The sequence below is a fragment of the Populus alba genome, chromosome 2 (assembly GCF_005239225.2).
Source record: "Populus alba chromosome 2, ASM523922v2, whole genome shotgun sequence".
NCBI lineage: Eukaryota > Viridiplantae > Streptophyta > Magnoliopsida > Malpighiales > Salicaceae > Populus > Populus alba.
Genome location: NC_133285.1, coordinates 17626641 through 17770819, shown reverse-complemented (window position 1 = coordinate 17770819; position 144179 = coordinate 17626641). Strand labels below are relative to the sequence as shown.

The 144179-nt window shown below is 31.5% G+C and overlaps 9 protein-coding genes, 3 non-coding genes and 1 pseudogene across 21 annotated transcripts; 8 read left to right on the top strand and 5 right to left on the bottom strand.

The window, feature by feature from the left end:
• Nucleotides 1–15: 15 nt before the first annotated feature.
• Nucleotides 16–6695, bottom strand: LOC118031978 (uncharacterized). Of its 4 annotated transcripts, none has more exons than XM_035036533.2 (14): nt 6450–6695; nt 5708–6357; nt 5396–5556; nt 4766–4826; nt 4136–4201; nt 3771–3856; nt 3275–3338; nt 1911–2123; nt 1446–1511; nt 1241–1320; nt 1032–1154; nt 751–866; nt 503–574; nt 16–188 (listed from the first exon to the last, which is right to left on the bottom strand). In XM_035036533.2, exons 1-11 carry the CDS (start codon nt 6589–6591, stop codon nt 1040–1042), a joined length of 1704 nt encoding a protein of 567 aa, XP_034892424.1. In that variant the 5' UTR covers nt 6592–6695; the 3' UTR covers nt 16–188; nt 503–574; nt 751–866; nt 1032–1039. The 4 variants fall into 4 exon arrangements, with proteins under 4 accessions (XP_034892424.1, XP_034892428.1, XP_034892423.1 ...); XM_035036537.2 differs by having other exon boundaries at nt 503–531; XM_035036532.1 differs by lacking the exon at nt 16–188 and having other exon boundaries at nt 251–574.
• A 9949-nt stretch (nt 6696–16644) lies between these two features.
• On the top strand, nt 16645–24417 carry LOC140955312 (uncharacterized; annotated as a pseudogene).
• Nucleotides 24418–31522: 7105 nt separating this feature from the next.
• Nucleotides 31523–35774, top strand: LOC118031990 (uncharacterized). Its single transcript, XM_035036553.2, has 2 exons — nt 31523–33374; nt 35202–35774. Exon 1 carries the CDS (start codon nt 31604–31606, stop codon nt 33335–33337), a length of 1734 nt encoding a protein of 577 aa, XP_034892444.1. The 5' UTR covers nt 31523–31603; the 3' UTR covers nt 33338–33374; nt 35202–35774.
• Nucleotides 35775–43638: 7864 nt separating this feature from the next.
• LOC118031979 (clathrin coat assembly protein AP180) lies at nt 43639–45507 on the bottom strand. Its single transcript, XM_035036538.2, has one exon. The coding sequence runs from the start codon at nt 45505–45507 to the stop codon at nt 43639–43641; it is 1869 nt and encodes a 622-aa protein (XP_034892429.1).
• A 2492-nt stretch (nt 45508–47999) lies between these two features.
• Nucleotides 48000–50384, bottom strand: LOC118031981 (glucan endo-1,3-beta-glucosidase 12). The gene is made up of 3 exons (XM_035036540.2): nt 50222–50384; nt 48813–50132; nt 48000–48290 (listed from the first exon to the last, which is right to left on the bottom strand). Exons 1-3 carry the CDS (start codon nt 50277–50279, stop codon nt 48256–48258), a joined length of 1413 nt encoding a protein of 470 aa, XP_034892431.1. The 5' UTR covers nt 50280–50384; the 3' UTR covers nt 48000–48255.
• Nucleotides 50385–59773: 9389 nt separating this feature from the next.
• Nucleotides 59774–61296, top strand: LOC118031987 (small ubiquitin-related modifier 1). The gene is made up of 3 exons (XM_035036549.2): nt 59774–59988; nt 60792–60941; nt 61045–61296. The coding sequence occupies exons 1-3, from the start codon at nt 59902–59904 to the stop codon at nt 61123–61125; spliced, it is 318 nt and encodes a 105-aa protein (XP_034892440.1). The 5' UTR covers nt 59774–59901; the 3' UTR covers nt 61126–61296.
• Nucleotides 61297–66328: 5032 nt separating this feature from the next.
• Nucleotides 66329–67887, top strand: LOC118031982 (small ubiquitin-related modifier 1). The gene is made up of 3 exons (XM_035036541.2): nt 66329–66506; nt 67360–67509; nt 67615–67887. The coding sequence occupies exons 1-3, from the start codon at nt 66420–66422 to the stop codon at nt 67687–67689; spliced, it is 312 nt and encodes a 103-aa protein (XP_034892432.1). The 5' UTR covers nt 66329–66419; the 3' UTR covers nt 67690–67887.
• A 656-nt stretch (nt 67888–68543) lies between these two features.
• Nucleotides 68544–75641, bottom strand: LOC118031984 (uncharacterized). Of its 7 annotated transcripts, XR_004684598.2 has the most exons (11): nt 75214–75641; nt 74989–75071; nt 73966–74107; nt 73591–73872; nt 73361–73508; nt 71532–72482; nt 71189–71427; nt 71025–71098; nt 70540–70651; nt 70241–70424; nt 68544–68632 (listed from the first exon to the last, which is right to left on the bottom strand). XR_004684598.2 is itself a non-coding variant. In XM_035036544.2 (10 exons), the coding sequence occupies exons 2-10, from the start codon at nt 75042–75044 to the stop codon at nt 70392–70394; spliced, it is 2037 nt and encodes a 678-aa protein (XP_034892435.1). In that variant the 5' UTR covers nt 75045–75071; nt 75160–75641; the 3' UTR covers nt 69951–70391. The 7 variants fall into 7 exon arrangements, 6 of the variants coding, with proteins under 6 accessions (XP_034892435.1, XP_073263513.1, XP_034892434.1 ...); XM_035036544.2 differs by lacking the exon at nt 68544–68632 and having other exon boundaries at nt 69951–70424; nt 75160–75641; XM_035036543.2 differs by lacking the exon at nt 68544–68632 and having other exon boundaries at nt 69952–70424.
• Nucleotides 75642–84587: 8946 nt separating this feature from the next.
• LOC118031980 (AUGMIN subunit 2) lies at nt 84588–88927 on the bottom strand. Its single transcript, XM_035036539.2, has 6 exons — nt 88566–88927; nt 88235–88360; nt 88060–88164; nt 87367–87435; nt 85743–85856; nt 84588–85063 (listed from the first exon to the last, which is right to left on the bottom strand). Exons 1-6 carry the CDS (start codon nt 88686–88688, stop codon nt 84722–84724), a joined length of 879 nt encoding a protein of 292 aa, XP_034892430.1. The 5' UTR covers nt 88689–88927; the 3' UTR covers nt 84588–84721.
• A 7452-nt stretch (nt 88928–96379) lies between these two features.
• LOC118032025 (small nucleolar RNA U49) lies at nt 96380–96445 on the top strand. The gene has a single exon (XR_004684602.1). It is a non-coding gene; the product is annotated as a small nucleolar RNA U49 (small nucleolar RNA).
• Nucleotides 96446–96633: 188 nt separating this feature from the next.
• Nucleotides 96634–96781, top strand: LOC118032024 (small nucleolar RNA snoR2/U65). Its single transcript, XR_004684601.1, has one exon. It is a non-coding gene; the product is annotated as a small nucleolar RNA snoR2/U65 (small nucleolar RNA).
• Nucleotides 96782–96851: 70 nt separating this feature from the next.
• On the top strand, nt 96852–96940 carry LOC118032023 (small nucleolar RNA snoR77Y). Its single transcript, XR_004684600.1, has one exon. It is a non-coding gene; the product is annotated as a small nucleolar RNA snoR77Y (small nucleolar RNA).
• A 6127-nt stretch (nt 96941–103067) lies between these two features.
• LOC118032014 (endoglucanase 11) lies at nt 103068–132725 on the top strand. The gene is made up of 5 exons (XM_035036571.2): nt 103068–103546; nt 103643–103855; nt 103954–104154; nt 104296–104550; nt 132063–132725. The coding sequence occupies exons 1-5, from the start codon at nt 103292–103294 to the stop codon at nt 132723–132725; spliced, it is 1587 nt and encodes a 528-aa protein (XP_034892462.2). The 5' UTR covers nt 103068–103291.
• The last annotated feature ends 11454 nt before the right edge of the window (nt 132726–144179 follow it).

Here is a 144179-nt window from a genome sequence, read left to right as displayed (position 1 = left end):
GTAGCACAAGTATCATGCTCAAGACAAATAATGCGGAGCTATTTTTTTTAGCCTTTTATTATTAAAGGAATGAAATGAGTAGTCATTGTCATGTTATATACAAGGCTAGAGCTGATAAATTGTCCAATGAAGGAGAATCTTACAGTATTAAACTATTTTCTTTGAATCTGTAGTCAATTTTAACACATCTGTACAATGGAGAAAAGTAAAAAAGGTGTTAAAGACTGGCAAGTGACAACATGCAGGATCGTGAAAGAGGAAAATCTTTGAAGGGCTTGTATGAGCCAAATATAATGCAATTATACAATATAACCAGCTTTTTTAGATGATATCTCTTGCATATACTACTTTTGCATTAATGTGCAAAGAAATCCTTAAAAGATCAAACATTTAATAGGGTAACAATCAAGGCTTTCGACCATTGTATGCACATTTGCAATTATAAGCCATCGGGTTCAAAAAATAACTTACATCTATGAGTGAAAATCAAAGGGAAACTCACCCTCAAAGAATGCCTTTGCCAAAAGAACCCTGCAAGGTTAACCACGTGATATATTTGTTCATGCAAAGAATTCTGCAATGACAAACACATACATTATTTGTTTATGCTATGATGCAAATGAGGGTTTTTAGAAAATTCTTTCTTGGAGTCTAGAAGGCCATAATTGCAAACAACATCCCCATAACCGAGGTAAGAATCAAGATATATAAACAATAAACACAAACAAAATCATATATTGTTTTACTCACATTTGAACTTGAGATGGCTTTGTGGTCCTGTGGATGTCAACCACCTTGGTATTGTAATCAAGGTAACAGCCTCTAGCAAACTCATATTCACAGAAATTGTTGCAAACAAGGATCTCCTGTGCAACAAAAAATCAAAATCAGTCATTTGGTTCAAGATCCTATACAGTATTGAAACTGTGCCAATCCCCTTGAGCAGTCAGGTTTCTGAAAATCTGTTGTTGCACAAAATTAGAGCAAACATGGGAGAAATGCTGATTTAATAGACAACACATGTTCTTGACCTTTTTGATTATTTGTAGCCCACTTGTAACATCAAATGACGATAACTACGGCCACGTATAATTCGCTGCCACAGAAATTGGAGCAGGTTCTGTAAACTCATTTTCATCCGCTCCTGGACAAGCCTGTGAGCCAACATCAACATATGCGAATGCACAGCATTTTCATGCTCATTTTAGGTAATAGGATACAAAAGGAGAAGATCACTTACCATCTCACAAGACATCTCTGAATACCTATAGATATGGGGCGAATGAATGATGGATCGCGTTGAGCATAGAGCAAACCAACCTAGAAATTATGTTAAGTGAGCTTATCAAAGAACATTAGTCCGGTATGAGGACTGAAATTGAACTGAAGGTTAACCAAATCCATGGATGCATAATAGCAAGACGTGCAAAAAAAGAAAATAATACCTCTAATAAAGCAACAGTGCATGGATCATCAAATATCTCAAAGCTACAATCACCTAGGTAATTTACCTACACCAAGAGAGAGAAATTAAAAATTAAACAAAAGAATAACAGCCTCAGAGAACAATAATAGCCGCGTCAACAGCTTATAAATACAAACCCATCTTCAAATATAAGCTGAACATGCTTGTTGCATTTAACAGTCATTTCGAGTAATTAACACCTATTAAGAAATATTATGGATGTCCAGTCCAGGAACAGCATTAAACATTTTAACAAACTTGTAGCAGGTATATTATACTAATATATTGTTTAAACCACCCCGACATGGAGGACATTGGAGCATCATAAAACTGTTACAAAAATACTAAATCCCATACAAATAAAAAAGGTGTTGTAAAATTATACGCAACAGCAAAAAAACACAACACTATTTAAGTATAAAATGATAAGAAGGACACATGTTACCCCAAATTCAGTATTTATTAGAGATTGAACAAAATCCAGCAGCTGAAGCTTTGCCCACTGCTGGCATTGAGTAGGGTTGTCCAGTTTTGAAGGATGCTTCCAAGGAGAACCAAAACGTAATTTATCTTTTGGAATTTTTCCACTTTTTGCATCCTTGGCAAACTTTTGCAGGAATTCCAGTGCTTTATCCATGGCAGGATTCACCACAGTAACCTACAATAAAGTGACAAGAGAGATGATGAGGCAGAGCATGACACAAAATACAGGTAATTGATATTACTTGTGGATAAAAAAACATGGCTTAACCCTATATTTGCTCATGCATTTGTTTTCAGCCGTCAATTTTGCCTGTGTTTCTGATTCAGCCAATCTAACCTTGAGTTATCGAATTTGAGTCAATTAAGGCCAATTACTAAAGCCCGTATAAATCATACATTAGTTTTGAGTGACATGGCTTTTTGTGGGTCCAGTAACTAGAGACAAAGTTTGCATTGAGTTCCACTTGTGCCCCATGTGCAAGGAGTAATGGGAAAAAATCAGGACATTTGATCCTTTGTTTTCTTTCTTCTTCTTCTTCTTCTTCTTTTTTATTTAAAAGAGGCTATCTTGGAACATTTTATCTTTCAGTTGATTCAAAGCAAACTTTCTCGTAATGGAAGAAATAGCTTGTGGACTGGTGCTTAAGCCAACTGACTGCAGTGGAATAATTCTAGGGGAAAAAAAGAAGATCTAAATCAAAGCCTCAGCAAGCTATATAAAGAGAGTGCTTTTTTATTCAAAAACAGAGTCCTGAGAGCAAGATTCACATTGCCTCTTTTTCTTGGTAGCATTCTGTAAAGTTAGCTTTGCTTTTATCTCCTTATGCTTTACTTTTTGATTAACATAATTGAAAAACCACAAAAGGATGCATCTCATAAATATTTTATTCATTTTCAAATGGTTACCACGACCAAAATGAAATACTGATTACTATCAGTAGAGAAGTCAACCAAGATAGCACAACTTAAGTTCAGCCACCACTAAACCATTTACATTTATTATCAATATTATGCAGCAACCAGATTACTTCAAGAAAGAAAATCCGGTAAAGGTCATCAATTGTAAACAGGAGGTTAAAGGTTAGCCATGTTAAATAATAACTAGCTCATAGTCCTTGATAGGATTACCCAAAATGTCAAAAAGAGAAAAGTAGAGCATAGGGGTACAGGAGAAAAACAGTCCAACATTCAGAATTTCATTGAAGAAATTCAGGCAAAGGTCATGAATATGCAAGCTAGGCTCATAGATTAGGCATGTCAACTAATTATTAGCGTAACAGGAGAAAATGAGATGAGCACTTGCTCAGACGTCATTATGAATCTTACCTGCAAATATGCTAAATATGCGTCTACAATATCCTCAAATGTGCTAGCCTTGTCTTCAAGGACCCTGCAGTTAACAATGCAGAAGGAAAATAACACATGCAGCATCATATTTATAAAAATATAGGATTCCATCCAATCAATGACACTTTCATTTCACCAATTTCATAGCTGGCATTAACACTATGCATGTTTACATTACATCCAGTGATGTAAGAGTGAGAATCTTGCACAATGTAAATATGTACTTGGAAAAACAAAGGTAAAATAACTAAAGACATAGTAAGTAAATTTGATGACCCAAACACATGTATATGTTCTTGTGCATGCATGTCTGCAGACCTGCACTTGTATAAAAGAGAATAATAAATGTTTTTTAATCCATTCCAGTACCATCATTCGATATGGTACAGAAAACAAAAACTTACCATTTATATAGTGGAAAGGAAATAAGTTTCTATAAATGGTTGGTGTTTATATAGAGAAAAAAAATTCTTACTTCTGATAATAGCTACTTTGTTTGAGAGCATAAAGCTCAAACAGATGTCGAGGGTTTGGACCAAGCACCTCAATAATCACCGTCCACTACAATTAAAAAAAAAAAAGAAGAGAAGATAATGTTAATTCCCATAAAAATGCAAGGAATCCGAGATAAAGCAACCAGGCATGATTCATCCAAGACTATTGAGAAGTAAATTTCAAATTCGATGGAACTTGTGACTTTCTTTTCATTTTTAAGATAACTAGGGCAAAGCAGTACTTGCAGTAATTTCTTTTCTTATTCCAAGTCTTAAAGGGCATTTCATTACTCTTATAGTTTTTAAAATATTCTGTCAGGGAAATGAAAATAACAAAATTTCTCACTTCTGACTGACTGAAGTAATCATTAACCATATGCATTTTAGCTTCTTGTGGAGCCCATCCAAAGTTCTGCAAACAAAGAATATTGAAATGAGAGACATACACCATAATTATCAATCTCCAGATGTTTTCTGCTTTCACAAGTACAGGTTTTTCTTCAATGGAAAGATTCTATCAAGTAAAACATAAATGTATTTTTTAACAATAATACATTAAAGCCACATGATTGGAACAGAGACCCATCTAGAAGGACCCTAGCAGTCACAATAGCATGTTTGTGAGCATCTCTATGAGTTATTGCAGTCCTTAAATTTATGTGTGCAAGATTTAGGTAGCATTAATTAAAATATCTTAGGCACCAGACTTGCAATTTGGCTCTCAAAGGCTTCAATTACAAAGCAAGAAACAGTCTGGAAAGAAATATCTTAGATAACAAATATTGATTTATCAAAGCCCTCTATCCCAATGGAATGGACCTGTGAGTATTCTCCACTGTTTCAACATAGCAGCAAGCAACAACTACATCTTGTCAAAGAAATCAAAGACAATAACATGCAGGAAAGAAGGCACACCCCGCCCATGCACATGCAGCAGCACCTGTAATAGTGGCAGTAGAAGTTTAAGTTTGAATACCTCACGGGAAATGAATATATCTGGAAATCCAAAATCCCAGTAGGCCTGGTATGAGTAGTAGCTGTGACAACAGTGTTTATTAGAATCCAAAAGCAGTGGAGTGGGAAAGATCTTGCAAAGATGTAACACTAAGTGAAAGGTTAAAAACTTCCAGAAAGATAAAATGTAGGAAATAGGTAATTTGCATCACTATGTTCTAGCAGAGTTTTCATATAATAATTATGAGGCAATTTTTATGTTCTGATTTCACAAGGCTGTTGCAAACCTTCTGAACTCCCAGCAATAATAAACCATTCCAAAATCTAACCCGACATGTTTACTCTAACAAAGGAGTTGTTTTTGTATTCAATGAAGGAAGGAGCTTCATGGAATCACCCCGTTTAACTTGAATAGAGTGTGTTCATAAATGAATAGGGTGTCTAATGAACCATACTATATTACCCACAATCTTTCCAGAGGGAAGCATGGGGTTGTGCTCACGCCCCTTGTTCGATAAGTGTGTGTTTTCAATTGCTTCAAGATTAATCTCAGAAAAAACCATACACTACCAATCAGGAAATAGCATGATTTAACTAGTATGGTGCAAAGAACAAGCAAACAAAAGGAATAGATGACGAGGAATGGACTAACCTATCAGATGTCGCAAGCATAACGGGCAGGCATCTCTCATTTGCACCCAATGCAACAATTCTCCATATCAGACTGTCATGATACATTGGTCCAGAAACCATTGAATCATCCACTAAAATAGCCTTTTTGAGAACTTCAATATTGTTTATAACCAGCTTCGGCTGCTCAATTTGCAAATCACAAGACAATAAAAGAGCTTCATTCAACCAAACAGACAAAGCATTTGTTAAATTGAATCATGCAAATACTTGTAATGATACACAAGAGTTAACAAAAGTAAAAACAGCAATGCCATCTCTTCTCAATAATGACCTGAAAGTAATCAATCTCAGCAGCTTTTGATAGCAACTCGAGCAGCAAACAAGGCCAGTCAGTACAAGAATTGGCCAACGACCTCGAAAACCCACCAGTCCTGTTCAAATGAGCAATGGCACTGGCTCTCCACCCTTGCTGCATTGTAATAACCTCCTTAGCCAACCTCAAAGCCACAAACGCCTCTCTAAAATACGAAGCCTCCTCCACAGACAAGCTCTTCCCTTTCTCTTCCAACCCAAGAATCTCGTCAATCTCTTTGGCATTTGATCGAGCAGATAGCGCAAAAACTGCCCGGTCCCAAAGAACCGAACTTGAAACCTTAGAAATGGCATTTCTCGATTTCAAAGCAGTATTGGAATTGTTTTGGAGTAGTATACGACGAAGGACAGTGTCAAGGCGATGCCATTTGTTGAGAGTAGAGAATATTTGGCTGGAAGTAATGGCTCCGAGTTGGATTCCCTTCTGGGTCATCGATTCAAGGCAAGTTTCGAGCTGGGTTTTGCAATTGGAGAGTGTTGGTGGATCACAACTAGACCAAGAAGCCCAAGGGTAGGAGTTGTTATGCTGAGGGTGATGGTCTTTGATTGACTGCGCAAAGTCTACATAGCCAGTTATGTGAGGGCCTTTGTTCCAATCTTTAAGGAGACCTGCAAAAAAAAAAGAGCAGAAAATCAAGTTAGAGCTTGCTTGATCTCTCTTTCGTTTTTTCAAGTTTCTGGAAAGAAAAGATGATACATACGTTCGAGGAAGAGGGTGGTTTTGCCGACGCCACGGGGGCCGTGGAGAATGAGAGGTTGAGGGACGCGGTGGTGCTGGGCGTGGTTGTTTAAGATTGTTTCGAGTAATGGTCTTGGTATAATCTTCCATGATTTGTTCACCATTTTGTTTCTCCTTCGTCTTGTCTTCTGCTGCCGCCGGGAGGGTTTTAGCAGACTGAGAAAGATGTGGGTTCCACTTCCGGTGAGTTAGTTAAGTTGGGGGTTGTATTTTACACGACGTTTGTTAAGTATAGCAGAATTTGGGCCCAGGAGAAGGATGGCCTAGCCCGATACTATATGCATCGATGGATTTCTTCTCTCTCTCTTTTATTTTTTATAAATTCTTTCTTTCTCTTTAGAGATGGGAAAGTGTTTAATTTTTTTATATAAATCCTTGACCTTAATTATTCTTCCCAAGTTTATCAATTTTTTTATAATGGATGAAATTTATCTATGGAATTAAGTTATTAACTTTGTATGTTGTTTTAGGATATATTTTAATTATAATGTGTTTACCTATCTCTATTATTATTATTATTATTATTGATAGCATTACATTTGATTATATATTAATAAGAGAAATTATCACATGAAATAGGCTAGGGTAACTAGTATTAGATTAACTTGTATGTTATTAGGTCAATTCAATTCAACTTTGTTTTTTTATTAAAATGGTAGCATTTTATATTTTTTTTACAAGATATTCATCCCATCTAATTTATATGAAGGTTGGATGGACTACCTGAGCCACTAATAATTCAATTAGATAAAAACAAATTTAATAGGGTTTATATCTTATTTGATTCAAGTAAGAACCAAATATAAAGCAGGGTTTTAGCCTTAATTTTTCAAATCAATTTATCAAAACTAAATCAAAATTAATAAATATGACTTCTAGAATTCTTAAAAGAAATATGGCCCTAAGAATAATGTTTTTTTTAAAAAAAAAATTATATTGCTAAGCAAACAAGGATGAATAAAGACTAGTTATAAATACAATACTATGTGCGAATTTTATTTTGATTTCTCAAATTTAATTATTTTTGTTTTGGTAACCTAGATTTATTTTTATTTGTTTCTTTCCAAGATTTTCTCATTCTATTTGGATTATCTTTTATCAATTTCCTGGATGTTTTAGATTGTTCTAGTATTAGATGGCATGTTCATTTTATATTGAAAAATATAAAAATTATTATAAGAAGTGAAATTGAAAAACAAGGATCAAAATTGATATTTGTCAAAAATATATAGCTCTTTTCCATGTTTACTATTACAAGGAGCGTAGATCTACAATTTATCCCCTCAATTTTATTTTATTTTAAAGTTTGGTCTTTTCTAGTTCTGAAATGTTTGTTTAGATCCCAAATTTCATTTATTTTATGTTTTAGTTTCTAGAATTTAGGGGAGGCGAGAAAAAGTCATAAAAGATTTTGAAGGAGAGAGAAATCTTTTGGGTGACTAAATTTTAGTAATCAATGACTTTGATTTTGGTATGTATAGATTCATTTTTTAGAGTGCAACTTAATAAATGTTGTTTTTGCTTTAATGACATTAAAAACAATAGGTCAGAACTTGAGTTGTTTCTTCTATTTGATTTGATTATGCATTCTTAGGCTAATCAAGATGTGTTCTGTTGTTAGAAATGAGATTATGGAGATTCATGATATATATATATACACACACATTTTTTTTGGTGAAAATGGTTAAAATCTAGGTTTTTAAGTTATTTTTTTAATCACTAGAGCCACTCAGTGACTAGATCTAGTGATTGGAAAAAAAGGATGATGCACAATGCGTCATCTACTTAGGCGAGTAAGACACCATTCACCAACTTTTAAAAAAAAAAAAAAAAAAACAATCCGGGGCTAGCAATGTGTTTATTCACCCCTTAAAAAAAAAAACCCAGGAGAGTGGGCCTAAGGTTTCCATACCTAGGATTTCATATAGGGTTAGGTTCTTGTATCTAGCCCATACATGTCTGATCCTTTTTTTGTCCTCATTCTTTCCTTATTTTTTGTATTTTTAATTAAAATATTTTTAATTTAAATTATTTAAATGGTTTTTAAATAATTATTTAATTATTCCATTAATATTAGCATCCTCCATGGTAATATTAGCAATCACTTTTTGAATAGGTATATATATGAACTTCATATGCATAATTTTCTAATTATGTATGAAATATCTATTTTTTAATTTGTTTTCTTGTAAATTTGTTATATAATCTTTTTTCAATATTAGTTTTGTTTTATCTTTTTTAATACATCCAAGTCAAAATTATAAATTTATTATTTCTTTATTAAAACTTGTTTTTAAAATTATGATAAGTTTTTGTTTGAAAAAAGTTGTGATATGAAAAATATTTGGTTAAAAAAAACACATCAATAAGGAAAACAAGTTTTTGAGTAAAGAGATACTTTTTGCAGACTTTATTTGAATTCTTATAATTTTTTATATTGATTTTAATAATTTATAATTTCTATGCAATAAACAACACAGCTAAAAAATATATTTTTTCAAGGACAATATATTAGTAAAAACAAAAGATAATTTATACTAACAATTATATATTTTTTTAAAAATTAAATACATTTGTGAAGAAAATTTTATCACCATATAAAGATTTGTTGAGCACCTCGCGTCATCAGATCAAATATTATAATATGCATTTATCTTTCAACTTTTCATTTTTAGTTTTTAGTTAGTGTTAACAATTTTTTTTACAATTTATTAATTCATTGTATTTTGTTAAATTCACTTATCAAATTTTTCAATTTTTAATTATTTTTTCTCATGATGCAAGAAATATTATTCATAATATCAACATAATCTTTTTTTACGTAAAAAAATAACTTAATATATCACCAATATTATACCATGGATAATTGACTAGCATGGAACTATAGGCAACAACGAGGGAAAAAGCTATATTATCTTTAGTAAAGATAAAATCTTGGGTATTTTTGCTTATGAACATGTAGAAAAGGTTTTGATAAATTAACATTGTTTGGTACATGTTGCGGTTGAAAATAGTAGTATGATGTCAAAGTTGGGAATATTGACTTCTAAAGAGATTATCAAAATAGGTTGGCATAAATTTCAAGAAAGAGAAAGGAGAGAGAGAGAAAAGATCTTGAAGGCACAGTAAAGCTCTGATTATGCTCTGATTATGACACCATCAACACCATTAAAAAAAATGTTGATAAAACGAATTCAAAAACACTAAAGAAAGTCACTAACAGTGACCGAAGTAAGCCACACTCTCCACCTAAAACAAAAAGAGTTGCCTGCCTTGTATGACCCACTGAGGTCATCAAGGGGAACCTTCTTATCCCTTTCTTTACAAGTACATCATGTTCTACAACCTCTTCTAATTATAGTTATTGAAAAATACACGATAACTAACCACCAGGAATTATTGAGCTTTGATATCAATTAACGTGGACAGGAGCGAGGGATAACAAAGTTTGTTACAAATCAAACTCCTTAAGGACTAAGAATATCATAATTATAAGGAGACATCTAAAGTATTCATGTAAGCCCCAAGTCAATTAGTGTAAATCCCGACAAAAATATTAATAAACATTTATACAAAAAAAAAAATCTATGGTTAAAGACTTGATAAAAAAATAAGAATGTGTGATATAAAACTAAGGAAAAATTAGTAAATTAAGGAGTAAAAAGATCTCATCCTTACTTATAAGGTTGACAAGAGAGGTATGTGAAGAGCTTGTATTTCTTCTTCTTTGCTTTTAATGAAAATCTATGTAGAGTTATTAACTCTACAAAAAATCAATTCAAACTATAAGGATTAAGAGAGAAATTAGGAGATTTAGGTAGTTAAACAAAGAGTATATCAATTTGGAGAAAATGGTTGTTATTGAACTTAATCACCAAAACCCATTAAATTTGATTAGAAGGGGTAAGAGGCTTTATCTTCAAATGATTTCACTTTTATTCTTTGAACTTGAAGAGGAAATGGATATCTTTAAGTGTTGTTGTTGTTGTTGTAGTAAAAAGAATGATGTGTTAAGGTTAATAGGAATGATTATGGAATATTAGTTTGCAATTCTTAGGGATTTCTTTTCTATGAATCAAATAATCATGAAGCAATTTGTGTGATGGAGGCTATTTTCAAATCCATGGATGACTAGTGATAGTGGTGGTAAGTGAGCTAAAAACTCATGCTACCATGGCTTTTAAAATTAGGGCATGGGTTTGAGTTAATTGTATGTTATGATGATAATTTGTATGAATATTTTTATTATAATCATTTACAAATTGATTCGTGATGAACTAAACCATGGTTGATGTGTTTTAGAAGGTTAGGTATGTATAATCTTTATGTAAGGGATGGTTTGATTTAATTGCACACCATGTATATGATAAATTTTAAGAATAATTGTAAATTGATTTATGATGAATTTAAACATAATTATTATATTTTGGGGAGGTTATGTATGTATATTCTTTATGTAAAACATGGTTTAGTTGGTTTAGTTTAAATGCACTCTAAATGTCACTATCATTACAGACTAATGTGTCCTTACCAATTACATCTGATATGGAAGGGTCTTTTAGCAGATCACTACCTATATAACAACCTATCCCATTTATACCACAATAAGATTCTAGATTCCTTAAGCATATATTAAGGTTGTATTATCAAGGTTTATAAGGGTTTTAGGTAGCATGAATAAGAAATATACCCTCACTCTATTACATTGAGACATGTTTCATTTTTTAAGAAAGAGAATGTTGAAATAGTAGGATATCGGTTCCAAAAAGTGGAAGAATCTCTTATTTAGATTCTTATACCATAAAAGGTTTATGTAAACTATGTTTCATAATTACTGTAGGATAATAATGCATATTCTTGGTTAAAAAAAAAGTTAAACAACAAAGAAATGTAGAAGTGTTGACTTGGAATGTTTTTCAAACCAAGTTTAAAACTAGATATTATTCTTAGCAACACCGAATGAAAAAGAAGCAAGAGTTCCTTACACTTAAACAAGAGAGTATGTTGGTACTAGAGTATAAGTGATATTTTTAAGATCTTTTTTGTTTTCTCTTCTACTCTAGTACCTATATATCAACATCTTATAGATTGATTGAGATAGAGGTTTCAATAGGAAATTTAGAAGGGATTAATTACTTTTTAACTAGAATAATTCGAGAGTTGCTAGAAACAACCTAGTCTTTAAAGGTAGGTAGTCTTAGAAAAAGAATAATATGGTTTACCAGAATAGGAACAACATCAGTTGTGAAAGAGGAAAAAACCTGAATCACTTCTTGGTAAACCATCTTTCCCTAAAAAGAAAGGAGGCAATGAATAAAGACCTAACCAATAATTTAAGAGTGGAAGGGGGGTGTTCTAGTAGGCCACCTCAGCCTAACCGAGAAGAGTCCTTAGGTGGATGATTTCTAGAGATCAATTCTATTAACAAAATCCTATAAAAAAAAGGGAGAAATTGTAAACCCTGACCAAAAGTAGTAATAAACATTTATACAAAAAATATAAATGATTGAAAACTTGATAAAAAAAAAAAAGCATGTGTGATATAAAACTAAAGGCAAATTAGTAAATTAAAGAACAAAAATACATTATTTTATCTTATAAGGCTGATGACCTTTAGACTTGAAAATAAATGAGAGAGGTTGTATTTATTCTTTTTTTTTTCTTTCAATGAAGATCCATGGGTGATTGTGGGTGAGTTATTAACTCTATAAAAAATCAATTTAAACAAGAAGGATTAAGAGAGAAATTTGGAAATTTGGGTACTTAGAGAAAAAAGTATATCAATTTGGAGAAAAGGGTTGTACTTGAACTTCATAACCAAAACCCATTAAAATTTGAGTTAATTATAAGGGGGAGAGGTTATATCTTTAATTTATTTCACTTTTATTCTTCAAACTTAAAAAGAAAATGGATATCTTTAAGTGTTGTTGTTATTGTAAAGAGAAAAGTGTGATGGGATTGGGTGAAATTAATGATGAAAATATTAGTTTGATTGAATTTTTAAGGATTTTGATATTGGAATTATAATGAAATTTGATGCAATAGAAACCACCAATGAATTTCAAATCCATGGATGGCTAGCCATGGTGGTGGCAAGTGAGCCAAAAACTCATGACACCATGGTTTCCAAAATTAGGACATAAATTTATGTTAATTATATGTTATGATGATGAATTGTATGAATAATTTTATTGTGATCATTTGTAAATTAACTTGTGATGAGTTAAACCATGGTTGATGTGTTTCGGAAGGCTAAGTATGTATAATCTTTATGTAAGGGATGATATGATTTAATTGTACATCATGTGTTTGATAAATTCTGAGAATGATTGTAAATTGATTTATAATGAGTTAAAACATGATTGTTATGTTTTTTAGGAGGTTCTGTATGTATATTCTTTGTGTAAGGGATGATTTAGTTTCAATACACGCTAGGTGTTTGATAAATTATGTGAAGCAAAATAGACTTATTAAATGGGAGCTTGTCAATCTTGATGATGATTGACTATATGTCATAAAAAGGACTCTTGTATTAGCCATTAATCCTTTAATAATAAATTGGAAAGATATGATGATAAATATTGGATTGCTTAAACCATAATTAATACGCAAAAGTAGTGGACACTAAATTGTATTATGAAAATGAGTGGCAATATGATTGGTCATTAAATTATATTATAAAAATAGGTGACAATATGCTTTAGTAGAAGTGATAAATAAATTAAAGAGAATTTTGTACTGATTTAGGATATTCTTTTGGAATTTAAAGGGATATCAAAAGTGGGACTCGTAGTTAAATGAGCATTTTCACATGAGCTATATGCATATGCTCATCACCGTACTTATTTTTAGTCAAGAAGTGTTTTGCATAATTATTTGGTGTCTAAAAAATGTTATGAGAATGTGCATGTGATATGAAACTAAGACGACTGCAATAACAAGGCCTATGATGTAAAATTAAGTCAGCTACAATGATCAGGGTTTTAATGTGAGATTAAGCCAATCGTAATGGAGGAGGCTAAAGAGTGTCTTAAAACACAAATTATAATTATTAAAATGGAGTAATTGATATGTAGTTGATGAAATATTAATTTACACATGAAAGTGGTGGTATAATAAGTATAATAAAAGGGGGGGGGGAGACTTATCATTTTGTCATAACCCAAATTTAAGTTTTCCCCGAAATTATTCTTTTCTTTTAAAATAAAAAAATCTAAAAAATGAAAAGCAACAAAAATTTTTAAAAAAAAAAACTGGCACTTTGAAAGAGCAAGCTAAAATGGGTTTCAAACGTATGGAGGAACCAAAATGAGATTTTGAACAAAAACTAGGAACCTAATTGTACCCAAGATTGAAAAACAATGCAGATTTAATATCAAATTAAATGATTAATGGATAAATTTGCATAAAAATTAAGTATGCGAACTTCATTAGATTTTTAATAGGTCAATTTCATTTAATCATAGGTTCAATTAAAGGTTTAATTAAGTTTAAGAGTTAATTTGGGTTAAATTAAAAAAAAATAATTAAGTGCAAGTATTTAATTAAACTTTTAATGGGTCAAATTCATTTTATTATGGACTTAATTGGGAGAAAATTAAGTTTAACATCCTAATTTGGGTTTAATTGAGAAGATTGAATTTCTAGAGGACAAGATTTAATTTTTCCAAACTTATTTGGGTGAAATTAGAGACAAAATTACAAGAAAATATAAGTTCAAGGGGGGTTAATTAAGGGTGAAATTAAATAAATTCAGAACCGAAAATCTTTTCATGAATGGCACATGAATTTGGAGACTCGATTTAACTGGAAAAAAAGAAGATGAAATTGAAAAAATTAAAAGGACAATTAGGGATAAAATTGAAAAAAAAAAATCTAAAATCAAAGACCAAAATAAAAAGGAATGTTAAACTCAAGGGATCGTTTTAAAACTTGATAGGGATCAAATTGAATTGATTCTTAGAATGAAAATTTAATTGAGGACTTAATTGAATAAATTAAAATATTAGGGGTTGAAATTAAAAATAGGCTAATGACCTAATTTAGTTCAAAAACCTAAAAACAACATCATTTTTATTTAAATAAAACGGTGCGTTTTGGTGTTGTTTTGACCAAAATGACAAAATTTCGGCAGCTTTTAATGATTATTATTCTGAATTTTTCAGTTTTAACGTGTGAGAGTGGTTCTTGTATTTTTCAGTTCTTGAACGAACTGAATCTGACTTATCGAAGATTAACTGGCTTTGTGGCGTCATTCTACTCATTCCAATAGTGTTGGTGCCTTGGGGCAGGTTTCCATTGTGTCGCACTCATATCAAACCTATTTCGGCTTTCTGGGATCAGATCTCAATCTTGATTGTGGATTGCGTGACCACGTGATCACGAGGTTCGCATCAGTTGGTATCGGAGCTAGGCTCCGAAACAAGGTCATATCATTATGTTATTTTCGTTTTTTTTAGTGTCCCTTAAGTTTTTTAGTGTTTGCATCCATCTTCTTGTTCTTCGTGTCTGTGTCATCTAAGCAAAAAAAAAAAAAATTATATTTCATCTTGTTACTGTCTCTAATCATATCATTTTGTTAAAAAGAAAAAAAATCAGAAAGAAATAGAGAAAAGAGTGATTAGTTGAAATTTGAAGGATCATTTAATTTTTGCCGCAGAAACACAAATCTTGGTGAACCATAAGCAAACCACCTCAGAATCAATTTAAACTTCATATTCAGTCTATTGGGGGTGGGATCGCATGATATATCAAAGTTGGGCTTATTCTGATATTATTTGCTTGAGGTTTTAATTCGAGTTTCAATTCTGCCGCAAAACACTACTCTTAATGAACACTAGGTAAAACACCTTGGAATCTATTGAAACTTCATATTCTGAGTATTGGGTATGCGATTACACCACATATTAAATTTGGGATTATTTTGATATCGGTTTCTGGAGGTTTTAATTGGAGGTTCAATTTTGTCGCAAACTGATCATACAAGGGGTTTGGGTACCTAGACATAAGAGAACGACCTATAAATTGAGTATTAGTGTTTTCATAGTCTTGTATTACCAAATATTGAATTTGAGGTCATTTCGAGATCGTTTGGTCTGGGTTTCAATTTTATTATGTAAAAATTGCGTAATAGGATAGATTTGCGTCAAGTTTGAGAACATGATCTATACTGTTTAGGTTTGTCTTAATCTTTTTATTTCTATTATATTTGGGTTATCTAGGAGTCAAGTAATTGTTTTCGCTAATATTCACTTTTGTTTTATTTCATGTCTTCGTTTCGTCCACAATTCGCCCGAATTTGCATTACTACTCGCAAAATCGTAATCGTAGTTTCATTTTGGTTTGTTTTCAGTATATTGTTTTGCTTCTTGAGTCTGAAAATTATAATTAGAGTGCGCCGCGAAAGCTACTGACTTTGATTTGTTGATTTCAGTTCCTAAAGAACCAAAAGAAAGCAAGTTGTGAGGTAAAAGGCATAGAGAGCTTAATAGAGTGAAAAGCCTTGATTTTATTTTGTGTGATACACGAGAGGTGTGAGGATATATTTGTGCTACTGACCAAATTTTACAGATTCAAAGAATGTCTGAAAACAACGAATCAGCGACACAAAACATTGACGTAGCTTTCCAATTGCGATCCATAGGCTAGCAACTTGAGCTGTTGTCTAGGACATACAAAGATCTGAAAGATGAGGTGAATTCGATAAAGCAATAGAATAGTGGGGCTGATCGCCGGGGAAATACAGTCCGTATGGCGGCACTGAATGTCAGATCTGATTTTGAAGAGTTTGTTGATGAAAACGTAGAAGGGGGTGAAGATGACTATGATTTTGCATCAGCTGGCCAAGGAATCAGGTCTGGACCGAACAGGGCTAGGAGGAATGTGAATTTCCGTGGCATGAGCACTTATGAAGATATGGATGTGGACTTGGACACCATTAAACTGAAAATTCCTAGCTTTCAAGGTAAAAACGATCCGGAGGATTATTTGGAGTGGGAGAAAAAGGTGGATTGGATTTTTGATTGCCATAGCTATTCTGAACAAAAAAAGATGAAATTGGTGATAATTGAGTTTACGGAGTATGCATTGATTTGTGGGATCAAATTGTGATCAGTAGGAGGAGGAATGGCGAGCGACCCATTCAGACTTGGGGGGAGATGAAAGTCTTAATGAGGAGACGATTTGTGCCAAACCACTATTATAGAGACTTATATATGAAGCTCCAAGGTCTGAATCAAGGTTATAAGACAGTAGATGAATATCATAAAGAGATGGAGATAGCAATGATTCGGGCTAATGTTGTTGAGGATAGAGAAGCCACCATGGCTAGATTTCTTAATGGGTTGAATCGGGACATTGCTAATGTGGTTGAGCTACAACACTATGTGGAGCTAGAGGACATGGTTCACATGGCGACGAAGGTGGAGAGACAACTTAGGAAGGGGCATGCTCGGCCAGCGTTTAATTCGGGTTCGTCATCATCTTGGAAGCCGAATCTAAAGAGAGAGGGCACTGTCCGCCCAAGATCCTTTGGTCCTTCTAGAACTGAACCACCAAAGGCTAAAGTTGATGTCCCTACAGATGCCAAAGGTAAATCTGAAACTCAAACTAAACGTACTCGTGATGTTAAATGTTTCAGGTGTCAGGGACATGGACATTATGCTTCAGAGTGTCCAAACAAGAGAATCATGATGATTAGAGATAATGGTGATGTGGAATCTGAAAGTGACAGTTCTGATTGTGAAAGCATGCCACCATTAGAGGATAGTGATGGGGATGAGTTAGCATTACCGGTTGAGGAGTCCTTGGTTATAAGGCGAACACTTCAGGTTCAGGTCAAAGAAGATGATACTCATGAACAAAGGGAGAACATCTTCCATACGCGTTGTTACGTACAAAGAAATGTGTGTTGTTTAATTATAGATAGTGGAAGCTGTGTTAATGTTTGCAGTGCCACCCTTGTTAGTAAACTGAATTTGTGTACTGCTAAGCATGCAAAACCATATAGATTGCAATGGCTGAATGATAGTGGTGAAGTGAAAGTGACTAAACAGGTTGTGGTTCCATTTTTCGATTGGAAAATATGTTGATGAAGTTCTGTGCGACGTGGTACCAATGCAAGCAAGTCATATCTTGTTGGGGAGACCATGGCAATATGATAGGAAGGCAATTCATGATGGGGTTAAAAATAGGTATACCATTGTAAAAGATGGTAAAACCATCACTCTTGTACCTCTTACACTCAAACAGGTGTATGATGATCAAATAAATCTAAAAAGTGAGCATGAGGCAATGAGGAGAGAAAATCAAGGTGAGGAACAAGGGGAGAGAAGACCATCAGATTCGGCTAGAACCCAAACCACTACAACCCTTTCGGCCACCCATCCAAATACAAGCAAATATTCGGCCAACACTCCAAACAAATCAAACCATTCGACCACAACTCAAAAACACCCAAATCTGGCTGAGAGTGGAGGTAAGACAAGAGGAGTGAAGAAAGTCAGCAAGTGTGATGAGAATTGTGTGGAAAAACTAAAGAAACAACCCAATTTTTATGCTAGAGAGGGTGAGGTCAGATCTGCATTTTTCACTAACAAGCCAATGATCTTACTTGTGTACAAAAAGGCTTACTTTAATACTAATGATCTTGATCATATTGTGCCTAGTGTTGCTATTTCTTTGTTGCAAGGATTTGATGATGTGTTCCCCGACGATATTCCTAGCGGATTACCACCATTGAGGGGGATAGAGCATCAGATTGATTTCGTACCCGGAGCTTCAATTCCTAACCGACCAGCTTATAGAAGCAATCCCGAGGAGATGAAGGAGCTTCAAAGGCAAGTTGATGAGCTGATGGAAAAGGGCTATATTCGTGAGAGTATGAGCCCGTGTGCTGTACCCGTGCTACTTGTGCCAAAGAAGGATGGAACATGGAGGATGTGTGTTGATTGTCGGGCCATCAACAACAAAACGGTAAAATATAGACATCCCATTCCTAGGCTTGATGACATGTTAGATAAGTTACATGGATCCTGTATTTTCTCTAAAATTGACTTGAAAAGTGGGTACCATCAAATTAGGATGAAAGAAGGTGATGAGTGGAAAACAACATTTAAGACTAAACATGGTTTGTATGAATGGTTAGTAATGCCGTTTGGACTTACAAATGCACCTAGTACATTTATGCGCTTAATGAATCATGTTTTGCGTGCATTTATAGGTAAGTTTGTGGTTGTGTATTTTGATGACATTTTGATATATAACAAGAACTTAACTGAGCATCTTGATCATTTGCGTAATGTACTTAGTGTGTTGCGTAGTGAGAAATTGTATGCTAATTTTACAAAGTGTGCTTTTTGCATGGAAAAAATTGTGTTTCTTGGCTATGTTGTAACTACACAGGGTATCGAGATGGATGGGGAGAAAGTTAAGGCCATCCGGGATTGGCCTACACCCAAATCGGTAAGTGAGGTAAGGATTTTTCATGGGTTAGCTAGTTTTTACAGGCGTTTTGTGAAAGATTTTAGTACAATAGCTGCCCCTTTAAATGAAGTTGTTAAAAAATCAGTTGGGTTTAAATAGGGGGAGGAACAAGAATTGGCATTTGTTCTTTAGAAAGAGAAATTATGTTCTGCACCTGTTTTGGGTTTACCTGACTTTACGAAAGCATTTGAAATAGAATGTGATGTGTCTGGAATAGGAATAGGTGCTGTTTTGATGCAGGATCGGAGACCTATTGCGTATTTCAGTGAGAAGTTAAGTGGAGCGACCTTGAACTATCCAACTTACGATAAAGAACTCTATGCATTGGTAAGAGCACTTGAGACATGACAGCATTACTTGTGGCCAAAAGAGTTCGTAATCCATTCGGATCATGAGTCCTTGAAACATCTGAAAGGATAAGGTAAGTTGAATAGGAGGCATGCAAAATGGGTTGAATTCATTGAAACTTTCCCTTACGTAATCAAGTATAAGCAAGGGAAAGAGAACATCGTAGTTGATGCACTCTCACGTAGGTATGTTCTTTTACACACCATGAATACTAGATTGTTAGGTTTTGAATATGTGAAGGAATTATATGATAATGACTCTGACTTTGCTGAGATTTATAATGCATGTGGACATTCGGCTTTCGGTAAGTTTTATTTGATGGATGGTTATTTGTTCAAAGAGAATAGATTGTGTGTTCCTGCTAGTTCTTTGCGTGAATTGCTTGTTCGTGAAGCACATGGGGGTGGTTTAATGGGTCACTTTGAGGTTGCGAAAACCTTGGATGTATTGCATGAGCATTTCTATTGGCCAAAGATGAAAATAGATGTGCAACGAATTTGTGAACAGTGCATTGCTTGTAGAAAGGCAAAATCTAGAGTACAACCGCATGGACTATATGCACCACTACCTGTGCCTACTGAACCTTGGGTAGATATCTCTATGGACTTTGTTTTAGGTTTACCTAGGTCAAAGAAAGGTAGAGACTCTATCTTTGTTGTGGTTGATAGGTTTTCTAAAATGGCGCATTTCATTGCATGCCATAAAACAGATAATGCATCTCATATCGCAGATTTGTTCTTTAGAGAGATTGTACGTTTGCATGGCATTCCTAAGAGTATAGTGTCAGATCGTGATGTTAAGTTCCTTAGTTACTTTTGGAAGACCTTATAGGGAAAGTTGGGAACTAAACTCTTATTTTCGACAACATGCCATCCTCAAACAGATGTACAAACTGAGGTAGTGAATAGAACATTATCCTAACTTTTACGTGCTGTAATTCAAAAGAATTTAAAAAGTTGGGAAGAATGTTTGCCTTTTGTTGATTTTGCTTATAATAGAACTGTGCATTCAACTACTACTTTTTCTCCTTTTGAAATTGTTTATAGTTTTAATCCACTAACTCCTATGGACTTAATTCCTTTACCTTTTGAAGAAAGGGTAAGTTTAGATGGTGAAAAGAAGGCAAAGATGGTGAGAGAACTCCATGAGGGAGTTCGACTACAAATAGAGAAAAAGAACATACTTTACGCTTCTAAAGCAAATAAGGGACGTAAACTGGTTGTTTTCCAACCCGGTGATTGGGTATGGGTGCACATGCGTAAGGAACGATTTCCTAACCAAAGGAAATCAAAATTACAACCTCGTGGGGATGGTCCTTTTCAGGTTTTAGAGAGAATCAATGACAACGCATACAAAATTGACCTTCTAGGTAAGTATAGTGTTAGAGCTACCTTTAATGTTGCTGATCTTACTTTGTTTGACACAGATTTTGATTCGAGGTCGAATCCTTTTGAGGAGAGAGAGGATGATGCGGACCAGCCCAGAAACACCAGCAAGGACCCATTACATGTTCCAAATGGACCAATGACTCGGTCCAAGACAAAGACATTGAAAGACGCATTGAATGCATTGGTTTTGAAGGTTTCCACCAAGTCAGAATTGAAAGGTCCATCGGAGTATCAAGAGGAGATCCTAATACATCTTATCCATGTGCAAGAGGGGTCCAATACAACCTTATTTGGGCCATGAGATAAGGGCTTTATTTTATTTTGTTAGCTACAGCCCAAGGCTTGTTTGGATTAAGTTATGGGCTTTTCATTTTAGGGTTTTGAGCCAGTTTTGAGTGGACCTCATATAAGTCCACATAAAGGGTCCATTAGGGTTAACTTTTCAAGAACTATTTAAACTCATGTAGGCTAAAATTTCGGCAGCTTTTGATGATTATTATTCTGAATTTTTCAGTTTTAACGTGTGAGAGTGATTCTTGCATTCTTCAGTTCTTGAACGAACTGAATTTGACTTATCGAAGATTAATTGGCTTCGTGGCGTCATTCTACTCATTCCAATAGTGTTGGTGCCTTGGGGCAGGTTTCCATTGTGTCGCACTCATATCAGACCTATTTCGGCTTTTCGGGATCAGATCTCAATCTTGATTGTGGGTTGCGTGATCACGAGGTTTGCATCACTTGTACTTAGATTTTTAATGATAATATTTCATTGTTCATGTAGTTCTTTTTAGAATGTTAGTGTATGGTATATCTTGAGAGGTTATGTGTTTTTTATTGTTGATTCATGAACTATAGTTTATTGATTACAGCAGGTATGAATTTGAAGATGTTGTTATGTCTTGTGTAATATGTATATACGGATAGGTATTTGAAGCAATTGCATTGCTAGCAGTATTATCACATTTTTTTTAAAATTGTAATTTTGATGAAATTCCTATGCATATAACATTTTGTTAGGAAAAAATATTCAATAGAAGGTTCTGAAAGCTCGGTTAAAGCATCCTGGAGTAAAGAGATGCTACATATATTTTATGATATTTATACTGTCACTATTAAGAAAGGAATGAGGCCAAGCACTTATTTCGATAAGGCCGAATGGAAATTTGTTATGGTTGTCTTCAAAAAGAAAAATGGTCATGCTTTAGACTTAACAAAAAAACAAATGGGATGGTATAAAAAAGAAGTGGAAGATTTGGAAAAAACTGATTTTTGAAACAGGAGTAAGATTGAATAGGGAACTTGGAACTATTAGCATTAGTGATGAGTGGTGGAAGAAAAAAACTCAAGTTAGTTATTGATACCCATGTTTCCTAGATTTGTCTTTGTCTTGTCCTATTTCTTAAACCATTTAGCACATTTTGTATAGTTTATGCATTTGCTCTTTGATATTTCTACCATATAGGAAATCAGAGGATTGACACGACCAAAAGATTGATGTCTTCTCCCAAGTGAAGGAGTGTCGAAGTAATAAATAACCCGACAAGACCGGGGTCGAACCACAGAGAGGTTAATTATATAAATTATAAATAACAAGACAACAACAACAACAATAACAATAATAGTAATAGTAATAGTAATAATACTCAGTACGTGGCGTTGTTATACTTGAGAATGATCTAAAAGATCGGGTCACAGGTTTCCAGCCTATATACTTAGTTTATGAAAATATCAAAGAGATAAATTATATAATATAAACAGAATGTAAATAATAATAATAATAATAATAATAATAATAATAATAATAATAATAATAATAATAGTAATAGTAATAGTGGTAGTGGTAGTAGTAGTAGTAGTAGTAGTAGTAGTAGTAGTAGTAGTAGTAGTAGTAGTAATAATAAAAAGAAAAGAAGGAAGAAATTAATGAGAACTTTGAGATGAAAAATTAATGTAAGGATTAAACAATGATAAAAACAAATGTCAAGGTTAGAGGATCCACCAATGGTATTTCAAAGAAGTATAGTATAAACTCTTATTACTCAATTTGAAAACCACACACGGAGGAGGTTCCAATCGGATGATTTGTCATTAATAGCTCATCATAAATTATTAACATGATCATATTAATTATCTTATTTACATAACACCAAACTTTTAAATATTGTCAGGAATTCATGATGTTAACTGATGTTAACAACAAATCAAGTTCCTTTCATAGCCCAGGTGTAGGTAATACCATACGGTTGGGCTATGAGAGTGCCAAGCATTTGTTGTACCAAGCGTTATACAACACAAATCTAGATTAACCATTTAACAAGCAAGGTATTAAGAATTAGTAAGATAAAAAGATAAGACATGTTAATATTAAACATTAAGGTCCATGTTGAGTTTACACCATACTTATTCTTACACCATAAGTGTAACCTTTTCACCTTGACATAATAAACTTAACTAAATATAATGAAGAAGAGAAACATAAATAAACAAAATAAGAATATAAATAAGATACAAGTTAACTAAAAAAAGGAAAGGAAATGAAAAGCATAAACAAGATATTAATGAAAGCAAAACTTAAAAATTACAAAAAAAAATATATATATAAGAGAGAAATAAAGAGTATGAACTTGATCTGAACAACCAAGCTTCCAAATACATGGCAAATGCCTCCTTTTATAGGCCAAAATTCAGAATTATTGATTTGATGACTAATTGTTGAGTGGGTGGCCAACTCTTGACTTTGTGATGATCCTTATCTTTTTGTCTAAATAAAACGAAAATGCTAGCATCAGAACTGGGTCCACTTAAAAACATGAAAGTTGCAGGAAATTATCTTAACAAATCTGTGTAAAAATTTGAGGTCATTTGGACTTCTAGAACTCCAGATATGAGCCAAACACTGAATAGTGTTCGGTCTACAGGACAGATTCGAACTTCTCTATTGTTGCTATAATTTGGACTTGAAAACAACCTTCTTAGATCTTGATGAAAACATGAAAGTTGCAGGCTTATGTCTTACTAAATCTGTGTAAAAATTTGAGATCATTTTGACATCTAGAACTCGAGATATGACCCAATTACCGAACAGTGTTCCAGTTTGGACTGCACCAACATCTCTTTTCTAAGCTTCACCCTCTCTTTGTCCTTTCAATTTTCATACTTGAACTCATCAATCAATCCTTTGATTTATATGATAGGCCTGCATTTAAGATGAACATTTACCATATATTAAGGCATTTTATAATATTAGACTTGTTATTATAAAACATGCTTTAGTTAAGGAGTTATTGATACTTTAAGTGCAAAATGATGATATAAAACCTTGATAAATATTCACTTTTAAGTACTAATCAAGTATCTAAAAAGTTTAGACATGCTGGGATTGAACCATCACTTTGTAGTAAGTTTGATAGAATGTTCAGCAATGTTGTGGTGACTGAACACTATGCTTGGACTCCATCTTTCAGATCTTTACTTGATGATGATGTTGTGAATCAAAGCACTCAATATGTTCATGTTAATGAAGAAGAAAATCTAGAGGAAGGAAGTGGTGATTTCGAGGAGGATGTCATTTCCAATTACACAGATGATGTTTGCAATTTAGTTACTAGAGTTAATATGAGAAATAACAGTACCACAAATAACAGTGGAAGAGAGCAATATGATGGGCAAAGCAAAAAGAAAAGCAAAAAAACTCATGGAGTTGGAGCTTAAATGCTTTCACATTGGGATCATCTAATTGATCATGTTTCGATAAGGAATGATAGTATGGATACGATAGGATATAACATTAGTGAGGTGATGGCAAAGATCCATTCCATACCCGACATTATTTTCGGTGATGACTTATATTGCTTAGATATGGAGTACTTGTCTAGGAGGAATAAAAGAGAGATATGGGCATTAATAGGAGATCTTGATAGGAAGTACCAATGGCTGCAAAAAAAATATATATACCAGAGAAGTCAAAAGCACTAAATAAAGGTTAGTATTGCTTTAATGATGCTTTCAGTTTTTGTTCTTTCCCGAAGAATGATGTTGTGATTAATTAAAATTACTTACTATCAATTACTTAAACAATTGCATGTTATAAGAGTTTTGTTGTGCTACCAAATGATGTGCAGGTTTGGAATAATACGATATATTTTTAAGGTTGATGTATTGAAGCATGAAGAGTAGTGCTGATTTCGGTAGAGAACCACCTTTCTTAATTATGTTTATGAATTGCTAATCTAACTTGTTTTCAATTTAATGGAATATTGGTAACACTTGTTGTGTTGTCTGTTGTTATGTTTGGGGATAATTATTATGAATGGTCTTTATTGTGTTTATGGATTACCAATGTAATATGTTTTACATGTAATGAAATATTGGTAAACTTCTTGTATTTTTTGTTGTGATATTGATAGTGAATTATTATGAATGTTGATGGTGAATTGTTATCCTGAGATAATTGGTTTTTTATTAATATATTGAAAGCTATATTTACTGAATATTATGTTAATTTTCCTCCTAAACCAACCGGATTGCAACATCTTAAGAGAAACTGGACATACAGATTCCTGTTCATTCTCTGTATACTGCTTGTCAGTTGAGTTTGAAAATGCTAGCCAATTTCAGGTGCCATAAATTTTGTTGATCTTGTGTTATTGAAGAAAGCATGTACACATATGTTAGACTTTTGTTTTTCCTTACTATGTGCATTATTCAAAAATGTTATATGAACTGTGTTCTTGTTGGTCGAAACAAATATAATAATTACTGTCAATTGCTATGGCTTCCAATGATAAATATAATCATAATTGTAAGTGTTTAGTACAGTACAATATTCCAGTTGATTTAGTTTTCTTAATAGTAATTAATATAAAGCTATAGGTTGAAAGGATATTGTGTACATACAATTGAAAAGCAAGCTAGATTGTATAAAAACATCACAATAAAGACACTGACAAAGTGTATATAGTGCAAGAAAAGTAGGAAAAACATAACAATAAAAGAATATATGTTAGGCATATTATATAAGCATTCTGTCAACTTGTTACAATTTTGTATGATAAACTTGTGAGTGTATAGTTGTCAATTTTTTGTTCCACAATACTTGCAGCTCCCTATATAATATACATTGTAACTTCAATACGAGAGACATAACTTTAAACACTACAACAAGAAAAACATCTAGTCTTGGGAGCTTCTATAAATAAATCACATATAATTGTAAGTTACTCTTATTTGAATAAACTTTTTAAATAGATTAATTGTTGTTATAGCTTTCATATGGTAAGGTGCATTTTTTTTTTAAATCAACAACCCTTGTGTAATATTTATTGAATATTCAAATGACCCTTTAGATGTGGTTTTTTTTTTTTTTTTGGAAAGTTTCACCTTTTAAACATTTTTGTTGCTTTTGCCAAGAATTTGGCAAATAATTCAACCTAGTATTGTGCAGTTAATTTTTTTCAGGCTACTTCCTTCCTGGTATTATGCAGTTAGTTTCTCCAGGCTACTTCCCTCTTCATTTCTTCATATATTTGTACTTGATGATTACACTTTAATAAAGCAGAATTTCAAAAAACTTTTGTTACTTATGTGTTATAACAAATAATCAAACACGCTCATTGTTTTTTATCAATTCATAATAGGCATATGCCATAATATTACAATAATAAAAAATTTTTGAATTGTTGTTAATCGATATATACAAATTTTTGTGTTAGTTATTTATGGTACGAATTGGTATGAAGGCAAATGTTTGTAATTGAATTTATGTATGTAGATATGGCAGATAACGGGTTAATGCTATGTTTGGTGTTAACTATAACGACAATTATGATACCATTATGAATCATGTAATTGATAATATTAATTACCATAGTAGTGGTACCAATGGTAGTGGTGGAGTTGCCAACAATGATAATGGTGGTGGTAATTGTGGAGTTAATGATGGTAGGGATGATTCAATCAGAATGGATGATGATGGTCACAGTGATGATGATAGTGATGAAAATTGTTTTGATGATGAGGATGAATTATTTTGACTACGAGAAAATGATCGTAAAAAGCTATTGTTATGCATCACTGGTGCTTTATACATGTATTATGCTACTTATGTGCATAAGGAACCTTGTATGGTTTCATACAACACAGTGATGAGATGGTTGAATGAAGTCATAGGAGGACACCGGAAACAGTGTGTTAACATGTTTAGGATGGATGCAACGACGTTACAAACCCTTTGTTATGACTTGGAAACACAGTATGGGATGAAACCATTAAGAAGGACGAGTACTATTGAGAAGGTGGCAATGTTTTTGTACACAATTGCATTAGGTGTAACAAACAGACAAGTTCAAGAAAGATTTCAAAATTCTGGTGAAACTGCGAGTCGAAATTTTAGTGAGGTGTTGAAGACAATTTGTTTACTTACGATAGATATAATTAAACCAGAGGACTCTGAATTTTTAAACACTCCACAAGAACTTGTGATGAATCTGAGATTTATGCCTCATTTTAAGGTGAGCCAGGTCCTGTTTATAGTAACCAATGACAAAAAAAAAAAAAATTTAAGATTTTACTAGTCGTTATTTATGACATGTTGGTTAATGTTGTGTTTTGTCATATTTTGAAGAATTGCATTGGTGCGATAGACGGCACATATGTATGTGCTTCTGTTTCTCAGGAATATCAAGTGTCATTTATCAGTAGAAAATGTATGCCGACACAGAATGTAATGGCTGCATGTAGTTTGGATATGCAATTCATGTTTTTTTAGGCAGGATAAGAAGGTAGCCTTCATGATACTCGTTTTTTTCTGAAGGTTATTGACAATCTAAATATCAAATTTCCAAAACCTCCTGAAGAAAATATATTAAAATAATTAATTGTTAATTAAATTTAAAATATGTGTATTCTATATTTTTTGTTATTAAATTTGTTATAATTTTCTTCCTTGTTATTAGGAAAATATTATTTAGTTGATGCTAGGTACCCAAATGAGTATGGATATCTCAGTTCATATAAAGGTGAGAGATATCACTTTTAAGAGTTTCAGTGTCGAGGGCAACCAACCAGCCAGGAAGAGCGATTCAATCGTGAACACCCATCACTTCGCAATGTCATTGAACGTGCATTTAAAGTGTGGGAAAAAAAATGAAGAATTTTATAGAACATGTCGGCATATCCGTACAAATCACAAGTGCAGTTTGTAGTGGCATCAATAGCACTATATAATTATATTAGGAGGAAGTCACAAAAAGATTTTGTATTGACAGAATATGATCGCAATCCTAATTTTATTCCTGATGATATTTTAGCCGATGTTTTTTCATGTTCGCAAAGCCAAGGCAACCAAAGGTCTTCTCGAATGAATTATGTTCGTGATAGAATAGCAAATAGTTTAATGAGATGATTGAAGAATAACAATAATGTAAAATTGTTATTTCTTTTATGTATGAAAAAAAAAAATGCTCACAAATGCTACTAACAACTTAAAAATGAACACATGTCCTTCTTGTTAATTTTATTAACAAAAGTACTTTCAAAAGCAACTTAACCAAACACATATCAATTTCTTATTAGACAACAATACTTTCAACCACAATTTGAACCAAAAACATCTTTTCTTATATACACTACAAGAAAAAGTGATTTTTCAAAAACTACTTTTTACCAACCGCAAACACAAAAGCCATCACTTTTCCAAACACACTCTAAAAGCTACCATAAGTTACCATTTATCAACCTCGAGCCAGATAACCACTTCAATCTTTCTTTTCTATATTCGATGTAATGCAAAATGTGAAATAATTCATGTTATGCTACTGTCATTTGCCAACAAAGAAGAAAGAACGAGCAGGATCCTTGTTTCAACCCAGCCCGTGTGGCTGGGTTAGGTCCAACCCACTTATATAAAAAGAAGCTTATTGGGTTGTTTGTCGGCTTATTAGAAGTTGTGGTTTTGCCAAGCCCAACTCAAACCTAAATGCATGTTTAGCATGACCTATTTGTGCTTAAAGAATAATGCTATATTTGGGTCTTTAAAGCATCTTTGCCAAACATGGCTTTAAGATATTTTTATTGTCTCTAATTTTATGTTAAGATCATGTTTGCTAAATACGCTCTATTGCTTTACCTTTTAGTTTTAATTTGTTCTTATTTTAGTGTCTAGCCAAACAGTCCTTAAAAAATCTCAAAACAATTCTAAAAATTTCAGGGATCATTTTGGAATTATTTGTGGGCCCCTCGCATGCTTTTCTAATATTTTTTTGTCTAATATTGGGTTTTAAACTTATATTATAAGATACGAACCCGGAATTAAAAAATACTTGATTTTTCTCTAAAATTTCAAAACACAAAATTCAAAACTTTTAAAAATTCCTTTATTTTAGAAAATACAAAAATATATTTTTCTTCAAGAATTTCATTTAATATTGGACTATAAACTTAGACTGTAAAATATAAATTTAATATATTTTAAAAAAATAGTAAAATGTTTGTTTCCTACAAGTTACTTCATGTTTCTTTAGCTGTTGAGGCAATTATGTGTGTATATGCCTATAGATAGGTTATTAACAACCCTCTATTATATGGTGAGTGAAATGTAGAATATTAAATTAATGCACAAATCGTTGTTGAAATTAGTGAGATTTGAACTTTATTTTTAGCTCTTTTCATAAGTCTCTTTTGTTTAGGATCCACATTGAAAATTTTTTTTTTTGTCCTGTTTTGAAAGATAAATTACTTCTTTAGGGAAGGAAATTGCCAAGATTTTGCAAAGGATCAAATCAACTTTATTTTTGGGGACCAACATCAAATTTTTTTAAATAGCCAAAAATAAATTTAAACTAAAAAAAAAAAAGCAAAAAAGCAATAAAAAAAAAAACTTATGAGAAGACACATTGTAAAGGTTAATTTTCATAACAAATGATGTATTAAGAATGATATTGTTATTTCATTAAACATAACTAATTAATTATCAGAATCTTTAAAATCCGTGTTATTTTTAGAATTCCTAGTTTTCTTTAATTATTAAATAGAGATTTTTAATTTTTCATAATATATTTTTCCCCATAATTTTAGAGGAGTCCTCGCTCGCAATGTCCATTGAGGTGAGACAAATATAATAAAATAAATCGGAAATATTACATAGTTTAAATATGCTACTCATACGACCTTTAATGTTGTTTTATTCCTTGATTTTAATAAAGGTATTATGTAAAACGAATACTTATATAATTATTCTATATTTTTATGTGTTTTACAGATATATCTCACCCATCAATCTTTATCTTGATATCATACTCCATATTTTTTTTAGGTTATTTTATTTTAAGTAGAATTTTGTAAAACTAATTAATGTTATGTAAATAAACTTATTATATATACTTAAGCTAGTAATATCATATTTATATTTAAAAAAGAAACCCTGCATGAAGTCATTCGTAAGACCTCCATTTTTTTCTCTAAAAAAAAAATCCTCCAAGTTCAACCATGTGGTGGCCTAGTGGTAAAAGCTTGGACCAAGAGGTTTGCTCTCTCTGTGGTCTCAGGTTCAAACCTTAGGTTGCTCATATGATGGCCACTAGAGGTTTATATGGTCGTTAACTTCAGGGCCCGTGGGATTAGTCGAGGTACGCACAAGCTGACCCGGACACTCACGTTAATTAAAAAAAAATCCTCCAAGTTCGTCACAAACTTTACGGGCAGAAAAATAATGAATTTCTTTAATGACTTGACTTTTTTATTTTTTTATTTTTTGGCATAGATTATGGAAGACTTTCTGACCTTTTTAGCATAGAAATGAGTTTCTCCAGTATCCTTTCACAGTCAGCTTGCCTTTTACAAATTTTCTAATGTCTGGGAGCCCATGTTATTCGTCAGAAAAGAAAAAAGAAAAGCAGCCATTGATAGCAATTAGAATAACAAACACTTCCATTTTTAATTCAAAATCAAGACTTAAAAGCCATTATAATAATTAAGCTGGAAAAGACGACATGATGGTGTAAGAGTCATGAAAAGCGTGGCTATAGGACCCACTTTTCGTGTTACGTGTTAATGGGGAAACGCTAAGAATTAATTTTTATTTATTTTTAGATTATTTTAATATATTAATGTAAATAATAAATTCTAAAAAATAAAAAATATTATTTTAATATATTTTTAAATAAAAAAACTTTAAAAAACATAATAACAATTTATCTTAATCTCAAAAACAACTTTTTTTTTTTAATAAAAACTTGTTATCTTAAATAAAATTTTTTTAAAAAAAATCTATATTAACTTAATCTAGTCTTATTCAAAATTTACTGGCTAAACAAAATTAATATAATTTTATTAAAGTATTGTTTGTTATTGGATTAGAAAGTGCTTTTCAAAAATTTAAAATTATTTATTTATTTTTTATTTTAAATTAATATATTTTTTATATTTTTAAATTATTTTAATATACTTATATAAAAATAATTTTTCAAAATTAAAAAATATTATTTTAATATATTTTAAAATAAAAAAATAATTTGAAAAAACTATTACAATCCAAACACATTTTAAGTTAAGTGTTTTAAGTTTTATTTTTTTTTATTAAAATTTGAATTTTTTTTTTGCTTTAAATTAATTTTTTAGTATTTTTAAATTATTTTAATATATTAATATTAAAAATAAATTAAAAAATATTATTTTAATATATTTTAAAAATATAATCAGAAATTTTCAAACATTAACTTAAAAGTTAAAAGTTAACACTTGAAACTAACCTCGTCTAAGTTCGATCTCTTCCAAAAAAACAACGAGTTCAGTTTATGTTAGATCACCACCTGGTCCACCTCTATTTCTCCTTTCCTTTCTCTCTAAGCAAACCCACTCTCTAGTGTCTTATGTGCTTAATATTTGGCATCGACTCAACCCGATGCCGGACCAAATGCATCCCACAACCGCCACCTCGGATCCACCACAAGAACAACCACCGGAAACACTCCTAAACCTAATAACAAACGTTCTCTCCCTCCTCCTCCTGTCCACCATTACCGTCCAATCCTTCATTGGACGGTGGCAAGTCCTTCGCCCTAAACTAACCTCTCTCCAGTCCTCTCTTTCCTCTCTCTCCGATTCCCCTCTCTGGCCCCAAAACCCTCTTCTCCATACTCTTCTCCCTTCTCTCCTCTCCACTCTCCAACGCCTCCTTTCCCTCTCTCACCAATGCTCTTCTACCTGTTCCTTCCTTGGCGGTAAGCTCCTCTTTCAAAGCGACCTTGATATCGCCTCCTCGTCCCTCTCCAATCACCTCCACGACCTCGGTTTGCTTCTCAGATCTGGAGTGCTTCACCAATCCAATGCTATTATTCTGTCTCATCCAGGTCCCGGTTCAAACAAAGAGGAATTAGTCTTTTTTATCCACGACCTTTTCACCAGATTACAAGTCGGTGGTGCTGAGTTCAAAAGACCAGCATTGGAGTCACTTCTTCAGGTCCTAAATGAAGACCAAAAGTTAGCCAGTTTAGTTGCCAAGGAAGGAAATATTGGGTATTTGATTGGTTTGCTTGATTTTAACAATCAACCTTCCATTCGAGAACTAGCAGTTTCTGCTGTTTCAATTCTGGCTTCGTCCGACGGTGAATCAAGAAAGATTATATTTGAAGAGGGAGGATTGGGACATTTATTGAGGGTTCTTGAAACAGGGTCAATGCCTGTTAGAGAAAAGGCCGCCATTGCGATTGAAGCAATCACAGACGATCCTGATAATGGGTGGGCTATTTCAGCATATCGTGGTGTTCCAGTCTTGATTGAAGCGTGCCGATGTGGATCACAAGTGACACAGACACACGCAGTCGGTGCTATTCGAAATGTTGCAGGAGTAGAGGATATCAGGATGGCTTTAGCAGAGGAAGGTGTTGTACCAGTTATAATTCATTTGCTTGTTTCAGGTACTAGCGCTGCTCAAGAAAAGGCAGCTGATTGTGTAGCAATACTAGCCTCTTCCGGGGAGTATTTTCGCACTTTGATAATACAAGAAAAGGGATTGCAGAGATTAATGTATTTGATTCAGGATTTGTCAAGTACTTCATGTACAATAGAACACATTTTACGTGCAATTAGCTCTCTATCGGTATCAGATTGTATATCTCAGATTCTGTCATCATCAACTGCTCTCATTGTCCATCTCGGCGAGCTTATAAGACATGGAAACATAATTTCGCAGCAAATTTCAGCATCTTTACTAGCTAATTTATCAATTAGTGATGGCAATAAGCGAGCTATCGCTAGCTGCATGGGTTCATTGGTAAAGCTGATGGAGTCACCTAAGCCAGTGGGTATACAAGAGGCAGGAGCGCTTGCGTTGCTGTCATTGCTGACAGTCCGATGGAACAAGAAAGAATTGGCGAGGGATGAAAAGGGTTTGATGAAATTGGTGCAGATGTTGGATCCTAGATGTGAGCTCATTGACAAGAAGTTTCCGGTGATGGTAGTGGATGCGTTATTGAGTGGAAGGAGCGGTGGGTGTAGGAAGAGGCTGTTGGCCGCTGGAGTTTGCCAGCATCTGCAGAAGTTGGCGGAGATGGAGGTTGCTGGTGCTAAGAAAGCATTGCAGAGACTTTCCGAGAATAGGCTCAAGAGCATGTTTTCTAGGACTTGGAGGGAATAAGTAGAAAAGACACTAACCTCCCCCGCCAAAAAAAAAGGTACGCTTTTTTTTCTTCTTTTTTTGGAAGCATAATGATGAAAATTTATGTTTTATTGACCACTTATCGGTTGCCAAGTGTCTCTTTTCTTAATCGTAGCGCCTTCATTTAATTATTTGGTAACCTTGTTAAGGATGTTTTATTTTGGATATTATCAAATTGGTAGGGCCAGTGAATTGTGGGGCCTAGAACTTTTGATGACAACGATATGGTCTGGTCTGGTGGATTATGGAAATTGCTTTATTTATTTAAAAATATATTTAAATAATATTTTTTTATATTTTTTTTACATTAACATATAAAAAAATAATAAAAATATTAATTTAAAACTTAAAAAAAAATTTGTAAATTTGAAAAAGTCCAATGCAACCTCACACCCAAATAAATTATCTGAAATTAAATATATAAAAAAATATTTGGAATGAGAAAAACTAAACCAATGGAAATTTATTATGAAATAAAGAAAAATAAAAATTTAGTTATAAATATTCTTAAAATTATACATGAAAAAAAAGTAATGAGAAATAAAAAAAAAATGACATGTAAAAAAAAAATTGAAGAAAAAATAACAAAACTAACAAGCCAATATTTATTCTTATTTTTCAACAATATCATCCAAAACATCCAATAATTTATCATCCATAATTATATTGATAACAAATATTTTATTGAATTTTAATTTCTAAATAGTGGTATTTTAAAACTAATATTAAAGGAGAATATTTTTTACAGTTTTTTTTTTTTTTTATTTTGTGATAAATTTACATTGACTAAAGCTTTTCATTTGATTTTTTATTATATATATATATATATATATATATATATTTCTTCTATAATGATTTTATCAATCAAAATATAAATTTTTTATATATGTCACTTGATTTAACAAACTAGATGGAGTGTAAAAATCTCCGGAGAACATAAGGGTAGAATAGAAAATAAAAACTAGGCTGCAGAGGCAAAATGTATCATTCACCCAGCAAATATGTTAATAGTTATTAGGAAATCTCATACAAGAAATTATTATACAGATCTAGTTCTTCCATGTGGTAGTTTTTTTTTTTTAACCCAACTATAGAAAAAAATATTTGGTTAATTAAATTAACTTTTTTGTTTCTGTATTGGCTTTATATATAATTACGCTTCAGATCTTGGTTTAGAACCTAAAAATAACTTGTTTTTTATTGATGGGTACCTGTTTTTTATTTATTTTACTTGTAAAAAACTCATCTTAAAATAGTTTTAATCAAATACATATTTTTTTAAAAAAATATTTTTTCAAAACCGTTTTTTTCCGCAAAAGTTAATACAGTGGTAAACACAAACTTTAGACATAAACCAAGCTGGTGAAACAAAGACACATGGACAAGCTAATTCATGTCATAAAGCAGTGATTAACCGATGATCTATTAAAACATCAATAACAAAAAAGAAAAGATAGAAAAGAAATCAAAGCAGCTTCTCCAGTTAGAATACTGTATATAATGTAACAATTTTGTCTCTCATATTTATTGCTCTAGGGCAAGGTTTACGGCAGTAGCTCTAACAACATTAATTAGTGTTCATTCATTGCTGTCTATTCATTCATTAGGGTTTTTTGTGTGCACTTTCTTAATGGTTTTTACACATTTTGTATTTGATTTTTGAGCTTCAACCATCAAATTTTACACGGTGGAAAGAATTCTTTATTATTTTTCTCTTTAGACTTAGCATGCAATAAAAAAAAATCATAATTTAGTCAGAAGATTAGATTGGTGTAATAATTATTTCTACATGCAATTATTTTTTCATTAACCTGACGTAGTAGCATTGTGATTTTAATTGCAGGATTCTTTGTAACTGTCCAGGTAGAAAATCACTTTGGTGGGCAAACACTAAACCGGCATACATGTTAAACTCCACACCATTCTATCTCACCAATCTCTAAAAAAATTATTTATACACGAATTATTCACACAAATATATCGTAGTATCTTGTGTCAAAAGCATACGTGGATGCGGTTTTTTATGGAGTATCCTCGGTTCTTGTCTTTTTAATCTTGACGGTTGATTTTCTCGTAATCTGTAAGAGAGGCTGTGATGATTTGTCATGTTTTTTTCTTCCTTTTCAATTGGTTTTCCTTTTTTTTTTTAACCGATCCTTTTGATAAGTGCTCTCATCCCAGGAGAGTTTTGTGTGCTCTTACCTGTAACAGCCATAAGCGTGAATTCTTTAAAGAGAGTGTCAATGGGTGGATGTAGCAATCTCTTTTTTTTATTTTTTTGGTGCTTTGAGTTGTGGAGGAGACGAATCATAGCATGCATGATGATGATTGCAAATGTTGTTAATCCATATGAACGTAGCTGGTATCTTAAAAGTGGTACACAATAATAGATCATGCACAGCTCAAAGCATCCAGCACCCTGACCCAGAGTCATTAAAGAGATGGAGAATAACGAATAGTAATGAAGAAATAATTTAATTGTATACCGGTTTGTTTTTGTGTTTTAAAAATATTTTTAAAAAAATTAAAGTTTTTTAAAATTTATTTTTCTTTGTTTCAAATCAATATTTTTTAGTGATATCATATTATGTTAATGTATTGATGTTAAAAATAATTTTTTTAAGATAAAAAAAAATATTGTTTAATAAAATAATCTATACTTCGCAACCACTTGATGGACTTCTGAACACTTGAAATAAAATTATCACGAGGGAAAGCTCAAACCTTAGCCAATTCAAGTCCTTGTATGTGTTTAGGTTAGGTGATTTGCACGCTAAATTTGGGTTGTGATTGGATAGTAATTGTTGCTATTTCGGAAATTATCTAACACATATCGAAAGAATATTACAAAAAACTTCACCTTGTAGTTTCTGGATTTAAAAAAAAAAAAAATCACCTTTCTAAGCAACTTTAAGAATGTTGCCAAACATTATTTTGGCATTAGATTTTGTGAAAAAGCCCCCAAAATTAAAGAAAATGTCACCATCCCTATGTTTAGTGAATATAAAAAAGTGTGATAATTTATGTTTTTAGACGTGTTTTAAAAATATGTTTCACTTTTAAAAAACTAGATTGATGTTTTTATAGTATTTTTTAAAGTATTTGATATACTAATGTTAAAAATTAAAAATAAATTTTAAATTTTAAATTTTTTTAATAGATTTTTAAGTAAAAAATATTTTTAAAAAACATTGCATTACAATACTAAACACACACTAACCAAACAAACTTTTACTAATCAATTGATGATTACCAAAACCTAAACCTCATTGTAAAAATATTGTAGATGTGTCTTAGATTACTATGAATTTTGGTAGTAAAATTATGATTTTTTCCTTGATTAAAAAATCAAATGAGCTTGACTTGAGGGGTGGAAAAATCTTTTCATAAGGTTAATTTGTTATTTTTTATTTGTTTGGGGGCAACACTATTCATTTTTATTTTTTTTATAGCTGTAAAATTATTGTATTATGCTTTAAAAGTTAAAGATTAGAACCTTGGTCTAGGTGCTCTATAGGATTTTTATTTCTCATGAACATTATAATGACTCCGTTGCCCATACAATAAAAAGTTTTTGGCATTGACTTTAGGGCCTTTATAGTAATTTTATCATAGTTTTTTTTTTTATTATTATCCTTTAGTATTAAGAGGATTTTAGTATTTGTACAAATAAAATAATAAAAAAAAAAATATTGACACATGCAACGCATGTTAGCCGCTCCACTATCTTCCGTTGCGCATATGAAGCTAACTCTTGTTGTGATATCATGCCTTTTCTTTATCATTTGATCCATCATGGCGTCCTCTTCTTTTCTAGGCAGTGAGTTTATGGTGATTTGCTCCAATTTGGCTCATTTGATTCATCGCATCGACCCTTTAATTTATTTACCCTTTATTTTTAGTTTCTCTTCTCTTAATTATAATTTTGTAATTTGAGAAAATTATTTCAATTCGTAGATTATTTTCAATTTCCTTTTTTTTAAATTTTTTTTTCACCTCTTAGATTTGATCCATATTTTTTTTATTGTCATTTTAAAAAAAAAAATTTAAGTGATTTATAAAATTAATTTTTTTTTTTTTGTGATTTTATCCTTTTTTTAATTTTTTTAATCAAGATCCTCATTTTTTTATTTGTTAATTTTACGCGTTGACAAGTTTTTTAAATTAATTTTTTTATTCTTCAATATTAAATTGTTGAAAATTGATATTCTTAATTAAAACTGGGTATGAGATTTCCCGAGTTATGATATTTTATTTTACTTTATTATTCAATATTAATTTTGTTGATAATTGACCTTCTTGATTAAGTCCAAAGTATAAGATTTTATGGGTATCAATTTTTAAAATATTAACTCAAATTTAACAGAGTCACCGTGGTTTATTTTGTTTTTTTTATATTATTAAATTAGGGTTGTCTTTTCTTATCTTATTAAATTAATTGAATTTATTTTTCTTTTTCTTTCATGTTATTTTGAAATATTATACTAGAGTTGCATTTACATTTTTCTTTGTGTCTAAAAAAATCAAGTGCCATGACATTCCTTGTCGTTGTTATCTTATATATATTGCTTTTAGCCCAAAATATCCGACTCTTTATAATTAGATTTTTTTAATTTATTTTGATATAAATTCAAAATTTTATCATTATCTCATATTTCTTATAGCAAGTTTTACAATTTAACCATGAATAATTTGAATTAATTAAAGATGTCAATATCTTAATATTTTTTTTAAAAAATAAACACTCCAATGTATTACTAATTAAATATTTAAAATTTGTACTTTTTAAAATTTTATTTTTTTAGGTTTATTTTTTTCTTAACCGCCAGGTAACTTGGGTAAAAAAAAAAAACTATTCTCTTTTTCAACTAGCGTGCAATATCACAGAGCGGGCGCCTTAATGATATCGAGAATATGGATACGAGTAAAGAAGACTAGGGGAAGAGGAACCTATTCCATTAATTAACAAGTTAAAAGGGGATAGGAAGGTACGACGCCAATGTAGGGAAGCAGGGTGGGCCGGCGCCGGAAAAAAAAAGGGGGAGAGGCGACTGGCAAAGCAAAAGTCGTGGGTCCCCAAAAGTACGATACCGCAGTCTAACATGTTGCTGCTTCCCTCCCTCTCAATTCTTGCTCGGCACTCTACACTTTCCTCCACACAAGTTGATTATTTGCATCTGATACCAGAAAGGAAAAGCTCTCCATGTGAGCCCCTTTAAAGCTACTATACTATTGCCATGAAGCCTAAACAATCCTGCAAAGTTTCTCTCTTATTTCACTACCGGAGCTTTTTGACTTTTCTCCTCTTTTTCATGCCAGAATTTAATGGCTAGGATGATATCTTTGTTGCTAATTCGAATAGTTTACACTGTTATTAAACATGGCATTGCTATATGGGTTGAACCGCGACTTACTCGATCCCCTTCCTAGCTTGGGTTGGGTGTCAAAAAAATTCAACTTGAATTCAACTTGATTTAACTTAATTAACTTACTATGATAGCTTTTAATCCAGTCAAAACTCAATCAAAATCAAGTTAACTCAATTAAATTGAATTAATCTATTGGATTTGTGATCCGAGCCTTATAACAGGTTAACTTTGTATCAAGTTTAATAATTATGGTAATTTATCTTGGTGTGCCAACATAATTAGTTATTTTTTTTACTGTACTTTTATTTTTCAAAAAATTATACTTTACATACTAAGTAAAGTAATTTTTAAATTTAAAAAAAAAAAAACTATCTTTACATGTAATATCACCACAAATGACAAATAAGTTAAATAAAATTTCTCTCTCTTCTGCCATGATTTCTCTCTTTTCTTGTTACAAACACAATTTAACAAAACTCAACCTAATCTAGTTTGACCCAAATCTAAAACCTAATCTTGGATCATACAATTTCGACCCTTTGTCATTCTTAACTTATATGTATTTATAACAAAATAAAACTAAAATGAGATTTTATTTTTTTTAAAAAAAAAAACTCAAGTCTCAATTTGTAATTACAACAAAAACATTTCTACCCATTCCCTCCCTTTCTTTTCTCTCTCAAAAATTTTTTTTTTTTAAATCAATATGCAGTTGATTTATTTTCCTTCGATTGCCTCCATTGAGGATGAACCTTGGTGCAATGTTAAGATAGTGTTAAGTTATAGTTTTGGGATAGAAAAAATAAAGAAAATAGGGACAAAAACATGATTGGTTGAAGAGACAAAAATAAAAACATAAAAAATGTCCTCAAATACTTTTAAAATGAATTTCTGTACTTTTAAAACATAACGTATAAAAGAGAAATATCTTCAAAAGCAATATTTTTAAAAAAAAAAATTATCTCTAAAACATCCATGTAAAAAAATCTTAATTCTAAAATTGTTCAATTAAGACTTGTAAGTATAAAAACAATTATTTTCATAGTTTTATAACCCGACTCGGGACAAAGTTTGGATTACGAAGCAAGGTCTAGGTCATAGGTAAAGAGGTCAACCTGGGTCATCCATTAATCTTGGTTAACCCCGGGTTGAAAAAATCATGGGTCGACCTAGGTTTTTGACTGGGTTATGCCAGCTAAATTCTTCTTCTATTTTCCAAGTCTTCGGTGAGCTGGATCTTAGATTGACTCATTGGAATCGGTCCATGTTTTGTAACAAGGATAATTATATTAATTTGATGGGAAAATCACCCATAACATCCTATAGTTTAGTTTGCAGTTGCCTATAAGTTTTGAAAAATTACAATTTATATCTTGGGTCAATTTGTTTTTTCAAAACAAAGGAAATGACCAAAGTACCCTTATATATTATAACCAACATGAGTTGGTTGAAAATTATTGATTGAAATTGATTTCTTATCTCTCTTTCTCACAATAACAAACGATTCCTATTTCTTGCTTTCTTCTTCTTCTTAATTGAAATCAACTTCTTATCTCGTTTTCTCTTTAACAATTACAAGCGATCCATATTTCATGCTTTCTTCTTTTTCTTCTCATAATCATTATTATTATCATCATCATCATCATCTCGTATTACATACATTTATTTACACAACTTCAACTCTTCTATCTCTCTATCTATTTTTTTTTAATAATTAATTTTTTTTATTTCCTTGGAAATCAAACCATAAGAGAAATATGAGCTTTCTTTTTCCAGATCTAGGTAAGCTATTTGGCCTTAAGGATTAATTTCATAAAATGAGTTTTCCATTTTGGTTTTGTTATTTTGATTTAAGAATACATAGAGAATATAAGGCTGAGTTTTTTTGTTAAATCTAGCTCTTTAGTGTTTGGATTCTTGTTGGAAGTTGGGGTTAATTTATTGTTAATAACATAAAAGAGAAGAAAGAAAAAAAAAGCTATTTTTTTACAGGGTTGGATTCATCCTCAGCTAAATTAAGTTTTGAGTTTTTGTTATGAGAGTGAATAAAGAAACCCTTAAACTTTCAAGGTAACTTGAAAATTCCAAACTGTAGTGAAATAGGTACTATATGGGTCTGAGAAATTATGAAATTTTGGAGCTTTGGTGGATTTAGATTAGTAGGTTTTGATGAGAAAAAAATATTGAAAATTAATTTTTATGGGGTTTTGGGTATACAAATTATAATAGAAATTATGGGTTTTTGATAATTTTAAAGGTGATTGAGCAAGAAACTAGAGAAAAGAAAGGCTTGAGTTTTCATTTTGAAGTAGAGAGGTCTCAAATTAAGATCATTTATATGTGGTTCCATGTGGTGGTGATTGATTTTTGCAATTGTGTAGGAGAAGTGGCTATAAATTTTCATATCATGTCTAGTTTTGGTATTATATTCACTTTCTAAATTTTCTTTTATCACTGAACCACCTATTAAATGGTTTTGTCTAGTTTTGTTTTCCCTTCCTGACTTGCAATTGTAAATTATTGTGTAATGGTAGTTCTTTTTATAGAAAAAAGGGTGGCTATAATATAGTAAAAATAGATGGATAGGGTAGAGAAAAAAAGGTTCAAGGATTTTTTCTTTTTAACAACAATGACAGTTTTGTAATTTTATAATGTTATACTAAAAGGCTTTTTAATTCTTAATTGAAATATAATAGCAACCCTGTAAATGATCATATAATTTTTATTGACTTTTTTTGGACACCCTAGGTAAAGGATGTATTGTGGTAGCTTTTGTAGTTGTGGTTTGAAAAAAATTGTTTTATAAAAAATACTTTTGGACTGAGGTTGATTTGGTATTTATATGTGTTTGGTTAAAATTATAGTTGATATTGAAATAAATATAAAGTAGTTTAATGTGTTTAGTTAAGAATACTTTTGAAATTGAGGTTATAAAATGATATATATATATATATATATATATATATAAATTGTTTTTAATTTAAATATTATAGATTTAACTATTTCTATTATATCATGAAATAAATAATACTTTATATAAAATATTTTTTATTGTTCCATTAAACTATCTACAATTCCATCACGTATGAAATATATCCGACAAGGACTACAGTTTTCTTGGTTTCTTAAGCGCGCAACAATATCATGTAAAATATAATCAGGAACAAAATTGGAATTGCAATCAAATTCTACAAACGCTACGTCATCAAGTGATCTTCATCTAATTTATGTAGTGTCATTGTAAAAAATATATTTTTTTATTTTACTGGGTTGGACCTGGTTCAATGTATTTTGAGCTTTGGACCGGACCAAGTCCAGCCAGAACAGTGGAGCATACCTCCACTGTTCAATGAACTTCATCCATGCAAAAAAGCAGCAAGGAGCTACTTTCCTTCTCCTGCGTTTCAAACACAAATTACCATGGGACCCATGAACAGTAAACTGCATTTTTTTTCATTACCAAACATGTTGCATCTGCATTTTAAGCAAAACGCAGACGTAACCTCCTAAACAAACGCTACGTAAATTGTTACCTTCGTAGTAAAAATATGATCCAAACTATAATTTTTCAAGACTTAGAAAGCAAATGTAATTTTTACTAAACTATAAAATGTTTGGGGTTATAATCATAGTTTTAAAACCTAATATGAGGACAAAAATCGAGTCATAAGGTTTTTTCATGTAAAACCTAATATCTTATACACCACTACCAAATATAATTATCTCTTTGTCTCATGTTTTTTCATGTTTCCTCTATCCCAATTATCAAAGGTTTTTTGTCTAAAACAATAACCAAATGCTACCTAAAGTTTTTCTTATTGTGTTATTGAGCTCATCGTTTTAGACCATGGGAAAAGCCTCATTGTATGTACAAAATCATTCTCGGTTAATATAATTGCTCTTTTCTAATGCTTGTTACCTGAATTCCTCATTGGAACTTAGCTCTAAAAACATTTTTATTTTTCTCAATTATTTGAAAAAGCTTTCAAAGTATTGTTTGTCATAACTGTGAACATGTAAATAAATAAAAATGATGTTAGTATAAAGAGTAATTGCTCTTTAGGAATTGTAATGATTACCTATAATCGATCTTTATATTATTTGTCATAATTTATTTTTGGGTTATTTTTAATATTTTTTTAAAAAATAAAAATAAAAAATAAAATAAAGACTAGCAACGTGGAAAAAGCAGCTGGGAGGATTTCAAAAATACATAAAAATTAAACTGTAATTTTAGAAAAATTCAAGGTTTAATTATAATTCATTATGCCAAAACATAAAAAAAAAAAAAAACAATGCAAATAGAGAAATAATTATCGCTAGAGTTAATGGGCTAGATTAACAAGGTGAAGCCATAAAAAATGGCCTCAAAGAAATACAAAAGACAAATGATATGAAGTCAAGTTATTGTTCTTCTATTTTATTTAATTTTTTAGTTAATTTTGGATTTTAATATTTGTTACCTACTTAGTTTAAAAATTTTAATTTAATTGATATTTTATTATTTAGAAATTCTAAAACTAGATGGATTTTATTAGTTGTGAAAGTTTTAATTGGAAATTAGTTTCTATAAATGATTAAAACGTCTATTTAATTTTTAAAAGATCCAAACTATTATTTAAATTTAATAAAAATATCATAGAATTTTTTCTAATTGTAACTTTAGAACCCGAAAATCTTTAATTTATCTTTTCTAGACACTGTGTAAAAAAAAAAAAAAAAAAAAACAAAGTACAAAAATGATTTTTTCTTATCGAATCCCAGTTAAAATTATTTACACCATGCCATGACTCTAGTTGTTGTGCTTGGTTTTTGCCCAAAAAAAAACGAGGAAAGGCTGATCGACTTTGTTAGCTATACAAAATCACAAAAAATTAAAGTTTGCGGCATTCCATGCTTCCGTTTCGATTATCAAGACATATTCTTTGCTATGATCTTGTCCTGGTTCTGCAGCCAGAGTTGTTGCTGTTGCAACAGACTTTGTGGATCCATGGAAACATCAGATACATGTCCAGCAGCCATTGTAGTAAGGTATGGTGCAAACGGATCGTCTTGATTGTGCAATCCTGCCGCCGTATCAGGATTTTGCCCGCTGAAGGTTGGGGTTGCCTGAAATGTAGGGGCGACTGAAAACATCTCATTGACTGGACATATTGATTGGCTGCCTGTGGTGGCAACACTTGCTGGTATTTCAGTTGTATCTTCTAAAAATGGATTGTATTGGTGATCTGGCAGCGAAGCTTGATCAATGATGATATTGTCCATGATCGGGGACTCAAATCCACTGTCTACATGAGCTGAACCATGATCAAAGAAATTGCTCACGGCGTAGGGCTCAAATCCAATGGTTGGATCTGGTGATGCTTGCATTGACTGGTTTGCTGTCTCTGCTAGGACAGCCTCCCAACAATCGCTTAGACCAGTGTTGGAGTCCAATACTGAGGTTCGCTTACCTGGTTCTGGTTCTGGTTCTGGTTCATGGTGTTGGTCTTCTGGTGGCCAGCCATCCAGAGATACGAGATCAAAAACACTATTTGTCGCACTTATTGCTCCCTGATCAATGGCTGATGAATGAATCGAGCTAGAATCAGCAGTGCTAAGGATATCTTCAGTCTGAGATCGTTTCTCAAACTGCTCCAAATAGTGATCCGTGGACATCGATGGGCTTGTTCCCATATCCGTTGCACTCATGAGATCCTCCAGTGAGGTGCATTGTGAGCCAAATTCAGATCCTTTTTCTGAAGATTCTTCCCACCCGCCATACCTATCAGTGCTTGAAGAAGCATCGTTGTTCGGTGGTGATGGAAGAAGCAAATGTGCTGGAGATCTACCATTTGTAGGGAAGGAAGACTGATCTCTTAAGAATTCTTGTAATGTTTCTATAAGCTCTTGTGATATCGTCTGCACACTTGGGTACTCAGAAGTCCGTCCAACCCCAAGGCTTTTACACAAATCGTAAAAGGAGCATAGCTCTTCAAATTGTTTTGAGGCCATGACACAGGTCTGGAAGGCATTGACACAATACTGTGGCTGTAACTGAAAGAAACTATCTAGAAGAAACGCAAGTCCATCGGAAACATCACGATAGAGATCAAAACTCTCTTGAACGATTGCATACAAAGAAATCTGCACCAATCTGTTTGCCTTAGCTGCACCCGTTGGTCTAGTTGCAACTGCTCTATCAAGCAATTTTTGCCAGTAGGAGAGCTTTTCCAGCAACATCGCCGGCTTCATTTCAGAAACTGAATCGTTGCCGTGTCTGCTTCTTGGATGGCTGTTTTCCCGCTCTCGGTTTGTAAATCTTCTTTGAAGTTTACCGGTGAGGAAGCAATCCAACCGCTCGTCAAGATACAGAGCAAATGTTCGAACAAAGGCAGTGTAGTCCCACGGTTTTGATTTGGAGTCGTCTCGAAAGCTTGAAATATTGAGAATCTTGGCTCCACGCTTCATTGCAACAAGGACCTCTTTGGGGAAGTAAGGATCACCATCCTGAAAAATTCGGAGAACAAGCATCAGAGACTTAAGAGCAACGATCCAGTTTCGTGTCTTGCCGATCCTCTTGGCGATAGCTTGGGCACAGACAGCTGCATAGACTTTATTGGAGGAGATCAGGCTGAGCGCTTCGGTAACGTAGCGTTCATCAACTGGGACTTCGTCATGTCTGGTGGCCTTAAGAATTAAGACTTCGAGGTTTGATGTATTGGTGCTAGAAACCTTGGCGAGGCTGATGCTGGTTTTGTCTTTCACAGCACCGATCGCCTTCCTTAATTTGCTAGGCATGATGTTAAACAGCAATCCTTTTCCCTACAAACCCTAATTTGTTTCACTTTCTATTTTCCACGAATAAAATTCTCTCTTCTTTGTGAATTTCTTGAATGATACTCGGGATTCTTCAGCTCGGAAGGAAAATTCTTGTTTCGAGGATGATAGGAATAAATTCTACCAAAATTTTGATGGTGGAGGCAACAGCAAATGCCTTGAGACTCTCGTTACCTGTAGGCTTCTCTAATTTTCGTTGACTGAGCGCTAAAACCGTTTGCTAGAATCATCCTAACAACTCATTTGTACTTTAATATATTTAATATTAATACTTTTAGTTTTTTTTTTGTTAGAAAAAACATCTAGAAAAGTCATGATTATCGATAATTCATATCATAATTAACTTTATAATTTAACTTGATAATAAATTCATATAATGACCGTTAATTTATTATAATTTATGTACATTATCTTATAATGATTTGTTAAATTATTTAAAAATTTAAAAAATATAATTACGTCTACATTTGACTCTTTTTCTACAATTAAATATTCATATGTACAATTTTGATTCATTCTCATTGTATCCATAATTATTTTCATAATGATTATTATTATCATTTGTACAATTCCATATACGTTGTTAGAACTAAAAATTAACCTAATCATCATTTCCACCAAGATCTTATAAGAAACATATGGTCATGTGTGTGCAAATCAACAATAATATTTTTTCATGAATTTTTTTTTTAGAAGATGTATCATAATAACATCAAGATTGTGAAACATTTTATTTGTACACCTCTTATATAAATATTTAATATCACCTTACTAATATTTTTCAAATTAGATAGTGTGTATTTAATAAAACCCTCAATCTCATTACACTAATTTATCATGCTTAACACTTCAGGTGAAACTCAATACATCCAAGAACGATCATCCATTATTTATATGAAACCTTATATATATTGATGACAATATATATTAATTAATAATTTTAACTAAATAAATTATTAGTACCTAGTTAATTAGCTATCATTGGTTGAAGTCAAAATTATTCAATCTATTTTATTAGTATCATTTAATGATTATCAATTTTCTCCAAAAAAAAAAATCAAATTTCTCCAAATTTGCCTAAATTTTGAACTTATGCAATAAAATTGAAAAAATATAAAACATGCACATTAAATAACCCATTATTTATTTTATTAAAAAAATACCTAAGTTACAAAATCAAACTTAATTTTATTAGATGACAAACAAATAAAGTTTTTTAAAAAATCTCAAATAAACCCTAACATGTACAAATCACACATTAATATAACAAATTTTTATAAGAAAATGCTATAAAACAAGTAAACAAAAAAAAAAACTATATAAACCACGTAAAAAAACAAGTTACAATAAAAAATAAATAGGTTTACTTACTTGATGTGATAGATCTTCAAAAAAAAAAATTGAACTGGAACAAGGGTATTAACAAACTAAAAGTTGGGGTGACTAGATTTGTAATGATAACAACTTGATTTGTGAAAAAAATAGAAGGTGGTTGTTTTCTATAAAAAAAAAAAAAAAGAAAGGAGAAATAAATGAGAGGGAAAAGAAATCTAATAGGTTATAACTGAAATATTATAAATAGATTCATCAATAAGATATTAAAAATGGTTATATTTTATCAATAATTTTATTTATAATACTAACACATCATATTTTTTTTTTTATAGAAATAACATGGGAATACTACTCAATTTTTCTCTTTGTTCCTTGATTTTTTTTTTTAACTTTTTTGAGATTCATCAATAGAAAATTTATATCGGTAAATATTGATGAAAATAATGATGTCATTTTTTGTTGGCAAGTACTAGTCTATAAATTTCAATTTGTATTTTACAATTCAAAGTTGAATTCAAGAATTTGATTAAACCAGGCTATTTGAGATTTTTTTTTTTCCCCTCAAGTAGAGCTCTCGTATTATTATCAAATTGAGTCGTCTCCTCGCCATGTAAACAAATCCATACGATGAATGAAACAAAAATAATGATACACGAAAGACATTGTGTTTGATAAAAGATAGTATTTCATAAAAACAAAAAAGTGTTATTCTTGCAAGATCATCAGTTCGTCACTGCATGAAAATATGTTATGATTAACTGCACGATCGCAGAGGGTTTATATACTGATCCAATGTAGCCCTAAATTTTTTTATCTTATCCAAGCAGGAATTACCAATTACATCTCACCATTCGATCCATTTATGGAACGGGAATTGGGAAGACTTCTGCGTTCAACAATACCCTGCCCTCCATGATCAAATACGTACCACTACTTTAGCGCTGCAAGAACTTGCAGTTGTTGCTTGCTTCTTCTGCACACAGGCATTTGCTCCAGTTGGCTGGCAAGATGAAGTAAAGGTAATAATAATAATAATAATAATAATAATCCCTTCCCAATTTGTTGTTTCCTCTCTAAATACAGCAGCAAATTCCCCATCTGAGGAGTCAGGAAGAGAGTTAAAAACAAGCCATCATCAATGAGCCTTCAATAAATAGTAAGCAAAATAGGAACATTTTGGACTATATAATTACACAGAAAACCTACTCAAAATAATTTGTCTACCAGCTCCAACTTCTGCAGAATAAATACAATGAACACCCCCCCCCCCAAAAAAAAAAAAAAAAAAAAGAAAAGAAAAAGAAAAAAAGAACAACTACAGTCAAACTAGCCTTCAATTGTGTCGATCCAAACCCTTGCGCTTCAGAATTCTCTTCAATATCGTGTGGGAAACTCGCACTGCCCAAACTCTGCAACAACGAACACTCTTTTTCATTAGAATATGTATAGAAAAAGAAAGCAAGGAAACAAACAAAAGCAAAGTCACCAGTTGATCTTAATATTTATGCACTAAGTAAATGTCACCTTTCACGTTTGACTATTTTACCATCGAAAGCTATTAATTACCCTTGGTAACGTAAAACACAATGCTGTAAGAACTGGTAAAAACAAAGCTGCTTCTCCGAGGCCTATGTGACATCCAATTACTGCACGACAAGTCACCAGGAGAAAGATTCTCTGTACGATGATGACCCCAGTCACGTGGTTCTTTTTTTTTTTTTACCCTTTGTCTGACCCGGCGTGCTCCGTCAGTCCGGACCTTGTGGACCAGCACTAGCTTTCGCACAATGGTCGCACCCGCACCCAAGCAGCGCATGTTATCAAGTTTGTGCACTAGCTTTCTAAATTAAGCTTATCATGCGCTATTTAGCAAGCAAGGACAAAAATAAGCGAGATTTAAAAGAGAGAAGGCTGTAGAATAAAATACGCACTTGGTTCCTGAGTAACAACATAAGCAGCTCCTCCAAAATAACAGTCACCCATTCCACGTCCTTGTTTCTGGTAATAACTGTTGAACGCGAACGAAGAGTGGGCCACGAGCGTGTTAGGATCATAACACGTTGCACCAGGCTGGATCGGACGGCAATCAGCACCTCCCTCGCCACATGCAAAGTCTAGAGCCGCCTGTAGCTTCTGTTTTCCCGCGTCAGGGTTTGCGACGCACCACGTGTTCCCTGTAGTACTCTTGGACACGCCTCCACTGACCGGAGCAGCAACTTGATGACTTCCGGAGACCGAGGTCCGGTTGCTATCCTTGTAACTCTTGAGCCCCTCCACAGTAAATGGGATATCGTAAACCTTTTGCTCGTCGGGGTAAAAAAGCCCATAATTTCTCTCTGATGTGGGCCCATCCTTTTCGTTTTCGTTGAAGAGGGCGAAGAGGTAAACGGTCAGATCAGCCTGTGGTCTTAAGGGGGTTCCGCCACCAGTAAGAACCCTACGGACGAGATTGCCGTTATAAGCAGCTGCGTTTTCCACGCCACTACCAATCTCATTCTCGTCGCCTTTAGAGGGCCACCCTGTCTCGGTAACAACTATTTTTATGTCGTCATACTTCAAAGCGGACAACGCGGCAAAAACGGCGTCTATTTGGGCATCAAAGAGACTAAAGTACCTTAACCCGTTACCGGAATCCACAACACCCGGGTTTTCTCTTAGCAAAGCGTAATCTAGTGAAATGACATCAGAGTTGGACTCGTAAGCGAAGAAGGGGTAGGCATTGACCATGAGGTAAGACCCGGTTTGGCGGAGGAAGTCCAACATGGGCTTGAATACGGGTTCGATTAATTCGGGTCGGAATGACCCAGCTGAAGACGGGTAAGAGGATTGGAGAGCGCTTAAAGCTACAGGAGAAGAGACCTTAATAGAAGAGTGGAGGTTAAACTTGACCAAGGCTTGATGGATATTTCTCATGGCTGGAATGAGAAACTTGGTGGTGTTGTGTGGGTCAACGAAAACTTCATTGCCAACGGCAATGGCTTCGATTTGAGTAGAAGGGTGGTAAGCGGCGACGTTTTTCTGAACCCAAGTTCGGGCAAAGGAAGGGTTTCTGGCAGCTGAGTAGAGAAGCTCATTTGGTAAATCAACAGTGACTTTAATACCGCAACCAGACAAGGCTTTGAGCACAACAGGGTCGGTGTCGTAAACCTTCATCCGCTCTAAACCTTGAGATTTAGCCAGCTGCACCACTTTCGCAGCCGACGGCAGGTTGTTTGCTATTCTCCCATAGTTCACCCCGATCGATCCCGCATCTGCAAAATGAACACCACATTTGTCAACAACAATAATAATACCTGCAAACACGTAGTTTGAACTAGTTACACAGTGAGTTATTCCATACCTGCAGATGTGAACATGCAAACAAGTAGGAGGAAGGAAGATAGGAGGTAGGGCTCCATGCTCTCGGGTTCTTCGGGAAGCAGAGCGAGAGAGGGATGTTGAAAGGGAATGGTGAGTGGTGAAGTAGGAGTACGAGGAAAGTGAGGGATTGGCAGAGTATAAAAGGGAAGAAGAGGAGGCGTTTAGGAGACCGAGATGGTGTGGTGGGTCCCTATTTTCAGCTAAATGACAAGACCAAAAGGCAAAGAATTGAGAGAGAGAAAGAGAGAGAGATGCAGCCACTGCCGGCCCCACTAAGCACGTGGCCCCCACTCCGAAACTCGACCGTTCTATTTCTTTATCAACAGCAAAACAAAAAAGAAAGATCGTGTCTATAGTATATAAGACACGACCTAAGGTTATATTATCTACGATTATTTGCTACCGTGCTAATAGTTTTATTTTAAAATAATTTATATTTGAAAATATATAAAATTAATTTTTTTATTTCTTTAATTTATTTTTATATCTAAAAAATAAAAAATTATTTTACAAAAACACTTTTCAACCGTAAAAATAAGATTAACGTTGGGTTTGGGACAAGTAACAGCTGTGCTTAACTGGAACGTGAAAAGAAACTGTACAATAAGTGGGATGGGTCATCAAAGATCAAATCAAATCCAAACCGTAGACAGTGTCACTGTTTTTTTAATTTCTTTTGCCCCAAATAACGGTTATTTTCCACAGTGTATTATGTGTAAATAGCAGCACATATTCAACGGTAACAAACACCATGCTTCTGCAGTAAATAACGGTTATTTTTTAAATAGTTATTTGTGTCGAAATATATGTAAATAATATTTTTTTTATTTTTTAAAAAATTATTTTTGACATTAACACATTAAAACGATCCAAAAAGTACAAACCGCACTCAATTTTAACAAAAAAAAAATTTGAAATTTGGCCAAACGCAGGATTCAACCGCAAAGCCAAACAGGCTCTAGATACATGGATACTATTTATTTATTAAAAAATTTATATTTTTTAGAAAATAGATTTTAAAAAACATAATTTACTTAAAAGTAAATTATGTTTAATAGTATCATAAAAAAAATAAATTAAAAAATATTTTTAAGTATTTAGCCATGTCTTGAAAAATAAATTGAATTTTTTTATATATATTTTTTAAATTTATTAAAAGAAGGGACCACATCTAACAAAAATAAAAAAATTAAAGGAATATAAAATTAAAAAAATTAAATTTTATAAATTATTTTAAATAAAATAAATAGTAATCAAAATAATGAGAATTATATCTATAAAAAAATATTCAATTCAGAAAAGAATAATAAAAAAAATAAAAATTAGAAAAATAAAAATCAAAATTGATATAAGAATCAAATTAATTAAATTCTAAATGATAAAATTAAAAAAAATATATATAACAATAAGAATACTGAAATTAAATTTGATATAGTTAATAAATAACAAAATATTTTTTTTATTTTTCACAACTTCTAAAAAGGTGTTTTCTATTCAAAATAAAATAAAACATTTTCCAGTAAATCAAACCAATTTCTTTTTTTACTAAAAAACATTTTTCAATGAGTGATTTTTTTAATGAAAAATAAACACAAGAAAAATGATTTTCAGAACATTAGTTTTTATTGAAACAAACAGGTTTTATATGAATAAGATAATGTTTGTTTTTTGCATTGAAAATTATGTTTGGAATTATTTTTTAAAGTGCAATTGGCTTGAAAAAATATAAAAGTTATATTATTATGTTTTAGTATTTTTTTTAATAATTTTAAAGAGTTAATATCAAATATTTACAAATTCTAAAAAATCATTTTCATAAATTAAAAAGAAAACTTTAAAAGTTATTATATACCACATTACTGCACACACTTTAAATCTACTATGTGTTGTAGGAGCACGACTTGAAGCCATATTTTTTATAAAGTAATCAAGTAGCCTAGGGGGTGGAGCATTAGATTCTCCGTGACCATGTAATTAGTCCCTCTTTCGATTGCTTGTATTGAAATGGCAATGTTTTTATCAACTTGTTTTTCAGATTTCATGATTTTCTAACTAATGAAACAATATTATACATTTGTTGATCAATTAAATAATTTTGTAAATGAATCATGATAAATATTCTTTATTTTTCTTTTTAATAAAAAAAAAACTATATTTATGGTCATGATATTAAGTAGAACAAAGGTGTTATAACCTATTTTTTTACCTTAATTTTTATACATATTTCAAAAAATTAAAAAAATTAAAAAATATATCTTTTCAATAAATTTCAAAACCATCATTATTTTTATTTACTTTCATGTGTAAAAAAATCTTGAAAATCATACAAAAATGCAAAAACACAATACAGAAAAACAAATAAAAAAAACATATATTGAAGTAAAAATTGGACCAGTAATTGAGCATTATAGGCAAAAATAAAGTTTTAGAATTTTTTTTTATATAAGAATTGAGGGTTAAAATTGAATTGGAAATTGAGAAAAATGCTTAAATTGATTTAATTTTCCTAAAAGTGAAAGCAATTTGAAATTTAAAGATGGTTTTGAAACAAATAGTCAAAGTTATAAATCAATTAAAGGCTTAATAAAGAAGAAAATAAAAATTAGGAGTTAGTTTCATCAAAATTGCATAATTTTAAGACCTGAAAATGAATTTGCAACAAGTATTTAAATTTGAAGATCTTAATTGAAAAAAAAAAGGATAAATTCGTTTGAAATTGTAAGAATTTAAGAAAAAAAACTAAATTGAAAAGATTTTATTTAGGGATTAAATTGAGAAAGAATTCAATATTTAAGTCTATTTGAATAAAATTAGAAAAATCCAAAAAACATCCAAGGAATGTAATGAGAAGAAGGAAACATTCCAAGGACCAATTAGTTATTATATAACTTCATTTCAATCCTATTTATTTCAATCTAATCCAACTCAATCTATTTAATTCAATTTAAATTCATTGATTTCAATCCAATTAAGTCCAATTAAAATGATTTAATTTAATTTAGTCTCAAATTAATTACATACACTTAAACCAAAGATTGCAATATCTCAATTATAACTAGCTTCTTGAGCAACTAAACCAAATATCCTAGCAATTAAACCCAACTATTCAATCCTATATTTTTAGCTCTTATATTCAAACAAATAAAATCCCAAGCTTCCAGTATTAAAATCCTAAACTTCCAACAATTTCTCTCCTTAAGAACCAAAAGAGGCAACAAACAACACTAGAAGGGAGGCACCAACATTATAATTTTTTTTAGTTTTTATTCATATACTAGAAAAGAGACATAACCACCCCTGAATCTTCATTTAACACCATCATTGCCCAACCTTACACCACCATCAATTCCCCACCAAAATCAAACCAAACACAATTCATAATCTACCCCTTCGCCAACCCTTGATTTAATAGCCTTCATCTTCTTCTTCGAACCAAACTTAAACCATCATCTCGACAACACCAAAGCAACCCTTACTGACCACCAATCCAAAACCCGCATTGTAATAACTTAGTAACTCATTTACCATAACGAGCGTGCTCTCTCATCAATAAAGCAATAAGTCTTTTAAAAATATGGAACCAAAGAAAGAACCACTCGAAAAAAACTTGCAACAGGGAAATAACACAAAGAAACAACATTAGATGAACAGACGAAGGGAAAGACCATTTTTCTAGAGCACCAGAAAACACCACCAACCCACACAGTCGTTATAGCCTCCTCCGTCTCTAGCCTCATCTCAAACTAAAAGAACCCTTTTACCCGAGACTTCCAAACCACCATAGAACTAGACCAACACCATCATCTTTATCATTATCGACATACCTTTTAACCCGAGACCATTCATCATCTCCCTTTAAGCCAACAAACTAAATCACCCCACAATGTCCTACCGTAACACCTCTATAACTACCATAAACAACCATTACTATCAAGGTCCACTGTCATCGTCCTTTTTCTTCCACTTAAACCAATTCAATCGCTTTGTAACATAACCAATTTTCAACTTAAACACCACAAAACCTCAAAATTCAACCTTCCTTTTATAAACCTCCATCCTCCTCTCCACCTAACATAGTCCAACCTTCCTTCTACAGACTTCTCATTAATCCACTAATAAAATGATAACCTCCTCATTACCAGTCTTCACTTTCCTTACACAAACTCGAAAATCATTACCACTATCAAAGCCTACAACTAGTTGGTAATAGGTCTTAAAAAGGTTTATTGAAGGCTCGATATCAACAAACCTAATAAACTTGTTAAAATTTGACAAGATCACCCATCCATTAGGGTGCAATTGGTCTGGGTGTAATCTATGTATTACCTAAAGATGTCCCTTACAAACCCTTGAAGAAGGAAGAAGTACCTTAATTTATACATGCATAGGATGATTATAATCTCGTAATGTCCTCACATAAAGTTCAAGGTCTTTTGATTAATCCTTTCATCACTGACAGAAAATTGAGCCACATACTCTTTAGGTTATCGACCATTGGTAAAATCCACCTCTTTAGTGCCCAAAATACTAAGAGCATCATCCTCAAGGGTTTGGGGTAGCCTTTTTATTCCTTAGAGCTTCCTCAAAGCATTGAGGGGAGGCTATTTCTAGCGATAAGAACTATCTTCTCCCCTACTAGAGGTGGACGTTGAAGTCCCACCTTCTTCAGTCTTGGGGCCTAATTTAATGGACATATGGACCTATATCCCTCTTGGTTTCCTCTCATTCCTAGCTAAAACCTAAACCCATCGCTAGAGGAAGTAATGTCTTTACTCTTAGGGTCAGGTCTGACTCTATGAAGGTCCATTTGGTTTTATTTAAAAGAAGAGGAAATTATTAAATGGAAGTACCAAGAATGACAGTTTCTTATCAGAAAAAGGTAGAGCTTGCTTAAGAAATGTTCAAATCTATTTTTATAGAGTTCATTCAAAGAGAAAGCAAAAGAAGAAAAAAAAGATAAACAACTTAGGTTATAAAGAAAATAACTTTTCACTCTCATGATTGGATAATGACATGTCACATCATCTTAGATCTCTACAAATCCAATTAATTATTGCATTAATTGCAAGCTAACATTTTATTTCCCAAGGGACGTCTTCTAATAAGGACGAGCGATTTGGCCACAAGGATCCTAATAGTTCTATGTGGGATAAATAAATCTCACGGGGAAGGTAAAAAGTCTTTCATTAAAGATAACCTTTCAAAATCCTTGCATATTTAATACACAAAGACATGGGAGGTTACTAATGGATTAACATATTTTATACACAACACATTTGCTTAAGAGTCCCATAAATAAAAGGGCCAAATGTAAGGTGATCACCCAATATGCATAACCTTAACAGAATATCAAGCCTAGATGATGCAAATCTAGTTTTATTTCCATGCCTAACACAACTCCTTAAGCTTGACTACATGTTAAGTCTAAACTATTACGAGTTTAGCAGGGTGTTATACCATAATTTCCTTAGGCTTGGTTATATACGAAGCTCAAGTGTATGTGAATCTAGTAAGACGCTGTAACCAAATCTTTCGAGCTCGACTACACACCAAACTCAAATACACGTGGGCTTGAAAAAATGCTAAACTCATGTCCCCTAGGCTCGGCTATATGTTGAGTCCATATAAATATGGGTCTAGCAAGATGTAAGACTTAACTCCATTGAGTTTGGTTATGTGTCAAGATCAAATCCATATAAATTTGACAAAATACCAGACCCAAATCCCTCACGCATAGCTACACGCTAAGCTTAAATGCACGTGAGTCTGACAAACCCCTAAACACATGTTTATTAGGTTTGGCTACATGATAAGCCCAAACACGTCTAGGTCTGACAATTGACAATAATGCTACAAAAGGGCTATTCCCATCAATATTAATGTTATGTATGAAATAAGATATAAAATTCTTTTGCAGATCTATTGTTGGTTTATTGGTATTAATGATGTGTAAGGGTAATTCTCATAAACACTAACATTGTGTAAGAAGACATTTCCATCATCATTGATGTCGATGTAAATGGTTTTTTATTTATTAAAATATTCAAGAGAAAAGGATTTTTGACCCCTTGAGCAATAAAATAAGGTTCAAAATACCTTTCAAACCACTCAGGTAAATGATTCATAATTTTTATTTTTTTATTATACATTCTCTTAGCATTTGTTACACAAAAAACTAAGAACAAACATTTTTTAAAAAAAAAAAATTAATGCTCTTTTACTCATTTATTACAATATTTTACTATAAAGTTAAGAGACTTAATTATCAGAGTACTTCTAAATCCTAAATAAATACTGATTTGCAGTAACTAAAACTTCCACTTTTTCAATTTCTAGAAATAAAATACTATATAAACATATAATCATCCCCTTTCCAAACATTCAAAGCATATCCCTGAACATATTAAATCAAAAGAGATTAACAATTTAACAATTTTTCTAATATTACTAGATGCATGACCCGTGTGATGTAACGAGTCATTTTTTTTGGCATAAAAATATTAAAAAAAATAAAAATTTAAAAATCTTGGGTTTTTCTGCAAAGCTTTACCCAAAAATCTTGAGTTTGACTGCAACGCCTGACCTTAGAGTAATATTTATAATATTAATAATAAAATTAAACTTGCATGACCCAAGTTTAAGTGAGCCTGGCTGCAACACCGAACCCAAGAATATTGGACGTGGGTCTGGTTATAAGGTCGTGTCATAAAAGTGTGATAATTAAATACATTAATTAAAAAAAACAAAGAAAAAAAATCATCAGGAAGAAAAAAACTAATGAAGATAAAGAAAAAAAATGAATTAATTGGGTTAACCCTTTAAACCAGGTTATCCCGTAAAACCTGGGATTTACGTCATGAAAGTTTGATAACTAAATAGAAAAAAAATATGACGGGTTTAACTAGAATTAACTGGGTTAACCCATCAAACCAAGTTAACCTGTCAAGCTCAGGATATGTGTCATGAAAGTACGAAAGTCTGATAATTAAATAGAAATAAAATTAACTTTAACAAACTAAACTAAATGAAAAAAATAACTCGTCAAATCAGGTTAACCCATTAAACCCGAGATCCATATTATGAAAATCTATCTGATAACTAAGTAAAAAAAATCTAACAGGTTTAACCCATTAAACTCGAGATCCGTATTATGAAAATCTATCTGATAAGTAAGTAAAAAAAAATTTAACATTAACAAACTAAACCAAACAAAAAAATTTCATTAAAAAAAATAAAAAGAAAAAAACAGTTATATAATATAATATAATATATATATAATATAATAATTATAATAATATAATATATTAATAAGTAAATATATTAGTAAAAGGCGTGACATGCCCGCGCAATGTCGCGGGCTTGTGGCATGCTTGTGCATTACCATGGATTTGTGAAAAAAATCATATAAAAAAACTGTTATCATCCATAATATTTTAAAGAAAAAAACTACAAAACTATATTCTCAACCAGTTCAGTATTAAAAAAACAAAATCGACAAAAAAAATTATGAAAACAAAATACACAAAAAAGAAGAAGAAGATGATGACAATTTTGGAAGAAAAAAAGCAAAAAGCAAATAATAAAAAAAATGAAAAAAAAAAACATGTGGGGGAAGTTATAGCTAAATTTTTAACCAGCTCAATATTAAAATCATTTTAGAAAACACTGTAACAATCTATAATGTTTTGTGAGGAAATATAGAACTATAATTCTCAATCAACTCAATATTAAAGAAAACTCAACAAATATAATTTTAACAAATATAAAAAAAATGAAAGGAAAATAAACATACAGGGAAACATTATAACAATCTATAATGTTTCATGAGAAAATCTACAGTTGTAATTTTTAACCAGCTCAATATTAAAAATAATAAAAATGACAAAGACAATTTAGCTAAATTGTCAATCGGTTCAGTATGAAAAAAAATAAATTTGACAAAAACATATTTGGAAAAAAAAACATCGATAAAAAAAATGCGGGGAAACACTGTAACAAGGCAAAAATCATGTGGGAAAACACTGTAGCAATCTACAGTGTTTTAAATAACTACAAAACTAAATTCTCAATCAGTTTAATATAAAAAAAATAAAATCGACAAAGATAATTCTGAAAAAGATTATTTAATAAAAAACCATGTAAAGAAACACTATAGCAATCTAGTGTTTTAAAGAAAAAAAATTAAAAAACTAAATTCTCAATCAGCTTAATAGTAAAAAAATAAAATCAACAAAAATAATTATGAAAAAAAATATAAAGGAGAAAGACAATTTTGGGAAAAAATTAAAAAAACAAAAAACAAATGTATGGAAAGCTAAAGTTAAATTCTCAACCAACTCAATATTGAAAAATAAATTCGCCAAAGATAATTTAAAAAAAAAACACGTGGGGGAAACACTGCAGTCAAACAAAAACCATGTAAGGGAAATACTGTAATAATCCATAATGTTTTTTTTTTTAAAGCTACAAAGCTAAGTTCTTAACCAGTTTAATATATAAAAAAAACCGACAAAGACTATTTTAAAAAGAAGAAGAAGAAGAAGAAGAAGAAGAAGAAGAAGAAGTCAATTTTGGGTTAAAAAAAATGAAAAAAAAAAAACATGTGAAAAAAAGGAAACAAAAAAGAAAAAAATAACACGTGAGAAAAGCTACAGTGTTTTAAAGAAAAAAACAAAAAAACTAAAATTTCAATCAGCTCAATAGTAAAAAAAAAAAAATCAACAAAAATAATTCTGAAAAAAACAAAAAAAATGTAAAAAATGACAATTTTGAAAAAAAAGAAAAAAAAATAAAAAAATAAAAAAAAAACATGTGGAGAAAGCTAAAGCTAGATTATCAGTCAGCTTAATATTGAAAAAATAAATTCGATAAAGATAATTTAAAAAAAATATGTGGGGAAACAATGTAGCAAAACAAAAACTATGTAAGGAAAATACTGTTGCAATCCACACACACACACACATTGCAATCCCCACACACACACACACACACACACACACACACATATATATATATATATATATATATATATATATTAAAAGAATACACAGCTAAATTTTCAACTAATGTAATATTAAAAAAAAATCTACAAAGACCATTTTGAAAAAAAAATCATAAAAAAAACAATGTATTATAGCAATCCACAATATTTTTTTTAAAAAAAAACTACATAGTTAAAATTTTAACCAGCTTAATATTTAAAAAAATTAGAAAAGATAATTTTGAAAAAAAAAAAAAAAAAAAAAAGAAGAAGAAGATGTCAATTTTAGGTTAAAAGAAAGCAAACAAAAAACATATAAAAAGAAAAAGAAAAAGAAAAAACAAACAAAAAAAAATATTGCTGCTATAGTGAAAAACCTATAAGTTTTAGAGTTATTTAATTTTAGAAAAAACATTTAATCTTATATTGAATTAAATTAGTGCTCATTTTATTATATGTTCAGCACCTGGCGGTTCTGCCCACAAACAAAACTAATCAGATTTCAACACGTACTCTAGGAAAAGTTACCGAGTTTCAGAGAAAGTCGTCGGTGACTCGGTAGCAGAAAAAAAAGTAGAAAGGGAATATAACAACACAAAAAACAGGTGAAGAGAAGAACCCTCATTTGTTGTTTTCTCCTACTCGAAGAGAAAGAAAGAAGAGAGCAAGAGGAGATAAAAATGTCTGAGGCGACAGGTCAGCCACAAGAGGAAGATAAGAAGCCCAACGATCAGTCTGCTCACATCAACCTCAAAGTGAAGGGCCAGGTCTGTTTTTCTTTCTTTTGATTATGTCTTCTTACTTTGTTGTGGGTTTTTGTTTCTGTTTAATCCTTGCATATTTTTGGGTTTGGTTTTTCTCTTTTAATGCTTTTTTTTGGTTTACAAACTGTTACATTTGGGTTTTTTTTTTTTTTTTTTTTTTTTATCATTGCTTTTTGGGATGTTTTGCTAATGCAAAATTCATATGGGTGTGTGGGTATTCTCTATTAGTATGCTACAAATAATGCTTCACCAATTGAGTAGTAGTGTTTTGGGAATTATAGTGCTTTTCAAAATTTGAACGAGACTTTTAGTTTTTCAGTTAGGCCTGCTAGGTAATAGTTCTTCTTTATCGCATTTTTTAGTTCTGGATTCTAAATGGGTTGTGTTCAGGAAAAACTCCTTATGAAAGGGCGTGGTGAGGATTTGTTCACTTGTGGTGCAACTAGTCTTTATGGGAACATCGATTTGGTGTCTTGTTTAGAAGCAGTTGTGCGTGAGAGAATCTACGCTGCTTCAAAGATGAGTGGAACAACTTTTAGTAGTTGCTTACCTTGTGTTTCTTGATTGTTGTGCCTTTGAATCCTGATTATTGTTATGGATGTCGAAATTTTACTATCGAATATTTAAATCATTGAAATTAAAAGTTTCAAGTTGCATTTGAATTGAATTTTTATTATGGGGTAGTCCATGCTAACTCTTATTTTGATGCTGCGATGGGTTAAAAGTTTGTAATTTATACTCTTGTTGTAAGACTCCTATTTTGGAGAATATGCTGATTAAACACCCATTTTCTACCTTTTTTGTAGGATGGAAATGAAGTCTTTTTCAGGATCAAAAGAAGCACGCAGTTGAAGAAGCTGATGAATGCATATTGTGATCGCCAATCTGTTGAGATAAACTCAATTGCCTTCTTGTTTGATGGTCGCCGTCTCCGTGGAGAGCAAACTCCTGATGAGGTATCTTTCTTGCACAAGTTGCACATTTATAGATATAAACACATGGATTATAGACATTTAGTTAATGCATATATTGCCTTTCATTTTTTTCTTGTTTCTGCAGCTGGACATGGAGGATGGGGATGAGATTGATGCTATGTTGCACCAAACTGGTGGTGCTGTGAAAACAAGTGATTATGCTTGATGGAAAGCTAATCTACTGGTGGATGTAGGTGGTAGTAGGGTCTTGGGATTGTTGTTAATGGACATATTTGTGCTGGTCTTGTTTTGCTAAATGAGCTCTCATTAGGAGCTTTGACAGTAACTAAGCTATCTTAGTATGATTTGGATTTGCAATGTTTGGTTTGTTGGGACATGGCTCCTCTTTCTTTGCTTGCTCTCTCCCGCTTCATTTCTCCATGTGTTCTTTGTTGCAGTTGTTGAGGGCATCAACAGGGAATGATATATCTGACATTCTTGATTGTAAAGTAGGTAAAAACCTTTTGCAGTTGTAAGTGTGTGGATGGGGTTTGGGCAGTTCTGTTGGCCGGCTACTAGATAAAAGCAGTCTTCCACCCCATGAAATACCCCATCCATAATCGAATGAACTTGGTTTCAGAACTCTTAAACTTTTATTTTCAAGTTCTGGAAGTTGCTATACACCGGGAAGGCTCTGGCAGGAGAAAAGAAATTTTCCACCATTTTTATCACTTCCATGCTTTGTTATACCCATCGTGAGAAGACTCATAGATGGCAGACCATTATTGATGCCTGCTTGGGAGTTTATAGTTTTTCTCCCCGAGCTGTGTAGAATAACTGAAGTCGGGGTTTGTTCGGAAGAAATGTTCGAACGAGCTATTGACCCTCGGAGAAAAGCTTGCAGGTTTAAATAGACCCATCACCAATTTGAAAACCCTGCAGTTTGGTGCTTAGCAACCGGATTCTTATCACGAGGTTGTGCTTGCTCTGATACCTTAAGTATGCTCAGAAAAACTTCCATTTCTTGCAATAATTGGTTTATTGCCTCAACTTGTGAATCTACTAGAAAGTAAGGCGGAAGCAAGGAGGAGCTTACCCATATAATGCCACAAAAGGAGACATCTTTAGTTGTGAAATGACTATCGGTATTATACCAGGCTACCAGCACACGGCTAGAGGAAGCCACTTGCCAATTCTTAGGTGCTGATGAAGTCATGCACCTGAGATAAGTTCGCCGGCACTGGTTTACCACCTCAGTTTATCAATTTAGCAGTGGAAAAGTGCAAAGGATCCTTGCAAAGCAAATAACTCGCCCAAATTTACACAACAAAATCGGATCTTATCAGACACAAAATTACTGGGCAACCCATGAACTTTAACCACAGAATCCATGAAAGTTTAAGCATCTATAATAGCAGTTTAGGGATGGGTTAATGCAGCAAAATGAGCATACTTTATTAAACAGTGAACCACGACAAAAACCACTCTCTTTCCATAAGAAAATTACAATCATGTCCATGCTGTTTGTGGAGAGAACTTTCTCTTATGAAACTGAAGCTAATTTCTTAGTATTACCTCCCCCATCAGCACCATGAAATAATGAAATTAGATTCTTCTAAAGATCAGCATCATGTCCTGCCACAAGCTTTCCTTTTCTGGGTTATTGATCATTAAACCAAGCAAGCTTAGATTCTGAAGAAGGATTACTTTTCAAATGATCAATGACAGACTTCAACTAAGGATCATTGTACCAAAATGCTATCGCTTTGGGAAAAACATCATTGGAAACAGATGATGAGTTCAACACTGATAATTATGCACTAGGTACTCTTTATAAAAACATCACTGGTATTTAGTTGTTTAATGTTATGTGTCAGAACCATTTTGAGTTGAGATTATTTAATTGGTAACCACTAAATTAAATTAAAATTTTTTAAAAATAAAAGGGCTCGGTTTATATTATTGTGGATTGGTTTTCCCTTTTCTTCTTTTTTTTGGTCATTAATTTTTTTTTTTAATTTTATCATTCAATATTATATTGATTGAGATATAAAGTTCATAATTTGTTTATATTTTTTTTTCTATATAGTTATCATGGTTTCAAAAAAAAAAAATGTAAACCCCTAAACAAAAAATCAATAAATCAATGTTAAATAGGTTAATGTTTAATTCAAAAAAATGATAATTTAGGGAAAAAATTATTGTAATTTTGGATGACATCTTTAGTAAATTTAATTAAATTTTGGATGAGATAAAATAATAAATCAATATGCAAAATATCAACCAAGTGACGAATCGCGTAAATTCCTTAATCAGGTAAAATAATTATGTAAAGGAAATGTTTTTCATAAATTAAGGTGAAAATATTTATACAGCAGCAACAACAATAATAATGTAATTCTAAATAAAATAATTTATGATTTTTACACGCGAAAAATGTTGATCACAAGTATAAACTTGTTGTACAATCGCACAATTTTGACTGAAAGTTGTGAAAACTCTGAGGAAGATTTTATGATAATTATGGATGGAAGTCCTTAATCAATTAGTTTAAAAATCATGATTATTAAAGTAAATAAAATAGTATGCAAATTCAGATTTTGATGTAAAATAACCTATTGTCTAGTTTTACGATATCAATTATATCTCTCAATCTGACTATAGAATTAAGCTAAGTCTCCTGACATATTATAATATATCAGGTTAAAATTTCATGTCAATAGGAGTTCGAAAAGGCTTTGCGAGACTATTGATGGACGAACAAAAATAATAAAATAATTCATGGACTTATTAATGTCTTTTTTTTTCTAATTTAGTCCAAATTCATATCTTCCCTACTATTATGATAATATCAATAGAGAGAATATGAAAAACGCTCAGAAAAATGCTAAAGATTAGTTGGGGAGGATCAAAATATACAAGGTTGAAAAAATTAGTAGTTCGATATAGACAAGTAAAGGCCTTTTGAATTGAAAAATTGAATTTGAGAAGGAAAATTCAAAATTGGTTGTTTAAGGGCTCAATTGGAATTCTTCAGGGTTTAATTGAGGTTATTGAGGGTTTAATTGCAAGGACAATTGATTATTTTTTTTAGTTCAATTCGGGCTTTAATTGGAAAAAATTGAAGTCTAGAAGTTAAATTGTAATTTTTAAAAAACTTAATTTGATCAAAATAAGAGCTTAATTGCATCAATATTAAAATTTGGTTGTTAATTAAGGGCTTTAGTGATTGACATTGGTTTAATTAGAGTCATAGTAAAGAAAATTGAAAAAGACGTTGAACTTTGGGGCTAACCATTGAGTTTGGCAAGGGGAAATTACACAAAATTGAAAGTTAGATGGATATTATGGGTGCAATTAAAAGAAATCAAAAGATCAGGAACTAAATTGAATTTTGGCCAGATCTCAAATTAAAAACCTTAATTTCTCAGTGGTTAACCTAAACGAGTTATTTGGTTCAAGACGCACCGTTTGGGCAGTTCTAGGTTGATCGAATTGATATCTTTAATTGAATGAATATGAAATTACAAACATCTAAATTGTGTAAGGTTGAATCCAAATAAAAAGTGGGTGCTCCCTCTGTCAATTTCAGGTAGTCTTTGATGACAATGAAGTCAGAGTTGCTTCATTAAGGAATAAAAAAATGATCAACTCAATCAGTCATAATTGGGATACTTATTATGCAAAACCACTTATTTTGTTTCATCTATTCGCACCTCAACCTTTTTAGTAGGTTCTTTTCAAGGATTGTCCATGTTTCTCTCAAGATCTAAAGGTCAGAAACAACTTAATAGTCTCCAAGTTTAACAAAACAATCAAAATCTCTAAAACTAAGTTTGTTGTAAAACCACCATTGCAAAACCAGTAAAGTATAAATATTCAAGTTGTTAAAACCAGCCTAAAACCCTCTCATTTTGATGAGAGGGTCAAACATTAATCAATCATAATCAAACGTTGATTAAGATCCTAACTTGAAACCCTATAAATACCCTTTGAAAAATAAGACCAAACAAGAAGGAGAAAAAAAAAGAAAAAGAGAAAAAAGGGATAGGAAAATCTTAATAAAAAAACTAAGTGTGAATGTACAAGAGTTTAGCACAAAGGTTTCTTGAACATTGAGTGTGGTAAAGCTAAACTTTACAAGAGAAAAACATAAAGAGATAAAAGTCATTAGTGAGTCTTTCAACATGATTGCTTTGATCTTAATATATACTTGCATTTTGAAAAAAAAAAATATTCTAAATTGTATATTAAAGTTTTAATAAAATTGAAATCATCATTAAAAATTCTATATACATGGGGACAAAGTGACTAGTTTCCTAGAAAGACAGGAATAAAGTAAAAACCAGATGTTTATTCGGTCATCAACAGTTAAAGTAATTGCTTCGAGGTGTTTAAAAATATTTTTCTGCATGTAATATTTATATTATTTAACTCTTCTTGTTAAAGTTAAATAATATAAATAATAAAATATTAAAAAATTCGGTTGGCAGATCTTAATTTTTAAAATTCAGTCCATTCAATACATCCGATATACCGTATACTTTTTTTATTTTTATAGTAGATAGTTTGTGAATTAATTAATTATTTTTATTTTATTTAAAAATATTTTAACTTCAAAATTCTTATTAATAAATTTCTTATTATTTTTCTTTAACATAAAAAAGTTATTTTTTATGATGAAGGCAAGAAAATACCTTAACTAGAACTTAAAGGTGATGCAACATATAAAAATTAAATCTATAAGAGTGATATGATATTTATAGTTTATTTCGTACATCTACTTCTAAATACATATTCATAAAAATTAATAATATAAATTTAATTTTTAAATATTTATAATATCTATAAAAAAATTAACATAAACCATTATATTTAACACACTTATATATATAAAAAAATTGAATTTATAATTTATAAAAATATCTTAAATATATCTGAGTAACTATATTCCACCAAGAACCTAAAGCCTTACAGCTCTGTCTATTATCCAATGGATCTGCCTGTAATCGTATTTGAACCGAAACCTTTTTTCAGCTTTTTAAAATTATAATAATAATTATAGTTTAAAATATTTTTTATTTAAAAATATATTAAAATAATATTTTTATTTATTAAAAAATATTTTTAATTTTAATAAATCAAAATAATTTAAAAATATATATATATAAATTTTTTTTAATAAAAAAACAATTTAAAATTTAAAGAAACATCCATCACGTTCCAATAAATCTTTAGGAATCTAAAAACGTAAAAAAATATAACTTTTAACAAAAAAAAAAAAAAATTAAAATGTGAGGGAACAGGGTTTCACCGCATTACCAGTCAACATCTTAGGACTAACACCAAACCAATCAGATATGCTCTAGGATGATTTTGACCGACTTTCAGAAAAAACCCAAGTCGGTGACTGAATATATAATAACAATAATAATTTAAAAGGTAAAACAAAGAAATAAAAATCCTGATTTCTTGTTTTCCCTTGTTCGAAGAGAAAAAGAGAGTGAGAGAGAGGGTAAAATGTCTGGAGCGACAGGTCAGCCACAAGAGGAAGATAAAAAGCCCAACGATCAGTCTGCTCACATCAATCTCAAAGTGAAAGGCCAGGTTTGTTTTGCTTGTTGATGATGTCTTTTTACCTTGTTATGGGTTTGGTTCTGTTTTATCTTTACATATTTTTTTGTTTTTGTTTTGTTCTTTTTTTCCCCGATCTATTTAGGTTTTAGCTCTGCAATTATTGTTAAATTTGGGTTTTTTTTTTTTCCTTACTGTTTAACAATCAGGCGTTTTGGGGCTTTTTGCTCATGTGAAGTTCGTATGGGTTTATTGTTTTCCGAGTGTGTTTATTATGTGAATTAAAATAATGGGGGTGTGGGTTTGCTTTGTTATTATGCTAATAATATAGGTTCACCAATTGAGGAGTAATGCTTTGAGAATTACAGTGTTCTTCACAATTTGAATGGCATTTTAATTGTTTCAGTTCTTTACTAGGTGATCTGCTTGGTAATAGTTAGAAAACTCTTCTTTTATATTTTGATTTCTGGATTTTAAAAGTGTTATGTTCAGGAGAAACTCCAGATGAAGTTGCACTGTGCCACTGTTGTCTTGCCTTCTTTAGGACAGTTTTGTAGTGGAAAATCAATGCTACTTTCAAAGACAAGTAGAAGAATTTGAGGAACTTGTGCTTTTAGTAGTTGCTCACCTTGTGTATCCTGGTCGATGCCCGTGAATTGTGATTTTTCTTCTAAATGTTGAAAATCTATTGTTAGATATGTAAATCCTTGAATTACAAGCTTGAAGTTGCATGTTTAATTGAATTTTTATTGTGGGGCCAGTCCATGCTAACACTTGTTTTGATGAATCGAGATTTAAAAGCTTGTCGTGCTTGATGATGTTCTTAAGAGTCCTATTTTTGAGAACATGCTGATTAAAGAAAGACATGTTTTGACTTTCAATTTAGGATGGAAATGAAGTATTTTTCAGGATCAAAAGAAGCACACAATTGAAGAAGCTGATGAATGCCTATTGTGATCGTCAATCCGTTGAGTTCAACTCAATTGCCTTCTTGTTTGATGGCCGTCGACTCCGTGGAGAGCAAACTCCTGATGAGGTATCTTTCTCACACAACATGCTCATACACACGATTGCACATTCATAAAATTATAGACATTAAGTTAACGCATATACTGCCTTTCATTTTTTCTTCTTTCTGCAGCTGGAGATGGAGGATGGGGATGAGATCGACGCAATGTTGCACCAAACTGGTGGCGCTGTGAAAACAAGTAATTAATGCTTGATGGAGAGCTAATCTACTAGGGCATGCGGTGGTAGTAGGGTCATGGGATTGGTGGCTGTGAACATATCTATTCCGGTCTTGTTTTGCTATATCAGCTCTCACCAAGAGCTTTGACAGTAACTGTACTATCTTACTGGGATTGGATTTGCAATGTTTGGTTTGTTGGGATATGGCTCCTCACTCTTCTTGTTCTCCATGTGTTCTTGTTCCCTCCCTCCTAACTTATCCATGTTTTATTTATCACAGTGATTGAAAGCTCTAAAAGGGAATGTTTTATCTGACCTCCTTTAATGTAGAGGAAAGTATGTAGGTGGAGACCAATCGGCCTTCCACCCAATGAAATAAAAACTCCATCCATATTCTAATGAACTTGATTTCAGAACTCCTGAATTTGAATTTTCAAGTTCTGGAAACTGTCATATAGTAGGAAGAATCCGGCGTGAGAAAAGCAATCCTCCACCCTTTGAAATATCACGGCCAGGCTGTTGTACCACCGTAGGACTCGTCAGAGATGGCAGGCCAGTATTGCTGCCTGCTTGGAAGTTGAAAGTTTTGACCCGACGCTGCGCGTGTGATTTTAGAATAACTAAAAGTCGGATTTGTCTGCAAGGACAAGTTTTCAATAGGATCTGCGTCGCTGTAGCTGCAAGCATAGCTAAGGTACTGATGTTGTGTTTTAAAAAAATTTAAAATTTTTTATTTTTTTTAATTTTAAAATATATTAAAATAATATTTTTTTTTTATTTTTTAAAAATTATTTTTAATATTAACATATTAAAATAATTAAAAAATATGAATTTATTTTTAAATTTTCTAAAAATATAAACACGCCAGGCTGTTTATATTTGTGCCACTTTCCATGCTCTTAGGATCGAAGATGCCCTTGCTATGTTTCAGATTTGTGCCTTGCCAAGCTGCGTAAAAACCAAACAAGAATCTGTTCTAGCATAATCAGCAATCAGCATACAATAAAGGCTGTCAATTATGTCATCCTACGTGATCAAGGGACAGAATGTTGGATAAATTAGGCAATCGCCATACAAAATAACAAAAAAATAGCAAATTAACATATGAAATTGCACATTTTTAGTTATTGTATTTCTAAATGGTGAAATTAATTAAATATATAGTTGAAAACTACAAATTTTTAATTAATATTATGATTTACAATTATGAGATAAATTAAATTTAGAACTAATTAATTGACCGGTTTATAATAATTAATTAAATCAATTAATTAATTCAAAAATAACAAGAAAAAATACAAAATTGTCAAAATCAAGGCTCCGAGGTGATTTTTTTAAATCTAAATATTCAACAGTCGAATTAAAGAATTATGATCATTTTAAGCCATCATTTTGGTCTGACACGACCATATCTTTCTTTTGGTCTAGACCTATCTTACGTGTTTATAAATGCATTTGTTAAGCCTTCCATGTAATTTTTCTGGAATAAATCTCCATCTAATTTTAATAGACTCACACTTAACTATTCAGAATCACCTTGTTATCACAAGCTCAACTGCATCATTAACCTAATAAAACATATTTGAAAGAAAAAATTTATAAAATTATAATTTTTATGTAAAACGATCGACCAGTTCATACAACCAGATCAACTGGTCGATCAATTGAGCTAGGAGATTGGCAATTAAGCTACATATTTAAATATTATTATTCTGAAGCATGACAACTATCTTGTCGCAATTAGAAATAATGACATTTAGTAAATTACCTGCTTCTAAAATGCAACAAAATAAAAATATACTATTTCGCCAAGTCTTTTTCAAATTGTGTTATTCTCTTAAAATTTTTAATTTATTGTGTTAATTTGTTTTTAAAAAATCCCATAATGTGTGGCATTATTTATTTAATAGTAATAAATTAAGTTAAAAATATGTTTCGGTTCAAAAGAAGAGAGAGAGTCATAAACAAGTCTTTTTTCCTAACAAAAAAAAAAAAGAGTGAAAGTTGAGGTGATAAAGAGTCTCATTCTGTAGACTCCATATTTTAAATCTTAGGGTGAAAAACACGCTGGTTCTACATAATGCTGAAAGAAACCTCACGGTGGTCTCATTTTGATAAATCTTTTTACAATAATTTTATCTCATCAACATTTTCTCTCCTCTTTGTTTATATTTCTCGATTTTTTAATGATTTTAAATTTTAAATTTTTTAGTTTTCAAATCTTACAATAAAAGGTAAATTAATTAAAATCAATATAGAGATCGGAATTATAAAATGTTTGTGAAAAAAATAAAAATGACTTGAGTTATCTTTACCCCCCCTCCGTCCCTTTATAAAAATTATCTTCAAAATAAAGATAAAAATTCATTTTTATCTCAGTTTCTATGTGATGCCCCAACTATCTCCATTTTCTATGTCCCGAGCATCACCACCTTACGGATTAATAGCTGTTTAATACTTTGATAACTATACAAGCTGCTCACATCTTAAACCAGAGAGCGTTATCGTATGGAAAGAGAGAAAGAAAGAAAGAATTAATACAACACGAAACAAACAAAAGAAAGCTCTTTCTATGATACCTCTGTGAATAGTTGCAGAATCTCCTGCCTGTTTAACCCACCCGTTTTTGTTTCTGTTATTTATTTGTCGTCAGATGCACTTTATAGTGTAAGGCAGGCTCTGCAGGCAACGTATAGTCTCTTTTGGACCAAAAAAACTGCTTATTAGCTTTCATCTCATGTGAATTTTCCTACTCCCTTCAGACTGCAAAATCAGAAGCAAAGCAATCAAGCTAAAAAAATTGCAATTTGGCATCTGAATCTAAAGCAAAGAACTGAAGTTTAGAGCCATAAAATCAGAAGTTTTTTTGAGAACTTACCGCCGGACTTCGAGTTTCAGGTGTCATCCTGCTGTTTCTATAATCCAATGGTTGTGACCTTGGCGCCCGACCAAGTATTCTCTGAATGAAATCCTGTATGTGATTATAAATGCTGTATACCAGCACAACAGAAGAAAAATATGATTAGATACGCAGAGCTTTGTCAACCAATCCGTAGGCTAGAAAAGCAATGCAAGAATCAACAACAATTCCAACACAGCAGTTAGAAGGTAATCCAAGCGAGATCCTTCAACTTTTTCTCATTTTATGCTTCGTGCTGCAAGGATACACAATATGTTCCTAGAAGTTCAAAGGAATGACATCTCAATGCAACTAGGTCTTTGATCTGATGAGAACAGTCTTGAAAATATTCTTCTTTACCAGTTATACTGCTTAAATTGAGACATTTTACACATAAACCAAGTTTAATCAAGGACTGCATTGGCTAGGAATGAAGCACATGGTCTAAATGCTGCGAACATTACCTTAGGCGATGCCTGTTGCAGGCTGTGAAGAAGGCAACAAAACCATTTAATATGCTCCTTACAGCACAGAAAACCTGAACAGATTATGAACATAAATACCACTGACTTCATAATTGCATGCTTGTGATCAAAATGCAATCAGGAATTATGGGATGCCTTCCAACCTGAGAAAAAAGGTCATTCCAAAGTGAACGCCACATTGAAACTTCGTATGTACTGACTCTTGCATCAGAAGCTTCAGCAAGCTGGAATATTCCATTTACAAATTTCCAAACATCCCCAATCATTTCCGATATCCAGGCACAAGTGAAAGCCACAAGACCAGCTAGTGCAAGGACCAAGCGAATCGGAGCATAAAGTATTTCCCAAACAATCCAGAATATGGGATATATAATTGAAGTTGCTGCAGCACAAAAGGCAACAAACAGATCAAGGAATTTACTCATCCTTTTAAAATAATGGAGTATTGATTGCAGAATAACATAACCAAAACAGCTGAGAACCCACCAATGCTCCAGATAACTGAGATAGGCCATACAAAAATCTCTAGTAGGCCCCCCAGTGCACTGCAAGACGATTCAATCACAACCCAAAAAATGGCATACATACTCTCTATTACTTCAATGAATATATTCCACAATGGGAGAAGAAAGCCTAAAAACTCAGTGAGCGGTTCGACCAGAGGCTGTGTGAAAACTGAAAAGAAGGATCTAGTGGTGTGTGTGACCATCAGAAACCAAGTAACAGCTTTCTCAAAGTTATGTAGAAATAGCATTGTTCCCAGGTACTTGATTCTTGAAACCATCTCCCAAGTCTCTATCCAGTCAAAAAGGGGTCCAAACAAACTAGAAGCAGTTGCCTTAAGAACTGGGACATTTTTGTACAAGTCAAAAAATCCAATGAGAACAGTGATAACTGAGATTAACACATACAAAGCTCTTGCCAGAGGGCACATCCAAGGACGATAAAGATGGCAAAATCCTGGATATGACTGAAGAAAGAGAATCCAAGACGGGAGCCCAGCTTCCAATAAAGTAAGTAACCTCAGGTCAGACATTATCACTTGTTTTAGTTTAAATGGCAGGTCATGATCATTGAATCTATACAAAATCAAAACATCCCTGTATATCTTAGGTTCATGAACATTCTCACAATCACTGGCACCAGAGCTGTCTAACAAGTCTTCATTTCCACCCTGTGTTTCCTCAGCGTAACAATCAACTTCAACTCTAGTTCCAATTGACCTGATCGCTCTTCCTCTCTTATAAGGCCCAGTAGGTGGAGGAGTGAGTGGCTCACTCGATATATTTTCTGAGGTCCCAGGAAATACATCAAAACTGCCACCAAGGCAGCATGAAGAATTATCCTCAGCCCACAGATTATCATCGCAAATTTTGTCATCGTCATCAATAGAGGGTGTCATTGAGAAATTTTCTTCAGCATCATAAAAGGTATCTCCTGAAAATTTCAGGAAGCATTAAACAGAGTAATTGCTCATTTAGGAAAGGAAATACATAGTCCCATCAAATATAAACATAATAATTACAACAGCAACATGTTAACATCTCAGTTAGGTTGCACCTCACCAACTGGCAAAAGATGCAACAATCCAGGATCACATTCCTGTTATAACGCCAGCAAAAGGTCCTGTGTATTGGCCTATATTAAGCTATTATTCATGAATATCATCTGAACAGTTAGACGATGGTGGTGGTGGTGAACCAAACCATCAGATATTTGGACTTCATGTAATTCCCAGGGTGAGAAGAAGCATCCTACAAAGGCCAAATTCTAAAGACCAAGCATAAGACTACTAAACCCCACTGTTCACTTCACAGCCACAAATCTGAGCAAGTTACATCCATCACATATTATTGGGGTGCACCTACTTCTACAATTTGCCTCCATACCTATTGAAACACCAACAGCATTCTCCATGAAAAGCGAGAGCTGGTGATCCTGGGATGACTATCCATTAAGCATACATATATTGCATTCAAATCTCTGTGAAGCACTTCAACCAACTGTGAAGGCTAGTTTAGAGTGCAATCTCCACATGAATATAGAAGACAGTGACGTCACTTAAGACGTTAATTTATCCACATTGAGTATGCTCCTTGCATAGGTGAACCAGAAATGGCTCTTAACAATATTAGTTACCACCTAAGTCCAGCAGGAATCATGAATTTCCAACACAAATGTGGCATGCCACAATATCCGAATTTCAAAGTAAATCCTTATTCATCATCATATGCTTCTTACCAGTTCAGAATTCAAAAAAATAGTTGCTTGCTTCTACTATTGTAAAGTAAGGAATAATGAGAGAAACAGAATACCTGTAGCAGAATCAAGATAACCTTTCAATTGTAGCAGCTCAGAGAGAGTTCCTGAGAACCATGAAGATAAACTACTTGCAGCTTGAGCTATACTATCAAATTCCCATCTTTGCATGATCTTAGCTTCAATAGCCAGAGACGTGTCAGTCTGCAATTGACATGAAATCATTGACCAAAACAATGCTCAGCGTAACTGCAAACAAAACAGGGAGCATTCAGAGGGGCAGTACCAGAAGCTCGTTTAAGTAGTTGATACCCCGCACATCATTCCATGCAACTTCAAAGACAATAAAACCATAAAGCGTCCTGTGTAATTCACTGCTTAAGAACAGTGAGTTCCTTAATTTCTTCACGGGAGGCAAACCCCTCTTCCGTGACAAAGTTGCCACTTTAATCAACAAGAACCATCTCTCAAGCTTTGTTGATTTACTGGGATTGGACTGAGAAGAAGCATCCTTTCCCTCCTTTCTCCCCCTCCGAGCCTTTGAGTTTGCAAAAGGAGATAACCTAGACTGAGTGAATGAGAAAATGACATTAATCAGAGATGGTTAAGGAAAAACTTGAAAATGAGGATTTTTAGAAAAGGTATCCCAAGTCTTCGCAACCTTGGTAACCATCAGTTGCCACAAGTGTGCTGGGTGTGAACCAATGTTTCTCAGCCATGGTCGATTGTCCACCAAAATATATAATTTCCCACTTTCAAACGCAACGAAAAGGCTAAGATCTGAGAGATAAGACTGCAAGTCTCTAAAATCACCGAGGGAAACAAATTAAAACAGAGTAAGTATTCAGTGACCATACTCAAATACACTACAGGCCTAATGGTCTTCTAATGATTGACACCACAAGGTTCACAACCATATGATATGTTTGAAAAGGGGAAGGAATTGCGGGGGGGGGAAAGGAAAGAAATCTTCAGCATTTTCAAAGCAGGCAGACACAACATGTTCACATATGCAATCAAACACACTCACGATAACGAATATGCAAACAAACTCATCATTGGTTGTCATAGTCATCCTACAAGCTGCATAAAGTAATAGAGGGACAGGGGAACTTCATGCCCACATCAAATAAAACACAGGAAGATCATGAAAAAAAATAATCACAAATCATAGACTATGCTGGCCATTATAGATCATGTCTTCCAAAACACAAGTGCTTTCTACGCGTCAATAAAAGAACAGGATTCCACACTATCCATAAGAGGTCACTGTGGAAGATTCTCATTCGTATACTTCCAATCTGAAATTATATCACCTCATCAAGTGATTAATTTTGCACCTACTAACATCTTCTTTCAGGATTTTCACTCTTTTTTCCCTTCACTTGTCCCTTTTTATTCCACTTTTTGCTGAAAAGGAAAAACGAATTGTTTTCCTAAAAGATACTACACTATTAGAATTGCAAAAGCATAATACCCTGTCTGCATGAAGCTCGCTGGCCATTCCTTTCCACTACAATCAAGCAATAAATACACTAGGAAATAAACCATCATCTTTATTATCTCACAACTATTCCAAATTAAAAAAAAAAAATTCTTACAAAAAGGGAAACGAAAATTATCTCTCGGAGTTGAAATATCAGACTATTTTAAGGAGATGAGATAGGAAGATGCGCGCAAATACCCAATCTGGAGACTTGTTAAAGGAAAAACGCATTCTGAATCATCGGCTTTCCCCATTAAAATTTGGTCCAATGTCACAATTCACTGCACAGCATAACAGCACATTTTCCATTACCATTATTTCAATTCAATTCATTTATTATATTAAATTTAATAATTAATTAAGAAGGACCTTCAGTATGAGAATGAGAATTCCATGAAAGAGAGGAGGAGAGAAAAGAATCACCGGCGAACTTCATAACAGGCGAAGGCAAGAAGATCAGTATAAAGAATCAACGGTGGTGGTGATTATTGAAGGACGGCAATGAGATCATCATCATCGAATCATCAATACAATAACAACCGACAAGCACATCGAAACAAAACCAGAAAAAAACAACAACCATAGGCTAAGAAGACAACTTCTGTAACCGAACAGCCAGATTACATTCAATTCTAGAGAGAGAGGGAGAGCGAGGTTCGTCTCTTTGGTATAGAGGAGTTTGCTTGGCTTGGAAGGCGTTTCCTGAGAAGGTTCGTGCGTTCGTTCTACACGTTTATATACGGTTGCAGGAGGAGCAGGGGAGGAGGAGGGGGAGGGTAAATTCGTGCGATTGAGAGAAAAATTATCGGGACCTGATACTTTCCCGCCACGCGTTCGTCGTTGTCTTTGTCGTTTTCATTGACATGGAAAGTGTTAAAAGAGGGGGCGAGGTGGCAGGAAGATTGGGGAAATAAACCCGAAAGAGGCGCGTGGGGTAGGTGGGGAACAGAGTAGAATTATACATATAATATTATTATATTTATGGTATTGGCATGGTTACTGCTTTGTTAATTGCTTGTTTATTATTAAATATTAAATAATAATCTAAAAATTCGTGGAAAAAATATTGTTTTTCATTTACCTAAAAAAAAATTATTATACATTGCTAAAGTAATTTGTTTTTTTTTCATTACATCTTTATATATCTAAATTAATGATAAATAAAAGCATATTTATTAAAAATTAAAATTAAAATATAAGGAACTAAAATAAGAAACACGGTAAATTTTTTTTGCTAAAATTATACATTTCAGTCCTAAAAAATAATTAAGTTTTAAAATATATTTTCTTAAAGCATCGTACGACATTGACATGGAGATGCATCTATGAAAGGAGGATTTATTATTTATTAATCTTTATTAACAGTGGTGGAGCCATTAATTATTTTTAAGGGACCAAAAGCAGAGAAACTTTTCTAGGGGAGCAAAGTTTTAAATTTGATTAGTTTTGGCTCTAAAATTTAAATCTTACTAGTTTTAAGAGGGGTATTTTATAATTTATTTTTTTAGGGATTGGCCTTCACCAGCCTCCTGTCTCCACAACTGTTGATTAACATGTAAATTGGTATAAGAATATTTCTTAATGTAAAAAATATATCCAATGTGAAAATATATTTTTAAAATTATATGAAAAATATAATTATGCATGTATTTCTACATATATTAATAGAAACCTAAAACACGTTGGAAAATTATGCGCATACATTGTGGCCTGTGAGTTTTTTCCATTATGGATTCATTTTTTCTGTTTTTTTTTTTTTTTTTTTTTCAATGTGATCCTTTCATTTATGATTGGTATAGATAATTTGCTTCAGGTTTCTTTTAATGTTGAAAATAGATTTCCGTATTTTCCAAACTTTTTTATTTTTCAAAATCTTTTTCTATCTGATAGTTTTCTGCATGCTATTTTTTTTAATAAAAAAAATCTTATTTCTATGGATTTTATTTGTGCTTATAATAATCTACCAGGTTACTGAAAAAAAAATTGATTAGTAAGGGAGTAGCAGTATTATTAATCCAAATGCATATAAGCTACGTGACAGTCCAATTAAAGGTGATAACCTACTAGGGTCATCGAGTTTCTATCTTCTAGCCAGGGAGGCACACAATCTATAAATCTTAGAGGTGTCTACGAAATAAAGAAATAAAAGTTAAATTCTCTTGAAAAAAAACAACCCAATTTTGATTTAAAATTCAAACAAATACTTGGCCAAAATACGAAATATTATGCCCTATATAATGCTGCATGGAAAAAATATACATCAGTACTCTATATAGCTAGTTGAGAAGTTTATCATGTACGTATATTTTCTGAATCCCTAAACAGTAATTTAAGTCCTTAAATATGAAGGCATGTTTGTTTGCTAAAAAATAATTTATTTGCTGAAAAGTAGTGTTTTTAAAAAAATAAATTTCAAAAAAATAAATTATTTTCTGATGTTTGGTAGTGTAATGAAAAATAAGTTAGAAAACACTTTCCAATATTTGATTATGTCATGGAAAATAAACTGAAAAATAACATATTAATATTTTATTTTTCTCAAGTTTATTAAAATAATGAAAGAACAAATTTTATAAATTAAAAATTTGAATGAGAATAAAATTAAAAAAAAAAATAAAATTTATAAATTATCTCAAATAAAATAAATAATAATCAAAATAATAGAGATAAAATCTAAAAAATTAAAAAAAATAAAGATGAAGAAATTAAAAATAATAATAATAATTAACATTTCATAAATTATTTCAAATAAAACAAGTAACAATAATAAAAAAAAAGAATCAAATTTGATAGATAAAAAATTTCAATAAAAAAATGATAAGGGAAAAGCAAATAACAAATATAAAAATAAAGACCATAGTTAATATAAAAAAATAAATTTTAAGAGATGAAATTGCAAAATAAATATTCAAAACAAAATATATATAACAATTAAAAGTTTGAAGATCAAATTTAATATAATCAGCAAATAATATAACATTTCTAAATTTTTCACAATTTTCAGAAAGTGTTTTTTGTCTAAATTTTTCAAGAAAACACTTTATTAAAAATTAAATCAAATTTTTCTTTGACTAGAAAGTGTTTTTCATTGATATTTTTTTAATAATAAATAAATACAAAAAAATTTTAAAAATATTTTTTTTAAGAATTACTTTTCAAAAAATAAACATAGAAGAAGATTAGTAACTGCTTAAAGGTTATGGTAAGATAGAGTTGAGGTTAACAGGATGGGATATGAACAGAGCTGGAAAATGTTTGCAGTCTAAAATGATAAAAGAGGCAGAAAAAAGGACTTTCTCCGGACAGATTGTTGAATTGTATAGTTTTATATCCCGTTTAATTTTGTATTTTAAAAAATATATTTTTTAAAAAAATTAAATTTATTTTATTTTATTTTTTTTAAAATAATTTTTTTAATATTTTTCAAATCGTTTTAATATATAATCTTAAAAACACGTTTGTCTTTTGCGTTTCAAAAATATTTTTAAAAATATTTAAATTTTTATTTTATTTTATTTTAAATTAATATTTTTTTAATGTTTTCACATCGTTTTGATACATTAATATTAAAAATAAATTTTAAAAAAAATATATTTTAAATAAAAAATATTTATTAACACAATATCAACAAAAAATTACAGAAATACTTTATCGTAATGTTTCTATATATTCTGAGTTCAATTAGCTGGACCTCTTGGTGCAACGATTCTAGTGGGTGGGGCCCCAAACTGAAAAATCTACCACTCCATTCATGCATATGTTGATGATCGATGAGACATTGGGACTACTTTTTTCGTCTTTTAATTTCATGAATTAGCATGATTATCTAAATTAAATTAATTTATTATTATTATTAATATAAATATTTGAGTTAATTTATATGTATCTCAAATAATTTTAAAGATTCTAAAATTAATAATCATATAAATTTTTAATAATTATTATATTAATAATCATAAAACTGAAATCAAGTCTAAAATAACAAGAAAAACAAACCATTTAATCCTACCATTTTATTTCTTGGTCACTACTACTTTTTAATAGTCGGGAAGATGATTTAGATGCCGTTTGGGAACGTGGCTGCGGGTGAGGTTCACCCGCAGCCATGTAAATTTTCGTTTGGTAACAAAATGAAACTTGCTTTTGACTGGTAGGGTCCACTCATTTTTTAATTGAAACGGCGGTTTGAGAGAAGCAGCAAATGCTGCTTCTCCTGAAGGAAAAACGCTGGAACAGTGGAGCATGGCTCCACTGTTCCCTAAACTTAAACAACGGTTTTTTTTTTTTTCTCAAAAAACCAAGAAAAGTTTACAATGTACAGTGCGAGTGAATTCACTCGCACTGTTCCCTAAACTTAAATCAGAGTTTTAGTTTTTTTTTTTTTTTTAAATTTCGAAAAACCAAGTTTTTTTTCTTCTGAAAAATCAGTGCAATTAAAAAAAAACCAGTGATTTCACTCGCACTATTCATGTAAACGTGAACACTATTTTTTAAAAAAACAAAAAAATTTGTTTAAGGTGAATTAAATTTACTTATACTGTAATCTCAATTTTATTCCTGATAATATTTTACCTAATTTTATTGCATGCTCAAAAAATCATGAAAACTATATTTTTTGTCGAATAAATTTTGTACGTAATGAAATTGTAATTTTTTTAAAAAAAATTGAGTTTTAGTTAAAAAAACTATTATTTAATAACACTACATAAATTAGAAGGATATAGCATGATGACGTAGCATTTGTGGAATTTGATCGCAATTCAATTATGTTCTTGCCGTGTCAGACCCAGTTAAAAAAATTAAATTCAGTTTTTATTTTTATTTTAATTCTGTTTTATTCAAAAATTAGAAGGAGATCACTTGATAAAGTAACAAAAAATTCAGTTTTTATTGTTGTGTTCTTAAGAAATCATGAAAAATATAGTTATTTATTTCATGATGTAATAATGGTAGTTAAATCTACAATATTTAAATTAAAAGTATTTTTTAATTATTTTATAACCTCAATTTGAAAAGCATTTTTTTAACCAAACATATTAAACTACTTTTTATTCAACCTCAATTTCAACTACAGTTTTAACCAAACATATATTTTTTCAAACCAACCTCAACTAAAAATACTTTTTATAAAACAACTTTTTTCAGTAATCTAGGTTATCCTTATCTTGGAAAGAGAGAGAGAGAGAGTTTTGACACCGCAGTTTTGGAGCAACCGAGAAGAGCTAAGAGAGCTTACACGTAGCCGAGTTTGATGAGTCCATGCAAATGAATAGCCCCTCCATTAATGGAGCATTGAAGGTTCCTTTACTGCATTTTACTTAGCACACAGTATTCTTCTCTCTCTCTCTCTCTCTCTATCGCATCGGAAAAGAGGGAGCAGATAAGATAGCATTGATTATGCACAAGGTGGTGTCCCAATAAAGGATGTTTCAGATATAAACGCGGCCTAGTTGAGATTTGTGAGGCACTTTCACCGTAGTTTTGACCTGCTTTTTGCTGTTTTCCTGAATTAATTGTAACTTTCATTTCTCTAAAGTCTAAACTAATTAACTATGTCGGCATTACAAGAACATTAAAATTATAAAGAAAAAATAAACGGTAAATAACATAAATTGATAAAAGTAATATTTTAGAAGGGATTTAAAAAGGGCTTATTAAGAAATGATTAGCTTGTTTAAAATTTAAGCAAACTTTTTATACATGTGTGTCGTTTTGTTTACTATCTCTGGATTAAAAAAACTTATGTAATAAAAAAAACAAGATAAAAAAATAAAAATTTAATTGTGTGTAGTAGTGGTATAAAATAGAGTGATTATTTTTTATATTTAATAAAAAATATAAAAAATTTATTTTATCCTTACTATGTATTATATTGTCAAACTTATATACTTAAAAAAATAATTAGATATATTATTTTTTATTTTACTTTATATTGAGTGTTAAAATTAACAATTGTATTAACCCTAATTATAAAACTCGGACCAGCTCGGTGAGTCGACTCGGGTCTAGATAGGTCTGAGATTAAAAAACAATAAAGGAATGGTTGACCAATTTAAGATGAATGATTGACCCAACTTGACTTATTAAAAAAACCGGGTTGACTCGCTGCCTAATTGACCAAGGATAACACATGAGTTAAAAACTCATTAACTTTTAAAAAAAATTGGTCATACAAAGGTTGTTTTGATTTTTTTAAAAAATATATTTTAGGTCAACCTAGATTGACCCTCCTGACTTAAGTCTTGTCTTGAATTGACTTTTAAATCGAGTTTTAAAACTATGATAATAATATTTTTATTCATACATTAAGTCGAGGTCAACTAGGTTGACCCTTCCAATCAATTACTTGAGTTTTGTCTCTAATTGATTTTCAAGTCGATTTTGAAACTACAATAATAACTATTTTTACTCATATATTACCTCGGATAAACTTGGATTAACCCTCCTGATCCGTGACCTGGATCTTGCCCCAATTGACTCCCTAATTGAGTTTTAAAACTATGATAATAACCTCTTTTATTGTTATGTTGACCCGAATCAACCAAGATCACCTCTCTCAACCCATAACTTGGCCTTGCCTTAGGTTAATCTTCTACGTCGTGTTTAAAAACTATAATAATAATGATTTTTACTCTCATGTTGATAAGATCGACTTGTGACTCGGTCTATACCCTGGATTGACCTTCAAGTTTATTCTTAAACCTATGATATAACCCCTAAATTTATTTTTATATTTCTATCTCTTTAGCCAAACATATTTTTTAGGAGTGAGCAAAAAACCGATTAAACCAAGAAAATTAGGGGGAAAAAATAACTACAAAAAACCAAATCGTGAAAAAAAAAACCGACCGGTTTGGTTTTAGTTTTATAAGTTTGAAATCGAAAAAAATGAGTTAAATCAGGAAAAAATTGAGTTAAATCAGGAAAAAATCGAGCCAAACAAAAAAAACTGAGTCAAACCAAAAAAACCGAGTCAAGCCGATTTGAACTGGTTTTTGTCCTAAAAAACCAAACCGAACCGAAATTGATCGGTTTGAACTGGTTTCAATTTTAAAAAAAATTAGTTTGATTATTTTTTTATATAAAAATCAAATCGAACCGAAAATAATCATCCCTAATATTTTTGTCTTCATTGTCTTTGTGTTTTTGTCTAAACGCTACTTAAATGACAGAAATGTGTTTTACTGGAGGATAAAAAGAACATATATAAATGACAGTTTAGTTAAAGAGAAAAGGATAAAAATATAAAATAAACATGTTTTAAAGTGAATTCCAATACTCTTAAAACAAGAAGTATGAGGAATAACTAAACACAATATTGATAATAATAACAACAGTAAATAATAATAAAAATGTCGTCGAGCTTACATCTATTGCATAAGATATGTATTTTTAGAAGAAATACATCAATTAGAAAATTTCGGAGACATAATTGAAAAAAAAAAGGGTTGAAGTACTGAAATTAAGAATGGTTGGAACAATAGTTTGAGGTTTGTCTAAACTTGAAGTTAGAAAAATAAAGTAAAAATTAAGTGATGGTCGTGGCGAAGTGGAGGTAAGTTTACTAGTTACATTATAAAATAATCTACAAGGCGTAGAAAAGTATTGTAACTTTTCTCATATCTTTTTTATTATTATTATTATTATTATTATTATTATAACATATCCTAAAATACTGTAGCTATCCTTTTTTTTTTTCTTTTTCATTATTTTTCTTCTAATGATTTTTTTTATTTAGTTTGTTAATGTTAAATTTTTTTTATTTAATTATCAGACTTTTATGACACGGATCTTGGGTTTGATGGGTTAACTTGATTTGACGAGTTAACCCAGAATTATTTTTTTTTAATTAATTTTTTTCGTTTAGTTTAATTTGTTAATGTTAAATTTCTTTCTATTTAATTATTAGATTTTCATGACACGTATCTCGGGTTTAATGGGTTAACCTAGTTAATTCTGAGTAAACTTGTCAATTTTTTTTTCTATTTAGTTATCAAACTTTCATAACATAGATTCCAGGTTTGACGGGTTAACCTAGTTTGAAAGGTTAACCCAGTTAATTCAAATTTTTTCTTTATTTTTCTTCATTAGTTTTTTTCTTCCTATTGGTTTTTTTTTCTTTGATTTTTTTAATTAATCTATTTAATTATCACACTTTTATGACATGACCTTATAACTAGACCTACATCCAATGCTCTTGGGTCCGGTGTTGCAGCCAGACTCACTTAAACTTAAGTCATGTAAATTTAATAATATTATTAATATTATAAATATTATTCTTGGGTCAAGTATTGCAGTCAAACTCAAAAATCTTGGGTATAACTTTACAAAAAAACCTAACACTTTTAATTTTTTTTTTTTTTATGTTAAAAATAATTAACCCGCTGCATCGTGGGTCATGTAACTAGTATATATTAAAACCCGTGGGATGTTCATTTTATATTTGTTATTGTGTAAAAATTTTGTGTTTTTTTTTTAGTTTGGTCTTCAAAGTTTGTTTTTAGACATTCAGATATTATTTAAGGAGCAATTAATTTTAAATTTTTATGAAATGGTGGGATTAGAAGAGGGGAGACTAAAATAAAAAACATGATAAACATGGATGGCGTATTATAAGTTTCGAAGAGGTTTTTTCTAGTTTATCTATGGTTTTGTTTTTATATTTTATATAAATACACTATGTTTTTCAAAATAAAAAATATTTATTTTCAGATGATATTTTTAATATGTGTAGCTTTACATATTTTTTTTTTATTCAATCAATAATGTTTTATTTTTTAAAATTAAATATTTTGATCTATATATGTCTATTTGTTTTTTAAGTTTTGTTTTTAAGTGTTATTAATGATTATTTATTTATTTATTAACATACATAAATTTTTAGTTTATTTGATTACATGAATGCATAAACTTTTTAATTTATTACATTTTTTAAATTATAAAATTGCATTAAAAAAATTTATATATATATATATATATATGAACCGCACTGTAGCGCAACTGTTGTTGCTAATCTCCTCGAGATCGTTTGAAAACACGATCTAACGTGTGTTTTTAAAAAATTCAATTTTTTTTGGCTAAAAATTAATTGTTTTTTTTATGTTTTCGGATCGTTTTGTTATGCTGATTTCAAAAATAATTTAAAAATATATAAAAAAAATATTTTAATATATTTTTAAATAAAAAAATTTTTAAATCATAATCTCAACTACAGATTCAAATATACCCAAGAGTCGATGCTAGATTTGTTTTTTAACCCATGCATTTCTCATATAGCGCGAGAATCTCTTACCCTGCTGGGCCTGAGCCCTCATTTCATGTCTTTCTTTGAAGCCACTCCGTATCATAATTGAGAGCTCGTCGGGGGACCCCTAAAACCATAAACAAGAGGGCTAAAAACCGTAGATAAGCTATTCCCTGGATGTAGTTTTACTTGTTCATCTATTGTTTCCTCCCCGAAGAAAAGAGGGGCCATGGGATTTGAAAAGGAAGAACACTGCCTCTGCGCTCTTGGCGTCCTCAATAATCATCTGCAATGCAAAAACGTTGTCTGGGCCTCTTGGCAGGAAAATTAAAATGTCTTGAGTTCATAAATATAACCTCTGCTACTTTTGTTTTGTCAAACAAAAGATGGTGAAGTTGCACGCCAGTTTAGCGCTGCAGAGTAGGAGGAAAGAAAGAACCTTCTGTTCACCATTAACAGTATATAGCTCAATATTTCCTAGTCAAAGCATGGAAGAAATGGTGTGACACCTTAGGAGCAAACCATGTAGTTCATAGTGATCTAATGCTAAGAGAAGCCAAAACAGCAAATCTTATTGGTGTTTTCATGGTATATAATACTTCCAACGCAGGATATCATGGACAATTTACTTGAAATGAAAATGTTGTGTGTAGAATACAATCTACGAACGACACAAATTGTATTTGATTAAATACCATTGTGCTTAACTGATGGAGGCCAAGATAATCTTCTATGGCTCATGTCATCGACTTGATGAACATCTCCCACTTCACTACTTCCATCATCTGCTTCTTGCCGCTCAAGCTCTTGTCTCCTTGCAGTTTTGATTGCCAAGTCATCAAAGCTTGGTTCATTTCTCCAGGGAGGAGTCGCAAAGTCAGAATCCCCAAAGACTCTCTGTGAAGAATCTTTACCTAAATGGCCAACTCTCAAATCTTGAAGGGTAGCAAATGATTCTCTCATGGCAGACATGGCTTCAAAGAATCTGGTACAGGACGCTAAAGCAACAGGAATAGGACGTAACATTTCCTGCATGATTTTTTTTAAGAAAAGAAGAATATCAGATTATAATGCAAGACCTTCCCCTAACTCTAACATAGTTTTTGACATCTTGTTGGGGAATGCTCATCACTGGTGCAAATGCTTAAAAAAAAATTGCAGACCATGCTAAAATAGTCTTAGGTTCTGATAATTCATGACACCTACGATTCATAGGTAACAGCAACGAGATCTTATCCAAAATTACTTAAGTATCAATAATAACATTTAAGAGAAATATAGATTAATTCCAAACAAGATTTGACTGAAGAGCATTGATGTTTCCAGAAAGCTCAACAAGATTAAACACATTTGACCTTCCAGTTATTCATTAAAATAAATGGCTATTGCTTTGTTGGAAAAGTTTACATTCTTACAGATAGACTTTGCCTTCAAAAGCCAATCACAAAGCAAATTCCATCCGCAATAAATAAACAAATGCAATAGTACCATATCAATGTGGTTCCTATGAAACTCGCACATAGCAATATGATGGTTATATTTATTTATTGCTAAAAATATTGTTGATTTTTTTGATAGTTAAAAAATTATGAATTCCAACAGAAGAACGAATACCACAACAGGACCACAGAGTGGCACAAAAATGTCCAAAAAGCATAAACATCAACAAGTAAAGATGTTACTATGCCCAGTGTTTGTATTAACGTACCCCCCACACTGAAGGAGATTCCTTAAAGTTCTGACTCCATTGGAAATCTGCAGCTGAAGCTGTCAAAGCACCATAATCACTAGCAGCCTTCATCAGCAATTCTGAAAATTGTTTCTACACCATCCAAGCAATAGAAGATAATCATAATAAATTTTTAAAAAATAAAAAAATTTAAGGAACTTAACTAACCACTAAATAGCCCTGGTGATGCAAAAGTTAAAATTTAACTCAAGTTTCAGCATCTGTAGCATTATAAAACCTTTATATTTTTTCAATATCAGCAGTTTATTCAATTCAAGGTTCACGATTTAATTATTAAAAGGACCAATTGATATAGTACTTGCAAACTCAAAACTTCAAAATACACACACACATTTATAGTTCATTCACAAACTCCAATATCATCAATTTTCTTTTACCCATGAGAGCTTCATGCAGATAGCTAGGATACTCTATTTTGCTCAGGAAAATCGTGGTGCTGCAACATCATTGCTAGAGTTGAAAGAAACCAGCATGCTCTCTCCATCCTTTGTTCATCCCCCAATTCCTGTTCAGTAACCATTTATCTGTTGAAACAGAGGAAAGGTGCCACAACAATCCATCGGGCACTAAATGTCGAAGTCACAGAGGTCCACTTGAGCAATCTATCCAATTTTCTGCATTGATCCACTATTTTATAATTCCATTCTCTCGAGATCATTCCTCACTTTATGAACAGAGTTTAATTAAAAAAAAAAACCCACTTTACTCAATCTCTAACTCTATGCACTTTGAGGTCAGTTTTAAGGACTGTTTCACCTAGGACTGAGCACAACAGGATCGCGACTTGATATATGAAGAAGAGTTCTCGTCATCTCATGTCATGTAGCCTGATGGACAAGAAATGCATGTAGCTGATTTCTGTTCATCTTTTAACTAGTCAGAAACCACACCCAATCTGATATTTTAATCTTTGAATCCAAATTTAAGTTGATGATATTCTGTCACAACTACATAGTAAGAATTCAATACAGAAATTCACAATTCATCAAATCAAGATAGAGTAGCCATGTAGGAGGATTATATAGAAGCCTAAAACCTTCAACTCATGTTTGTAAGGCTGATATGAAATGCAGCCATCATTCAGATGCACTATGCGTAGAAGTAATAATTTCCAACGTCTCCATTGAACTATTGTTCTTAACTATCTCGGCTGGATCATGGACCCATGACTATTAATTAGGAACAACTTTAACTTCTACCTTTTGATAGAGAGATCATAGACTTCAAAAAAAATTCCAGTCCTCACTGAGGGGCCAAAATCATCCCCATGATCCAATTTTGAGTTGATGAAAGCAAAACCCAATGCCCACCATGATGACAACAAATCAATATTGTGTGAACACAGCTGCAGACTTGGTTTTTGGTTGTAATAGTTCCTAATGGCTATTTGACAAGAAAGACTTTGCTGAAGGTGATGATTTTGATTTAACAAGAATATCAAATGTGCTGCTCTTATAGCACTTGATGGAAGTGACCATTCACACCCAGTGAACAACTAGTCTCTGGAAAAAAAAATTAAATAAAATAAAAACAATTTATGATCTACAGTGTCACAAAAGCAAACTGTCATTGGATGACCAACCTGATATTCTGCTTCAACTGGTATGCAATCCAGTGAATATGGTTGTTGAAGACGAGCTATAATTCGATCCTGCCAATATTTGCAAAAGACAAACATAAACATAAGATTATTGCTACAAATAAAGTCATTAAAAAAAATAATGGATGAAGAAGAAACCCCATGCAAGTTTAGAAAGGAGTTTCACAAAAGGATAGAACCTAATATTACAAGGAAAATTTAGCCCTGTACTTCGAGGGGGATGTAAAAGTAATCCCACCTAAACCAGCACACCCAGACGCTAAACATAGTACTGGAAACAAAAGAAAATCTACAGGATGGATGTCATAAGTAAGTTAGGTTCGGAAACTTTGTCTGTTAAATCTATGTGCATATAGGCTCAGTTTGTCGGTTGGAATTTTGAAATTGTTTGTACACAGTTCCTTTCACCCATGAGGGCCATAACAGAACAATTATGTGAAACCATAAGTGAATATTATGACCATGCTATAAGTTTTAACTTAAGAAATCCATACAATTAGTAAATCATGTTGAAAATAAAATCCATCAGAGGTGGAGAAGATTCTCCATGTCAACAAGAACAAGCAAAAAAAATCACATCACTTAACATGCATATGGCATCATGGAATGCATCTGGGCTAAAGCGTAAAAGCATCAATATCAGCAACACGCTCAATTAAAACCTAGCTTGATTACCTTATTCTGAATGACATCCTTGAGTATGGTAGTAATCCTTGACAATGTGTCAATCTTCTTTTCCATTTCACTAACATGTGTCAAATGCGCCACGTTTTTATCATCCTACAAAGTTAGATCAATTAAACTTCGTACTGTAAACATATGTGAGACAAAATGAATGAGGATACTTCACCTTGCGACCCTGAAGTTCTACTTGTAGATCAGCTATTTTTCTTTGTACTGCAGTTAGTTCCCTCAAAACTCTAATTAAGTCATCACCCTTTTCACCACTAGCAGTGGATAAGTTCTGAAGTTCTTCCTACACAGGATGAGCCCAAGAATGATGTGAAATCTCAAGATTCTATGATTAAAATCCATACAATTTTTGGGTTTTGACGGAAACAACCAACAACCTGGAAACTTTATCTATCAACCCCAGATTGGACAATGTATGATCACCAAATGAAAAATGCGGGTCGGGTTAAAAAGAGTACCTAGAAAAACAAGAGTAATCGGAAGCTGACCTGAGAAGGGGGAGGTGCGACTGAAAATCCGAGATCGGCAGCGATGGAGAGAGCATCGGCCATGCCACCGATGCGTCTGATGGGCTTTTTACCTACCCAGGTGGTGTCGCAGCCCATAGACATGATATTTAATTTGATTTGACTAACCAGACGATAAGCTTCCCCGAAAGCGGAAGCGATCGCTGCTTTGTGATCCGCACACACAATGTCGTGGATGGAAGGACGGCAGTTTGAATTTTCAAGTAAAGTTTCCGCTAACGAAAAGGTTGACAAATTTTTGGATAAAATGAATTTCAACTGTCAACCCCACTGAACTGAGCAAATCATTGTGTTAGGAACCCCTCCATAAAATTGAAGATTTAATCAGAATTAATCCTCAATTCCTATCCAATTCGTGCAAAACATGTGTGTGTGTGTGTGTACAATAATATTTTTTTTCGTGGAAAATAAGCTGAATTTCTTAAGAAAAAATACAAGAATAGATATTGCTAGTATATTGTTGGTCAGAAAAAAAAAATATTCAGAAAAAATTTCTAAGTATTGTTAATATTGTTTTTAAAAAAAATAACTATAAATTTAAAATCAGATATGTATTAAATAATTTTTTTATTTAATATTAATTAAAAAAAATTAAATCAATTTAAATTATTCCAGATTTATAAGTGAAAGTTACAAGGAAAGCTAAAAGCTTGAATTAATTTAGTGTTGTAGGACAAAATTAATAAGAAAAACTAATTTTTTTAAAAAAAAAAACAATTGAACTTAAATTAACCAACCAAACTCTCAATACAAGTTATGCATATTATTGGATTCAATAAAAAAAAAATATTTAATAGATTTATATGCCAATAATGCACATGTGATTTTTTTGTATGAAATATTTTTTAAAAAGGAAAAAAAAAAACATGCCAGGCACATGAGACTGGGATAATAAAAGCAAATTGTTAATAATAAAGGGAGAAATTGTATTTAAAAAAAATAAGTTAAATAAAAAAAATCATTGATAACAAATGATGAAATTGTATTTTTTTTTTTAAATTGAGGGACAAAAAAAACATTAAATAAAAAAAATATAGAAGTTATAGCTTAACTCGTCAAACTTACGATTCAGGGTGGCTATAATATTTGGGCTATGGGGTTTAAACCCATTTAAAGCCTAGAACACCTAAAAATCAATCCTAAAATATGTAAAAACAAATTTAGCAACACAATAAACCCAAAAAAAGCTCAAATCACAAAATCAAATCGAATAAATTTTCTCACCCTCAGCTTAGATATGTTTTTTTAAGAAATATCGAGAGTCAAAACAATTACTATAAGACTCCCCATGGAACCTATTGACATAAATTTAAACTATTTTGGTTGTCAAAACATGTGTAAATAATAATTTTTCCTCTCTACACTAGAATTATTTAATACTCTCTCTATCCTTTCACAAAAATGAAATAAAAAATGAGCTTTGGTATCAATATTAAATTTCTGAAAACTAAAAGGATAGATTACCTATAAATAAAAAAAAGGGGGAATCAAAATAAATTTTTTTATATAAAATTTAAAATCACCACGTATTTTACTTGTCACTTTAACTTTGGTCCTTTGACTTTAAATATAGCCTTTCTTTTCAAAACCTAATATGTAATTTGATACTAATTTAGGTTTAAAATAGCTCAATTGTGCAAAAAATAATATTTGAGAATCAAATTGATTTTTTTAAAAAATTAACTATTATAATCTACAATGATTTATGAGAATGCACTGTAAAAACTAATGTTTTGTATGGTGTTCCAGTTAAATTCCATATGACTTAGTGTTTTGTATAGTGTTACAGTTTGTAACATTCGACTTTAGATTTAGATGAATAATCTACTCAAATTATGTTGAGGGTAGGATTTCATATTAATTTTTATTATAAGAGAAGAAAACATCAATATTATAGAAGTGTATTTTAGTATCATGAATATATTTAAATTGAGAAACAAAAAATATAATGTCTATGCTTAATAAAATGAGTTGATAAATCAAAAGGAAGTTGTTAAAATTAATTGAAAATTAAAACAAGAATCTAGTCTTTCTTGTTAAGAATAAAAGATAAACTCATATGCAAATTATTTATTATGACCATCTTTTTATTTTTATACCTTTTCTTTTATTTATCTTAGAAGTTAATTTTGGTTGATAAGTATATATGATTTTTTATTTTTATAAATGCATAATGCAAATATAATTTATCTATCTAAAATATAAGATGATAAAATTTAAATTTAAATTTAAATTATAATAATCACTTTGAAATATTATGAAATTATAGAAACAAATCAAAAGAGTAATTATTATTTTTTTAAAAAAATTAAGCTAAACAATTAAAATCCAAGAGAGGTATTAATTAAAATTAAAATTTCAATTAATAAATAAATAAAAACTAAAAAAAGTCAAGCCCGTGTATTTGTTTAAGTTTTTTTAAGAGCGAACCATGCGTTGTTTGCTCTTGTTTTTTTTTTATTATTATTATTATTTATTATTCTAAAGAACAACATGTTGGCCATCTTGGTAGACTGTCATCCACTTTAGCATTTTAAGATCAACTTTGGTGATAAAAAAATAATAATTACAATATGAGTTTAGAAACTCTAAAAATCTATTTTTAAAACTTATTTTCACCAAAAGAAAATACTTTCAAAATATCTTAAAAACAAGAGTTATAAAACCTTGATTGGTCTAGTAGGTCGATCTGGGATCCAACTAACCTGGTATTTAAATTAGTCTAGGTTGAAGAAAAATGGTTGAAGAAATTGACTTAGCTTGACCTTGTCAAGAAATCAAGTTGACTCACGACCCGATAAAAAAAGCTAATTAAGTTTTTTCTTTTTTGAAAAAAATGGTTCTAAATGATGTTGTTTTCATCTTTTTTGTTTTAATTTTTAAAAATAGGTTAGTCCTTTCACCCTAACCTAAACCTTGCCCCATATCAACTTTTGCATAAGTTTTTAAAACTTTCTTAAAAATCACAATAAAAACCTTCTTAATTTTAAAACTCCCTTCAAAACCCCCAAAACAAATCAAGTCAAAAAAAGATTCATGGTCTTAAACTACTTTTTATATCATGTTAAAAAGGCAAAATCATATCAATTGAACTCCCTTTTATAAGATAAACTTAGTGATAATAAAATCGGTTTTTTATGGCTAGAATGTAGCCAATCAAATGTTTTTTTTTTTTTTTTTTTTGTATTTTTTACAACAATTTTCTCTCTTTTCCTTTAACATGTAAAGACTAAAACATTAAAAAAAAATCTTAGACCAAAATGTAAAAACTCAAAACAACAAGTGTCATATTTGAAATTTGAGGAATGAAATCAAAGTTTCCTGCATCTTTTGAAATTATAACTCTATCTTTTCTTTTCTTTTTTATTTTTAAAAAAATAGCCCAAATTTTAATTTTATAAAACCAAACTTTAATTTAATATTTCATGTCACATCGGATATACAAGATCATGTAAATAAAAATGTATCCTGACATTTAAAATCCTCAACTACCCAAACAATTACAAACACGAACACTAGTTGCTACTTTACCGCGTACAAGTTAAAACCTACCAATTACAACTTATTGAATTTCTTTCTACTATTATTACCTACAATATTAGTATTAATTAATCACTTTACTTGAAAAATAATTTAATAATCCATTGACCAAAGTTTATTGTAAATTGACTAACATAACTGTTATGAGCTGTTTATAATTAATTTTTTATTGTGATTAAACTCAATTATAATATTTAATTTGAATTCAATTTATAAAATAAATTAAATTCTCATGTTTATAATAGACACACATATATTATATCACTTAATTCAATTATTTTTGTTTTCTATATTACTCTCATTATTATTATTTTTTTCTTATTCCAATTCTCCTCTACATTTTCTTAAACCTGTCAATTTCCAGCTATTTTACAAAATGACTGAGGTCGCATAGTTCACATTTACTGGGCTTTACAATTATTTTTAAAAAAAAAAAAAAAAACTAAACAAGCATCGGGTGTTTTTCAGAAAATGTTTGAGAAATACTGTGGATTATATTGACCATTCTGTTTTTCACTATACTTAACAATTGCCTTAACAATGGGGATAAAATTATTTTTTTAGAAGATTCAAATATTATTTGTCAATTAGTTGATGACAATTTAGTTGTTCATTATTCTCTATGTACAATAAAAATACTTTATTATTCTTAAAAGTTAAAAAAATAATTGGTTTTTTGTCCTAGGATTTTTTTTGTCTTTTCCCATTTATTTGCACGGTAAAATAACATTAATACCCTTAAAGAATAAAAATATTGACATTGCAAAGAGGGGTTTTATTGTCTTTATATATTTTTTTTACAGTAAAATAATATATTTAACTTTTGATTTAAAAATAATCTAAGGTTGGCTTAAGAGGGTGTTTTCATCTCTACAAAATGTTTTTTTTTTAATATCCATATGCCCTTGGGGTCTATTTATTAATTTGCATTATTAAGATATTAATAAATCAATAAAAAGACTGACGTGTGCAACACATATATCAACGCATCACTGTCTCCCATGCTATTCTAGAAGCATGTGGGGAGTATTTTGATTGCCAAAAGCTTTCGATCGCATCTCATTCGACGCGTAAAATAGCAGCACATCTATTTAAGTGATGTGTCTAGTCAAGGTGTCGGCGATTCAACAACAATAAAATTTTTTCCTCCTCTCCTTCTTTCTCTCTCCTAAGGCTCTGATATTCACGTTCAACCTTTAAAATTCAGTTGTATTTACTAATTTGTATTTATTTTGAATTTGACCTTTATTTTTATAATTTTTATTTGTTTTGATTTTAATGCTTCTTGAAGTTTATTTTTTTTTTTATAATTTCATCCCTTAATATTTAATTTCATTTAATTTTTGTATCCAATATAGTTTTTATTCTTTTGATTGCTATTTTTTTATCCTTTGTATTTTTTTTTTTTTTGTCCTTTAGAATTTTATTTCATTTTTTTCTTCTAATTTTGATCCTCATTTTTTATTCCCCCCCTTTTTTTTTATCATGTTCTTCATTTATTTTGTTTTTCAATATAATCTCTAATTAGTTTCTTTTAATTATTTTTTGTGCAAGATTTAGTCCTCATTATTTTAATTTTATTTTTTTTAAAAAAATTATGATTGAGAATTTTGCTTTGTAATTTTTTTTGTGTTTGCCTTTTACAATATATTCTTAGTCTCATGACCCAGTTTGCCAGCTTCAATGATTAACCTGATTTAAATTTGATATTTTTTAAAATTGTTTTTTTTTTCATTTTCATTATTTAACATGGACTTATTAGGTCTTGAGCTTAATGATTTGTTCTGGTTTTTTTTTTATTTATTTATTTTTTATGAAGGTATCCTTATCTCATATATCAAGTTACAAGTTAGTTGAGTTAACTTGAATTGACACGATTTTTTTTAATTCATTTTTGCCTTTAAATTATCGACTTTTGAGTGTTGTGATTTTTTTCCATTTTTCTTAATGTGTGGTTATCTCAAGTGCGAAGTGGTCAAGTTAACACGTGTTAACTCAATATCTTTCATCATTTTTTATTTAACATGAAGTTTTTTTTTTCCAGGTCCATTTTTTAAAAAATTAGTTTTTAAATTCCAATCTCATATTGCATTTGATGGGTTTGTAAAGTTAACCCGACTTGTTTCAGGTCTTTTTCTTCAACCTATCTTTTTTTTAAATTGATTTTTTTTACTTTTATCTTTTGACATTTAGTTATTGGAGCTTGAGTTTTGTGAATTTTTTTTATATATTTTTTTGTATGGTTATCTTGATCTCAAGTCATGTATTGGTTAAGTTAACCTAGATTCATTTTATCATTATTTAGATATTTTTATTTATTTTATAAAAAATTTAATCTGGCTCGCGACGTAGTGCGGGTCACCACTTTAGTACACATATTTAAACAAAACGATGTTTTCATGTAGAAATAATATAATTGTATATTTTGCTAGTTTTTTTTTTATTGTAGCAGGGACAAAATTATAATTTTTTTTTTTTTAGAAAACAAATTTTTCTTATATTTATTTTTCTCTTTATACTTGACAATTTTATTATTTTACACTTGGCCTATTTATCACTAATTTATTTCTTATCTTTATTAATTTGTAATATTATTTTAGTTTTTCCTCCTTTTCTTCTTTACATTTCTTTTTGGAAAAAATACTAATTTTTATTTTTTATACTTTGAATATTTATCACTCTATAGTTGGCTTATTTACATCATTCTTTTTGTTCTTATCTTTATTTATCTTTACACTTTTTTTTGAAAAATTATTATATAATGACTAAGAAAATGATGTTTTACTGTTGTGATAGGCAACATCATTCTATTCTTATGCTACGCTAAAAATTACTTTGAGATTTTATATGTTTTTATTAACGCATATGAATTTTACTATATTTTATTATATGTAAACATTTATTTTATTTTTTGGTTTCACGATTATATTTGTTACTTGATGTCAAAAACACGATAACACCACTTACATATTAATTCTTTTATGTTAGAAAAAAATTACCTGACCTGCAACGAGGCGAGTTAAATAAACATATTAATACTTTGTTTTTTTTTTTTTGTATTTATTGACAAAAATAATTCTCCATATATTAATTAAATGCATGCATGGCTTTTTTGATATATAATTAATTTTTTTAAAATAACACATTTAGAAAGCTATGCTTGCAATACACAAACATATTTTGTTTATAAATCACTTCTTCAGTACTAATACTATAAATTTGTTTTAGAATTTAGTTGGAGTGTATTTTTAAAGTACTTATTATTTTAAAATGTATTAAAATAATTTTTTATTTTTTAAAAATTATTTTGATACTAGCACATCAAAAATAATTTAAAAATACTAAAAAAATATTAATTTAAAATAAAAAAATAAAAATTTTCAAAAACATTTTTAAAACACAAAAAATAACCATAACCTATAAATCCCCTTCCTATTCCAAGGTCTGCTATTCTGGTTTGTTAGATTTTAATGGCAACACGGGAGAAGAAAAGGGTGATGGTAGTGACTTAGAGTTTTTTATTTTTATTTTCTTTTCTTAGTTGTGAAGTTGGAATATTTAGTACAAGAATTTTTCAATTATATGATACTTAGTGTAATTTTTTCTATTTTTTTATGTGAAGTTTAAGTTTTTAATTATCTTAATATATTGGATTTTGTGTTTGATAAATTATAAATATTTAAAAATGACTTTTTATTTAAAAAATAAAAAATAAGTTAATTTCACCTTCACTGTATCAAATCTCAAGTTGGGTATATAATAACCATGCTAATAAAATTTTAACTCAAAACTTACATTTCCTCGCAATTATATCAAGAACATGAAAAGAAAATTAAATCTAAAATAATTTCTATACTACATAAAAAAATATAATGCATGTAGCTTGTGGATAATTTACAAATAAATCATGTATATAGACGAGCAACGAGTTAAAGCAAAAATATGGGAAAAAGAGAAGGAAAAGCAAAGATGGGCCTATTAGCTGGATCCATTCGTACCGCGTCTAACAAAATACACAAGCAGCCCAGCTTATCCAGCACCCAGTTTGAAAACTGCACAGCCACAGCTAGCTAGGGTTACTCTGCACCTCTCTATATAAACCCTTCGACGCCTCTCTACTCCTTAAAGCGCCATCTCCCGTCTAGAATTCTAGGGTTTGCCAGCTGCAGTTTAAGCTTAAGCTTTTCAAAATCACATCAATTTCTCGTTGTTCTTATCCCTTTTGAAAAAAAATCTCCCTATGAGGAAGCAATCCCAAAAGATAGGAAGTGCCGTATGACACTTTAATCAGCAGCGGTCACACTCACGTACCCACGTTTCCCATCCACCAATCTCAGCCCAAGAGAGGCGTTTCCTCTCCCGGATTCGTCTTCCTTGGGTCGCTGATTGATCGGGATCACGTGGGTTACTGTGTGCCGCTGTGTGTGTGATTTGGAACGGGTCTCTGAGGGTTTTATTTCTTAAATCATGTTTGTTTCTGAGCAATTAAGGTCTGATGCCACGTCGCCGGTAGCCGAAAAGGCGTTGACCGGCGATGCTATGATTGGACCGAAACCAATGACATGTTTCGTTTGCTGATAGGAATCTGTGGATCTCATCTTAGTTGGTACACGGAGCCGTTTCCTGCGATTACATATGTTTTTCTTGTTTTTAATCTTTTTCAAAAACCATTATCTTTTGAATTTTGTGCCGCGAAGTGTATTATGTAGCCAATGATGATTGTTTTTGTTTAGTTGGAATTACCGGCTGAATCTCATTTTGATGTCAATTTATACTGGCTGTGTCTGAGGCATCATAATACTGCATAAAAAATGATTTTAATCATGTTCTTGAGGTTTTGATGAATTTGATATCTTTTGGGCATTTTAATTAAACCATAAATTTTATTTCTTTCAATGAATTTGATATCCTCTTTTAAAACCATGTGAGATCTCTTTAAAAATTCATCAATTTTGATGTTTTTATGATCCAATCTCACTCTCTGCTAATCGAAATGGAGATTGAGATCAAAGAATTTATTTTATGTTTACGATTTTTATACCTGCCAAGTTTGATCAATATTTCTGTTTGTTCACATAAACTAAATGGTACTGTGATTCTCCATTTATGGCCTGAAAATGTGACTGCTTAGACCACATTAATTCTTTTGGACTGCAGAATCATTTAGGTGGTGGTAAAAATCTCTTCTGAACTTACCCACGATGACATCCATCTTTGTTTGACCTCTCCACCTCCAATATAATATCTGGAAACACGGCGACAATCAACCCCTGCTGCTTTAGATGCGAATATGGTATTCAGAAAAGCATTAAACTGCAACAAAGCCGAATCTAATGGGATGCATTTGACAGTACCTAAAAGCAGTTCAAAGTTTTAGCTGCAAACCTAGGATATACAAGAATATCAGGAAGCCAGCGGACATTTGAACAACTCTGCCCCAACCAATTTCCCACATTTTCTCTGGACATCATAACCAAGTTTCCAGTGAGTGTCGAAGAAAATACTGAAACCATCATCATGTTTAAGGTAATGTTACAGATGTCTGGTTCAAGTGTTTCGTACACAGAAACAGTGGAACCAGTACCTGTTCTAAACAGGTCATCAAGCAATATGCCAAAGCCCTGTCTCCAACATAAAAATACCAGTATCGTTTTTTTTTTTTTTCCAGATAAATTAAATGCAAATCAACACTGGAAATCGTTCAAATACTGTGAAGTCTCTTGATAGTCTTCGATACTGCAGTTCCCAGAATCCATACGGTTTGAAGGCATAGTAAAATGAAATCATGAACTTTTTTCATATTGGTGAGGAATTGAGGTGTCTATAGGTATCATAACTACGAGGAATAAAGGTGCAAAATGCTATCCTTATTAAGGATATTGTTATACTCGTTCGAGCCCCGTCAGTCCCGAACTAGGATCCAATGAATCGATCAATTCATTTCCCTATTTTCTGTGAAATCAAAGAGTCCATTTACCTCCGAGATGTGCCTATCTTCCTAGTTGAAACGGAAATGCTGCAAAAAACACTAGGGAAAACGTTTCAAGACTTCTATTCGAAAAAGATTCTGCACTCTAAAATTCCAGAATGTTACCCTCACCAATAGGCTCCATAGTAATCACAATAGTAAGGTTTAGCTTCTCTCTCGTTGAGAGAATAATCTTAAGAACTACAAGAAGGCAGGTAGATGTTGTGATCCATGGTTGATAAGAATAGTAAGATAGCCTGAAGAGATGCAAAAACATCGAAGAGAGACAACTATACAGACAACCAAAGATTTACATTGAGCACTAAATGAATACATAAACTAAGTCTTCACGTAACTTTTTTTATTTTTTTTTAGCTTTCGTTATACTTGTTGATGTGTTATTTGTGTAAAATCTATCTTTTTAAATATTTATTCTCAACCAAGCATATTATTAATTAAATTTTATTTATTTTATCATTAAAATATGTAAAAACATGAACATTTAATCTAAAAATCAATAAATCTCTATTATATTTTCAGGTCTCTACGACCATTTATCTTTAGGTTCATATGACCAACAATCTTCAGATTCTTAGATCCTCATAACTATGTCTCTTTAAAAAATTAAAAATTCTTTTTTAAGTCCATAACTATTATATCTAAAAAAATAATGTATCTAGAAAAATTGACAAAAATCTCTTATAAATTCACAAAAAGTAACAACATTCTAAGGCATGCCCTTAAAGATACAATTTTTGTGCAAGCATGGCAAATATAAACTTTTACATTGTAGGTAATAAGTATGTTCTTCCTCTGTGGTTAAAATCTTCCATGTACATTAGCAAGATTTGAAATAATAATACAAAACAATAAATGATTTTTAGCTTACTATTTGATTGGGCTTGACCTGACCAATGCTCAATTAGACTGAATCTTTTAATCTAACAGCTACTTTGAATTCATTTTTTCCATCTCAATCAAGCTATCATGTAACTTGATTATGAAGATTTTCATAGCCCAATGGGCCCATCTCTCTCTCTCTCTCTCATTGTCTATGTTGATTTTTCAAGATATTTTAGAGTTACTACAATGAAAAATGCCACCTTTTATGATGAGTTACTCAAATATTTTTCTAGATAGGATATATATTCTCAGATTTAGTAGGAAATAATTTTTTTTTTTCATCTCAACAATATAGAGAGAACATAGAGTTTCTCTACACACAACTAAATACCATTTTTTATTTTTGTGATTTTTTATATGCTTATTATTTGATCATTCAAACTCAAATATTATCTCAAGCATCAGAGTATTTCTCATTTCATGAGAGACTTGTTTTTACAATAACAACTTAAACCCAAAACTCAACTAGAAAAAATCTAATTTTATATAAAGATTTTTTCATGACTTCATCAAAATATATTTTAAAAAATACATATTGACCATTGTGATTAGTAAGATCTATAAATAAATCTTGTTAAATTAGGGTATAATTTTTTTTGTTTGAGATTTCATAAAAGTTTCTTAAAATTTTTATAAGTTAAGGGAATTTTGAAATCTTTTCAAATTTTGAAGGACAAGGCCTGTCTTTGGCTATTAAAAACTAGTCTTTGATTAAAATTATTATCTAATTATTCGTGTTTAACATTACTAAAATAACATTTCATTTGTATACTAGCTTCAAATCTCCTCTTTTCTAAATTTAGTACCAGTGACGATTCTTCAATTGATATTCATCATGAGTTTTAAATTATCATCAACTTCAAAGGATTTGTTGTGTCTTTTTAATACAACATTCAAAATTAGTTGGGAATGACTAGTTCCAAGGTTTAGTTCTTGAGTTTATTGAGTTAATTTTAATTAATTTTAAAATAATATTGTTTTAATTTTTTTTAGTTTATCCAATTGAATCTCATTCTAGTATGGTTGGGTCAATCAATCTAATGATATTTAACCGATTCAATATAAATTTGACTAGGTCAACCTTTAAACTAATTTAAAAATATAACAAACATCAAATATTTAGTTTATGAGTTTTTAAGGCTAGTTTAGTAACTATATTTTTTTGTCAAAATAAAGCATGCACAACATAATTCACATACTAATCTTCTCATTTTTTCTTGAATCTTGAGTGATACTAAGTAGCATTAGTATGTATTTGGTAATGTGATAAAATTGTTTTTTAAAAGTATTTTTTAATTGAAAATGCATCAATTTTTTTTAATTTTTAATATCAACATATCAAAACTATAAAAAAAAACTTAAAAAATATTAATTTAATATCTTTTCAGGTGAAAAATAATTTAAAAAGCATTTACAAAAATAAAAACTATTATAATACTAAAAATATTTCTATTTATATCTTGTATCTTGACTTGTCTTAATCTCAATCTTTTCTATAATTATTTGAAGATATAATGACTTCAAGTTATATATTATTAAGTAACTTTCTTTATTATTTTTATAAAAAATTATTTCACCAGCACCTTTTAAGTTTATTAATTAGTTTGATATGATATATGTGAATCATATAGTGCAATTACGACTTAATAAATATTATTACATTTAAGTAAAAGAAGACAATACTATTTAATAATCGTATCTTCTTACTTTGGAAATGTGAATAAATCACGATTACATTAAATTCAAATAACTATAATAAGCACCTATCTTAAGCATAGTCATAAAGTACAAATCTGGTTTAACTGGCTGTATTAAATAGTATTGTTCTATTCTATTTCATTTAATGATTAATGTTATTTAATTTTAAATTTTCAAACTAAAAACAGAAACTCGTTGTATGTGCGTAAGTCCGTTTACTTTATTTATATAAAAAATTTGTCATGATAAATGATTATCAAATTATTTTTATAACAAAATAGAAAATAATGAGTTTTTACCATGAAAAAGTTTTTTCCTTTAAGAAACCATAGAGACACAATTACGTTGGACAAACGGGTTTTTTTTTAGGAATCTTTTTTCAAAAGTTTCTCTAGCTAAATCTTACTTCTTTGTTTATGTGTGTTTTTTTTTTTTTTTATATATATAAAAGTATTATTTTTAATTTATAGCATGTTCTTTTAATAAATACTTACCACGATTTGAAAAATAAATTCTAATAAAAAAGCAAAAAATTATGCTCTGATAATTAATTTTTATGCTACTTTATGTGAAAATAAAAGAATAATTAATTTAAAAAACTTAACAATAATAAACATAGATATTTTGTTCTCATTAAATAATCATGAAAAAATTTTCAAAAAAAAATTATGCATATTATTTTCATATTTATATTTAGTTATTCATGAAGTAATTGCTAATATTATTATCAAAACCTCTAATAATGTGAAAAAAATGTTATCATAATATGATTTTTAAAATAACATTGTAATTGTTTTATTTGAAAATGATTTTATTTAAGAATATTTAAAATATAAAATGGTGGGCTCAGCAAAGTCAATTCTAGACACTTGAGCTTGGTTAAAAGCTAGCTCGAGCACCTGGCCTTAAAAACAAAAGCCTAGTCCTATGTGTCTATTTTTGTTTTTAACTAACACAGATGCTATGGTGTCAACTTGAGTTTTTCTCTAAAAGAATAAATGGAATGTGTGTCATCTGTATGTATATATATATATTAGTAACCTTAATAATCACATTTTTAATCCTAAAATATCCTCTAGTCAGTCTCAAAACTCAAAATCAAACCTAATCTAAATAAATTTTGGGGACTCTGATCTTTTTTTTTTTTTTTTTTTTTTTGTAATGATTAAGGGCTTAAATCACTTTCATCGAACTCCTATTTTTTTGATTAATCAATAGACACCAAAATATTTTTTTTTTTTTTTTTTTTTTGTGGTTGATTGAAATCTTTTTCTCTCATTTTTTTTTTGATGATTTTCTCTCTTCTATTTTAACACCCATGAATCGAAACATGAAAAAAAAAATAAATTTGAGGATCAAAGTGTCAAAACTAAAAACAATATGAAATAGAGATGTAAATATAAAGAACTTCAAGGATGAAACTAGACATTTCAAAGCACGGTAGATGCATTGCAGTAATCTACAATTCTAATGTGAGCAGCGCTTAGCTAGTAAAACATCTAGTCCTTATAATTTATTACTTTTAATTTAATAGCAAACTCTTGTTTATTCGTTCACCATGTAAGAAATACAAAATAACTCGCTTAAACCACCTAGAGTAGGCGACTATCTAACTTTATTTTTACTTTGATCAACAGGAGATAAAATAAATAAATATGGTTGCTTGCTTTTTAGTAAATATATGATGGGAAACCACTTCACAGTTTAAAAATCATGAATAATCATGGCTATGCCGGGTTTTGGTAATAATTATGTTTACTTTTCACTAACACGCGAAGATGATTATGACATGATACTCTTGGGCACCACCAATCTTGGATTGATTGGTGTAATCAAGACTACTCAAAGCTTTTGTTGATTTTCACCTGATGGCCTCCAGCTAAATTATTATTTGATGATTCTACCACTATAACTACCCAGCAACAGTCGTTTATCAAAGCATATTTGAGATTTTTTGCGTTGAAGCAAAATGGAATTTGAATAATAAGTAGGAGTGCCAAATGAGGCATGGCAGGGCTGAAGAACAAATAATTTCTTGAATAAAGAAAAGTTATTTTGTATGCTACCCAATAATTTGATTCCTTGAATATAATGGGAAAACAACTTATTTTTTAATGAAAATATCAGGATAACTATGGAGTAATTGAAGTAAGATTATGTTTATTCGCGAGCCGTGCCTTGTGTTTTTGATGAGTGCACCGCACGGTACACTTGGTAAACAAACACACTCAAAATACCTAACGTAAAAAAAAAAAGTCACAATCTTTCCATAGATTGAGAGAGACTCGAAAGTCTTACCATATTCCTCTCCGTTTCCACATGTAGAAAGACGAAAAAAAATAAAAATCGATCGTTGCATAAATCATGCTTGTGCAAATTAAGAACAAAAGAAGAGTGACATGCACATGAGACGTACAGAATCCTACACTACATAGATTGAGGACACGACTCAAAGTCACTGCGACTCCTCACTCGTCTTCCCTTTTTTCCCATCTCTCCTTCGTCCCTAGCCTCCCTCCACCCCTTGAAAGAAAGAAAGAAAAAAGCTCTTCAGGGGAGTTGGGATTTAGAGGGAAAGATGACTATGGACAAAAGGCAGCAGCATCAATATTATGGAGCAGCTCCAAAACCTACCAGATTTGCAAAACATTGGTGTCTTCTCCTGATCTCTATCTTCCTCTTTTTGAATACAAGAACTCTTGCTTTTGATTATGGTGATGCCTTAAGAAAGAGCCTCCTTTACTTTGAGGCACAACGTTCCGGTCGCTTACCCTACAACCAACGAGTCACATGGCGTCACCATTCCGGTCTCACTGATGGCTTAGAACAAGGAGTCAGTTTAAACTTAATTTCTTGACTACCATAGTAATCCCTCCCTAAAAGTTTTACATTTTAATTTTCTCAAAATAATCAATTGAATTTTGTGTAGGTAGACTTGGTTGGAGGATATTATGATGCAGGCGACCACGTAAAATTTGGACTGCCAATGGCGTTCACTGTGACCATGCTTTCATGGAATGTAATAGAATTTCAACATCAGATAGCCGTTGCCGGAGAATTAGAACATGCATTAGAAGCAATTAAATGGGGCACTGATTATTTCATCAAGGCACATACTAGCCCGAATGTGCTATGGGCAGAGGTATGATACATTGCATTAATTATAATTCAAATTTGGACTAACTTGCTGCTTTTATGTCCATAATTAATTATTCAAATCTTATTGCTCCATATTGTAAGGTGGGTGATGGTGACACCGACCACTATTGCTGGCAACGGCCAGAGGACATGACCACATCACGGCAAGCTTACAAGATCGACGAGAATAATCCCGGGTCAGATCTTGCTGGAGAAACTACGGCGGCAATGGCTGCAGCTTCAATAGTGTTCAAGGGAACAAACCCGCATTACTCTCACCTACTCTTGCACCATGCCCAACAGGTAAATTCAAAGACCAACTTTATCATTAGATAACTTAGATCTTGTGGGGTTATGATTTCAACTTACAATTTCATACAACTCTTTATTCTTGTGGATTCTGTATTAGTGCAACATAATTTTATAATCATTGTTTTGGTGGAGTTGTTTGAGTTTGGAGACAAGTATAGAGGTAAATACGATGAAAGTATGGGGGTGGTGAAAAGCTACTATGCGTCGGTGAGTGGATACGAAGACGAATTGCTGTGGGGAGCTATGTGGTTGTACAAGGCCACCGGCGATGACAAGTATCTGGAGTACGTCATCGGCAATGCTCATTGTCTTGGTGGGATTGGCTGGGCCATGACAGAGTTCAGTTGGGATGTCAAGTATGCTGGCCTTCAAATCATGGCTTCCAAGGTAAAAGCTAGCAAACCTTTTCAGCTCTCATTATATGCTTCAAGTTCAAAAACGGGTATATTGGTTTTGGAAATCTTTATAGGATTTTGCTTTTGACCAGTTTCAAAGATGAAATAATATTAATTTACTTTAAATCACACTTTCACTTTTTTTCTCTCTCCCCTTTTGATAAAGTTGATGGATGGAGTGAGCCATGGTTAAGGTATCGGGCTATGGAAGCATAAATGTAGGAAAACTAACTTGTTTTTCCTTCAATATTATTCATCTTTAAATAGAGATTACAGAAGCATGGCTAACGGTTACATAGCTAATATCATGGCTGTCTATTATGCTATACATGAAAACATAATCACTGCTTATTATGCTATGGATGGAAGGAAATCACGTATACTAAACATAGCAAGAAATAAAAATAGAGAAAGTCATGGAGATAGAATCATGGTTGATAGACTGTATCTCTTCATCCCCTTTCAAGCTCAAGGCGGTATTGGATTGATAAAGAGCTTGACTCTATTTAGTAGAAATTTGGTAGCGCATAAAGGTTTTGTAAAGATATCTGCAATTTGAGCTGGACCAAAGATATGTTGCAGAGAAAGAATATCATGAGCAACTTGTTTATGAACAAAATGAACATCAATCTCAATATGTTTCGTGCGATGATGGAAGACAAGATTCTTAGCCATGTTGATAGCACTGAGGTTGTCACAATATAATGTGAGAGCAGGAAGTAAATAGCTGATGCTTTTCAGAAGATGTATAAACTACATAAGTTCGGCAGTGGTTGATGCTAAAGCACGATATTCAGCCTTCGTTGTGGAACGAGACACTGTAGCTTGCTTTTTAGCTCCCTAAGACAACAAGTTATTGCCTATATAGATAGCAAAACCAGTCGTAGAACGACAATCATCCCTAGAGCTAGCCCAATCCGTATCACAAAAACCATAAAGTGCAATGTGAGGTGTTTTTACAAAGTTAAGACCAATATTAAGAGTACCTTTGAGGTACCGAAATACACGCTTAATAGCAATAAGATGAGAGTTGCGAGGATGTTGCATGAACTGGCAAACGTTATGAACTGCATAAGAGATATCGAGGCATGTCAAGGTGAGATATTAAAGTGATCCAACAAGGTGCTGATAATAAGTTGAATAAGATAGGAGAGTGCCCTCATCAGCAATCAATGACATACTAGAAGCCATAGGGGTGGAGACTGGTTTTGCACTAGCCAGTCCAAACTTCCGAAGCAGAGAAAGAAGATAACGAGTCTGAGTGATAGTGATGGTCGACTCATTGCGTATGATTTAGAGTTTTAAAAAGAAATGAGCATCTCCAAGATCCTTCATGTGAAAGGCAACAAATAGATGAGAAATAAAGCTCCTGATTCTAGAAGGAGAGCTCCCGGTTATAAGAATGTCATCGATATAAATTAAGAGCATAATGATACCTGAACCTTGACGATGATAAAACAAGGATTGATCATAGGGACACCGATGAAAACCCATTTGTTGAATATAAGCACTGAATTTCATGTACCATGCTCTTGGAGCCTGTTTTAAGCTGTAAAGAGCTTTATGCAAGTGGCAAACAGGATGAGGATGAGTTGAGTCTTCAAAGCTAGGTGGTTGAGATAAATAGACCTGCTCTTGCAGATCACCATAGAGGAAAGCATTATTGGCATCAAGTTGTTTAATGGACCATTTGTAAGACAAGCCAAGTGTGAGAATTAATCTGATGGTACCATGTTTAACCACTAGACTAAAGGTTTCACCATAATCCAGCCAGGGAGTTATGTGAAGCCACGGGTAACTAGTCGGGCTTTATAGCGTTCAATTGAGCCATCAGATCATGTTTTAATTTTAAACACCCATTTGCTGCTGACTAGGTTCATGTCTAATCATTGAGGCATCAAAGTCCACGTGTTGTTGTAGTAATTTTAGCTTACACGGCTTGCTGCCATTTTGGATCAGTGAGAGCTTGCTTATACGTATGAGGCTCTTGTCGGTGATTTGCAAAATCAGCTAGAAAGCATGTAGGTATTGGATATCTAGAAGAAAAGAAAGTCTTAGGCTTTAATGAACCAATTTGAGCCTGTGTAATCATAAAATGACAGCAACGTGGAGCAGAATGTGAGATGATCCCAGTTGGCAGAAAAGATAATTCTGGTGCATCCTGAATGACAGTGTTAGGGGAGGCTCCTGGCATAGAGTATATTGAGGCATTAATGTAGAGTTTTGAACAGGAGGAGATGAAGAATGCTCATGGCTAACAAGATTGACAACTGCAGGTAAAGAATCCGTTGGTATAGATTGCACAACAGTAATTTGAAGAGACCTTGGAAGAGCACAAACCTTGAACGCATGAAAGTCATATTTGGTGCATCATTATGTAGACTTGAAGGGAAAGGTTTATTCATCAAATTTTACATGCCGAGAAATATATATATACGACCTGTTTGCATGTTTAAACATTGATATCCTTTGTGATGTGTAGAGTAACCCAAGAACACATAGTGGGCAGATTTATAGTTCAATTTTAATTGCCCAAAAGGAGTAAGTAATGGATAACTTGCACACCTGAAAACTCGTAGAAGAGTATAGGATGGTGGTGATCCAAAAAACAAGCTCATAAGGGGATTTATTTCCAAGAGTAGAAGTTGGAAGCCGATTGATAAGGAATACTGCAGTTTTGAATGCAGTTGTCCAGAATCGTGGCGGGATGGATGCATGAGCCATTAATGTTAAACCAGTGTCCACAATATGGCGATGCCGACGTTCAGCCAATCCATTTTGCTTCGGTGTACTAGGACATGATAATCTGTGAATAATACCATTGGATACAAAACAGTCTTGTAAACTTTGGTTTACAAATTCTCCTCCACCATCACTTTGAATTATTTTTACAGTAGTATTGAATTGGTTAACCATTTGCTGCAGAAATGCTAGAAATATAGTATGAACATCAGATTTATGAGCCATAGGAAAGTGCCATATGTATTGAGAATATTCATCAACAATTATTAAATAAAATCAAAATCCATCATAGGATGGGACTGAGGCAGGCCCCCACACATCAGTATGAAGAGTGTGTAAAAAGGTAGTAGCATATGTCTTTCGAGAGAAAAATGGTAACTTTGTTGATTTACCCAAAACACAACTTTCACAAAAACCAATAGTGTTAATCAAAGATGATAAACATAAAAGCTGAAGAATTCGAGATTGAGGAAGTCCCAGCCGAGCATGCCACAAGCTGTTAGATACTTTTGTTGATAACAGGCCAACTGGAGATTTTGTATGTTGTCATAGCTGGATTGTATACTAGCCATCAACTATGTAGCCCTTAAGTAACACCTGTTTCATCCTCATGTCCTTAAGCAGAAAGCCCCAAGAATAAAATATGAAATAACAGTTATGCTCCTTTATAAGTTGAGAGATAGATATCAATTTCTTTTTAATGTTAGGGATAACAAGAATATTATGGAGTTTGATATCAGTAGTGGGTAGTGAGACTTGTTTAATACTAGATATTTGTAATCCATTTCCATTTCCAACCATAACAGAATCCTTGCCAGGATAAGAATGAATACCATGCACCTCACTTGTATCAGCTGTAATATGATTATTTGCTCCTGTGTCGGGGTACCAAGTTTCTGTAGGATCTGTAACCTGAAGTGCAGTTAAAGCTTTAAATTGTTCTGGTTCCTCATTAGAGGTAAAGCATCCATCAGTTTTATGATTTGGACCTCCACATCTGAAATAGGTTATGCCTCCACGTCCGTGACCAGTGCTGCGTCCACCACGACTTGTAAATGTTTGAGTATGAGTTCCAGGATTACCTTTAGTGAAGCATGAAAAACGAGCATCTTTTTAGTGGAATTGAGAAGTAGTTTGGTTGTGTGTAATATTACAACCATGAGAACCATGAGTTCCATGAAACTTTGTATTGGTTTTGCCACGGTTTGTGAAGAATGCAACATTAGAAGGAGTCACCGATGTTGCTTGAAGATGTATTTCAAAATCACGTAGTTTGCCGATAACCCCTTCAAGAGATGGAAAAACATCTCTAGCATTTAAGGCTGCCACTATAGGATCAAACTCAGATCTTAAGCCTTGAAGAATACATATGATGAACTCATCGTCATCCATTGGCTTACCTGTACCTCGCAGGGACAAGGCTAGAGATTTGGCCTTGTGCAGGTAATCTTCTAAAGAAGAGCTGCCTTTGTTGAGCAACTGCAACTCGCCCTTCATCTATTGAAGACAATCCCGAGTATGACTACTATAAAGAGTCTGCAAAACATGCCAAGCATCATGAGAGGTTTCACTATTGATGACTTGGGACAAGGGACCATTGGACAAGGTTTCACATAGTTGCTGCTGGATTGGTTCGAGACACACCATCTTCACCAGTGATGGTTTGTGATGGGCAAGAAACCTGATTTTGCACATAAATGAGAAGACCATTGCCACACATAATGGGAATGACTTGTGATTTCCATGAAAGATAATTAGTAGAAGCTAGCTTAATAGAAATATCAGGCAAATAAAGAACAACTGATGAGAATTCAGAAGAATGAGAATTTGACATAGGTGGGATCAAAGAGGGAGAAGACTCCATCGTTGGTGATACCTTTGGAAGCTTTGATACCATGTAGAAAAACTAACTTGTCTTTCCTTCAATATTATTCATCTTTAAATAGAGATTACAGAAGCAAGGGTAACGATTATATAGCTAATATCATGGGTATCTATTGTGCTATACACGAAATATCATGGTTGTCTATTGTGCTATATAAAGAAACATAATCACTGTCTATTATGCTGTGCATGGAAGGAAATCACGTATACTAAACAGAGTAAGAAATAAAATAGAGAAAGTCATGGAGATGGAACCATGGTTGATAGACTATATCTCTTTAATAAAACCATGTACAGGTGTTTAAATATTTTTTTTTGGTAATTTTTAAATTAATGCCCCAATTATGCAGTCATTCTAAGTTGAATCTCAAAAGAATTGTCTCTTTTAAATTGGATCCTCAAAGGTTAATGAATTAATTCTTAGTTATATCCATGTATTTTTTTATAAAAAAAATCAATACAATTTTTTACAAAAGATTTAGACTTTCTTTTAATCACCATCAATTTATAATATTTCGATGGAATTTATTGGAAGTTATAGTCAAATGTATTTGATTAAAAATTATTGAATGTTTGAAAATGATTTAGAAACTAACTTTGATGAGATGCAAAAAGTTGGTAATTGTTTTTAGTAAAAGTAATTCTCTATGCTACTATTTTATAAAATCTCACTTCTTCATAATTTTTAGTTTTATAAACTTTTTTTTTAAGGCTTTCCTTGTATAAAAACCCTTTGTCTAAATATAATTTAAATTTTTAAAAACTTTTTAAGTTAAATTTCAAATTTGAAAGAAAACTCTAGATATTGAGTGCGATAGCTCAAAATCATTGCCACTCGATAAAAAAAGAAGTTAGAAGAGCAACATGGTAACACATGATGATCTAGTATCACATGAATTTATCTTATCGACACAAAAAGAAAGATGAAAGAAGATTGATAGTGTATGGATGTGTATTAGAGTAGAAGCTATAACATGTTTTTCATGGACCAGTTTTGGATTGTATAATTTTATTTTTTATTCAAAAATAAAAAAATAAAAAATAAAAAATAAAAAATAAAAAATCTAAAAATATTTTTGGAATGCAAGGAGATAAACTTTCGAGCTGCAAAAGAAAAAATTACCAAAAAAATAACCAGATTGAGAGATTTCAACAATATAGAATGAAGAAAGAAAAAAAATTAAGGTTCAGATCCAAACATGACCAAAATTATAAGAATCAATTAGGCTTATGGACTTCATTAAACTTCTAACAGAATTAATTGACTTAATTAAAGACTTAATTGAAGTAAAAATTAAATTTGAAAGTCAATTGGGTAAAAAATGAAAGAATTAATTAAGTTTAAGGACTTGCTATAACTTTTAATGGGTTTTGTGGATTCAATCAAGAACTTAATTGAAGACAAATCAAGTTTGGAGGTTGAATTTAGATCAATTTGCAAAGATCGGGAGATTAGAGACACAATTGAAACTTTGAAAGGTTAATTTGGTGTAATCAAGGGCTTAATTGAAAGAAATTTAAAGTATGAAGTTTGATTGAGGACCACATTAAAAAAATCCGAAACTAAAGACCAAATTTGAAGTAAAAAGTGCTAAATTTTAAGGCTCTAATTAAAAAAAGGCTAAGAGTGAAATTCCAAGGAATTTGAAAGATTATGACTGATTGGGGGCTTCATTGCAAAGTTCTAAAGGTTTAAGGACCATATTGAAAAAGACTATAATTTGAATAGTCTTCTTCCTAGAAACAAAAGAAATAGATGCTCAAGTACCCACTTTTTAGCCCTAATTTCTCCCCTATCTCTTCACCAAACCATACAAAATCTCTTACCAACTTACATCTTAGTACTTGTACTTCACTCTAAGATAACATTTTAGCTTTTATTGCACTAAAACACCTGCATATTCTCTCTCCAAAATACTTTCCATCACTGCTCTTCATGCAAAACAACTTTGTGTCCTCCTTTTATCGATTGCAGAACAAGATAAGATTTTGCCTTTATCTTTGATGAATGGCTGAGATCTATTCCTCAACAGGAAGGGTCGAGATCCCATTAACCTATGTGTCCTAGAACCTCCTTATTTCTCTTATAAAAATCATATAAAACCCTAATTCAAGTAGCCTGAGGTGAGGTAGAGGAGTATTGCCATAAACATTATCTCCTATCTATGATTGCCGTCGCACGTGCGCGCACAGCGTGGTAAGATGTCAGGGTCAAGGAGTTGCCACCTAGTTGCTTTATTTAGGGTCACTAGGAGACTCAGGTGGACTGATCTTATAAAAAATTATAAGGTAAAAGATTGGTTGTGACTAGGAAAAGTATTAGAAATCCTAGCACACCTTACCTGATGTAAGCTGAATTGTATGGTTTGAACGTGGTTTAAAGGTGTTGATGTATTCCTAACCGGTGGTCCATTTGTGGATCAGAATAAAGATATACACTTATGAACAAAACTGGCATTTCAAATTTATTATGGGCTTGTATGCCTAGATAAATCTTTATAGAAAGAATCCGTATAGGTGTTGTGAAAAAGGTTAACCTATCTTGGAAGGTGAAGGTTTTTTTTATCACAACTTGTATATTTGTGGTGAAAAATACTCCCATTTAAAATTGATGAATATTCAAAAAAACATTTGAGAACTTCCTCGTTAACTCTTGATATTTAATGTTAATCATTAAATTTCTGAAGTAAAATGATTAGAGTTATTGAAATATTGACCAAATCCTTAAGGAATTTTACAAACCTATTGTAAATTCATAAAAAATACAAACAAATTAAAAAAAAACTATTTTCTATAACAATTCTAACAAAAATTTCTCTATTTTTTAATGAAAAAAATGCATTTTTTTTTTGTAAGGATTAGGTTGTATGCAAGAGGTAGAAATCTTTTTTTAGGTCATGTTTTACAAAAGCTTATTTTTCTTTAAAACCAAAAATGTTAAATTAGGCTTAGGAGATGTTTGTCAAACACACTCTTAAGCCAAATAAAATCTTTAGCAAAAACATTGCTAGCTAAACAAGGTCTTAGCTTTTGACCTGATTTTGACCCGATCGGGTTTACCCAAAACTTTTGGTTCGATTATAAACCAAACTAAACTGCACTAGTTTGATCCAAAAAACAAATCAAAACCTAAATCAGAGTGCAAAACAAAATCAAACTTAAAAAAAAAAACATAAAAACTAGAAAATGTTTTATCAAAATGGATTAAAACTTAGAAAAACAAAAAACATGAAGAACACCAAAGAACATTCGACATGAACCCAACAACCCAAATTTCAAATAAGACCAGACATGGACTAACCAAGGACATAGGCATGTTGAAAATCATGCAAGAACCAAAAATCTAGCATTCATACACTTCGATTATCACTCAAAAACCATGATTTTATCAAAATAGATTTCGATTCAAAACCAAAATTCTAGAATTAAAACCTACTGAAAACATGTTATAAATGCAAATAAACCCTAGATTATTGATTAATAAAGTTGCATGTAGAATTCCGTGCAAAGAATTGGACCAAAACTTATTCAAAGTATTGAGATAAGACAATGTTCTTCTCAAGAACACGAAAAACACTACCTAGTAACCCAAAAATAGTCAGAAGCTGAACATACTATCAAGCCTGCAAAATCGACATTTTTCACTTCTAAAACATGGTTTCTTCATTCTAACAAGTTACACAACTATAACCAAACATGTTTGAATAAAAAAACTAACAAATAACATTAAAACATCAAAATCATGCAAGAGGTTCTAAACTTCAAAACTACCAACTTGAAACAACCTATAAAAGCATCAAATTTTGATTTAAAATTGACTATTTAAACACTTGGAACCCAAACCATGCCTAGGAACCAAGAACACACACTAACAAACCAAAAAAAAAAAAAAAAACCCTACTGCTAGATTTTTGAATCACTTTATTTCATTTAATTCAAATATCTAAGCATATTTTAAACATCAACTAACATTAACAGACAACTCCAAACATGATCAAACAAAGAAAACAATAACATTATGTGCGTTAATCAAAATCATAGCAAAAAGCAATATAATGCAACAAATGTTCAAAAACACCACAAAACATGAAAGAACAAGCTAGAAATGTGCCATATAAACATCATCTATCAGGATAAATAAATGTTTTATACCTTCTAAGCTAGGCTTTTAAACCTTCACACTTTAGAGTTCCTTTACCAGCCTTTACACCCTCTTTCTCTTCTTTTGCTATGATTTTCTAAGGGATATTTATAGGGTTTGCTAGGGTTTTATAAGGTTTTTCATGAGTTTAAACATAGATTGATCAAAACTTAATCCCTTGATCAAAATGAAAGAGTTTTGGAGTGTATTTCACATATGTGAGCTCTATACCTATACTGTTTTTTCTATGGTGGTTTTGCAATAAACTTGGTTTTTTGGATGTTTTGGTGGTTTTCCAAACTTAGAGACTAAGAAACTTGTTTCTAGACTTTTGATCTTGAGAGAAACATGACCAACATTTAATAATAACCCATTAATAAGGCTTGAGTGTAAACACATGAAAAAGATTAGTAGTTTTGTGAAATAGGTATCACAACTATTGATGACTGAGTTGACTATTTTTGAGGATTCATCGAAGGAACCCCAATGTCATCATCATTGAAAACCACCTAATCTTGGTAGAGAGGGTGCACTCCTCTTATTTGGATCCAACCTTACTCAATTTGGTGGTTTATAGCTCCACATTCATTATTTTGAAAAGGCCACTCGACTAGCCTACAATCTAAAAATGCAATGATGGCTGATCAGGGATAAGACGTTGTTGAGTTTATTGAAGAAAATGAGATGTAAACATTTGATAGGAGTAACTAATTTTTGTAGATGAGGTGTTTCTTAGTTGAATTGTGGTGCTTATAGCCCTAGAGGTGGTTGGAAACATCAAATTCATTTGCTTGAAAGTGCCTACTTGATTAACCAAAATCGTTAAATAAGAAGCTAAATAATGGCCGAACGACAAATTGTCTGGGTGAAACCCTAGAAATTAGGGTTTTTAAATTGGGATTTGATAGATTTTATTTTAGTCCATGTTTTTGCAAACAAAGCGTTATTATTATTATTATTATTATTATTATTATTATTATTATTTCTAAGAACCATTTTGTAATTATTTTTTATTCCCTCACATTTTTCTACCCTTTTATATTTAATATTTGGAAATTATGACCTATACGCGAGGTGTTTTTCTGGTATTAGATCAACTAGATTTTTTTTTTTTTTTATTTAAACATGATAAAACATAAAAAAAATCTTTCTTCCAAAAATACATTTAAATATTTTGATTTTGCATAAGTCCAAGTTTCTCTTAAAAATGAAAAACAAATCATATTTGCATAAATAAGAAAAATAAAAATAAATAAATGGCATGATTTAGCATCTTTAGATACTAAAAGTCAAGAAAAATAGTTTTGTTGATATCTTTGCATGTATTTTTTAAATTTAATAACTAGTTTATTAAGGTCATGAGAATTTGACCTTCATTTCAAAAGCACCAAAAATTTATTTTGTTTCTTTTAATATACGAGATTATGAATTTATATGTAAGATATATATTCTTGATATTGAATAAATAGATAGTTTCTTTTATTTTTATGATGTGACTCTAGAATGACTAGGCTTGACTCCTAAAGCTATGTCCACTATATTTAACTATTAGACATACCAACGATTAGAAAACACAATAGTATCTTAGTTTGTATTAGACAAATAAACAATATAGTTTAACTTATGTAAGGTGTACTAGGGGTGATACATCCTCCTATACACAACCATTCTCCTCATCTGAACTTCTGAGACAATTAGGGTTTCTAGTGACTAAAATACTAGGTGACGACTCCATCTCCTTTTTTAGTGATAAAGGACAAGAATTCCTTGTCATTTTCACCCATCACCATAAAGATCCTAGTCTGGGAGGATGATCGACTCCACTAGGGACCTCGTAAACTAAGCTTTGTTGTTTGTTTGATTGATGTGTTTTATAGTGGCATGTATGTTTTTTTATTTTTTTATTTTTTTTATTATTATTAACATGCATCATTCTGTGCTTTAAATTATTTATTGCTTATTGCTCTATATGTTTTTATTATCAACATTCATTATTTTTATGCTTTAATTTTTTATATTGCGCATGTATTTGTATATTGAATATAGATTAATGCCTCATGCATCACTTGCTTTAATTTTTTTGAGAGCTCACATAAGTTTCTAAGTCAGGTGGGGGGTTAACAATTTTCCATATGACTATAGGTTAGGATTTGAGTGCCTGCTTGATAATGTTGGGCATACGTGCCATAACCATTCCTTACAACGACCACATACTGTCTTTATAAAGATTGTCACTTGGCATATTTAAGACCTTTTGAGACCAGACATAAAACTTACCCATGTTCACTTAATGAACATAACCTATGCTTAAGATGTATATGCCATTTGTAAATTGCATCAAGGAAAGACCGATATGTAGCATTTTGAATTCCAGGATTTTTAGGTTGCAAATGGTGATCACATAGATTCTACAAGAGTCCAAGTTATTACAAACTGACTAAGATGAATATTAATCCCCTTATCGGTGTAATAATGACATTAGATGATAACCATTGTCATCTTATACAACGAAAACCTATATTCAATTTACCTTCATTTTTTACAAGCGTCTTATATTTACTTTGCAAACATTACATGTTTTTCACTTAAAGAAAATGTATAGGCTCACCCTTCATTGACCTCAGCCAAGATCTACAAAAAGCAAATGGAAGATAAAAATGACATTCAGTTTGGACAGAAGCAAAGTAGTTTTTTAAAAGTGAAATGGCTTAGTTAACTAATTTGCTAGGATAAACTATTTGCTTTGAAAGGAGGCCCCAACACATGGAAGCCAATAACAAGGAGTTTACTATGTATTTGCCCCATTATCATTTCGCATGCCCTCATCAAAAGAAAGTTTTAGATGCTTATCTGATTAATCAAAATTTGCAAAATATTGCTTTCAACTTCATTAGAGATTCATGTTATCTTACCTCCAAGTTCACTGCAAGTTGATGCAAACCAGATGCATAAAACACCTTCGCTATTGTTCTACCCCAGATATCATAAAAATCTACATTACAAAAGAAAATGACAATCTTCTCCTCTCCTAATTCCCCTTAATGATATCTACCAAAGCCTTATAAATGCCTATAAAAAAAATACCTCAACCACTTAAACCCAGCTAACAACCTTATCCCAAATGGCATAACAAGAATGCCTAATGTAAGTACTATGCAGGAGTAGTAGGTCATTCTATTGATGGCTATCACAACTTTAGAAGAAAGATTAATCAACTGATTCAACATGGATGGCTATCATTCTAAAAGAAAAATGGTGTATTCAGTACAATCATAAAAAATAAAGATCTGCATGATCTACTTATAGCTAGGAAAATATGTTGTATGTTAGATGTTAAGATTCCTATAAAATTTAAAGGCCTTTAAAATCATTAAATATATGGGATAACAATGCCTATAGACTCACCTCAAAATATACTACAATATAATGGTCGAAGTTATCCATGATGAGAAACTCCTAACCCATCATTTTCTTGATAGCCTGGCTAGACTTGCTCTCAACTAGTATATGAGTTTGAATGGTTCTAAAAAGGAGAAATGAGAGTATTTTGTTGATGTATTTATGTAATAATTCATATTCAACTAAAAATGGCTTCCAACTAGGTTAGATATTTCAAAGAATAAGGATGAGAAATGATGAGTCAATCAAAGAATATTCAATGAGGCTATGAGAAATGGCATCACAAGTTTATCCTCCAGTACTTGAGAATGGGATCCATCCCATCTTCATCAATACTTTAAAGACTCCTTATTGTGATTACATAACTGGTAATTCATTAGCTTATTTTATGGAGGTAATAACAACAACAAATAAGGTGGAGCAAGGATTGAAATGGAAAAGGATCTAATATCTAGAAAAGAGGTTTGATGCTATGTCGATTGACAAATCAAAAGATAGTTCCCATATGAAAAGTATGAATCAAGATCATTATGTGCCTCAGCATCCTAATAATTTTCCTTAAATGACTAATCAGATTCAATCTAATAAACAACCATATGAAAACTCACAACAACTAAATAAAACTCTATTGCCCATTTCTTTATCTTTAAAGAAGATATTTTAAAGATTGGTTAGTATTGGATAAATCATTTTGATTATTTAGAAACCATTTCAACTCCCATATCTAAAGTGGTGTGAGCCTAACTAAACATATGAGTACCACGATGACACAGTGGGCATAACATTGAAAACTTTTATTCTTTTAAGGATAAGTTCCTCCAGTTTATCGAGGTAGGATATATCACATTGGAGGAAGTTCCAAATGTGAACTCTAAAGTCATGATGGAATATGAATTGGGAAATGGCTATGAGATTGGGAACCTTGTCCAATCAAGTCTTATTATGTCATTAATTACTTAAGTGTTATTGCTAAATATTGACATACCTTTACCTCTCAAAGATATCTATCAACATGTTTCGAAGACTAGACATATTACCCTAACTCCATTAGATCCTATAAAAACAACATTCCCTAAGTGGTACAATCTAAATAAGAAGTGTGAATATCATGATAGGACCCTCAACCATTTAATTAAAAATTGCAAAAATTTCAAGTATCAGGTCCAAAAGCTTGTGACCAATGGAAAAGTTGAGTTTGTGAAGATAATGATACTTATTACATTATCACTAGACCATCCTCAACATAACAACTGGTGGGTAAACTTTGAGAAAACTTTGATGTTATTAGAGAAGCTGACCTAAGAATGGGTGTTCCATTGTCAATCTTTTTATTATAGAACTTTGCTACTCTTGTTTTTTTATTATGTTTTCAATGTGTATTGGGGTCACATCACATCTTTTAAAGAAATAAGCATTTCCTTTATCTCTGTATTGTGTTGAAATTAAAAAATATTGTTGTAAAAGTAATACTTAGCATTTATTCGTTATCCATTATTGATAAACATAATCAAACTCTAAGGTATGTCATACAAAACGCTAAGAGGCAATCTCACCCTTTTAAAACTCATTAATGCCCATTTTTTATTCCATGGTTCCATTCAAAGATTTGTGACCAAATCAGTTTTTGAAAAAAATACTTTTGGTAAAAAAATTTGGAAATCCAAATTTATTTTTTTCATTTCAAAAATAATTTGATACTTGCTTAAAATAGTGTTTAGACACTTTTTTGTAAGATGACAAACGAATCATTCAATCAATTCTTATTTTGAGTGATCAAAGAATTTTGAACCAAGACAAAAAAAAAAAAAAAACACCCCATGTCTTTGGGGCCATATTTTAGCATTATGCATAATAACATGTTGTTTGATTTGTTAGTAATTAATTCATAAAAACACAAGTATTATATAGAAGTTCCAAAGCATTATACTAGACTAGGACAAAATTTGTTGGTTTTATTTGCTTGTGTTTAAAATGATAAAAAACCCATTTTTGTTATCCCCTCACGTTCTAAAAACATATCCCTTGTGGTCCTCATTTGAGTCTGAATAATGTTTTATTTGTAAGAGTCCTAACTATGATCATACCCTGTACTGAGAGGCAAATAGATATTCAAATATCAAAGACTAAAGTGGCCATTAAATGGCCAAAGAGCCCAAGAAATTTTAAATGCTGGGGGGTATGCCCAATTGAAAGATAAATATAACCAAGTTAAGATCAGAACAAAATCAGAATGCTTTACCAAAAAATAAAATAAAATAGAAGGGGCAAATCAAAGAAACATGATGAAAGAAAAGAAAAATATTATGGTAGTGATCCTAAGTCTTTAAGAACCTTGAAACACTTTTTGAGCCTTCAAGACCCTTTATTTCATAGCCAAAAGCCATAACCTACATCACGTGCCTTTTGGAAGCCCTTTGTAACCAAGCAAACAAGCAAGCAACTTTGACCAATAAATAATGTTCTCAAAAAATATGAAAGAACTTTTCTACAAGAATCATAACATTGTAAACAAAGCTACTTGTTATTACTCATGTTGACAAAATTGTTTTCTAAAAAAGAGACAAGATGTTTTCTTAAACAAACCTCGAGTTTTTACTCGAACCTCTTACTTTGAAGCTAGAAGGTCATCTCATCATGTACTTCACCAATTCCAATCTTGCTAGGATTAAAGATCAAATTATCATTTCCCTAAAGATTAAACCTATTAGGAATTGTAAGAAATTTAAAACAATTTTGTTTTAAGCTTACATTGGATAAATTTCTATTTTAAAGAAATTTCATTTGAGTAATGGATAGCCCAACTTTGAGCTAACATTTTTTTCTCAACCTTTACCTTTTCAATTCTCAACAAAAAATGCTTAATAATTGCATTTTAGTGTTGGATGACATGTCTTAGGGTTATGATCAAAGAAACACTTTCAAATATTATATCTCATGATTTCATTAAAACAAGTTACTTGATCATGGGTCACATGTGGTCACTCGAATAGAGACCATTTATGAAAGATCCTATATATTTTTTACACACGAGCAAGTTACCCGATCATGAGTCACACGTTAATTTCTTGAATATAGATCATCCATGAAAAATTCAAGATATTTTTCACACATGGTCAGGTTCCCTAATCATGAGCCATGGGCAGGTCAGTCGAACATAGACCATAAGAACGTTGTTTGAACATAAACCACATGTTGATTACATGATCACAAACTACGAGACGATCACCCAAACATAAACTATTTGTAAAAAATCCTACATATTTTTCACACAATAGGCAAACACTCAAACACCCAACACCATTTTGATTTGTTAGAACTCCCTAATGGTTTTCTCTTTCAGCTTGGAAAGGTTTTCACACCATTTTCTTTTCTTTACAAATGACATGATCAAAAGATTAATGTTTTCTCCCAAGTGCAGGAGTGTCGAAGTAATAAATAACCCGGTAAGACTAGAGTCGAACCATAGAGAGGTTAACTATATAAATTACAAATAATAATAATAATAATAATAATAATAATAATAATAATAATTTAAAGAAGACTTTGAGATGTAAGATTAATGTGAGGATTAAATAATGATAAAAACAAATGTCAAGGTTAGAGGATCCACTAATGGTATTAAAAATAAATGTAATATAAATTCTTTTTATTACTCAACTAGAAACCACAAACAAAGGAGGTTCCAGTCGGATGATTTGTCATTAATAGTTCATCATAAATTGTTAATATGATCATATTAATTATCTTATTTAAGTAACACCAAGCTTTTAAATATTGTCAGGAATTCATGATGCTAACTTATGTTAACAACAAATCAAGTTTATTTCATAGCACATGTGTAGGTTATGCCATATGGTTGGCTATGAAACTGCCAAGCATTTGTTGTACCAAGTGTTATACAACACAAATCTAGATTAACCATTTAACAAGCAATGTATTAAGAATTAATAAGATAAAAATGACAAGACATGTTAATAGCAAGCTGTTTAGGATATAAGTATTGAAGTCCATATTTTGAATTTATATTATACTTATCCTAACACCATTAGTGAAATCTTTTCACCTTGACATAATAAACTTAACTAAACATAATGAATAAGAGAAACATAAATAAATAAGATAAGAACATAAATAAGATATAAGTTCACTAAGTATAGTAAAGGAAATGAAAAGCATAAAGATTACAAAATACAAAGAAAGAGAGTGATCTTGATCTTAACACCAAGATGCCTAAATGCATGGCAAATGCCTCCTTTTATAGGCCAAAATTCAAAATTATTGATTTAATGACTAATTATTGAGTGGGTGACCACATCGTAACTTGGTGACAATCTTTATCTTCTTGTCTGAACAAAACGTCATTGCTAACATCAGAATTTGAATAGATAGTATTCATGAAAGTTTTGGGAAATTGTCTAAGCTTTTCAACAAAACAAGAATCAATGCATTTGGACTTCTAGAACTCGAGATATGGGTTGAACCTTGAACAGTATTTGGGTTGTAGGACATATTCCGACTTCTCTGTTGTTGCTACCATTTGAACTAAAAAATGGCACTTTTAAATCTTGGACTCTTCATAAAAGTTTTAGGCCTATGTCTTACCTTTCCATACATATAAACAAGAAATAAATCCAAGTTCTACAACTTCAGTTATGATCCAATAACCGAATGGTGTTCCAGTTTGGACTGAACCAACATCTCTTTTCTAAACTTAGCCCTCTCTCTGTCTTCTCAATTTCAGTAGCTAAACTTATCAATCAATCCTTTGATTTATGTGATAGGCCTGCATTTAAGATGAATATTTACCATAAATTAAAGATATATTATATTATGAGACATGTTATTATCAAATATACTCTAGTTAAGGAGTTTATACTGTAAGTATTGTAAAGAGGGGAGAAGCTGTCATAACCCAATTTAGGATCACCTAAAATTATTTGTATATTTTTCTTTTTTATTCAAAAATTAAAAAAATCATAAATTTAAAATCCAAAAATATTTTCGAGACATGAGGAGATAAGCTTTTGAGATGCAAAAGACCAAAATACTAAAAGAATAGCCATATTGGGAGATTTCGACAACATGAGATGAAGAAAGAAAGAAAATTAAGGTTGAGATATGAAAATGACCAAAATTGGAAGAACCAGTTAGGTTTAAGGACTTAATTAAACTTTTAAAAAGTTTAATTGACTTAATTAAGGACTCGATTTAAGTAAAAATTAAGTTTGAAGGTCAATTGGGTTTAAAATGGAAGAATTAAATAAGTTTAAAAACTTAATTAAATCTCTAATTGGTTTTATGGATTCAATCAAGGACTCAAATGAAGAAAAATCAAGTTTAGAGGCTGAATTTAGATCAATTCGCAAAGATTGGAAGATTAGGGATACAATTGAAATTGAAACTTTAAAATGCTAATTTGATGCAATTAAGAGTTTAATTGGAAGTTATTTGAAGTATGAAGTTCAATTAAGGAAAACATTAAATAAATCCAAAATCAAAGACCAAATTTGATGTAAAAAACTCTGGAATTTAAGGGTCCAATTAAAGAAAGCTAAGGGTGAAATTCCAAGGAATCAGAAAGATTAAGGCTAATTGGGGGGCTCCACTGCAAAGTTCAAGAGGTTCAAGGACTAAATTGAAAAATATTATAATTTTACTATTCATTATCTTCTTTCAAAAAAAAAGAAGATGCCTAAAACACCCATATTTCTCCCTTATCTCGTCACCAAACTACCTAAATCTCTTGCCAACTTACACCCTAACACTTGTACTTCACTCTAAGACAACATACCAGCTTTTATTACACTAAAAACTCCTGTAGATTCTCTTCTTGAAAAACAACCTTGTGTCCTCCCTTTGTTGGTTGTAGAGCAGGACAAGCTTTTGTCCTTAGCTTCAATGAATGGCTCGGATATATTCCTCAATAGGAAGGGTCAAGATCCTATCAACTCATAAGCTCTAGAACCTCCCTAATTATTTTATAAAAATCCCACAAAACCGAAACTCAAGCAGCATATGGGAAGGGAGAGGAGCATTGCCGTAAACACTATCTCCCAACCATGATTGTTGTCGCATATGCGACGTGGCAGGATGTTGGGGTCAAGGCATCAACACCTAGTTATTTTGTTTAGGGTCACGAGGTGATTCGAGTGGACTAATCTTATCAGAAATTCTAAGGTAAGAGATTGGTTGTGGGTAGGAAAGGTATTAGAAGTCTTAACGTACTATACTTGAGGTAAGCTATATTGTGTGGTCTGGACGTGCTGTTGATGGGTTCCTAGCCGGTGGTTTATTTATGGCTTAGAACAAAGATTTACGCTCATGAACAAAGCCAACATTTTAAATTTATTATAGGCTCATATGCCTTGATAAATCTTTATACGAAGAATTTGTGTAGGTGTCGTGAAAAGGGTTCACCTATGATAGAGGGCAAAGACATTTTCCACAACTCGTATATTATACTGAAAAATACTTCCATTTAATATTGGTGAATATTCAAAAACAATTATGAGAACTTCCTAGTCAACTCTTGATATTTAAATATTAGCCTATTTATTTGTCCAATATTTATACTAGAATGTTGACCATTAATTTTCAGAAGAAAAACAATTAGAGTTATTGAAATATTGGTCAAATCCTTAAGGATTTTTATAAACCTGTTATAAATTCCATAAAAAATGCAAAGAAATACAAAGAAAATTTTCTAAAACAATGTAGAAAAAAAATCACTCTTTTTTATGAATAAAAATGCAATTTGTTATGTAAGGATTAGACTGTACGCAACAAGCAGAAATCTTTTTTTTTTAAGGTCATATTTGGTAAAAACTCATTTTTCCTTAAAATCAAAATAGTTACAATAAGCGTAGGAGGTGCTTGCCAAACACACTATTAAGCCAAAGAAAACCTTTAACAAAAACATTATTAGCCAAACAAGGTCTTAACTTTTGACCTGCTTTTAACTCGATTGGGTTGACCTGAAATGTTTGGTTCAACCATAAACCGAACCAAACTCTACTGGTTTGACCCGAAACATTTGGTTTAGCCATAAACCGAACCAAACTCTATTGATTGGACCCTAAAAAAAAATCAAAACCTAAACTAGTATCCATAATGAAACCAAACTTAAAAAAAGCACAAAAACTCAAACTTTTTATCAAAACTCATAAAAACAAAGAATATGAAGAACACCGAAGAACATTAGACATGAATCTAGCAACGTAGATTTCAAATCAGACTAGATATTGACTAAACAAGGACAAAAACATATTGAAAATCATGCAAAGACCAATATTTTAGTATTTATGCACTTTGATTATCTCTAAAAAATAACGATTTTGTTAAAATGAGTTTTGGTTCAAAACTTAAACCTTATGATTAAAACCTACTAAAAACATGTTATTGATGTCAATAAACTCTAGATTATTGACTAATAAACATGCATGAAGGATTTTGTGCAAGGAATTGGACCAAAACTGGTCCAAATTATTGAGATAAGACAATATTCTTGGTAAGAACACGAAAAACACTGCTCAGTAACTCAACACACTATCAAGCCTCCAAATCTGTCATTTTTTTCTTCTAAAACATGCTTTCTTCATTCTAACAAGTTACACAACCATAACCAAACATGTTTGAATAAAACAACTATCAAATAACATCAAAACAATAAAATCATGCAAGAGGTTCCACTTTTAAACTGCCAACCTAAAATAACCTAGAAAGAGCATCAAAGTTCAATTAAAAATTGACTATTTAAACACTTAGAACCCAAACCATGCCTAGGAACCAAGAACACACACACACTAATAAACAATAAAATAAATAACCATATTGCTAAATTTCCAATGCCCTTTATTTAATTTAATCTAAACATCCAAGTATATTCTAAACATCCAAAGAAAAGAATGACATTCTATGCATTAATCAAAATAAAAGCTAAAAGCAAATATAATGTAATAAATGTTAAAAAAACACCATAAAACTTGAAAGAACAAGGTAGAGATATGCCTTATGGACATCATCTACTAGGATAAATAAATGTTTTATACCTTCCAAGCTCAAGCAATGACTGCTGCCCTTTGGTTTCTTCTTTTCCAAATTTGTTACTTTTTTTCAAAGTTGAGTAAATCCTTGTGCTAGGCTTTTAAACCTTCACACTTTAAAGTTTATTTATCAGTCTTTCCCCACTCTTTCTCATTTTTTAGGGGATATTTATAAGGCTTGCTAGGGTTTTATAGGGTTTTTAATGAGTTTAAACATAGATTGATCATATTGTCCCTTTGATCAAAATGAGAGGGTTATGGAGTACATTTCACAACTGTGAGCTCTGTACCTATACTGATTTTTCAATGGTGGTTTTGCAACAAACTTGAAGACTAAGGATCTTTTTTCTAGCCTTTTGGTCTTGAGAGAAACTTGACCAACCTTTGATAACAACCCAATGATAAGGCTTGAGTGTTAACACAAAAAAAAAAAAATTAGTGATTTTATGAAATTGGTATCACGGCTATCGATGACTAAGCTGACCAAGTTCGATGACTTGTTGGAGCAACTTTAGCGTAATCATTGTTAAAGACCACTTGATCGTAGTAGAGAGTGTGGTCACCTTTTGTTTGGATCCAATCTTACTTAATTTTGAGGTTTATAGCTCCACATTCATTCATTTGAAAGTGTCAACCCAATCACCCTAGAATCTGAAAATGCAGTGATGGCTGATTGGGGACAACATGTTGTTGAGTCCCATGAAAACAATAAGATGTAAACATTTGATGAGAATAACTAATCTTTATAAAGGGGGTGTTTCTCAATTAAATGGTGGTGGTTACAACCCTATAGATGGTCGAAAATGTAACATTCATTCGCTTGAAAGTGCCTACTCAATAAGCCAAAACTGTCGAAGAAAAGGCTGAACGATGCATCATCTAGGTGAAACCCTAAAAATTAGGGTTTTTAGTTTGGGATTTGACAGATTTTATTTTAGTCTGTATTCTTCCAATTGCTTTTAATTGCACCTATAATTGTCACACAAAATCTTAATTTCATATAATTTCACTCTTGCCAAACCCAATCATCAACATCAAAGTTTAGTTTGGTCCTTAGTTTCTGATTTGTACACTTGGACTTTTAATTGACCATCAAACTTATAATTGTTTTCTATTTGACCCTTAATTTGGTCAATTTCAGCCCCTACAATCACATGTATTTTTTAGTTTGGTCCTTGGTTTTTATTTCTTCAATCAAGTCCCTTATTGCCCATCAAACTTTTTAATATTTATGCAATTAAGCCCTTATTGGACTTATTTAACTCTTTAAAATCTTAAACTGACCTCCAGACTTTAATTTCTTCTAATTAAAGTCTAAATTAACTTCAAATATCATTTTTTCTTGCAATTCAGTCCTTAATAATATTAATTAAGCCTTCTAAAATTCTCATTGAGTCTTTACCTATCCAAATTTATATTTCTTTACCCCAAATAAAAATATTTTCACCAAATAGAATTGGGTTGCGAATTCTATCAATCTTATACATATTGGTCCTCCAACTCTTCCACTTGTCATTTTGGTCTTTCACCAACTTGGACAATGTTTAAGCGTTGTTTCATGTATATCCTCTTCTATTTTGGATTTTATTTTTCTGTTTGTTTTCTTTTGGCTTTTCTTGATTTTTTATGTGGTCAAAAGTGGGTAACAACGACTATAACAACCTTCTCCTTAATTTTTTCTAGCCAGCAAAAAAACCCAAAATATTGACCCTCTATCTTTGAAAAAACAATGATCCTAAATAAAGCTATACATTAATATATATATATATATATAATATATATATATATATTTATATATATATATGATTCTCTCCATAATTTCCTTTTATATCACATAAAAATCCTTTCTTCAGATTTTTCCTATTGAAACCTTTTGTGTTAAGTGATTAAAAAGCTATTAGCAAAGTTTATCAAAAGGAATAGTCCTATGTTTTGTAAATCCTTATTATATAATATATAACATGTATATATCTTGAATAGAAAATTAATATAGAATTATTTCCAATGTTGTAATCCCTACAGTTTACTATCTTGTTCTGCACATATATATAAATAGAAAGGTTGGCTAAGGCACAACCTAACACATTATATTATTCTCAAATTGTAATCAGAGCCTTAAAATAATTAAAACACTTTCCTCATAGCCTCGTCTACAATGGAACAACCACCCATTACTTCTTCCTCTTCTATAACACCGATGGTGCAGACTTCTTCTCCTACGACAACTCCTCTGCTTTCCTCTGTTGCATCACCGCCTGCTTTCTCCTCTGTCGTGGCTGGTGAACAACCTCTCTTCAACCCCTATAATACTCCCTTCTTGCAACTTGCGTCTAATGTAGTCTCTGTCTCTGTTGCCGCAAGCATAATCTCCCTCTCTCACACTCATCAAGTCATCTCCCTCAAATTAACAAACACCAATTATCTATATTGGTGTATGCAGATCCTGTCGTATCTCTTATGTTAAGGAGTTTTTGGTTTTGTTGATGGCTCCAACACATGTCCATCTCCACATGTTCTTGCCGGAGATGGTACCTCTCTTTAGGTAAATCCATTCTTTCTTCACTGGAAACAACATGACCAACTTGTTCTGAGTACTATTCTTTCCTCCTTGTCCATGAAAGTTCTACATCTTGTTATGCCTGGCACACTCTTGAGTGAGCTTTCGCTTCCACCTCAAACTCTCATATTATGCAACTTTATGGCTCTCTTTAGGATCTTCGATAGGGTGATGAATCAATGACTCAATTTATGCAAAAAGCTAAGGCCTTAATTGATGAATTAGCCGCTAATGGCCGGCCGATTTCACTTGAAGATTTCAACTTATATGTGTTTCGTGGTCTTCGAGGAGAGTTTAAAGACTTAGATGAAAGTCTTATTACCAAGGCCAAACTTTTATCGTATACAAATCTTCACAGTCATCTCCTTATGCATGAATTTCTTCACAAATCTTCAGCTACCATTCATGCTCCTCTGCTTCCCACACCCAACACCCCACTGTTTACCCTTGTTGCGCAACGCCAAACCTTTAGCAATTGTGGTCGCAACAGGGGTTGTTTCAATGGCGACTGGTACCTTAACCAGTCCAGCAATAAAGGCAACCAATTTGTTGGCTCTAGACCTCATCACCACAACTTCCAAAACTCATCATTCGATAACAGTAGACAAAGCACTCGGCAGGGAAATTGGTAGCGCAATAAGGGGTAGAATCCACGCTGCCAATTGTTTTAGATTTTCAGCCATATCGCTCCTCACTATCTTTAACTCCAGCAGCAAGGTTATGGCCAACAACCTACTACCAATCTGGTGCAGTGCAATCTCTCCTAAACCGGTTCTGCTGATTGGTTTTCAGATACCGATGCCAATCAACATGTCACACCTGATCTTGCCACCTTGACTGCTTCAACACCATATCTTGGTAATGATAATTTACATGTTAGTGATGGTAAGGATCTTCTTATATCTCATCTCGATCATACAAAAATATATACGCCACATCGTTCTTTCACCTTATCTAATGTTCTTTATGTTCCTGCAATCACAAAACCTCTACTCCCTGCTCAAAAAATTTATCTTAATAATAATGTTTATTTTGAATTTCACCCTCGTGTGTTTTATGTCAAGGATTTCAACACCAATGAAGTCCTTCTCTCGGGTCAGAGTAAAAATAGCCTTTATACTCTGACAAGTCTTCCATCACGTTAGTTCCTCAAGCCTATTAGTCTCCCTGCACTTCTGCTTCTATTGATTTATGGCATTGTCGATTAGGTCATCCTACTTAATGTATTTTTCAATTGTTATTCTTGAAAAATAAGATCATTTATAACAATAAACGTCTTTATTTTCAATATCAAAGTTGTCTTTTGGGAAAATCATCGTGTTTGTCTTTAGGACTTACGAGTCACAAAACTTCTGCTTGAATGGGGCCCTACTCCCCTTTTTTCTTCAGATAGCTATTGTTATTTTATTATCTTTGTTAATGCTTATACCAAATATGTATGGTATTATCCTCTCGTTGCGAAGTTTGATGTTTACTCTATTTTTTTTATCAATTTCAGACTCTCATTGAACGTCAATTTTCATTAAAAAATAAAATCTGTTCAAACCGATTGGGGCGGGAAATACTGCAAACTGTCCACCTTCTTTCAGACCGTTGGTATCCATCATCATCTGATTTTTCCTCACACTCATGAATAAAATGGAACAATAGTGTCGTCATAAGCATATTATGAAAACAAGACTTACTTTTCTAGGGTAATGTAAATCACTTTTTTGGTTTTGGAATTATGCGTTTAAAATCTTTTTTATCTTATAAATCCCATGCCTCCTCCTTTTCTTGCCCATCGATCTTCATTTGATTGTTTCTTTCAACGATCTCCTGATTATCATTTTTGCATACTTTTAGGTGTCTTTGTTTTCCTTTTCTGCGTCCATTTAATAATCATAAATTAGATTTTCATTCCTCTTCATGTGTGTTCTTTGGTTACAGTTCCTCACACCTTGGTTACCGATGTTTTGACATTGCATCTCATCGTATTTATATTTCTCGTCATGTCCGCTTCCATGAACATGTGTTTCCATTTGATAATTCTAAATAGATTGCAAAGGTCTTGAACACAACCCCCACCCAACCCGCTACCGTCACCTTCATGATTCTGCTTCACCACCCACCAATACCCACTTCCAACAATCACCAACATTCAGCTCTGCCACAACAAACAGCCACCCTACCACAACCTCTGTCACTTCCCTGCCCATCATCCCATGCTTGTTTATCTAACCATTGTGATGCAGGTTCAACTCGTCAATTGGTCTCATCCCCTCCTGGTTTTGAGGCGATCTCTAATCCCTCCTCTGCTTCGCCCTTCTTGGCCAGTGTTACTGCAGATTCAATCTCTACTTACAGCCCCTCTTCTACTGACAGTCCTGTGCTTGCGGCTGCTTTTTCATCATCCTCTCCAGCTGGACTGAAACTAATAGTTGATCTATCTTTTTATTAACTGCCATTTGTCTCCTCCCTGCCACCATCTTCCCATGCGTCTCCACCAATGATCAGTAGGCATCTTATGATTCTTAGACCGCAGCAGCTGAAGACAACAAATTTGGTTGCTTCAGTTGTCGCCACCCCTACCTCCACACAGGTACTGCACTCTCTATCTTTTAAGCCTTTTGCATTTTCTGATGTTGATCGATATGCAGTTTGGCATAATGTTATGTGTGATGAGATTGTCGCTTTTCGCTTTAATCACACTTGGTCTTTGGTTCCCTTTCATCTTTCGATGAATCTTATTGGCAGTAGATGAGTGTATCGGATCAAACATCGTGTTGATGGTAGTATTGAATGCTATAAAACGCGTCTTGTTTCTAGAGGTTTTGCCCAACAGGAAGGCATTAATTATTCTAAAACCTTTAGTCTAGTTATTAAGTAGGCCACTATCCGATTGGTTTTCTCTATAGCGGTTTCGTGAAATTGGAAGATTCATCAACTTGATATTCATAATGTCTTCCTCAATGGCATTTTTACTGAAGAGGTCTACATGAAACAACCTCTAGGTTTTGTTGACTCTTCTCTTCCATCTCATACGTGTAGATTGCACAAATCATTGTATGGTTTAAAACAGGCCCTGAAAACATGGTACACTCGTCTAAGTGAGTTTTTGCTCTCCATTGGTTTTCGGGCTTCCAAGGTTGACACCTCTCTATTTATCTTATCTGATGGTACTAATATCTTTTATCTCCTCATACATGTTGATGATATTCTACTTACGGGTAGCAACTCTGCCATGCTTCATCGCTTAATACAATTCTAAACTTTGAGCTTAAGCTTCATGACTTAGGTGTTGTTCTCTACTTTCTGGGTATTGAAGTTCAGTCTACAGGTATGTGTTTAATGCTGCATCAATATAAATATATTCTTGACATCCTCACTTGAGCTTGTATGACTTCCTGCAAACCTGTTGATACTCTAGTCTCTCCTTCGAAAGTTACTATATTGTCAAATCATTCATTCTCTGATCCTACATGATTTCATCAAATCATGGGTGCTCTTCAATATCTTACCTTCACCCGTCCAGATATCTGTTTTGCTGTTAATAGAGTCTATCAGTTTATGCATGCTCCTACAAATTCTCATTGGGCCGTTGTTAAGTGTATTCTACGATATCTTAAAGGTACGACATCTTATGGTTTTCATATTACTCGAGGCTCCTGTTTTTCTCTACATGGATTTACAGATGCAGATTGGACTAGTAGTATTGATGATCGCAAGTCTACGGGTGGCTATCTTGTCTTTTTTGGTCAGACACTGATTTCTTGAAAATCCAGCAAGCAACGCATAGTTGCTCGCTCCTCTACTAAGGCTGAGAATAAAGCCCTTACTGACGGTACCACTAAAGCCATTTGGCTTCAATACTTGTTAACATATCTGCATGTTCCCTCAATTTCTGTTCCTACCATTTCCCTCAATACTTGATAACCTTGGTGTGACCTATCTCTCAGCAAATCCTATCTTCCATGCCCGTAGTAAGCATGTTGAAGTGGATTATCACTTTGTCCACGACTGCGTTGCCAAGAAAGAGATTCAGATTCATTATGTTCCTTCTCAGGATCAACTTGCAAATATCTTCACTAAACCACTTCCTGTTGCATCCTTTACTACTTTTCGATTCAAGCTTCAGGTCGACCCCCCACCCTCAGCTTGAGGGGGCATATTATAGAATGCATAGCATGTAGATATCTGAATACAAAAATTAATTTAGGATTATTTTAATGTTGCAATCCCTATAGTTACTGTCATGTTCTGCCACATATATATAAATAGGAAGGTTGGCTAGGACACAACCTAAAGAAGTCCAAAGAAGCCAAAACTAATTTTAAGACACTATTAAGTAAAATCCCTTATTAAAACATAAAATTTTATAAATTTGATGTAATTATATTATTTTAGATTTTAATTTTAGTATTTTTGTTGGCTTGTTTTTAATTTTTTTTTTTTTTTTTGATAATCAAAATAAAGTCCTACTACGGTATTATAAAGGTTAGTTCAATTGTGATTAATATTTTTTTATATTAGAAGTTGAATTGAATTTGCATATATAGTAGTATCGTGATATTTTATACACGAAGAGGTTTTTGTACAAAGAGAATGATAGTCAATCAAGAGGTTTCAACTTTAAATAATCTGTGCAGAAGGGATTGATTCGTGACTTATATGTAAACTAGTTTGAGTATATCTTTTTTAATTTATATATATATATATATATATATATATATATATATATATATATATTGAGGTTGCAGTTGCTCGAGGAAGAAAAACACAAGGGGCACAGGGACACGTTGGAACAATACCGATCGAAAGCCGAGTACTACATATGCTCATGCCTTAACAAGAATAATGGTTCCAACGTGAATCGCACTCCGGGTGGTCTATTGCACATCCGGCAATGGAACAACATGCAATATGTATCCACGGCAGCCTTCCTTCTCACTATATACTCCGATATCCTTCGAAACTCGACTCAAAAGCTCAAGTGCCATGGAGGGTCTGTGGATTACGAAGAGATGCTCCATTTTGCTAAATCTCAAGTTGATTACATCCTAGGTTCTAACCCAATGAACATGAGTTATTTAGTGGGTTATGGCCCTAAATACCCCACAAGAGTGCACCACAGAGGGGCCTCAATGGTGCCATACAGAGAGAGCATGGGGTTCATTGGGTGCACCCAAGGGTTCGACCTCTGGTATGGTCGGGAAGAGCCCAACCCTAATGTTGTAGTCGGGGCAGTGGTTGGAGGACCTGATTGTAAAGATAATTTCATGGACCAGAGAGGAAATTACATGCAGACTGAGGCCTGCACGTATAATACAGCACCATTAGTTGGAGTTTTTGCCAAGTTGTTGCAAATGGAAGACCAAAAGAGCGATGATAGTCATAATCAGCCTTTGGCAGCTTCTTCTTAGGAATAAAAATAGCATATCCTATCGGATTTTCCACAGACTGCTTTCTTGGTGGCTGGACTATGGTGTTCAAGACTTGTTAGTGCTTCTCCCTTTTGTTGTTTAAATTCCAGTGGGGAGAAGATAGAATCTGGTAACGATTCATATTGGATATTTGTTTAGTTTAATAATAATAAGGAAATAAGCATGTAGATACTATACACAACATATCATCTTATCTAGCATGTTTGAGAAAAATTACGTAAACAAAATGTAAGCAAATTTGTTAAAAAATATAGATGAACCATTTGTTCTTAAATATGCCAATTAATTATGGTTTTTCAAACAATTTTTTTAACACCTTTGGCAAAAACGAAAAGGGAAAGACTTCATTTTGTATAGATATTTTTTTAAAAAAATTATAATACTAAAGTTATAGAGCTTAGTAATTTGGTTTTCAATAATGGAGCTTTGGAATGGGGTGAGAAAAATAACCAAGTAATCAAAATTAACAAAAAAAAAAATTGAGATAAAATTAATTAAAAAATCCAAACGGAGATCAAACCAAAAAAAAAATTAGAAAATTAAAAAAAAATCACAACTTGATTTTTTTAAATAGAAATAAAAAATAAAAAGTTGACCCGTTGCATTAAAATCTCTAAAAAACAGTCCAATTAAAAAATTCATGGACTAATTTGGTTTGATAAATAGAAAACAAATAAAGCCAAACTGATTTTTAAAAAAAAAAAAAATCAGCTCATTACATCAAGCACCTCTAGTTTTAAAAATTAAATCAAAATTTGCTTAACTTATAGGTAGAACATGACTAAAGATATAATCAGACTCTACTTTTAGAAAGAGAGTGCCCTAATTGACTTGTTGAGACTTGATGCAAATTATCTATGCTTTTGCTCCCAGATCTTCAGTCTTTTTTCTGAGAAATCGCCATCCCTTGTCTTGAAGAATTGTGACAAGACCACATTCTTCGATGAGGCCGACACGCCATGTCTAATTCCGAGTTGGACTCTTCCTGGAGGGGCTTAGCCATTCATTTTTAGCCTGGCTTTTCTATCTTTCCTCTTTATTTGAGCCTCCTTCCTTGCATCATCACCTTGACTTGAATTGAAAATATCATCAAAAAATCGAAAGGGCAAAAAAAAAAATATAAGCCAAATAAGTTTTTTTAAAAGGTGGAATTATCATTTGGAGCTTATTGAGGCTTATTTTGGCACAGAAGCTCTTAAAGTTCGTGTGCATATTATAATATAAATAGAGGGGCAACGTCATCTAATGTGATTTTAGGAAAATATAAATGTTTAGGACTCAATTGATAATAAAGAAATACGTTAGGGGCTAAACTTGGATTTACGCAAAAAAAAAAAAAAAAAAAAAAACCCTTCGAATACAAAGTTCTCCTTTTCTGCGAATCTGATAGCCATGGAAAACATGTAAGGTTAAATTTATCAAACAGTACAGAGACTAAATTTATACGTAGAACTCGTACACTTGAGACAAAACATCAACAAATTTAGGCCGATCCTCAATAATTGGATGTGTTTTTTTCCAAGGACTCGACAGGGTGGCCTGGCATGGCCATAAACAGACAATCAAGCCTCACAAATCACCGCAAAAGATCTGGAAAGTGTTATCTTCAACCACGAAAAAAACACAGAAAAGTAAAGTAGATGGAAAGGGAAGGGAAGGGAAGGCACATCAAAAATTTTGTTCACTTGTGTTGCCGACCAATAGTGGAGACACTGTGTAGGCATCAGCCTTCATACATGATCTGACAACTCGATCTGTGGGCAATGATGGGTGTGCTCTTCTGTGAGTAATTACTTAAAAGTTGGTTTGTATATGAACAAGTCGTGTGTGATCTTTCCCTATGCTCCTATACTATTCGAAGGTTCAATGTATCTTGAGTAATGAAAGCATAGAATGATTGAATGTTTATTGTGTTTAAATCTCTTTTTTAAATTTTTTATTTGAAAAAAATATTGAATTGATGTTTTTGTTGGTATTTTTTTTATTATAATTTGTTGATGTTAAGAATTAAAAAATTTATTTTGATATATTTGTAATTGAAAAATATTTTACACTGCATTATTAAATACATACAAATCTCTACCTAGCATATGAAATTTTTAAGTTAAAAAAGTTTTAAAAAAAATACATTTGTTTTAGAGACAAATATAAAAAGTTAGTTGTAATTAAAAAATAAAATCCAAAAACATCCTTTCAAAAAAAAAGAAGGTTCACTTTGTATATTTCTAATTCCTGAGTTCATTTCTTATTATTTGCTTAATTATTTTCTAAACCTATTTCATATATTTATTTTAAATCAAGTCTTGAATGTGAAGTTAAAATTAATAAAGAAATTAACTCATCACATTTTATTTGATTTTTGGCCTATAACCTAAAATTAGCAAGATTATCAAAATTACGCTTGAAAGCATGTTTCGTTCATTTTTGGGCCAAGTCACTTTGTTTGCTTTGTCGGTTCAAAGTTACATGACCTAATTTAAAAAAAAAATGAAATAAGTGTTTTACTTTATATGAAGCTATCAATTGAGAAATTCATTCTGATATGGATTTATTATTACTCAAAACTAATTATTCAATCATAAATATTCTTCTATCATAACTGGAAAATCAAAATAAAATAAACTTAAATTGATCATTCTTTTTAAATATCCAAAGACTCTTGCAATAGTCTTTCAATGATATGTATTCGGCTTGCTTTTATTTCTTGATAATTTGCATATAGTAAAAGCTATATTTAGTCTTGTACAATGCATAACATACAAAAGACTTCTAATGAAATTAACATATTCTAGTTGTGCTACCGTTTTATTATATTAATCATTTAACTTTATACTTGAGTCAAATAGGCCATTAGCCTCCTTTACATTGAGATATTTAAACTTATCAATCATTTTCTCAATATAATGTGATTGATTAAATGCATAGCAACTACTATGTTTCTTAACTTTGATATCTAAAATTGTATCTACTTCACCAAAATCTTTCATTTAAAGATAGAAATGAGATACATTTTGATTTTAACTATTCCAATCATATTGGTTCTAAATATTAACATGTCATTTACATAGAGGCAATAATCACACCGAAATCTTTTATAAATTTGGAATACATGCATTTATCAGCACCTTGTGATAAAAACCATTCAACAAAATTGCTTTGTTAAACTTTTCATGCCATTGTTTCGGAGCTTGCCTTAAACCATGTAAAAACTTTATCAATTTATAAACTTTTTCTTCATTTCTGGGAAGTATAAAACCATCAGATTGCTCTATATACACTTCCTCTTTTAAATCTTCATTTAAGAAAGTCATCTTTACATCCATTTGATGAACATACAATTTATAAATTGATGTGAACGCAAATAAAACTCTAATTAATTTATTTTTTGTCATCGGAGAATAAATATCAAAATAATCAACATCTTTTTTTTTTTTTTAGTAAAACCTATGGCAACCAATCTTACCTTAAAGGTTTGTATAGAACCATCGATATTGTATTTTCTTCTAAATACCCACTTACATTTTAGTTTAGAACCTAGAGGTAAATCTACTAGGACCGACATATTGTTAAACGCTATTGAATTCATTTCACCATTTACTGCTTCTTTTTAAAAGACAGCATCACTAAAAGACATAGATTCACGGAATGCCTTTAGATCATCTTCCACATTTAGGATCATAAGTGTCCTTTTCAGTGCTATATTTTTATCACCTTCCACTAAAAATACAATTGAATCGGTAGAAATAAAATCTGTATTTATGTGTTTTTCCTTTCTAACTCTTTGACTTCTTTAAAGTTCACTTGAACTTATTACTTCTAGGTTTTTATGTTTTTCTCTTAACGTTGAGATAGAAGTCATTACTTTTAGATTTCGTTATTACACATTTGAATCACTTATGAATTTATTTTCAATAAATTCTACAATCATATTAGTTTCTAAATCTAAAAGCCTAAGCTTTTGAATTTTGTGCATAACTAACAAAAACACTCTTAAGACCTCTAGGTTTTAATTTTGTACTTTGAGGATCAGAAACTTTATAAAAAGCTACACACCCCCACACTTTAAAATAGTTTAGATTTGGTTTTCTACCATTCCATGCTTCATAGGGAGAAACATTTAATTTTTTATATGGTACTCTATTATGAATGTGAAAAGTAACTAAAGCTTTATCCCATAAATTATTTGGTAAATTAGCATTTAAAAGCATGGCATTAACCATATCCACTAAGGTCCTATTTTTCTTTTCAGTAAGTCCATTATGTTGTGGTGTATAGGGTGTTGTCATTTCATGAATTATTCTATTTTCCTCATAAAATGTTAAAAAAACTCCTTAGAAAAGTAATCACCACCTCTATCACTTCTAAGAATTTTAACTTAGCTTTCTTTTTTATTTTCTACCATTTTCTTGAATTCCTTGAATTTTTCAAAGGCTTCATCTATAATTCTTAACAAGTAAACAAAGGTAAAATACGAGAATAATCATCAACAAAGTTATAAAATATCTTTTCCCACCCTTTGTTAACATACCATTTATTTCATATAAATCAGAATGGACCAACTCAAGAAATTGAGAATTTCTTTCTATTTTAGGAAAAGGCTTTTTTTTTTTCATCTTTTCTTGAATACATACTTCATATCTATCATTATTATCATGCTGATATGAAATATAACCATGCTTACACATACATTTTAAATATCTATAATTTAGATGTTCTAATCTAGCATGTTAAAGAAAAGAAGTAGATTTAACTATATAAGCAGAAATAACACTGATTTCATTAATACTGAACTTAAACATGTCATCACAAGAATAATCATTTCTCATAAACATCTCACTCTTAGTTACAATAGCCTTATCAGACACTAAAATAATCTTGAACCTTTTTTTGTTCAAGAGACTAACAGGTACAAGGTTTTTTCTAATCTCGAGGAAACATATTGACTAAAGATAATTTTTTTCTAGAAGTAAAGTACAACTTAATAGTTTCTTTTCTCAAGACTTTTGGAAAATTATGGTTGCCCATCAAGACCTCTTCAGGTTTCTTCAATTCTTCATAAGTCTTAAACCATGCTTTGTTGTTGCAGACATGAACTATTGTACCTGAATATAACCACCAATCTGAAGTCTTCATAGCATTGGTTGTCATATTTAATTCAACAATCATTCTAGTTTAAATGTTTGAAACCATGACAACCAACTCCTTCACTTTGTCTTTTTCAACCATATTCACTTTGAAAGAACTACCTTTCTTATTGAATGTTTTTTAATATGCACTCTTTTATGTAGTGCATTTTATTTCTACCATGGAAACAAACCTTATGCTTCTTGTTAGCATGTTGTTTCTTCTTAAATTTTTATTTTTTTTTATTTTCAGATTGTTTTGAGTCATTGTCAAACCAGTTTCAATACTCAATTTCACTTTAGAATATATTACTTGCAATTCACGCATACAAAATTGAATCTCAATTTACGTGTGTTTGAAATTGTTCAAAGGTATAATCGTCTATAGAATGCAATATTTTTTTTATATTCATTCCAAGATGGAGGAAGTTTTGAAAAAAACAACCCCTACTTGAAGTGAATCAGGAACTTTGATATCCAAGTCACTAAGTTTTGTTATCAACATTGAAATTTCATGGATTTGATCCATAATTGGCTTATTGCAGTTATTAGAACCTGATTTTTCTTGCTTATAATGTGTCTCCAAGGCAACCTAAATTTTTTGTTTTGAGACTTTAATTTAGAGAAAATGTCATAAAGTAGACTAGTCAAAGTATTTAGAATATGCCTTTGATAAAGCACTTGCTTGCATTTTAGTCTTTCAGTCTTAATAGTAGTAGAATCATCTTCTTATGGTTTAGGTAGTGCAAATAGATTCAAGTCAAGAATGTAGTAAATCTTTAATGAAGTAAGCAGGAACACTATCTTATCCACCCATCTTGTGTAATTCATATAATTAAAACGATCAAGTTGAATTTTGACATCCTTAGCAACCATTACACTTGAATTAATATTTGTCTCCATTAGATTAAACAACTTAAAATTGTTATCAAAATATTTTAAGATGGACAAAATAAGGAGATGGCTTAAAGGCCTGAAAACACTGTCTTTAAGGTGTTTATTTATCTCATACAAAGACAACACCTCCAAAAATACAACTAAACCTCTAAAAGAATGAAAAGATAAGAAAAAGAAAAGAAACTATATTTATTATTGTCTATAGTTTTATATGTAGTAGCAAGTTTTATTAGACTTAAAAAACATTATAATGAAACATTATGTCTTTTAATATTATGATTGTTAATCAAACTATATGACTGTTAATAAAATAATTATATTTTAAATTAAATTGAATGGTTGTTATTTAGTTTTATCCCAACAATCATAAATGTCAAAATTAATTATGAAATTTTTTTAAAAATAATTAATTAATTAATCCCATTGACATATTAAGTTTAAAGTTTCAAGTGTCATTTTTTGATATTATAAATGTCCATATAATAGCATTAGGGAGCCTACTAGAGAAACCTTCCACCATGGCTTTCACTTAATTTACTACACAATAGAAACTCACACTTATAAACACTTACGAGAGAGTGTTTCTTTTAAATATGGTATAGACATTTTTTTTCTTCTTCTTTATTCATTTACAAACTACACCAATAGGTGGTTCAGTTTATTGTTACTTGAGGAAGGAGATGGTGGTTGGTTTGTATTTAAGCAACCTTGTTTTTTTTCTCCTCGATATGGTTGTCTGTCATTGTTAATAGGTTTAATATTATTACTATTGTTACCATTTTAGATTGTTAATGGTTCAACTAGTGTATGGTTGGTGGTGGCTAGTGAGGTTTAATATGGCCTAGTATTGGTTGTTCAGCGATGTGAGTTAGGGTTTTAATGAGTGTTGGTGAGTGGTTGGCGGATCATGGGTGTTTAGTGATTTTTAAAGTGTCGTTTTGAAAGGTTCATCAAAGAAGTGGATTATGTTTTTTAGTCATATATGAAGAAGGATGAATGAATGGTTTTTAAAGGGAAGTCGATTTAGGCTGACATAATAGCTCGTTGGTTCATTTTATAAGGTTATATGAAGAAGGTTTGCTGAATTATGACAAAGAACATAAGGGACACAACTACTAGTATGGGTTATTATGGTGATGAAGAAGTGGTTGAGTATGTTGGTGGAAGAGAAGGACAAAATGAAAAGGACATAATAAAAAGAGAAAGGAAAGGAAAGGAAATAAATGAGAGAAAATAAATGAAATGAAGGGGAAATTAGGAATGGTATTGGTGGCTTGGAGAGAAGATAGAGGAAAATATTTTTAAGGCTTTTCATCTTGATGGTGTATCTTTCTTTTTTTATGTATATAGTGTTGGTCTAGGGATTATTCAATCTAATATTTTGATGGATTGACAAATTAATTAACTAATTTGAGATTATTATACTTAAAAATGCTTAATGTTATATTTAGCACAAGTTTAAACTAGGTAAGAATAACATTGGACTATAGCTGTTGTTGAAGAAGATTTTAAGTATGGAGTATAATATTTTATATGCATGGAATGAGGTTATCACATCGAGAAAGGAATATCATGAATATGTTTTTTTTTAAGTGTAGGATAATAGAATATGTTTAAAAATAATCATAATGTTTATATGCGTATTACAAAAAACCTTAGAATGACCATTCATAGATACGAGGGTCATATAAATCTTGTTGGGTTAGGAAACCTTTAGAAATATCAAGTTGAAAAAAAAAAAAGATACATTGAAAAATCCTATAATTAGCAAGGTAGGCTTCAGGATCAGCCAAATAACCTTTAGAACCAACCAAATAGATGATGTTTAGGATTTTTATCCATTTTAGAAAGCTTTTGTGCAATAACTACTTCTATACAAGCGATAAAGAATTATTTTTTAAAATACCTATAAATATTTATTATTTCTGTCATAACCCATTCCTGGGTTATTCCTAAAATTAATCTTTATTTTATTCCAAAATAAAAATAAAATAATAATAACAAGAAGACTCGTATTTTGAGAAAAGCAAGCTGGAGAGGATTTCAAATATAAAGGAAGATCAAGCTGTGATTTTGAATGAATTGAGAGCCTAATTGTACCTCATTGTATATAAAACTAAAAAGACAATACATATTTAAGGTTAAATTAAGTCATTATTGGATGAATCTACAAAAACATTAAGTTTAGCGATATAACTAAATTTTTAATATGCCAATTTAATTTAATCATGGGCCAAATTAAAAGTTTATTTATTTTAAAAAATTCATTTGGGTTAAATTAAAAGATTTAATTAAGTACAAAGACTTAATTATACTTAAAATGGGTCAAATCAATTTTATTATGGACTTAATTTGTGAAAAACTAAGTATGATAGCCCAATTGGAGCTTAATTGAGAATATTGAAATTTTAGAGGACCAAATATAATTTTTTACAAATTTAATTGGTTGAAACTAGGGGTAAAATTACAAGAAAATCAAAATTTAGGGTCAATTAGGAGTTAAATTAAAGAAATTCATAGTGAAAGACCTTTTTAGAAAAGGCGTTAAACTCTAGGAACTAAATTCATTGAAATTAGGGGTCAAATTGAAAAGAATTCAAAGTTTAATAGTCAATTAAGAATTAATTTGTATAAATCCAGGACTAAGAACCAAAATGAAAATGACGCTAAAATTTGGGGCTAATGTTCAAATTTGACAGGGGAAAAATTATATAAAATTAAAAGTTCTGGACCAATTTAGGGTGAAATTAAAAAAAATCAAATGCTAAAGAACTAAATTGAATTTTTCAATCAAATCCCTACATTAAAAACCTAAAAGCCAAAATGATGTCGTTTTATTTAAATGAAACGATACATTTTTACCAAAACAACATCATTTTGACTAAACAATAACAAACAAACAAAAAAAACTCAGATGACTTGTCGTCTAGTACTGTTCATCTTCTTCCTCCTTTGGCCCGAAAGAAACTGCTCGGGGGACTATATTTTCAAAGCATTTAATGCTTCGTCTCTTCATCAAATTTGACAAAAGATATACCACCATAATAGTTCTTTTTGGCTGATTGACACTGTAGTGGCCGCGACACTGGCCTAAATAAGCCAACTTAGGCTACCTTTAATTGTCAAAATTTGGTAGTTCATAATGATTACTTTAAACCAACGGTTGAGATCCTTCCGAACTAAATTATAAGTTAAGATTTGTCTCTAATAAAGAAAAAATATCCCTCTTCCACCCTCTATAAATAGTGGTGGATTCCAGGATTTGAGGGGAAAGAAATCTAAAGCCAAAGTTTGAAAAATACCAGCCCCTACCCCTTTTTTTTACCTGCCAACCTCTTTCTTTCCTTTCTCTATCGTGATCTCAGCCACTCCTCAACTACCACATCCTCAATCATTACAATTTCAACACCACTAGCCAGCAACACCCTTAGCCCAAGTAAGCTTTTTTATCCATTCCTTTATGTGCATGTTTTTTTTTTTTCCCTCATACATCCAGGATGTGAATGTATTCATGTCCTACATAAGGGGACCAAGATGGGCTGGACCCATTCAGCTTAGCTCGGATGGCTAGCCTGGATCCAGCCCAAAAAAAAAAAAAAAAAGGTTATTGGGCCACCAATGTGCTCCGACCGATTGAGTCGGGTTTGACCCATTTTAGCCTAGCCGGGATGGCTAAGTCAGATCCAGCCCATTTTATATTTAACAATATAATAATATTAAAAAATAAAAAAACTTTAAATTTTTCAAAGAGCATTTTAAAAATATTTGTTATATTATTGCATATTTTTCTATTGTGTTTAAGTTTTGTTTGATTTGTTACCGATTGAGAATAACCAGTTAGGTTACTAAACTAATCATTATGGAATTATAAGCAACATCATATCAATACTCGTGAATTGGTGGCGCGAGTGATACCAGATCAATACTTAGGTTAGCTCATAAGCTTGTAAAATGTGATTGTAAAAGATTTGTTCCTTGCTCATGTAGGTATGATCAAATGGTGGATTGGGAAAGCACAAGCTAGTCCTGGGACTGAATGTAGACAAGGTTAAACGAGGATAAATAATTGTATTTGATTTCTTTATCTTTATACTTTTTTACTTTATTGTGTTGTTTTTATTTTATTCTTACAAATTATTTAGCTTTAGTTTTGCTTAACCAGTGGTTGTCAATTTTATTTTATTTGTATGAACATTTGTTTTACTTTTTTTTAAAAGGCCTATTAAACTCCATCAAGGCTTGACTCTTAGTCCCACATGCAGACTCGTTTAAGGATTGAAAGGTTTGAGGTGTTTATAAACAAAAATTAGGGCAACCCTTCATTAGAATATTTGGTTATAGGAATTTTAGGTATTCTAGGACAGATTTAGAATAGGGCAGTGTGGGGTGAGGATGTACTAGACCTCGTTCTCTTAATTTTTCTTTTTCAATAATTGTTTTTGTTTTGATTTTTCTTTATGAATTTTTTTAGCTCCATCATTTTTCTTTCTCGCTCAATCTTTTTTTTTTTCTCTTTTCTTTCTCTATTTTATTTTCTCACTACCTGCCTTAAAATAAAGGAAATATGTGAACGTACTCAAAAAATCACAAAAATGCAAAGTATTTCAAGAAAAAATAAAGAATTCCCATAAAAGCCTTTTTAGTAAATTAAATTAGTAAGAGGATGAATATTTTATATATTTCAAAATATTTATGAATTTCCATGACCCTATGATAATTAAATTAGTAAGAGGATGAATATTATATAGACAAAGAAAGTCGTGTATGGGTGTTGCCGAGGAGGTTGTTTGTGTGAAAAAGATAGGATTGACCCGGAACGTCATACTCGGCACCATGCATCCATAAAAAGTTGTTTTGTTATCTTTCAGATTTCTCCTTTCGTCCACACGATAAAAGCTTCTAAAATTTAAGATGCTGGTTTCGTTGGGTCGCTATTATCGCTGCTTGCGCCAACATTTTTCAGACAAAATTAAGAACTAAAAATTGACTACACTTACATTGGATAGTCAAGAGGACAAGCATGAACCTCCTCTTTATTCATTATGTGTGTGATCCTCCTCTTGATTTGGAGAAGAAACCAAAAAAACTTTTTGCAACAGCACCCTCTTCTTGATGAGAATTCAAGATAATGGTAAGATGTTCACCAGCAATGGCCGACCATGTTCTTGTATATGATGGGTGGTAACCCATATCTTCCCTTATCATGATCTCATTCTTCTTCTTTTTTTGTGGTAACCGTAGATATTCGGGTCAGCTTATGCACACCTAGATTAATTTTTTAAAGCTCTGAAGTTAACGACCAAATAAGCTTTTAGTGGTTCTGAGGTTTGTGGTACTTAAACTGATGATCTCTGAGAAGCAAATTCAGAACTTGACCAGTTGAGTTATACATCACAAGATTTGTTACAACTCA

What these genes read in the sequence shown, in the direction of transcription:
- LOC118031984 (XM_035036544.2), bottom strand. Translation starts at nt 75,044, where the DNA reads ATGGGGAAAGCCGATGATTCAGAATGCGTTTTTCCTTTAACAAGTCTC. An exon ending in TTAACAAGTCTCCAGATTGG is followed by an intron (nt 74,108 to 74,988) that starts GTATTTGCGCGC and finishes CGGTGATTTTAG; the next exon opens with AGACTTGCAGTCTTATCTCT. An exon ending in ACTACTTAAACGAGCTTCTG is followed by an intron (nt 73,509 to 73,590) that starts GTACTGCCCCTC and finishes TGTCAATTGCAG; the next exon opens with ACTGACACGTCTCTGGCTAT.
- LOC118031981 (XM_035036540.2), bottom strand. Translation starts at nt 50,279, where the DNA reads ATGGAGCCCTACCTCCTATCTTCCTTCCTCCTACTTGTTTGCATGTTC. An exon ending in TTGCATGTTCACATCTGCAG is followed by an intron (nt 50,133 to 50,221) that starts GTATGGAATAAC and finishes TTCATTTTGCAG; the next exon opens with ATGCGGGATCGATCGGGGTG. An exon ending in TGTTGTTACTCAGGAACCAA is followed by an intron (nt 48,291 to 48,812) that starts GTGCGTATTTTA and finishes TCGTTGTTGCAG; the next exon opens with AGTTTGGGCAGTGCGAGTTT.
- LOC118031982 (XM_035036541.2), top strand. Translation starts at nt 66,420, where the DNA reads ATGTCTGGAGCGACAGGTCAGCCACAAGAGGAAGATAAAAAGCCCAAC. An exon ending in ATCTCAAAGTGAAAGGCCAG is followed by an intron (nt 66,507 to 67,359) that starts GTTTGTTTTGCT and finishes CTTTCAATTTAG; the next exon opens with GATGGAAATGAAGTATTTTT. An exon ending in GAGAGCAAACTCCTGATGAG is followed by an intron (nt 67,510 to 67,614) that starts GTATCTTTCTCA and finishes TTCTTTCTGCAG; the next exon opens with CTGGAGATGGAGGATGGGGA.
- LOC118031980 (XM_035036539.2), bottom strand. Translation starts at nt 88,688, where the DNA reads ATGTCTATGGGCTGCGACACCACCTGGGTAGGTAAAAAGCCCATCAGA. An exon ending in TCGCACCTCCCCCTTCTCAG is followed by an intron (nt 88,361 to 88,565) that starts GTCAGCTTCCGA and finishes CATCCTGTGTAG; the next exon opens with GAAGAACTTCAGAACTTATC. An exon ending in TAGAACTTCAGGGTCGCAAG is followed by an intron (nt 88,165 to 88,234) that starts GTGAAGTATCCT and finishes CTAACTTTGTAG; the next exon opens with GATGATAAAAACGTGGCGCA.
- LOC118031987 (XM_035036549.2), top strand. Translation starts at nt 59,902, where the DNA reads ATGTCTGAGGCGACAGGTCAGCCACAAGAGGAAGATAAGAAGCCCAAC. An exon ending in ACCTCAAAGTGAAGGGCCAG is followed by an intron (nt 59,989 to 60,791) that starts GTCTGTTTTTCT and finishes CCTTTTTTGTAG; the next exon opens with GATGGAAATGAAGTCTTTTT. An exon ending in GAGAGCAAACTCCTGATGAG is followed by an intron (nt 60,942 to 61,044) that starts GTATCTTTCTTG and finishes TTGTTTCTGCAG; the next exon opens with CTGGACATGGAGGATGGGGA.
- LOC118032014 (XM_035036571.2), top strand. Translation starts at nt 103,292, where the DNA reads ATGACTATGGACAAAAGGCAGCAGCATCAATATTATGGAGCAGCTCCA. An exon ending in CGAATGTGCTATGGGCAGAG is followed by an intron (nt 103,856 to 103,953) that starts GTATGATACATT and finishes CCATATTGTAAG; the next exon opens with GTGGGTGATGGTGACACCGA. An exon ending in TCTTGCACCATGCCCAACAG is followed by an intron (nt 104,155 to 104,295) that starts GTAAATTCAAAG and finishes GTTTTGGTGGAG; the next exon opens with TTGTTTGAGTTTGGAGACAA.
- LOC118031990 (XM_035036553.2), top strand. Translation starts at nt 31,604, where the DNA reads ATGCCGGACCAAATGCATCCCACAACCGCCACCTCGGATCCACCACAA.
- LOC118031978 (XM_035036533.2), bottom strand. Translation starts at nt 6,591, where the DNA reads ATGGTGAACAAATCATGGAAGATTATACCAAGACCATTACTCGAAACA. An exon ending in CATATTTAGCATATTTGCAG is followed by an intron (nt 2,124 to 3,274) that starts GTAAGATTCATA and finishes ACTTTATTGTAG; the next exon opens with GTTACTGTGGTGAATCCTGC. An exon ending in GCACTGTTGCTTTATTAGAG is followed by an intron (nt 1,321 to 1,445) that starts GTATTATTTTCT and finishes CATAATTTCTAG; the next exon opens with GTTGGTTTGCTCTATGCTCA.
- LOC118031979 (XM_035036538.2), bottom strand. Translation starts at nt 45,507, where the DNA reads ATGCCTAGCAAATTAAGGAAGGCGATCGGTGCTGTGAAAGACAAAACC.